General features: G+C 44.0%; 6 protein-coding genes across 13 annotated transcripts in view; 2 read left to right on the forward strand and 4 right to left on the reverse strand.

Moving 5' to 3' along the window:
- Positions 1–8,197: 8,197 nt before the first annotated feature.
- slc46a1 (solute carrier family 46 member 1) lies at positions 8,198–14,334 on the forward strand. The gene is made up of 7 exons (XM_071358751.1): positions 8,198–8,738; positions 10,027–10,261; positions 10,489–10,645; positions 10,847–11,331; positions 11,821–11,904; positions 12,100–12,256; positions 12,357–14,334. The coding sequence occupies exons 1-7, from the start codon at positions 8,418–8,420 to the stop codon at positions 12,412–12,414; spliced, it is 1,497 nt and encodes a 498-aa protein (XP_071214852.1). The 5' UTR covers positions 8,198–8,417; the 3' UTR covers positions 12,415–14,334.
- Positions 14,250–35,093, reverse strand: LOC139548855 (NAD(+) hydrolase SARM1-like). Of its 3 annotated transcripts, none has more exons than XM_071358750.1 (10): positions 33,734–35,092; positions 32,568–32,955; positions 26,358–26,588; positions 21,196–21,354; positions 19,926–20,017; positions 19,609–19,802; positions 19,402–19,534; positions 19,038–19,227; positions 17,547–17,668; positions 14,250–17,286 (listed from the first exon to the last, which is right to left on the reverse strand). In XM_071358750.1, the coding sequence occupies exons 1-10, from the start codon at positions 34,210–34,212 to the stop codon at positions 17,124–17,126; spliced, it is 2,151 nt and encodes a 716-aa protein (XP_071214851.1). In that variant the 5' UTR covers positions 34,213–35,092; the 3' UTR covers positions 14,250–17,123. The 3 variants fall into 3 exon arrangements, 2 of the variants coding, with proteins under 2 accessions (XP_071214851.1, XP_071214850.1); XM_071358749.1 differs by having other exon boundaries at positions 21,142–21,354; positions 33,734–35,091; XR_011669781.1 differs by lacking the exon at positions 14,250–17,286 and adding an exon at positions 18,527–18,691 and having other exon boundaries at positions 17,544–17,668; positions 21,142–21,354; positions 33,734–35,093.
- An 11,209-nt stretch (positions 35,094–46,302) lies between these two features.
- LOC139548857 (scavenger receptor class F member 1-like) lies at positions 46,303–53,917 on the reverse strand. The gene is made up of 13 exons (XM_071358753.1): positions 53,514–53,917; positions 53,231–53,292; positions 53,010–53,111; positions 52,560–52,827; positions 52,118–52,381; positions 51,687–51,905; positions 51,392–51,520; positions 51,053–51,159; positions 50,776–50,884; positions 50,576–50,700; positions 48,216–48,353; positions 47,909–48,098; positions 46,303–47,715 (listed from the first exon to the last, which is right to left on the reverse strand). The coding sequence occupies exons 1-13, from the start codon at positions 53,612–53,614 to the stop codon at positions 46,641–46,643; spliced, it is 2,889 nt and encodes a 962-aa protein (XP_071214854.1). The 5' UTR covers positions 53,615–53,917; the 3' UTR covers positions 46,303–46,640.
- Positions 53,918–54,318: 401 nt separating this feature from the next.
- Positions 54,319–68,931, reverse strand: LOC139548858 (RILP-like protein 1). The gene is made up of 8 exons (XM_071358754.1): positions 68,152–68,931; positions 66,618–66,747; positions 63,252–63,367; positions 61,466–61,654; positions 60,369–60,538; positions 60,095–60,217; positions 59,888–59,986; positions 54,319–55,605 (listed from the first exon to the last, which is right to left on the reverse strand). The coding sequence occupies exons 1-8, from the start codon at positions 68,521–68,523 to the stop codon at positions 55,473–55,475; spliced, it is 1,332 nt and encodes a 443-aa protein (XP_071214855.1). The 5' UTR covers positions 68,524–68,931; the 3' UTR covers positions 54,319–55,472.
- A 722-nt stretch (positions 68,932–69,653) lies between these two features.
- LOC139548859 (pre-mRNA-processing-splicing factor 8-like) lies at positions 69,654–96,830 on the reverse strand. Of its 2 annotated transcripts, XM_071358756.1 has the most exons (44): positions 96,687–96,817; positions 96,208–96,268; positions 95,959–96,079; positions 95,574–95,742; positions 95,122–95,286; positions 94,702–94,920; positions 94,173–94,385; positions 93,921–94,046; positions 93,684–93,789; positions 93,089–93,279; positions 92,680–92,799; positions 92,309–92,498; positions 91,785–91,904; positions 91,269–91,403; positions 90,940–91,069; positions 90,463–90,659; positions 89,919–90,125; positions 89,391–89,554; positions 89,092–89,218; positions 88,661–88,853; positions 88,265–88,452; positions 87,764–88,002; positions 87,428–87,574; positions 87,036–87,246; positions 86,609–86,725; positions 86,172–86,419; positions 85,688–85,867; positions 85,267–85,402; positions 84,887–85,056; positions 84,203–84,332; positions 83,960–84,106; positions 83,525–83,685; positions 83,087–83,278; positions 82,586–82,823; positions 82,225–82,353; positions 81,733–81,846; positions 81,302–81,475; positions 75,775–75,968; positions 75,273–75,512; positions 74,788–74,929; positions 74,359–74,499; positions 73,956–74,095; positions 71,804–72,006; positions 69,654–70,452 (listed from the first exon to the last, which is right to left on the reverse strand). In XM_071358756.1, exons 3-44 carry the CDS (start codon positions 96,065–96,067, stop codon positions 70,298–70,300), a joined length of 7,017 nt encoding a protein of 2,338 aa, XP_071214857.1. In that variant the 5' UTR covers positions 96,068–96,079; positions 96,208–96,268; positions 96,687–96,817; the 3' UTR covers positions 69,654–70,297. The 2 variants fall into 2 exon arrangements, with proteins under 2 accessions (XP_071214857.1, XP_071214856.1); XM_071358755.1 differs by lacking the exon at positions 96,208–96,268 and having other exon boundaries at positions 96,687–96,830.
- A 22,095-nt stretch (positions 96,831–118,925) lies between these two features.
- Positions 118,926–144,179, forward strand: part of LOC139548865 (BCAS3 microtubule associated cell migration factor-like) — a 325,394-nt gene continuing 300,140 nt past the window's right edge. The window contains exons 1-7 of one of the 5 annotated variants that reach the window (XM_071358768.1): positions 118,926–119,194; positions 121,907–121,997; positions 122,919–122,973; positions 123,225–123,300; positions 125,612–125,718; positions 130,416–130,497; positions 133,625–133,697. In XM_071358768.1, coding sequence (XP_071214869.1) covers positions 121,927–121,997; positions 122,919–122,973; positions 123,225–123,300; positions 125,612–125,718; positions 130,416–130,497; positions 133,625–133,697 — 464 coding nt within the window. In that variant the 5' untranslated portion in view covers positions 118,926–119,194; positions 121,907–121,926. The remainder of the gene's footprint in view (positions 119,195–121,906; positions 121,998–122,918; positions 122,974–123,224; positions 123,301–125,611; positions 125,719–130,415; positions 130,498–133,624; positions 133,698–144,179) is intronic. The other 4 variants (XM_071358769.1, XM_071358765.1, XM_071358766.1 and 1 more) reach the window with 4 other exon arrangements.

Here is a 144,179-nt window from a genome sequence, read left to right on the forward strand (position 1 = left end):
CTTTTTCAAAACTATTCACACAGTTCTCCTAACCAACTTTCAGCTTGGCACAGCAGTTAAGTGGGCCAAGCCAGAGGTGGAGTGGGGTCTACGTCCCGCACCAGAGCCGCCACCGCGGAGAAATGCCCACCCAGACCCTCCCCTATAGGTTCAGGTTTTGCGGCCGGGGTCCGCACCATGGGGGGGGTACTGTTACGCCCTGACCGTAGAAAGCTTTTTATGTCTCTATTTTGGTTTGGTCAGGGTGTGATTTGGGTGGGCATTCTATGTTCCTTTTTCTAGAATTTGTATTTCTGTGTGTTTGGCCGGGTGTGGTTCTCAATCAGAGGCGGCTGTCTATCGTTGTCTCTGATTGAGAACCATACTTAGGTTGCCTTTTCCCACCTGTATTGGTGGGTAGTTGTCTTTGTGTAGTTGCATGTCAGCACTAGTTGTTTATAGTTTCACGTTCGTTTTGTTATTTTGTTAGTATTTTGTTAGTTTGTTTAAGTGTTCTTCGTTAATAAAAGAAGAATGTATTCAAATCACGCTTGGTCTCCTTCCTTTGACGGCCGTGACAGCTTCAATATGTTTAATGTAATTTTTTGGCATTGAGTCATTCCAAAATACAAGAATTTGTATATACACCATCTACCGATACAGATACAATAGCAATGCTAGTCAACCCTGTCTTCTGCATTTGGCCATAGGTTCTCATTCACATCACATCTTATGTTGTCTTGGGCAATACAGCTACTGTAGGAAAGAATCTTTTGGCATGCCTGGTCCATCCCTGGCAATCGTCTGCAGATATGTCCAGGCATCCAGCATTCATTGCGTCCAGGAGGGACATTTGATCATGTGGATGGTGGTCATAAACCTTCCACCACCATGAGGAAAATAATTCCTCTATGGGGTTGAGGAATGGAGAGTAAGGTGGGAGGAAAAGTGACACCATCCTGGGATGGGCTGCAAAACACTCTGTGACTGCACGGGAGTGGTGAAATGACACATTGTCCCATACAATTAAAAACATTGGCCGATTTTGCCTCACTGCAACCCTTTCCTCACATGGCATAACCCTTCCATAGAGGTCATCCAGGAAGGAAATGAGACGCTCGGTGTTGTATGGCCCAATTAGCGGTTTGTGGAACAGCAATCCATCAGAGGATATTGCTGCACACATTGTGATGTTGGCACCCCTCTGGCCCGGGACATCCACTGTGACTCTTTTCCCAATCACATTCCTTCCTCACCGCCGTGTTTTGGCCAAGTTGAAACCAGCCTCATCCACAAAGATGAATATGTTGGGTGTTTGCCTGGCTTCAATCTCCATGACTCTCTAAAATAAATCCACAAGGCAACATAAGAGTTAGTCTATTACGGTAGTTTACATTACACCTAAAAATATGCCATTGTGTGCCTCTGCACCGTTTGGTTTTGTTCAAAACCAGTTCTGTATTTTATAGTCATCTTACCTGGACATATTGGTTCCTGGGTTGCTTGACTCGTTCAGAGTTCCTCTCGAAGGGGACAGTGTACAACTGCTTCATCCTGACTTGATGTTGTTTCAGGACTCTAGAAATAGTTATGCTTACATTGTGAATATTTCCAAATGTAATGTTGTCTGCCAACACTGTCCCGAATCTCTGTGAGTTTTATGCCATTGTTTCTGATGACCATATCAACAATTGCAGTTTCCTGCACAGCAGTGAAAATCCTACCTCTCCTGCCTGTGGGAGGTAACCGTTGGGTCCTAAGCAGAAATGCAAAAACAATTACACACAAGTCGGTTTGGAGGCTTTGCTCAATTTACTTCTGTAATGTACAGTTCAGTCAGATGCCCTTGCAGAATGCACATATTACCTGTTGTTTTGCCGGACATTTCTCACAATAGATGCCACTGTTGAGCGTTGCAGATTTGGCTGCACTCAGACCAGCCTCTCTCATTGATAGACCATGATTTATTACATGATCAATTATAGTGGCCCTTATCTCATCTGAGACTACAGCTCTTGATCTTCCTCTCAGTCTTCTTCCACCACGCATACTTACTCCTCTCCCTCTCCCAGCCACTCTTCTTCCTCTGTTAGCCACTTCCCCCCCCTCTGTCTGGGTCCATGTTTACATTACAGTACAGCATTATTCCTAAGATGTCCCCTTTTGTATAGATGGTAATGAAATTGAAAGACTAACACCTTGGTAAGTGATCAGCTACAATGGGAATCAGCTGTGTTTGGTCTAATTGTTTTGATAGTATTTCATTTTTTAGATTTGGAATATATTTCAATATGGTATTACTTCAGAAATGTAGCAAATCGATGTCTTATTCAAGTGTGTGTTATGTTCGGTTTTGAACTTAAGTTTAACAGTTTTGAAAAGAGTATGCAAACATGTGCAAATTGGCCTATAGGTATATAGAGTTTTGGTGGTGGTTGTGTCTGAGTGAGAAAAGAATTCATGAAATTTGAAAGATGTAGTCATTGAATGCATTTTGTGCCAAAGCAATGAAAAATGATCCACAGTTTAGCCCACATAACTGCTGTTGTGCTCACTGTGTGAAGAGTTTTGAAAAAGTGACCTAAGTATTGAGAAATGGGTTCTAGCGATTGTAAAAAAAATTATAATGTAATGTAAGAGCACCCCTCCCCTCACAAAACTTTTTTCTGACAGAGCCAATTACAGATTTTGGAATACCATGAACTTTTTCTGATAGGTTTGGATGTTTTGAAACTATTCACTCTCTTTGAAGAGATTACAAATGATTGATCCCAAAGCAAAACAAATGTTGAGCCAAATGAAAATGTAACCCCTGAAATGGCTTTGTATTACCTTGCATTACTTAAAAATTAAGCAAGCCAACTATAACTGTAAGCTTGTAATGAACACAATGGGAGACAGAGAGCTGGTTTCAAGCGCAGGGCGTAGCAGGTGTTTATAGGAAAAGGATCACAGGAGGAGGCAGGTAGCTGGGTCCAGGGGCAGGCAGAAGGTCATACACAGGGGGTCCAAAAGGGCAACAGTACAGGCAGGGAAAGTCTAGTAACATCGTCCGGGAGATCAGGCAATAGGTAGATGACAGGAAATCCAATAGGCTAAAGTACAGGCAGGGAAAAGGTGTCATGAGTTAGTGAGGCAGGCAAAAAAACTATCATAGACGGGATGATTAGATTATGGGGAAAAACAGAGCTCAGAATAGAAGTGTGTCACAAAACAAACAATACCTCACAGTGATGGGGTGCAAAGAACTGAACTAAATAGTGTGTGATAATGACATACAGGTGTGTGAACAGGTGATCAGAATTCAGGTGATTGGGATCTGGAGAGTGAGCTGCGTTCAGGGGATCTAGGTGTTTGAGAGTGTGGGCTGGAAAGTGGGCTGGAAAGTGAGCTGCGTTCAGGGGATCTACGTGTTTGAGAGTGTGAGTTGGAAGCAGACGTTATAAAGCTACTCAATGTAATATGTATGAATCACCGACTGCAGCAGGCACAGACATTTCCCTGCATCTTTCCCTTTTCTAACTGGTGTCTATACATTCACCAGAGAGAGAGCGACAGAGACAGTGTGTGTGGGCGTGCATGTGTGTGAATACTTTAAAATACAAAGTGTAAACAGATATGAGATGAGACAAGAATTCTCACCTCTTGGCAGCTCAGTTCAAGGACTGAATGTGGGTGGGTGTGTTCCATTTAAACCAATGAAAATGATCTTAAGGTAAATATATTCTCTGAGTTAAACTGAGATAGAACTGTTTATTCATCTAATTACAGCTCATCCTTGTCCTTCATTGTATCCATCTTGGACAGGAGGAAAACTGCACGTACAAAATAATACATGTTGGACATAAATCTGATTAGTGACAGACTATTATCCATAACCGTAACCAAGGAAACTAAAAAAACAATTTGTGTTTTATGGCACTTTTCTGTTGATGCCAGTTTATTGTGCCATAACAACGGTGGTCTGCTGTACAGTAGAATAATAGTTGTTGGAACAACCCTAGGCCACTATGTTTTCCAAGTGAATACATCATATTAGACTAGAAAATGTAAGCTTCTAAGCATGTTTGGTCCTTTAACCACTGCCATTACATGGCTTTAACCACTGTCATTACATGGCTTTAACCACTGTCATTACATGGCTTTAACCACTGTCAATACATGGTGTCATTACATCCTCTCTGGGTAAAGTGCCCACATCACTGTTTAGAAACATGAAGGAATATTCCTCCATGCCACCCATAACTCCATAACTCAGATTCCCAGATAGTGTGTGTGTTTGTGTTTGTGTGTGTGTGTGTGTGTGTGTGTGTGTGTGTGTGTGTGTGTGTGTGTGTGTGTGTGTGTGTGTGTGTGTGTGTGTGTGTGTGTGTGTGTGTGTGTGTGTGTGTACCACAATACGTAAACTAGGATAAGTCTAGGTTTTCATGTCAACTTTCCCATGTTAAGACAATGTTACATAAATGGTACATTATGGTACTTTACATATAAACTTTATTGCCCAAGACAGCCTTGAATTCGGTTGAGATAACTCTTCAGCACAAACTCCTGTTGAGTTATAAAGAAAAGTATTTATATGACCTGTTTAACAATGCACTTCAATTGCTGCAGCTGGAAGTCAATGTTCCCTTTCTCCCAACAAGACTTTTGTTCTCAGTAATAGTGGAACTGCAATTTGAACTGCAATCTGAACTGCAATAATGGAAAGTACTTTTTCATCGATATGATTGATTGCTTACTTTTGGGTTATTTCTGATAGTAAACTAGCTTCAAATGATGTTCTGGAATTCTGTGCCTTTACTGTACAGATGTTTCATAGACATTATTTGGAAATATTATATGATATTTGGAAATATGATACCACCATACAACAATATTACAATTACAATGTACGTGTGTGTGTGCTAGCGCCCATGTGCGTACGCGTGTCTGTACCTGTGTGTGTCTCTTCACAGTCCCCTGCTATTCCACAAGGTGCATTCTTGATACACATGGGAAGCTGTTGATCATGAAAAAACCCAGCAGCGTTGCAGTTTTTAACACACTAACCAGCGCGCCTGGCACCTACTACCATACCCCGTTCAAAGGGACTTAAATAGTTTGTCTTGCCCATTCATCCTCTGAATGACATACATACACAATCCATGTCTCAATTGTCTCAAGGCTTAAAAAGAATTATTTAACCTGTCTCCTCCCCTTCATCTACGCTGACTGAAGTGGATTTAACAGGTGACATCAATAAGGGATCATAGCTTTCACCTGGATTCACCTGGTCAGTCCATGTTTTGTACACTCAGTGTATATCCATTGATTTTTGAAAATGTATAAATGCCTCATGAGTACAACTCTCACACCACATCAGAATCCAAAATATATGCTTGTTTTACTCCATTGTTAGTAAACAATGTAATTGTAAACAAACTCCTCAAAACATGGTTAAAACTATAATTCTGGTATTATGGATCATGGACAGTCCTTGCGTCAATAGCTCTGTCTATGCATTTGAGAATTGTTTCCCAAAAGTTTTAAACAGTGACGGGTGAACCTTTGTAGCTGTTTGAACTGCAGATTGCCCCTTTAATATGTATTTTGATCAATTAAGTTAATCAAATCAATTGTTAGAGTGGAAAAAACAGACTTGGATTTTATAGAAACAAATGTATTTTTAAGAAACGTTTTTTAATAAATGTCAGTTTATCCAATGATGTAGGTCTAGTATTAGGCTACATGTGTAATAACTATCTAATAACATAAAGAGTACAGAATGTGTAATCATTTGTAGATTAAATGTCTAAATGTTTGACCATTTTTTTTAAATAATTACTTAACGAAATAAAACAAATGCATGTGGTGACATTGTGACAATTTGATAATCGGCAATTCCAAAGCAACAGTGACACAGCCTCAGATATATCACTTTTATTAAACCAAAACCAACTTTGCAAAGTTAAACTAACCGTACAACTCCATGCACAAGGACAAGGCCTACTTTTAACAATTCCCAGACATTTTTACAAAAACATTTACTTGAAGAACATGCAAATGCAAAGTTTGGTAACAGAATGACAGAGCCACAGATGAGACAGATATTTCACCGGATGTATAAATGTGAAGCATCCGGTTGGCATTTCCACACACTACCAAATATAGTGGTGAGAGGAAGAATGAGCTGAGAGACAAAGCAAGAAGAGCATTCTATGCCATTAAAAGGAACATCAAAATTGAAATTCCAATTAGAATCTGGCTCAAAATGTTTCAATCAGTTATAGAACCAATTGCTCTATATGGCAGTGAAGTATGGGGTCCACTCTCTAATAATGAATTTACCAAATGGGACAAACATCCAATTGAAATATTGCATGCAGAGTTTTGCAAGACTGTATTGCAAGTACAAAGAAAAACTCCAAATAACGCATGTAGGGCAGAATTGGGCCAATACCCCCTCCTCATTCGAATAGAAAAAAGAGCCATCAAATTTTACAATCATCTAAAAACAAGTGACCCCAAAACATTCCATCACACAGCTCTACAATGTCAAGAGATGAAACCAGAGAAGAGTCCCCTCAGCCAGCTAGTTCTGAGGCTCAGTTCACCAACCCAAACCAACCCCATAGAGCCTCGGGACAGCCCTCAGAAAATCTGGCCCAACCAAATCATCACAAAACAAAAAGAAAAATATATAACCTATTGGAAAGACACCACAAAAAATCTAAGTAAACTTCAATGCTATTTGGCTCTAAACAGACAGTACATGGTGGCAGACTATCTGACCACTGTGACTGATAGAAAACTGAGGAAAACATTGACTAGGTACAGACTCAGTGAGCACAGTCTGGCTATAGAGACCGGTCGTCACAGACAAACCTGGCTGCCCAGAGAGGACAGGCTGTGCTCACTCTGCTCCAGGGGAGAGGTAGAGACAGAGGTGCATTTCCTACTACACTGTGACAAATACTCAGACCTAAGAGCATATTTCTTTCCCAAAATTATAACTCAATACAAAGAATTTGAAACTATAAAAGATGAAGAAAAAATCAAATATTTATTGGGTGAAAAGCCAAAATGTGCAGTTTTGGCAGCCAAATATGTGTCCTCCTGCCACAACCTGAGGGACAGCCAGTGAAAAATGCAAAGTAATGTTGATAATATTTCCCATTTAGCTTAGTTTTGTTTTGTCTTTCATACCAGGTCATATGTCTTCTCAAGTCATGTTGACACTGGTCTACTACCATTGATTTAATGTATTGTTGTTCTGATTAATATTGTTGTTGTAGTTGCTGTTAATGGTTATCCCATGTCCACTACTACTATTATTATTACTGTTGGTTCCACCATTTATTTATATATAAATATATATATATTTTGTATATATATACATATATATTTTATTTTTATTTTTCGATATGTATACTTTGACAATGTAAGTAATAATGAACTTGCCATGTCAATAAAGTCAATTGAATTGAATTGAATTGAATTGAAAGACCAGTGGCCGGAAGTGGGAGAAGATGGAGGGAGATGGATTTTGGCCGACAAATGTCCTCATCGATGAAACATTTGATCTCAATACAGTTTTCTGTTTCCAAAACTAGAATATGTTACGAACAGAGTGGACTAAGTTTTGTAGACTTTACCCTTTGCCAAAGTTTCCCAAAAATGTGTTGTTTAGAAGGAGTGCAAAGGCGAATTGAGTTACTGCATACGCGCGCTTCACAGAGTAGGCGTTCCTTAACTGAAATATGCAAATACATGCTAGAATGCACCAATAGGCTCTCACTTGCTCGTGTTTGGCTCTGCCCACCCCCCTGCTTGTTCTGCCTGCTATGATTAATTTGCTCCCATTGGAAACGTCAGGCTGTGTTCTATCTTGGGTTGGTTCTAAAAATCTCTGACAGCACCAACAGCACAAACCATCTGCACTGTTCCTAGGCCGTCATTGTAAATAAGAATGTGATCTCAACTGACTTGCCTAGTTAAATAAAGGTTAAAAAATTAAAAAAAGTCTATGTGTTTTTGTAAAATATTCGGAGAAAATTGTTAAAAGTAGTCATTGTGCATAGAGGTGTGTGGTTTGTTTAACTTTGCAATCATTGTTTTTTGTTTGACATTCAGTACATTTTAAAGTGAAATCTATGTGACTTACACCGTGGAATTGTCCTGAAATGGGAGAGCAACAGAAGCTCGAGGTGCAGTTCGAAGCTTCGTCCAGATGGGGCAATCTCGAGACCATTATGCGGACAAGACTAGTGTAATAACTCCTAGAGGTTTTACTTACAGTTTAAAGTACGTTTTGTCTTTGTTTCTGATCAGAACAAGTTAATTATTTGAAGATTTTGTCCGCAAACTATTCAGTCTTGCGAAGACGAGTCTATAATAACAAAGGAACCGAAAATCTTAGTTGGGGTCTGAATCTTTTTTTAGTATCCTACAAACTGGCAATGGAAGATCCGGACACCAGAGCAATTCTTCCCGAAGATACTCTATCGTCTGTAGACGACGACATACCGATAAATGACACATTTTGTAATAACGAGGAGGTTGAGAATAAGGGACACATTTGCTATAGACGGCCGCCGTTCGCTTGCCCGCTTTCGGTTTCTGTTGAACCCGTGTTGTTCTTATCGATGTTCTCGCTGTCTCTTCAGTGGCCGCTGTCTACGCAGTACCTATGGGACCGCATCAGTGAAGACGTAGGTTACAACGGAACAAAAGGAGGAGGATGTGCCAACACTTCTGGGTCCCCAGACCCACTTCAAAAGGTGGGGGACTATCACTCCTGTTCTTGTGTGCACGCTTTTATTCCAGCCTAGCACTAACACGGCTGGTTTAGCAAATAAAGGTCTTGAATGATGATTAAATAATTGTTTAATTGGTTGAATAACATCAAATAATAATCTAACTTCACGTTTAACATCTTAATGATCATTATGATAAATGTTAACCTTTATTCAACCAAGTTAGTCTAGCTGAGATAAAAATCTATTTTTTAAGAGAGACCTGTATGGGATCAATATCATGCCAAATGTATTGTGAACACACAGCATGTCTTTTGTGTTCGTGTATCATGATCTGTACAAATAAGTACCAATCCACAAATGTAAATCACCAATCCACAAATGTAAATCACCAATCCACAAATGTAAATCACCAATCCACAAATGTAAATCACAATCCACAAATGTAAATCACCAATCCACAAATGTAAATCACAATCCACAAATGTAAATCACAATCCACAAATGTAAATCACTTTCCACAAATGTAAATCACTATCCACAAATGTAAATCACAATCCACAAATGTAAATCACAATCCACAAATGTAAATCACAATCCACAAATGTAAATCACTTTCCACAAACAAACACGATTTGATTTGTATATCGATATATTGCATTAGATTTTTTTTATTACAACAGATATGCAGGTAATTTCCAAGGGCCTTAAGTAAAATGACTACCATAAGATTTGTACATAGGAGAGATATGCGCAAACATGACAGTTATGGCAAATTATGTACATTTCTTGTGTTACTTTTTGATTGATTCGATTTTTTAAAACTTTAGTTTATTTAGTAAATATTTTATTTAGTAAATATCTATTTCTTGAACTGCATTGTTGGTTAGGGGCTTGTAAGTAAGCATTTCACTGTAAGGTCTACACCTGTTGTATTCGGTGCATGTGACAAATTTGATTTGATTTGATACACATCAATATTAAAAGCAGCACGTCAGTAAAGGACATGTACATGACACAAGTAAAAAATAAAAAAATAGAGTGCAATACATCAAACGACGGCCAATAAAATAAGTATCAAAATACTTAATGTAAGACAGAATCCTTCCTTACATACTGCAACGCCAACTAGTGACATCAGGTGACAACTAAAACCAACTACAAGTCTCTACAACCAGTTCATCTATTTGTCCTTTGAACTCCTCTTGGGACACCAGGTACTGGAGTTTTAGGTTGGCATGCAGATAACACCATGACAGTGAACTGTTTGCTTTCATCATAACTCAAACCATATCCTCTCATCATTCATCAGGAGGTAGAGACCCTGACAGCCCACTGGAACCTGTACATCAACTTGGGAGGATTTGCAGTGGGGCTGTTTGTGGTGACTCTGCTTGGCTCCTGGAGTGACCAGGGGGGCCGGCGGCTCGTGCTCATCCTGCCCAGCCTGGGTCTGGCCCTGCAGGCTGGAGTCTACCTGCTGGTCATGTACCTCAAGCTGCCTGTGGCCTGGTTCCTCCTGGGCAGGCTGCTCTCGGGCCTCTCAGGTAGGGATATGTCCTGTATTGATAAGAAGATGGGACACCATTATGTTAGCTTCAGGAAGATCTTTACTAAGATATAACCAGATAATACATCATGTCCAACTCAAGTTTTTCAGAATCAATTAGTTGCACGGGCCAATTAATCCACTTTTTTAAAACACTTTTTTTGATCAATGTGGGCATCCTTGACCGACTTATCGATTAATCAACAAACTCATCCTTACTCTCAGGCGACTTCAACACCATCCTGGCAGGCTGCTTTGCCTATGTGGCTGACACCAGCGACAGGGGCTCCCGGACGTTCAGGGTGGCAGTGCTGGAGGCCTGTCTGGGACTGGCTGGCATGCTGGCCAGTATCATAGGGGGGCAGTGGCGGCGGGCACAAGGGTAGGATATATCATGTTAAGATGGCCCAAGGTAGCTAGCTATCTGTGGATGAAGAACATATCACTCTCATATTCTTCTTCAATTCATTTTTTGATTACAGTATGTTTGTAAGCCTCTTAACTGGATAACACTTATACCTCTCATGGGGACTTGATCCATACTGAAATAACCAAATTCCCCACCCTTTCTTTTCCTCCCCAGGTACATTAACCCATTCTGGCTGGTGCTGGCCACTAACCTGGCTGCTGCCCTCTATGCCTACCTGTTTGTACCCGAGTCCGTCACCCCTGACCCCAGTGCCAAACTCTTTACCACCCGTCACCACCGCGCCGTCTACCGCCTCTACTCTGCACTAGGCGACCCCACCGAGGTCGGCAGTTACACAAAATGGAGGAGGTACAAACTGTGGCTCTACATCTTCTGCTTCTTCCTGGTGGTGACGGTCCACTTTGGCAGCCGCGAGCTGTATGTTCTATATGAGCTGAGCTCTCCGCTGTGCTGGGGCCCAGGGCTGATCGGCTGGGGGTCTGCAGCCCAGAACCTGGCCTACCTCAGCAGCCTTCTGGGGTTGAGGACCTTGCAGCGATGCCTAGAGGACTCCTGGGTGTCTCTGGTGGGACTGGCCTCAAACATGACCGGCCTGGTGGTAATCTCACTGGCCAACACTACTGAACTCATGTTCACAGGTGAGAGGCTATCCCAGAAAACAAAACGAGTTAAAATTACATCATTACAACCAGATTACAATCAGTTTAGAGTTTACTAGATGTGTTGACCTTTTTCACAGTTTATTATTAGTCTTAGTGAACATGTGCTCTTGGCTCAGCTAGCAACAGTATAAGTCAGCAGTATTACCCGATGGTGTCTGGAGAACAGTGCACAGGGAGAAACGCTCTAGTTGCACACAGTAAGACACCTGTCTCCCAGAGTACTAGATCAATAAACCTGCCCTGGAGGACTTCTGTTTTCTCTCTCCTCCTGTCTGGTTTCTTCCACAGAGATCACACAGCTGGGTAGAGGTCACAAAACTCACTGCTTATTCACTGCCTTCTAGTGATGGTGATAGATTATACATGGAAAATCCCCTTCATCATTGTTGTGTGTCCATTCCCCAAGTAAACTTCCAACTTCCACCTTTAACAGGTAAATGTGTGTCTACTCCCCTTCTCTAACAGGCTATGGGCTGTGCTTCCTCTACATGGCAGCCACTCCAGTCCTCAGGGCCAAGCTGTCCAAGCTGGTGGGGCCTGAAGAACAAGGTGAGAGAGCGCTTTTAAAAGAAGGCCCTTAGCTGGGATATATTCACAATATGTCACGGCCTCTCATGTATACAGTTTCATAGTGCTCTATGACTACATCTATAAGGTGCTGTAAATGTTCATAAGGTAGCATAACACTTCATAAGAATATGCTTTAAGTGCTACGTGCTATTTCCTGTCCTGTGTGTGTTTCAGGTGCGTTGTTTGCGTCGGTGGCCTGTGTGGAGGGGCTGTGTTCCTTGGTGGCCAGCAGCCTCTTTAACTCTCTCTACCCAGCCACCCTGCACATCATGAAGGGATTCCCCTTCCTGTTCGGAGCCCTCCTCCTCCTCATCCCCACAGGGATCATTGGGTAAGTCCTTCCTTACCTGAAATTCCAATTTCAGTTATCCTCATTTAAAACACTGAGGCCATAAATACCTTGTGATTCATGCATGTTGTTGTGTGTTTAGGATAGTTGAGTGTCGGGATCAGAGGACAGACAGAAGAGAGGACTCTGCAACATCCTGACACTGACAGACAGACGGGTAGTAGATAAACTTCCTAACATCACAGCTTGAGCCTGGAAGGCCACAGCCTCTGCTGCCCTACATAGATCTTTTTACCAGTGTGCTGGAGAGGTAGCTGACTGTCATTCGACCAAACAGAGTTTGGATTCCGTGGCTTCAACACCAAAAGACCAAGACCAAAAAGCTGGAACCACCAGCCAACCCCCCATGTCAGACATCACTGTGCACTACGTCATCTGATACTAGAAGAGAAAGAGGTCTGAGTTCCCTGTTGTATTTTAAACTGAAAACCTAATGTGAGCTGACATACAATTGTGGTCAAATAATACCCACAGTACTATATCAAACTATCCAAGGGCATGCAGAAAATACATGACTCAGAAAATATGAAATTCAATAACAGTGCATCTCAATGTCACCATAGCATGCGAGCAGCAGATAGATCGACTTTAGCCCAACTTGTCCAGACTCAACCATTAGTATCTCTGAACAAAACGAGACCCATCCGTTTCTAACAGCAGTCAGGGAGTACTGAGTTACACTGCTTACAGTTTACTGTCATCCCTCCATTCAACAGATAGCTCAGTCTAACCCCTTAAGTGCCCTAACACAGCAACCCTGTCACCCCTCCATACTATACAATAGATAGGCAAGTCTCTGTGTGTGTGTGTGTGTGTGTGTGTGTGTGTGTGTGTGTGTGTGTGTGTGTGTGTGTGTGTGTGTGTGTGTGTGTGTGTGTGTGTGTGTGTGTGTGTGTGTGTGTGTGTGTGTGTGTGTGTACCAGTGTGCCAATAGATGGCCTAGTCTAAACTCCCTGCTCCCTAAAGTGTTCTCACATAGCAACACATGATAACCCCCCAGCACAAGGCCACAGCTAGCTCACACACACCACACACACTGTCCTGGGTTCAACCCTCAGTAGCACAGGGGGCAACCAGATCTCTTATAACACATTTAAAAGAATGCAACAGAAGCTGAGGGGTTGCGGCCAGGGGGAGAGTTGAAGCATTACTGTCACTCAGTATTTGTGATGATATATTTTGATTTACTGTTAGGGAGAAGTAAGGCCTGTGATAGGCCTACTGGCTTTCTGTCTTCTGAAATCATGTAAACAATCATCAAATCAAGTTTATTTTATATAGCCCTTCGTACATCAGCTAATATCTCGAAGTGCTGTACAGAAACCCAGCCTAAAACCCCAAACAGCAAGCAATGCAGGTGTAGAAGCACGTGTGTTCAATGCACTGACTGGAAGTTGCTTTGGATAAGAGTTTCTGCTCAGTATTGTGAATTGATTTTATTGTCTGCACCGTACAGTATTACTGATTTTTAAATACTGTGAATGATATTTATCATCTTTAGAAAATGGAATGAATGAATGATTGAATCATGCCAATGATATATTTGACACTTAAAGTTAAGTGGCTTCTTATGAAATATTATTGCCTCATAAAACATTTATAGCATCTTGTAGATGCTGATGTGGAAAGCCAATTATATATTTGATAACATTTAACTGGCTTCTTATGAAATGTTATTGCCTTATAAAACATTTATAGCACCTTGTAGATGCAGAAGTGGAACATATGAAACTCTACAATAAAGCAAGCCACAAAGGGTCATGGTATATGATGAGTGTTTCACAACTAGGGGCCTTCTGCCTCATGACTTACTGTTTTAGTATACCGTTTCATAATACCATTGAATCTATTAGCTGCTATGAATATGTTAATAATAATAATAATAATAAGGCAATATAACGCTTCATAAGAATCCATTTCAAGTACAGTGTTGCACTGTATTTTAATGCACAGAAAGATTCACAGATTTACTGTATCCTGAGGTTAGTTGTTTTTATTGCGTCACTATATTGTAAAATGACAACAATGCCTAAATCTTGAATAAAGAAAGTAAACAAGAACATGCCTATGTATACAGTATTTAATCAACATACCTGTATTAAGAGCAACACATATATTAAGGCAACAGGGGAAATCGCCCAGAAGAGCCATCAAAACAGTGTCAAGATATAGCTAGCAGTGCTGAGAGCAAATACTGTAGCTTGGGACTGAGGTGACATTTTTTGTTTTCCTTTTTCCCACACCATGTAGTACTGTGTGGATACATAAGTATCTACTGTACATCACTAACAGATATGAATCTACAAAACAAACACGTCACTAATAACCTAATAATTCCATGTTTAAAGTAAAGTGTTAGCATTCCACTTCATTGAATTATAAATACAATAACCTGGTGATTTTATCACTTCTGTGCTCATTTTGCAACACTTGGTTGGTAATATCTAAACTGATAATCAGAAACTGCATGATTGTTTTGTTAGATGTTTTTCTGATCATGTCACAGATAATAGTATAGACTTCAAATGATTTAGACAGGGGTGGTGCATGCTGGTCTAAAAAGGATCCTCAATGTGAGCCATGCATACAGTATTTAGCGCTGCCCTCAATGTGATATCATTTATCTACTGAATTGTTTCTATCCAATAGATACAAGCCAGTAAACTAAGGCTGACTGTCAAGCAGCCAAATCAATTACAGAATCTCTTTTGGCGTGAGGAAGGAATCAAACCACAAATCAGCATTGCAGTTACATCAGTTCAGCCGAACAAAGTAACGCAGCATGTTGTGACTGTATACTACAACACTTTCTGACAGGCAGGTGATGGAAGTGTTTTCATGGAGTAGCTTCAGCCTTAGGTGGTAGTGTAGATATTGTTTTTGTAAACTGATTGTATCTTTGTGAACAGTGAGAGAGAGTGTCTATCCGTTTTCACATGAGCAAGATACATTGATAATGGTATTTTTCATTGCCTCAAGTTTGGTTGAGAGAGAGAGTTCTTTGTGAACCCCTAATTGTCGTTGGGCAGATGTGTAAGTGTATAATGAGTATAGTTATTGTAGACCTCTTCTATCCTGGTGTCACGCCCTGCCCTTAGAGATCGTTTTTATGTCTCTATTTTGGTTGGTCAGGGCGTGAGTTGGGGTGGGCAGTCTATGTTCCTTTTTCTATGATTTGTATTTCTGCCAGAGTCGCCCTCCTGTCCGGGGGCCACCAGAGTCACCCTCTTGGCTCCTGTCCGGAGCCACCAGAGTCACCCTCTTGTGGTGGGTGGGCATTCTATGTTTTTGTTCTATGTTGTCTATTTCTATGTGTTTGGCCGGGTGTGGTTCTCAATCAGAGGCAGCTGTCTATCGTTGTCTCTGATTGAGAACCATACTTAGGTAGCCTTTTCCCACCTGTGTTTTGTGGGTAGTTGTTTTCTGTTTTGTGTCTGCACCAGACAGGACTGTTTCGTTTGTTCCACTTTTATTTTTTGTTCTAGTGTTCAGTGCTATTAAAAGTCATGAACACGGCCTCCTGGGTGGCGCAGTGGTCTAGGGCACTGCATCGCAGCGCTAGCTGTGCCACCAGAGACTCTGGGTTCGCGCCCAGGCTCTGTCGCAGCCGGCCGCGACCGGGAGGTCCGTGGGGCGACGCACAATTGGCCTAGCGTCGCCCGGGTTAGGGAGGGTTTGGCCGGTAGGGATATCCTTGTCTCATCGCGCACCAGCGACTCCTGTGGCGGGCCGGGCGCAGTGTGCACTAACCAAGGTTGCCAGGTGCACGGTGTTTCCTCCGACACATTGGTGCGGCTGGCTTCCGGGTTGGATGCGCGCTGTGTTAAGAAGCAGTGCGGCTTGGTTGGGTTGTGTTTCGGAGGACGCATGGCTTTCGACCTTCGTCTCTCCCGAGCCTGTACGGGAGTCGTAGCGATGAGACAAGATAGTAATTACTAACAATTGGATACCACAAAATTGGGGAGAAAAAGGGGATAAAATAAAAAAGTTTTTAAAAAAAAGTAATGAACACGTACAACGTTGCACCTTGGTCCTCTCCTTCTTCCTCAGACGAACGTCGTTACACCTGGTCCCAGATCTGTTTGTGTTGTTTTGACATCTCGTATGGTCCTTGTCACAACAGTGACCATAGGAGTTGGCAAAACAGCACATAAACAGATCTGGGACCAGACTCGATCTGTATCGGTAAGAGGTCATCTCTGTTGGATTAGGGTGTTTGCCAGCACCCAGGTTACACAATCGTAGACACATCAAATCAATGCAATAGTCGACCACCAATGAGCTTGCAGGATTCCATTTAAGCACCATGAGAAGAAAAAAAAAGATACAGTATTTCGCATACACTATGTACTTTACACAGGAACATTACTAAAAGCCTGGTCCCAGATCTGTTTGTACTCTTGCCAACTCCAACCCTAACATGTCAAGGAGTTGGAATGATAGCACAAACAGGCTGGTACTCAGGCTACTATAAACCAGAATGTTGTCTTTTCTTTGAAAATATGGGCGTATTTATAACAATGAGAGAGCAGTGCTATGGAGAGGAAACAAAGATACTCCACATTTGTATTACGTGTAATGCATGATGCCATCAACGGCTGACTTTTAAGACTGGTTATTTCCTGAGAGACAAACAATATACCTGACAATATACCTGACCATGCTAATAACAGCTTATGACAGTGGCACTGCAGTTTTGGAGAGCACTACATGGTATTTACAAGTGCTGAAAAACATATGATTTAAATACAGACTATTAAACGTGTCTTCACATGCAAACGGGTAGAGCTGACTAACCAGAGCGCAAAGCATGCTCTGTTCGACATTATTGATTACTGATCACTAATGGTCACAATTTTACATCATCACAGACCAGAGCACCACTCAAGGGCCTTTGTTTCTTCTTCTTAGGGCAGTCTGTCTTGGGACAGTCTGTCTGGTCTTGGCTGGGGTTGCCTTTGAGAAATCGCAGAATCTTCTCAATGGTGGCCTCTTGGTACTCATGGGACCACCTGTATCGAGAGAGAAAGGGAGGGGGGAGAGAAAGAGGGAGAAAGGGAAAGAGAAAGAGGAAGGGAGAAAGAGGGAGAGATAAAGAGAGAGGTTGAGTGATAGAAAAAGATAGAGAAAGAAAGAAAGAAAGAGAAAGAGAGGGAGACAGAGACAGAGATAGGGGGAAAGAAAATGTAAGAAACTCCAGCGAAGTGCACTTTGGATAAGTGTTCAAACTGCTCATCTCTCTCAAACAGTCTGCCGTCTCTGTCTGACTCACTTGATGCCGTTGAAGTTGAGGATGGTTTTCATGTCCTCAGGCAGAGAGTTTGGGTCAGGCCACATGAAGTTATCAGTGACAGGGACGATGTTCTTCTTCCCAGCGAGAGCTGTGACTATCTCCTGCAGGATTTACGAGAGGTACATTAAATCACAGACAGACACAGTGTCTATGCAGTCTAGACATGTAAGGGGCAGGGGTATATGGGGAAAATAATCTCTCAACTGTAACATTGTTCTGTATGCAGTGCAGGGGCGTCAATAGGGTATGGTAGAGTATGGCAGTCGCCACCAACAATTTAAAATAGGCTACTAAAATCATTCCAAGGCAAATGCATTATTAGCGGGCTGGCTTTAGGACCATGCACACGCCTTTGAGCGTGCGAGAAGGGTGTTTGTCCGGCTGGATGCCTTTGAGAGAGCACATCAACGCAGCTGCAGTGAACAGTGCAACTTTTCTTTCAAAACAGTGCAGAGGTGGAAGATGGTTGTAGATGGCTAGGTAATTACTGTTTGACTTGATATGAAACTAAACTTGAGTTTAATACCGGTCCTGAACTAGTGGGTACAGTAGCAGCTAATTTCTGTATGACGTGATTGTAGAATGTTAAGTCTTTTATTGACTAAGGTGAATGAAGCTATAGCAGCAAGGTGATAATGTCCAGTCAATTTTGCTTGTTTTTGCAGTTTGTTTTTAGCGTGTAGCAATGGAGTACATGAGCTTCAACTTTATATAAATTCCTTGGAGCTTCAACGTTGCCATTCCCTAAGTTCAGCTGAAATGACGCCACTGATGCAGGGGACCTCTCTATGTCTAATATTGTATATCACCAACATATAGATGGAACATCTAGACATGTAAAGGCTAGAGTGACAGGATTATACACATAGAAAAAAAATGGAATTCCATCTAGATACTATTGGATCTACACTGAACGAACAAAACATTATGAACACCTGCTCGTTCCATGACAGACTGACCAGGTGAATCCACGTGAAAGCTATGATCCCTTGTTGATGTTCGTCGGAGCATGGACTATACAAGGTGTTGAAACCGTTCCACAGGGATGCTGCCCCATGTTGACTCCAATAATTCCCACAGTTGTGTCAAGTTGGCTGGATGTCCTTTGGGTAGGGAACAGGAAACTGTTGATAGTGAAAAACCCAGCAGTGTTTCAGTTTGACACAAACCGGTGCGCATTGCTTACCCCATTCAAAAGCACTTAAACATTTGGTCTTGCCCATTCACCCTCTGAATGGCACACATACACAATCCATGTCTCGAGGCTTAAAAATCCTTCTTTATCCTGTCTCCTCCTCTTCATCTACACTGGTTGAAGTGGATTTAACAAGTGACATCAATAACGGATCATAGTGTTCACCTGGATTCACCTGGTCAGTCTATGTCATGGAAAAAGTAATGTTTTGTATACTCAGTGTATATTGTTATGTATGCAGAACCTATCTATGTATAGATCCATCTATGTCTTACCTTGTGTACCCAGTCCTTCATGCCAGTGTCACCCATGCACTTGTCGAGGGCGTTGGCAGACAGCACCAGGATGAAGTTCCGTGCCCGCTGGACGCTCTGGATCAGCTTGTCCTCAAACTTCCCTGCTTCCAGCTTCTCCACATCAATGAACACACTGAAACCTCTGACCTGCAGGTGGACCTTCAACAGACTGGGGGGGGGGGGGGGGGGGGGAGTAACAATTGACGATCTATAGATCTTAGCCTCCAGATAATCCTGACAAACCTGATAATGTTGTTCCAAAGCTCCCTAGCTTTTCCTCTCTCCTGACTATTATTCCTCGCCCTATCCATGACTCTCCCTCTTCCTCTCCCTCTCTGCAGACCTGGCGAGCTGGGAACCGGTAGTCCTGCGGTAGCTAATAAACACGTCCGGTCCAGGGGGCTGGGCATCGGTCAGACACGGCTTAATCGGCCTACGGGCGGCTGCCAGGATCTTGGCGCGATGGATGCCGTTCTCTAGGAGAAAAGGAATACTTTATTCTCCATTGTCTTGCAGGGAACGTAAATGTGGCTTTTGGCTCACAACCCACCTATGTAACAGTCTGACTGGAGCTGCTGGTCGGTGAGGTGGAGGACGTTCTTGCGGTCCACGCCAGACTGCACCAGGCCGTAGGTGTACTGGCGGAAGCGTGGGTTCACCTCGCCCAGCCAGTCAGCCATGTTGTTGGGGTCACAGGTCGAGTAGTTGGCGTAGGTCTTCAGCACGCGCAGGTCACGGAGGAACCTAGAAGACAAAACAAAATGGAGTGGGCAGGGTGAGGTGGGGATTTTTATTTCAATGCTCAATTTCACTGATGTTGACTGGTGTAACAGACTTTTTATAAGCTTGACAGATGACTGAACTAACCTCTTGCGAGTGAGTCCTGCGGTCATGCCCAGGTCAGTGCTCAGCTCCTGGTCTGTGATGTTCAGCAGTAGGTCACCATCCACCTGCAGCTCCTGAAGGATAGGCAGAGAGAGTAGAGAGAAAGACTGAGTTAATTTAGTGAGTAAGTGTAACGGCTATCGTCGGTGGAAGAAGGTGAGGACCAAGGTGCAGCGTGGTAAGTGTTCATGATATTTAATAATAATCAAACCTGAACACTGAATAACAAAACAACAAAGAAACAACCGAAAACAGCTCTGTCTGGTGCAGACACACAAAGACTGAAAATAACCACCCACAAAACCCAACAGAAAACAGGCTACCTAAATATGGTTCCCAATCAGGGACAACGATAAACAGCTGCCTCTGATTGAGAACCTTATCAGGCCAAACACAGAAATAGAAAATCATAGAAAAACTAACATAGACAACCCACCCAACTCACGCCCTGACCATACTAAAACAAAAGACAAAACAAAGGAACTAAGGTCAGAACGTGATAGTAAGAGGCTAAGGAGAAATACAGGTAACTGCCAAAACAAAGGAAACACCAACATAAAATGTCTTAATAGGTTGTTGGGCCACCACAAGCCAGAACAGCTTTAATGCGACTTGGCATAGATTCTACAAGTGTCTGGAACTCTATTGGAGGGATGCTTTGCTGATGGTGGTGGAAAACGCTGTCTCCAGAATCTCCCATAAGTGTTTAATTGGGTTGAGATCTGGTGACTAAGATGGCCACGGCATATGGTTTACATTGTTTTCATGCTCATCAAACCATTCAGTGACCACTCGTGCCCTATGGATGGGGGCATTGTCATCGTATGGGGGCATAGTCATGGTTGACAAAATAATGGCCAAAATACTGGCCTGCCCATAATTTTTATACATGTCCCTAAGCATGATGTTATGTTAATTGCTTAATTAACTCAGGAACCACATCTGCGTGAAAGCGCCTGCTTTCAATGTACTTAGTGTCCTTCATTTACTCAAGTATTTCTATTATTTTGGTAGTTACCTGTAGCTATCCATATCTAATAGATATGAAACCAAACATTCACCTTATTTTGTCACCATCTTTACAAGGACTATAGAAGAGCATTCTCATTGTTTATTGTTCAAACCTTGTCTTTTGCTATCGCTATCTCTATCTATCTTTCTCTCTCACACACACACACTGAGACACAGAAACACACACCTGGAAGCGCTCAGTATAAGAGCTGAATCCAATCACTTGGAGCCATCTCCGCACCTCACCACCCTTCCAGTTGGGCACAGAGGAGAGGATACGTCGCGGCACCTCCTCCCCCATCATCCCCAGTGCCCGCTTGGCCAAGGCACAGGCCGTCCCGTTGCTGGAGTACATGACAATCCTTTTCAGGCTCTGCACCGCACCTATCTCCTGGAAGATCTGGGAGGAAGAATGTACACACATTCAATTGTATGTCCATTGATATTGTAGGGCTGGTGATTTTAATGAAGGAACATTTAAATCCATTTTACCTCATTTTTACCGGTATGTCACCTGTGCAACTAGATGAAACAAAACTTGATCACATTTACTCCACACACAGAAATGCATACAAGGCTCTCCCTCACCCTCCCTTTGGCAAATCTGACCATAACTCTATCCTCATGATTCCTGCTTACAAGCAAAAACTCTAACAGGAAGTAACAGTGACGCACTCAATACGGAAGTGGTCAGATGAAACGGATGCTAACGGACTGTTTCGCTAGCACAGACTGGAATATGTTCCAGGATTCATCCGATAACATTGAGGAGTTTACCACATCAGTCACTGGCTTCATTAATAAGTGCATCGACAATGTCATCCCCACAGTGACCGCACGTACTGTACATATCCCAACCAAAAGCCATGGATTACAGGCAACATCCGCACTGAGCTATAGGTTGGAGCTACTGCTTTCAAGAAGCAGGATACTCATCCGGCTGTTTATAAGAAATCCCGCTACGACCTTCAATGAGCCATCAAACATCCAGCTTGAACGCTCGTCGGATGTGGCAGGGCTTGCAAACTATTACGGATTACAAAGGGAAACCCAGCCATAAACTGCCCAGTGACGCGAGCCTACCAGACAAGCTAAATGCCTTTTATGCTCGTTTCGAGGCAAGTAACACTAAACCATGCATGAGAGCGCCAGCAGGCCCAAACGATTGTGTGTTCTCGCTCTCCGTAGCCAATGTAAGACCTTTAAACAGGTTAACATTCACAAGGCCGCGGGGCCAGATGGATACCAGGACACATACTAAGAGCATGTGCTTACCAGCTGGCGGGTGTCTTCACTGACATTTTCAAACTCTCCCTGACCCAGTCTGTAATACCTACATGTTTCAAGCAGATCACCATAGTCCCTTTGCCCAAGAACGCCCAGGTAACCTGTCTAAATGTCTATTGCCCATAGCACTCACATCATTAGCCATGAAATACTTTGAAAGGCTGGTCATGGCTCACATCAACACCAACATCCCAGACACTCTGGACCCACTCCAAATTGCATACAGCCTCAATAGATCCACAGATGACACTGCCCTCCCCCAGCTGGACGAGAAGAACACCTACAGTTGAAGTCAGAAGTTTACATACACTTAGGTTGGAGTCATTAAATCTCGTTTTTCTTGCCTCCCGGGTGGCGCAGTGGTCTAGAGCACTGCATCGCAGTGCTAGCTGCGCCACCAGAGTCTCTGGGTTCGCGCCCAGGCTCTGTCGCAGCCGGCCGCGACCGGGAGGTCCGTGGGGCGACGCACAATTGGCATAGCGTCGTCCGGGTTAGGGAGGGTTTGGCCGGTAGGGATATCCTTGTCTCATCGCGCAGTGCGCGCTAACCGAGGGGGGCGGGTGCACGGTGTTTCCTCCGACACATTGGTGCGGCTGGCTTCCGGGTTGGAGGCGCGCTGTGTTAAGAAGCAGTGCGGCTTGGTTGGGTTGTGCTTCGGAGGACGCATGGCTTTCGACCTTCGTCTCTCCCGAGCCCGTACGGGAGTTGTAGCGATGAAACAAGATAGTAATTACTAGCGATTGGATACCACGAAAATTGGGGAGAAAAGGGGATAAAATTTTATCTCGTTTTTCAACCACTTCACAAATTCCGTGTTAACAAACTATAGTTTTGGCAAGTCGGTTAGGACATCTACTTCGTGCATGACACAAGTAATTTTTTCCAACAATTGTTTACAGACAGATTATTTCACTAAAACGAGTTCTATATCGACATAACTGTATCACAATTCCAGTGGGTCAGAAGTTTACATACACTATGTTGACTGTGCCTTTAAACAGCTTGGAAAATTCCAGAAAATTATGTCATGGCTTTAGAAGCTTCTGATAGGCTAATTGACATCATTTGAGTCAATTGAAGGTGTAACTGTGGATGTATTTCAAGGCCTACCATCCAACTCAGTGAGTCTTTGCTTGACATCATGGGAAAATCAAAAGAAATCAGCCAAGACCTCAGAAAACATTGTAGACCTCCACAGTCTGGTTCATCCTTGAGAGCAATTTCCAAATGCCTGAAGGTACCACATTCATCTGTACAAACAATAGTACACAAGTATAAACACCATGGGAACCACGCAGCCGTCATACCGCTCAGGAAGGAGAAGCGTTCAGTCTCCTAGAGATTAACGTACCTTGGTGCGAAAATGGCAAATCACTCCCAGAACCACAGCAAAGGACCTTGTGAAGATGCTGGAGGAAGCAGGTACAAAAGTATCTATATCCACAGTAAAACGAGTTCTATATCGACATAACCCGAAAGGCTGCTCAGCAAGAAAGAAGCCACTGCTCCAAAACGGTTTGCAACTGCTGTAACGCTCTGGGTGTCGGGGGGGTGTGAAGTCAGGCGCAGGAACAACAGAGAGTTCAATATAGTGCTTTTAATGCACACACGGTAAACAACGTCCCCACGAAAACACTGGGTGTACAAACAAATGCCCCATACACGGGGGACGAAAAAACAGTCCAAATACACTCTACGAACGAAATAAACAATACGTTCGTCTACTCCCGATACCAAGGTACAACTGATCAATCCCGCACAAAGAAACGGGCTGACTAATAAAGCCCAACTAATTACAATCACCTCAACACAGGTGTAACAAATAAACACATAAGGAGGGGGAGGAAAAAGAGTCAGTGGCAGCTAGTAGGCCGGCGACGACGACCGCCGAGCGCCACCCGAACGGGAAGGTGAGTCACCTTCGGTCGGAGTCGTGACAACTGCACATGGGGACAAAGATCATACTTTTTGGAGAAATGTCCTCTGGTCTGATGAAACAAAAATGTTTGGCCATAATGACCATCGTTATGTTTGGAGGAAAAAGGGGGACGCTTGCAAGCCGAAGAACACCATCCCAACCGTGAACCACGGGGGTGGCAGCATCATGTTGTGGGGGTTCTTTGCTGCAGGAGGGACTGGTGCACTTCACAAAATAGATGGCATCATGATATATTGAAGAAACATCTCAAGACATCAGTCAGGAAGTTAAAGCTTGGTCGCAAATGGGTCTTCCAAGTGGACAATGACCCCAAGCATACTTCCAAAGTTGTGGCAAAATGGCTTAAGGACAACAAAGTCAAGGTATTGGAGTGGCCATCACAAAGCCCTGACCTCAATCCCATAGAACATTTGTGGGCAGAACTGAAAAATTGTGTGCGAGCAAGGAGGCCTACAAACCTGACTCAGTTACACCAGCTCTGTCAGGAGGAATGGACCATAATTCAACAAACTTATTGTGGGAAGCTTGTGGAAGGCGACCCGAAACGTTTGACCCAAGTTAAACAATTTAAAGGCAATGCTACTAAATACTAATTGAGTGTATGTAAACTTCTGACCCACTGGGAATGTGATGACAGAAATAAAAGCTGAAATAAATCATTCTCTCTACTATTATTCTGACATTTCACATTCTTAAAATAAAGTGGTGATCCTAACTGACCTAAGACAGGGAATTTTTACTAGGATTAAATGTCAGGAATTGTGAAAAACTGAGTTGAAATGTATTTGGCTAAGGTGTATGTAAACTTCCGACTTCAACTGTATGTGAGAATGCTGTTCATTGACTACAGCTCAACGTTCAACATTATAGTGCCCTCTAAGCTTATCACTAAGCTCAGGACCCTGGGACTGAACACCTCCCTCTGCAACTGGATCCTGGACTTCCTGATGGGTCACACCCTGGTGGTGAGGGTAGGCAACACCAGGGGGTGGCTGACCCTCAACACGGGCCCATCTGGGGTGCATGCTTAAGTCTCCTCCTGTACTCCTGTTCACCCAAGACTTCGTGGCTGTGCACGACTCCAATACCATCATTAAGTTTGCTGACGAAACAACAGTGGTAGGCCTGATCACCGACAACAATGAGACCACCTATGGAGAGGATGTCACAGACCTGGCAGTGTGGTACCAGGACAACAACCTCTCCCTCAATGTCAGCAAGACAAAGGAGCTGATTGTGGACTACAGAAAATGGAGGGTCGAGCACGCCTCCATCCACATCATCGGTGCCATAGTGGACTTGTCAAAGACTCCAGCCACCAAAGTCATAGACTGTTCTCTCTGCTATAACACGGCAAGCGGTACCGATACACCAAGTTTGGAACCAACAGGACCCTGAACAGCTTCTACCCCCAAGCCATAAGACTACTAAATAGTTAACCAAATAGCTAACTGGACAATCTGCATTGACCCCTTTTGGACTAATTATTTTGACTCATTACATATGCTGCTGCTACTGTTAATTATCTATCCTGTTGCCTAGTCACTTTACCCTACCTATATGCACATATCTACCTCAATTACATCATACCCCTGCACATTGACTCTGTACTGGTATTCCATGTACAGTTTTTAGCCAAGTTATCGTTACTCATTGTGTATTTATTCATAGTGATATTATTTGTATTCATTTTTCACTCTTCATTGCTGGGAAGTAAGCATTTCATAGTTAGTCTACACCTGCTGTTAACAAAGCGTGTGACAAATGCAATTTAATTTGATTTTATATATAGTTAGGTAAGTGGGCACCAGAAGTGGTTTTAGGCCCCAAAAGGTTGTTGGGTGAAATCCCTGTATCCACTACCCACTAAAGCAGGGTTTCCAAAACTCGGTCCTCTGGACACCAAGGGGTGCACATTTAGGTTTTTGTCCTAGCACTACACAGCTGATTCAAATAATCAACTAATCATCAAGCTTTGATCATTTGAATCAGCTGTGTAGTGTTAGGACAAAAACCTAAACGTGCACCAAGTTTGGGAAACTCTGCACTAAGGTGTAGTGGTCACCACAGGGAGGGCGTGCAGGCTTTTGTTCCAGCCCAGCACGAACACATCTGATTCAGCAAATCAACTGCTTATCAAGGTTGAACCAGGTGTGCTTTTGTTCCCTGATACTGACCTTGGTGTTCCGCTGGCGTGACTTGATGCTGGTCTCGACACACAAGTAGAAGGCAGCGATACACTTCCCCTCCAGTCTGGCCCCATCCAATAGTGGCAGCAGCTGCTGTAAGTCTGCAGCCGTCCTCCCCTGCATGCTGTCCGCACTGTCCAGCAAGCTCCTGGCAAACTCATCAGGGTCCAGAGATGCAATAAAGGGCTCCACCAGCTCCAACGTCCCTGACTTCACCACCTATAATAATACATTTAGCAGACATTTAGCAGCTAGTTATTTCTTGTCACGCTTCAGCCTTGGAAAATATTTGTTTTCTTTTCCATCGCAACTTTTTTCCCTCATTCAACTTTTTCACTCCGGACGCTTTATCTGGACATGGTTCGTCAACACCTTCAACAGCCGAAGCTAAGTAGTAACATTAACATGATGTCTTCTAATTGCAGTCGCTGTACTCATAATATACAGGAGAACGATCGCCTTACGGCGAGAATAGCTGTGCTACAAGCCCAGCTTCAGACGCAATCGTTAGGCAAGGGTAATTTCAGTGTAGGAAAGGAAGAAACAGCGTCTGTGCCACCAGTAAGTACAGATAGTAACGTTAGTATAAATCCCCCCGCACAGTCCCCGCAGCCGGACAACTTTCTCATGGCTTCTGGAGGGAAATGCTGTTGGAATGCTCAACCGGTGTCGCTCATTCAGCCGACAGAAACTTTCAACCGGTTCTCCCCATTATGTAGCGAGTCGGAGTCTGAGTCTGAGTCTTCTCTTGTCTCTACTCCTCCCGTTACGGGGTCTGAGACGCCGAAGGCTCCCACCATTAGCTCTGACAAATTGAAAACCCTAGTCATTGGCGACTCCATTACCCGCAGTATTAGACTTAAAGCGAATCACCCAGCGATCATACACTGTTTACCAGGGGGCAGGGCTACCGACGTTAAGGCTAATCTAAAGATGGTGCTGGCTAAAGCTAAATCTGGCGAGTGTAGAGAGTATAGAGATATTGTTATCCACGTCGGCACCAACGATGTTAGGATGAAACAGTCAGAGGTCACCAAGTGCAACATAGCTTCAGCGTGTAAATCAGCTAGAAAGATGTGTCGGCATCGAGTAATTGTCTCTGGCCCCCTCCCAGTTAGGGGGAGTGACGAGCTCTACAGCAGAGTCTCAGCACTCAATCGCTGGTTGAAAACTGTTTTCTGCCCCTCCCAAAAGATAGAATTTGTAGATAATTGGCCCTCTTTCTGGGACTCACCCACAAACAGGACCAAGCCTGACCTGCTGAGGAGTGACGGACTCCATCCTAGCTGGAGGGGTGCTCTCATCTTATCTACCAACATAGATAGGGCTCTAACTCCTCTAGCCCCACAATGAAATAGGGTGCAGGCCAGGCAGCAGGCTGTTAGCCAACCTGCCAGCTTAGTGGAGTCTGCCAATAGCACAGTCAGTGTAGTCAGCTCAGCCATACCCATTTAGACTGTGTCTGTGCCTCGACCTAGGTTGGGCAAAACTAAACATGGCGGTGTTCGCCTTAGCAATCTTATTAGGATAAAGACCTCCATTCCTGCCATTATTGAAAGAGATCGTGATACCTCACATCTCAAAATAGGGTTACTTAATGTTAGATCCCTCACTTCAAAGGCAGTCATAGTCAATGAACTAATCACTGATCATAATCTTGATGTGATTGGCCTGACTGAAACATGGCTTAAGCCTGATGAATTTACTGTGTTAAATGAGGCCTCACCTCCTGGTTACACTAGTGACCATATCCCCCGTGCATCCCGCAAAGGCGGAGGTGTTGCTAACATTTACGATAGCAAATTTCAATTTACAAAAAAAATATGGCGTTTTCGTCTTTTGAGCTTCTAGTCATGAAATCTATGCAGCCTACTCAATCACTTTTTATAGCTACTGTTTACAGGCCTCCTGGGCCATATACAGCGTTCCTCTCTGAGTTTCCTGAATTCCTATCAGACCTTGTAGTCATAGCAGATCATATTCTAATTTTTGGTGATTTTAATATTCACATGGAGAAGTCCACAGACCCACTCCAAAAGTCTTTCGGAGCCATTATCGACTCAGTGGGTTTTGTCCAACATGTCTCTGGACCTACTCACTGCCACAGTCATACTCTGGACCTAGTTTTGTCCCATGGAATAAATGTTGTAGATCTTAATGTTTTTCCACATAATCCTGGACTATCGGACCACCATTTTATTACGTTTGCAATCGCAACAAATAATCTGCTCAGACCCCAACCAAGGAGCATCAAAAGTCGTGCTATAAATTCTCAGACAACACAAAAATTCCTTGATGCCCTTCCAGACTCCTTCTGCCTACCCAAGGACGTCAGAGGACAAAAATCAGTTAACCACCTAACTGAGGAACTCAATTTAACCTTGCGCAATACCCTAGATGCAGTTGCACCCCTAAAAACGAAAAACATTTGTCATAAGAAACTAGCTCCCTGGTATACAGAAAATACCCGAGCTTTGAAGCAAGCTTCCAGGAAATTGGAACGGAAATGGCGCCACACCAAACTGGAAGTCTTCCGACTAGCTTGGAAAGACAGTACCGTGCAGTACCGAAGAGCCTTCACTGCTGCTCGATCATCCTACTTTTCCAACTTAATCGAGGAAAATAAGAACAATCCAAAATTTCTTTTTGATACTGTTGCGAAACTAACTAAAAAGCAGCATTCCCCAAGAGAGGATGGCTTTCACTTCAGCAGTAATAAATTCATGAACTTCTTTGAGGAAAAGATCATGACCATTAGAAAGCAAATTACGGACTCCTCTTTGAATCTGCGTATTCCTCCAGGGCTTAGCTGTCCTGGATCTGCACAGCTCTGCGAGGGCCTGGGATCGGGAGAGACACTTAAGTGTTTTAGTACTATATCTCTTGACACAATGATGAAAATAATCATGGCCTCTAAACCTTCAAGCTGCATACTGGATCCTATTCCTACTAAACTGCTGAAGGAGCTGCTTCCTGTGCTTGGCCCTCCTATGTTGAACATAATAAACAGCTCTCTATCCACCGGATGTGTACCAAACTCACTAAAAGTGGCAGTGATAAAGCCTCTCTTGAAAAAGCCAAACCTTGACCCGGAAAATATAAAAAACTATCGGCCTATATCGAATCTTCCATTCCTCTCAAAGATTTTAGAAAAAGCTGTTGCGCAGCAACTCACTGCCTTTCTGAAGACAAATAATGTATACGAAATGCTTCAGTCTGGTTTTAGACCCCATCATAGCACTGAGACTGCACTTGTGAAGGTGGTAAATGACCTTTTAATGGCGTCAGACCGAGGCTCTGCATCTGTCCTCGTGCTACTAGACCTTAGTGCTGCCTTTGACACCATCGATCACCACATTCTTTTGGAGAGACTGGAAACCCAAATTGGTCTACACGGACAAGTTCTGGCCTGGTTTAGATCTTACCTGTTGGAAAGATATCAGTTTGTCTCTGTGAATGGTCTGTCCTCTGACAAATCAACTGTACATTTCGGTGTTCCTCAAGGTTCCGTTTTAGGACCACTATTGTTTTCACTATATATTTTACCTCTTGGGGATGTTATTCGAAAACATAATGTTAACTTTCACTGCTATGCGGATGACACACAGCTGTACATTTCAATGAAACATGGTGAAGCCCCAAAATTGCCCTCGCTAGAAGCCTGTGTTTCAGACATAAGGAAGTGGATGGCTGAAAACTTTCTACTTTTAAACTCGGACAAAACAGAGATGCTTGTTCTAGGTCCCAAGAAACAAAGAGATCTTCTGTTAAATCTGACAATTCATCTTGATGGTTGTAAAGTCGTCTCAAATAAAACTGTGAAGGACCTCGGCGTTACTCTTGACCCTGATCTCTCTTTTGACGAACATATCAAGACTGTTTCAAGGACAGCTTTTTTCCATCTACGTAACATTGCAAAAATCAGAAATTTTCTGTCCAAAAATGATGCAGAAAAATTAATCCATGCATTTGTTACTTCTAGGTTAGACTACTGCAATGCTCTACTTTCCGGCTACCCGGATAAAGCACTAAATAAACTTCAGTTAGTGCTAAATACGGCTGCTAGAATCCTGACTAGAACCAAGAAATTTGATCATATTACTCCAGTGCTAGCTTCCCTACACTGGCTTCCTGTTAAGGCAAGGGCTGATTTCAAGGTTTTACTGTTAACCTATAAAGCGTTACATGGGCTTGCTCCTACCTATCTTTCCGAGTTGGTCCTGCCGTACATACCAATACGTACGCTACGGTCACAAGACGCAGGCCTCCTAATTGTCCCTAGAATTTCTAAGCAAACAGCGGGAGGCAGGGCTTTCTCCTATAGATCTCCATTTTTATGGAACAGTCTGCCTACCCATGTGAGAGACGCAGACTCGGTCTCAACCTTTAAGTCTTTACTGAAGACTTATCTCTTCAGTAGGTCATATGATTGAGTGTAGTCTGGCCCAGGAGTGTGAAGGTGAACGGAAAGGCTCTGGAGCAACGAACCGCCCTTGCTGTCTCTGCCAGGCCGGTTCCCCTCTCTCCACTGGGATTCTCTGCCTCTAACCCTGTTACAGGGGCTGAGTCACTGGCTTGCTGGTGCTCTTTCATGCCGTCCCTAGGAGGGGTGCGTCACTTGAGTGGGTTGAGTTACTGACGTGATCTTCCTGTCTGGGTTGGCGCCCCCCCTTGGTTTGTGCTGTGGTGGAGACCTTTGTGGGCTATACTCGGCCTTGTCTCAGGATTGTAAGTTGGTGGTTGAGGATTTCCCTCTAGTGGTGCGGGGGCTGTGCTTTGGCAAAGTGGGTGGGGTTATATCCTTCCTATTTGGCCCTGTCCGGGGGTTTCTTCGGATGGGGCCACAGTGTCTCCTGACCGCTCCTGTCTCAGCCTCCAGTATTTATGCTGCAGTAGTTTGTGTCGGGGGGCTAGGGTCAGTTGGTTACCTGGAGTACTTCTCCTGTCTTATCCAGTGTCCTGTGTGAATTTAAGTATGCTCTCTCTAATTCTCTCGTTCTCTCTTTCTCTCTGAGAACCTGAGCCCTAGGACCATACGTCAGGACTACCGGGCATGATGACACCTTGCTGTCCCCAGTCCGCCTGGCCTTGCTGCTATTCCAGTTTCAACTGTTCTGCCTGCGGTTACGGAACCCCTACCTGTCCCAGACCTGCTGTTTTCAACTCTTAATGATCGGCTATGAAAAGCCAACTGAGATTTATTCCTGATTATTATTTGACCATGCTTGTCATTTATGAACATTTTGAAAATCTTGGCTCTCTCTAATTTTCTCCTTCTCTCTTTCTTTCTCTCGGAGGACCTGAGCACTAGGACCATACGTCGGGACTACCGGCCGTGGTGACTCCTTGCTGTCCCCAGTCCGCCTGGCCTTGCTGCTATTCCAGTTTCAACTGTTCTGCCTGCGGTTATGGAACCCCTACCTGTCCCAGACCTGCTGTTTTCAACTCTTAATGATCGGCTATGAAAAGCCAACTGAGATTTATTCCTGATTATTATTTGACCATGCTTGTCATTTATGGAAATTTTGAAAATCTTGGCTCTCTCTAATTTTCTCCTTCTCTCTTTCTTTCTCTCGGAGGACCTGGGCCCTAGGACCATGCGTCGGGACTGCCGCCCGTGGTGACTCCTTGCTGTCCCCAGTCCGCCTGGCCTTGCTGCTATTCCAGTTTCAACTGTTCTGCCTGCGGTTATGGAACCGCCACCTGTCCCAGACCTGTTGTTTTTCAACTCTTGATGATCGGCTATGAAAAGCCAACTGAAAATTATTCATGATTATTATTTGACCATGCTTGTCACTTATGAACATTTTTGAACATCTTGGCATAGTTCTGTTATAATCTCCACCCGGCACAGCCAGAAGAGGACTGGCCACCCCTCATAGCCTGGTTCTTCTCTAGGTTTCTTCCTAGGTTTTGGCCTTTCTAGGGAGTTTTTCCTAGCCACCGTGCTTCTACACCTGCATTACTAGCTGTTTGGGGTTTTAGGCTGGGTGTCTGTACAGCACTTCGAGATATTAGCTGATGTACGAAGGGCTATATAAAATAAAATTGATTGATTGATTGATTGACTTTAATCCAGGAAAATTTACAGTGTTGTGTGCATACATGTTTTCGTATAGGTGGCCAGTGCAGGAATCAAACCAACCACCCTAGCGTTACAAGCTCCGTGCTGTACTAACTGAGCCACACAGGACCCACCTCCTGCTCGATCTCCCGGTTATTGGCGAGCACGGCCACCGCTAAACACGCATGGAAGCGGATGAGCTCGTCCTCTTTAGAGAACGCCAACGGAAACAACCACTCGGCTGCCTGCTTCTCGATCATCAGCCGCTGGCAGTGATGGCCGCCATACATGGCGCAGTTGGCAAGTGCCACGGCACAGTGGCGGAGGACGGTGGGGTCGGTACCGCGGCACCAGAAGAGCAGGGCATCCAGGGCGCCGTTGGTGATGAGCTGGGCGGACGTCTCCTCGGTGTGTTTGAACATGTGCTCCAGGATGCCTGAGACACTGCGGGCCAGCTGGGCGTCCTCTGTCTCCCTCGTCAGGTTCAGGATCACCCCCAGACCCATGTGAGCCACGTAATCTCTGAATAGGAAGAGAGAGAGGTGAAGAGGGTAAAGAAAAGTATTAGTATATAACTAGGCTGGGTTGGGTAGGTTAATTTCAAAATGTAATCCGTTACAGATACTAGTTACCTGTCCAAAATTATTTTGGATTACTCAAACTCAGTAACGTAATCTGATCTGATTACATTCAGTTACTTTTAGATTACTTTCCCCACTCGCTCAGGTGGAACAAATTTACATTTGCTCCTTTTTTCAATGCTGATTTGAATGTCATTGAGAAAACAGAGAAGTGTTAAATATTTTTTCGCAAACATTCTTTCTGAATGTAAAACTTACCCTCGAAGTAATCATCTAGTTTTTCAAAAGTATCTGTAACCTGATTACAATATTTCGGCTGGTAACGCAACCATTACCGTAATTGCGGCAACAATTACATGTAATCAGTTCCTCCCCAACCCAGTGGCTGAGTTTATAAATGTATTTTTTAACCTTTATTTAACTAGGCAAGTCAGTTAAGAACAAATTCTTATTTACAATGACAGCCTACCGGGGAACTGTGGGTTAACTGCCTTGTTCAGGTGCAGAACGACAGATTTTTACCTTGTCAGCTCGGGGATTCAATCCAGCAACCTTTCAGTTACTGACCCAACGCTCTAACCACTAGGCTGCCTCTGCCTGTTCTAACCACTAGGCTGCCTGGCGCCCCAGAACGACTAAGATGTATCTGTATCTGGGTCCTGGAAGGTAATATGTTGTACAACTGAAAAAGTGCATGTAGGCCTGTAGTGAATACACACCTGTTCTCAGAGACCAGTATCTGCTCCAGTAGTTTGGCAGACTCATAGGTGATCTCCACAGCAGGTGTCATTAGGAGTTGCAGGAGCAGCTCCAGTCCTCCGTCCAGTCGTATCCTGTTGCATATCTCCTCCGCGACCTGCCGGCCCACAGTAGGCAGAACCCAGGCCTCCTCCACTAACTGGAACGTCTCTGCGATGGCCCTGCGGGTCTCGTCTAGATCCGATGTATCTTTGGCTGATTTCAGTGTCTTGATAGCGGAGCGCAGGGCCGGGAGCGAAGTATCCAAAACATCCTGGACGTCGGCACCGTGGACACCCGGTGAGACCGGTGGTGCTTTCGGTTCCGAGGATGAGCTCGAGCTGCCCGACCTCCGGTTCCCAATCCGGCTGACATATTCCGGTACAGTGAGTCTTTCGGAGCTGAACATGGAGAGGTATCGATAGAGTCTCCAGAGGGAAATAGTTAGAGATAAGAGCATCAACCGCCAATCTCTGTCAGGGCCAAGAGGGCTTGTTGCAGGCCCCGATCAATAACAGATCGATTATCAGGCCAGTTTCTCTGGAGAAATAAACGTGTGCGTAATAACCTGGTTATAACTGAATGGGAAACAATGTTTGTCTTGCAATCAAGTTGTTTAGATACATGAACAAACCACAATAGGTGAAATTACAATCCCATCATCTGGACAGGATGCTGAGCTATAAAATCAAAGTGACGGCTTTCACTAAATTGCATCATCATCACACTGATGTCATCTTTGAAAATAAGCGAATAAAGACTCATCTCGCATCATCATGACCAAGCCGTCACACTATGCTTGCATTTAAACACGGATGTCCTCCGTTTTCTCCTATCATTTACACAAGGCCTTGTTGGATCAAATTATGTCTACTCAGAATAACCCGACGCCAAATAAATTATCAAGCCTTCACTGTGTCCACTATTAGATAATGTATCACCACTGCGGATGTTTAGAGAACTCCTAGACAGGGAAAACAATTGTCTCAAAAAGCCCATTACATATCAAATTACGTTACCAGCTGGATGGAGAAATATAAACAGCTCTGTTGTCTTCTGTCTCTCGCTTGCAATATTGAGGTTTAATCCAGAGAAAGACGCACTGTCGATCACAATGACTCTCACGGTTTTCCTTTTTCCTGTCTATTCACATGACTATATTGAAACGACTTGTTATGCTTTAATCCATAACAAATATATCTTATTTGGGCTACGTATTCTTAAAATAGCCTCTCTCCTTGACATCCTTGACTCAGCATCCTCGAACGTCCTCGAAGCTAGGACCGCCCATTATCTTCAGGATATATTTACAGACGGACATGTCATGCCGAGGCCCGCTCAGCAACAAAGCGCCAGTATGGTGCTCATCTCCACTATGCCCCCTTGTGGATAAAGGTAGAAGTATAATCAATCAACAAGGTGGTACACACATTAACTGTGCTAAATAGGTTATTATGGCGTTACAATAAGATACAACAGTGCACATCAATTGCTACACTACATGTCCAAAAGTATGTGGACACCTACTCTTTGAACATCTCATTCATGGGCATTAATATGGAGTTGGTCCCCGTTTGCTGCAATAACAGCCTCCACTCTTCTGGGAAGGCTTTCCTATAAATGTTGGAACATTGCTGAGGGGACTTGCTTCCATTCAGCCACAAGAGCATTAGTGAGGTCGGGCACTGATGTCAAATCAAATCAAATCAAATTTTATTGGTCACATACACATGGTTAGCAGATGTTAATGCGAGTGTAGCGAAATGCTTGTGCTCCTAGTTCCGACAATGCAGTAATATCTAACAAGTAATCAAACAATTTCACAATAACTACCTTATACACAAAATTGTGTATGGGATGAATAAGAATATGTACATATAAATATATGGATGAGCGATGGCCGTGCGGCAAAGGCAAGATGCAGTAGATGGTATAGAGTACAGTATATACATATGAGATGAGTAATGTAGGATATGTAAACATTATTAAAGTGGTGTTATTTAAAGTGACTAGTGATACCATTATTAAGTCCATTTATTAAAGTGGCCAGAGATTTGAGTCTGTATGTTGGCTGCAGCCTCTCTATGTTAGTGATGGCTGTTTAACAGTCTGATGGCCTTGAGATAGAAGCTGTTTTTCAGTCTCTTGGTCCCAGCTTCGATGCACATGTACTGACCTCGCCTTATGGATGGTAGCGGGGTGAACAGGCAGTGGCTTGGATGGTTGTTGTCCTTGATGATCTTTTTGGCCATCCTGAGACATCGCGTGCTGTAGGTGTCCTGGAGGGCAGGTAGTTTGCCACCAGTGATGCGTTGTGCAGACCTCACTACCCTCTGGAGAGCCATGCGGTTGAGGGTGGTGCAGTTGCCGTACCAGGCGGTGATACAACCCGACAGGATGCTCTCGATTGTGCATCTGTAAAAGTTTGTGAGTGTTTTAGGTGACAAGCCAAATTTCTTCAGCCTCCTGAGGTTGAAGACGCGCTGTTGCGCCTTCCTCACCACGCTGTCTGTGTGGGTGGACCATTTTAGTTTGTCCGTGATGTGTACGCTGAGGAACTTAAAACCTTCCACCTTCTCCACTACTGTCCCGTCGATGCGGATGGGGGGATGCCATCTGCTGTTTCCTGAAGTCTTCGATCATCTCCTATGTTTTGTTGACATTGAGTGAGAGGTTATTTTCCTGAGACCACACTCCGAGGGCCCTCACCTCCTCCCTGTAGGCCGTCTCATCGTTGTTGGTAATCAAGCCTACCACTGTAGTGTCGTTTGCAAACATGATGATTGAGTTGGAAGCGTGCATGGCCACACAGTCATGGGTGAACAGGGAGTACAGGAGAGGGCTGAGCACGCACCCTTGTGGGGCCCCAGTGTTGAGGATCAGCGGGGTGGAGATGTTGTTTCCTACCTTCACCACCTAGGGGCAGCCCGTCAGAAAGTCCAGGACCCAGTTGCACAGGGGGGGGGGGGGGGTGTCGAGACCCAGGGTACTATGGGGGAGTACTATGGGTACTATGGTGATAAATGCTGAGCTGTAGTCAATGAACACCATTCTTACATAGGTATTCCTCTTGTCCAGATGGGTTAGGGCAGTGTGCAGTGTGATGGCGATTGCATTGTCAGTGGACCTATTGGGGCGGTAAGCAAATTGGAGTGGGTCTAGTGTATCGGGTAGGGTGGAGGTGATATGATCCTTGACTAGTCTCTCAAAGCACTTCATGATGACAGAAGTGAGTGTAATGGAGCGATAGTCATTTAGTTCAGTTACCTTAGCTGTCTTGGGAACAGGAACAATGGTGGCCAATCAATGCATGTAGGGACAGCAGACTGGGATAGGGATTGATTGAATATGTCCGTAAACACACCAGCCAACTGGTCTATGCATGCTCTGAGGACGCGGCTAGGGATGCTGTCTGGACCGGCAGCCCTGCGAGGGTTAACACTTTTAAATGTTTTACTTACATGGGCACGGAGAAGGAGAGACCACAGGCTTTGGTAGCGGGCCGTGTCAGTGGCACTATATTGTCCTCAAAGCGAGCAAAGAAGTTGTTTAATTTGTCTGGGAGCAAGACGTCGATGTCCGCGACAGGGCTGATTTTCTTTTTGTAGACCATTATTGACTGAAGACCCTGCCACATACGTCTCGTGTTTGAGCCTTTGAATTGCGACTCTACTTTGTCTCTGTATGGACCTCGCTTGGGCGATTAGACCTGGCCCGCAGTCTGCGTTCCAATTCATCACAAAGGTGTTCAATGGGGTTGAGGTCAGGGCTCTGTGAAGGCCAGTCAAGTTCTTCCACACCGATCTCGACAAACCATTTCTGTATGGACCTCGCTTTGTGCACAGGGGCATTGCCATGCTGAAACAGGAAAGGGCCTTCCCCAAAATGTTGCCACAAAGTTGGAAGCACAGACATTGTATGCTGTAGCGTTAAGATTTCCCTTCACTGGAACTAAGGGGCCTCGCCCGAACCATGAAAAACAGCCCTAGACCATTATTCCTCTTCCACCAAACTTTACAGTTGGCACTATGCATTCGGGCAGGTAGCGTTCTCCTGGTATCCGCCAAACCCAGATTCGTCCGTCGGACTGCCAGATGGTGAAGCGTGATTCATCACTCCAGAGAATGCGTTTCCATTGCTCCAGAGTCCAATGGTGGCGAGCTTTACACTAGTCCAGCCGACGATTGGCATTGCACATGGTGATCTTAGGCTTGTGTGCGGCTGCTCGGCCATGGAAACCCATTTCATGAAGCTCTTGATGAACAGATATCAGCAGAAACAAATACAAATATTTTGTCCATTATAGTCATTAGGCCTTTTACTGTTGCTTAAAGGGGCAATCTGCGATTTCTACATCCATTTTAGGACGTTTTAATTAATGATATAGGCTAAGTATTCATACCCATTAACTTATTCCACATTTTGATGTGTTACAGGCTGAATGCACAATGGATTAAATATATATTTTTTCTCTCACCCATCTACACACAATACCCCCATAATGACAAATAGAAAACATGTTATTAGCAATTTTTGCAAATTTATTGAAAATTAAATACAGAAATATCTAATTGAAACAGTATTCACACCACTAAGTTAATACTTTGTAGAATTACCTTTGGCAGCGATTACAGCTGTGAGTTTTTCTGGGTAAGTCCCTAAGAGCTTTCCACACCTGGATTGTGCAACATTTGCCCATTATTCTTTTCAAAATTCTTCAAGCTCTGTCAAATTTTTCAAGCATATTTAAGTCAAAACTGTAACTCGGCAACTCAGGAACGTTCACTGTCTTCTTGGTAAGCAACTCCAGCATAGATTTGGCATAGTGTTTTAGGTTATTGTCCTGCTGAAAGGTGAATTCATCTCCCAGTGTCTGGTGGAAAGCAGATGGAACCAGGTTTTCCTTGAGGATTTTGCCTGTGCTTAGCTCCATTCCGTTTCTTTTTAGTCCTGAAAAACTCTGCAGTCCTAAACGATTACAAGCATACCCATAACATGATGCAGCCAACACTATGCTTGAAAATATGGAGAGTGGTACTGAGTAATGTGTTGTATTGGATTTGCCCCAAACATAACACTTTGTATTCAGGATAAAAAGTGAATTGCTTTACCACATTTTTTGCAGTATTAATGCTTTGTTGCAAACAGGATGCATGTTTCTGTACAGGCTTCTCTCTTTTCCTAATTAGGTTAGTATTGTGGAGTAACTACAATGTTGTTGAACGATCCTCTATTTTCTCCTATCACAGCCATTAAACTCTGTAACTGTTTTAAAGTGAACATTAGCTTCATGGTGAAATCCCTGAGCGGTTTCCTTCCTCTCCGGCAACTGAGTTAGGAAGGATGCCTGTATCTTTGTAGTGACTGGGTGTATTGATACACAATCCAAAGTGTAATTAATCATTTCACCACACTCAAAGGGATATTCAATGTCTGCTTTTTAAAAAATTTACCCATCTACCAATAGGTCCCCTTCTTTGCAAGGCATTGGAAAACCTCCCTGGTCTTTGTGGTTGAATCTGTTTCATAAGTTCTTTAAAGGATAAAAGCTAACTTACCAAAAAAAAATTAAATTGATATATATCATTTTGAATTAAACTCTTTATTTACAGATTTTTTCAACAACAAAAAAGATTGAAACAAGGTTTAACTAAACATGCTGTAGAGGTGAATGACACTGGTAGCCACTGCATTGCATTGGTCATTGATTGGCAGCGCACAGTTCTATATCCCCTGGGTCCTCTCAGTCACACACCCAGAGAGACCCAGAGAGACCGACAGCATGAGGCTCGGGCTGATACTCCTGCTAGCCGGGCTAGCTACTGTGTTTTCTGCAGAGTATACCATAAAAATATATATATAATCTAGGTTGATTTGAAAATGTAGTGGTGACATTTTGGTTGAAGTTTGATTGAGTTGGAGCAGAGACACTATATTGGAGTTGGTGGAAGTATTCCAAAAATGTTTGCTGTTCCATGGTCATTCATAAGTTACCTCTCTGTGCTGTCCTTGCGTATCAGAGTCATGCATGGACCGCTGTGAGAATGCCTTCGACTCCAAGAAGAATTGCCAGTGTGACACCATGTGTCGGTACTACAAGAGCTGCTGCTCAGACTACGAGACCGCATGTCGTATGAAAAGTAAGAAGAGAGTGTGTGTGTGTGTGTGTGTGTGTGCGTGTGCGTGCGTGTGTTTGTATATTGATTGTTACAAAAGTTATAGATTTCACTTTTAACAACCTCTAAGGGTCATATTGAATAATGCACCACTGATTAACATGGTAATGAGTTGCATATGTTCAATATTCACATAATATGCAGGTAGCCTAGTAGTTAGAGCGTTAGGCCAATAACTGAAAGGTTGCTGGATCGAATCCCCGAGCTGACAAGGTAAAAATCTGTCATTCTGCCCCTGAACAAGGAAGTTAACCCACTGTTCCCCGGTAGGCCATCATTGCAAATAAGAATTTGCCTAGTTAAATGAAAAAAAATATTGGGCTTGTAATTCATTGGGTATTTCATCTAATATGACCTCTGTTTCCTTCAGCACGTGGGGACCCCTTTGAATTTGCAGAGGGTGATGATGGTCTATTTGCCCCCACCTTTCCAACCAAACCTGAAGACGAGGAATCCAGCTACTCATGGGGCCAACGTCGGCAACCCACATGCTTCAGAACTCCCAATACCACCCCTACTCCTACCACAATTGCCTCAAAGACAAACCCAGTCACAGAGCCAGCTACAGGCGCAGCTCGAGGCCCACAGGGAGGCCAGATCCCACTCTCGGAGGCAGCTAAAACCACCAAGGCACCATCAGCCTCACATGCAGGTAGAGGCCCACAGGGAGGCCAGATCCCACTCTCGGAGGCAGCTAAAACCACCAAGGCACCATCAGCCTCACATGCAGGTAGAGGCCCACAGGGAGGCCAGATCCCACTCTCGGAGGCAGATAAAACCACCAAGGCACCATCAGCCTCACATGCAGGTAGAGGCCCACAGGGAGGCCAGATCCCACTCTCGGAGGCAGCTAAAACCACCAAGGCACCATCAGCCTCACATGCAGGTAGAGGCCCACAGGGAGGCCAGATCCCACTCTCGGAGGCAGCTAAAACCACCAAGGCACCATCAACCTCACATGCAGGTAGAGGCCCACAGAGAGGTCAGGTCCCAGTGGAAGTCCCACTCCCGGAGACAGCTAAAGCCACAGAGGGACCATCAGTCCCACATGCACCCTCAATCCAACAGAAAATATCAGTCTCCCAGAGAGCCACGGTAAGAGTAACAGAGCCAGTTACAACAGAAGCTCCAGGCACAACAGCAGAAGTGGAGACAACCACAGAGGAAGTGGTGACGACCACCAAGGCTCCAGTAGGAGATCCAGATGCTGAGCCATGCAGCGGCAGGCCCTGGGACTCCGTCATGCAGCTCAAGAACGGCTCTGTCTACGCCTTAAGAGGTAAGAGTCTTCATGGGTCTTACCCCGTCACCTTTATAGGTGTGAAGGGAGTCATTGGGTGGGAGAAAAACACCAGGAGAGGTTCTGTTTATCTGTATCTCTATATACAGTGGGGAGAACAAGTATTTGACACACTGCCGATTTTGCAGGTTTTCCTACTTACAAAGCATGTAGAGGTCTGTAATTTTTATCCTAGGTACACTTCAACTGTGAGAGACGGAATCTAAAACAAAAATCCAGAAAATCACATTGTATGATTTTTAAGTAAATAATTTGCATTTTATTGCATGACATAAGTATTTGATCACCTACCAACCAGTAAGAATTCCGTCTCTCACAGACCTGTTAGTTTTTCTTTAAGCCCTCCTGTTCTCCACTCATTACCTGTATTAACTGCACCTGTTTGAACTCGTTACCTGTATAAAAGACAACTGTCCACACACTCAATCAAACAGACTCCAACCTCTCCACAATGGCCAAGACCAGAGAGCTGTGTAAGGACACCAGCGATAAAATTGTAGACCTGCACAAGGCTGGGATGGGCTACAGGACAATAGGCAAGCAGCTTGGTGAGAAGGCAACAACTGTTGGCGCAATTATTAGACAGACACCATAATATACATACATCATATACATGGCAGGTATTCAACCAGGCATGCAGTAGCACCTTCATAATCCATTTGATGTCATCAGCTTCATCACTTGTTTTGTTTCACTCATTGTACATCCCAAATGGCACCCTATTTCCTTTATAGTGCACTACTTTTGATCAGGGCCAGAATTAAAGTAATAAGGTGCCATTTGTGGCACAACGTCAGTGTTCCAGTGAATAATATATATCACAGACAGGTGATGGTTTGGAAAGGGTTGGTGCTGCCAGTGCCAAGCCGTTTTAATGGTTCAAGCTGGCTCAACAGAGCAATGTTCGCCTAGTATTTGTATTTGTATTTATTATGGATCCCCATTATTTTCTGCCAAGGTAGCAGCTACTCTTCCTGGGGTCAGGCAACATTAAGGCAGTTATACAATTTTAAAAACATTACATTACAAAACATTACAATATAACATATTTCACAACACACTAAGTATGTGCCCTCAGGCCCCTACTCCACTACCACATATCTACAAAACAAAATCCATGTGTACGTGTGTGTATACTGTGTATGTTATCATGTGTGTGTATGCATGTCTGCGCCTATGTTTGTCTTGCTTCACAGTCCTCGCTGTTCCATAAGGTGTATTTTTATCTGTTTTTTTAAATCTGATTGTACTGCTTGCATCAGTTACCTGATGTGGAATAGAGTTCCACGTATTCAAGGCTCTATGTAATACTGTGCGCCTCCCATAGTCTGTTCTGGACTTGGGGACTGTTTAGAGACCTCTGACGGCATGTCTTGTGAGGTATGCATGGGTGTCTGAGCTGTGTGCTAGTCGTTTAAACAGACAGCTCGGTGCTTTCAACATGTCAATACCTCTCACAAATACAAGTAGTGATGAAGTCAACCTCTCCTTCACTTTGAGTCAGGAGAGATTGACATACATATTATCAATGTTTGCTCTCTGTGTACATCCAAGGGCCAGACGTCCTGCCCTGTTCTGATCCAATTGCAATTTTCCTAAGTCCCTCTTTGGGGCACCTGACCACACGACTGAACAGTATTCAGGTGAGACAAAACTAGGGCCTGTAGGACCTGCCTTGTTGATAGTGCTGTTAAGAAGGTAGAGCAGCGCTTTATTATGGACAGACTTCTCCCCATCTTAGCTACTGTTTTATCAATATGTTTTGACCATGACAGTTTACAATCCAGGGTTACTCCAAGCAGCTTAGTCACCTCAACTTGCTCAATTTCCACATTTATTACAAGATTTAGTTGAGGTTTAGGGTTTAGTGAATGATTTGTCCCAAATACAATGCTTTTGAAATATTTAGGACTAACTTATTCCTTGCCACCCATTCTCAAACTAACTGCAGCTCTTTGTTTAGTGTTGCAGTGGTTTCACTCGCTGTAGTAGCTGAAGTGTATAGTGTTGAGTCATCCGCATACATCGACACACTGGATTTTCTCAAAGCATGTCGTTAGTAAAGATTGAAAAAAGTTAGGGGCCTAGACAGCTGCCCTGGGGAGTTCCTGATTTTACCTTTACTAAGGGTTGGTAACAGGCTGATTGTTCGGCTATTTGAGCCAGTAAAGGGGGCTTTACTATTCTTAGGTAGTATAATTACTTTTGCTTCCCTCCAGGCCTGAGGGCACACACTTTCTAGTAGTCTTAAATTGAAGATATGGCAAATAGGAGTGGCTATTATCGTCAGTAATTTTCCATTCAAGTTGTCAGACCCTGGTTGCTTGTCATTGTTGATAGACAACAATAATTTTTTCACCTCTTCCACACTGACTTTACAGAATTCAAAATTACAATTCTTGTCTTTCTTAATTTGTTCAGAAATACTTTGATGTGAAGTGTTAGCGTTTGTTGCTGGCATGTCATGCCTAAGTTTGCTAATCTTGCCAATGACAAAATCAATAAAGTAGTTGGCAATATCAGTCGGTTTTGTAATGAATGATGAATGATGGAGCCGAGTTTGCCTTTTTTCCCAAAATGTAATTGAAGGTGCTCCAAAGCTTTTTACTATCATTCTTTATGTCATTTATCTTTGTTCCATAGTGTAGTTTCTTCTTCTTTTTATTCAGTTTAGTCACATGATTTCTCAATTTGCAGTACATTTGCCAATCGGTTGTGCAACCAGACTTATTTGCCATTCCTTAGTCCTCATCCCTCTCAACCATACAATTTTTCAATTCCTCATCAATTTATGTGGATTTAACAGGTTTGTTAAATCCATGCTTATTAGTAACTTGGATAAGCAATTTCATAAATGTGTCAAGTGCAACGTCTCATTACACACCACAGACCAACAAATATTCTTTACATCAACAACATAGGAATCACTACAAAACTTATAGTATGACCTCTATTACACTTTCCTAGATATGGCTACTATACTGTGATCACTACACCCGATGGATATGAATACTGCTTTCAAGCACATTTCTGCAGCATTAGTAGAGATGTGATCAATACATGTTGATGATTTCATTCCTGTGCTGTTTGTAAAGACCCCGGTAGGTTGACTGATAACCTGAACCAGGTTGCAGGCACTGGTTACAGTTTGAAGCTTTTTCTTGAGTGGGCAGCTTGATGAAAGCCAGTCAATATTTAAAAATCACCCAGAAAGCATACCTCTCTGTTGATATCACATACACTATCAAGAATTTCACACATTATCCAGATACTGACTGTTAGCACTTGGTGGTCTATAACAGCTTCCCACAATAATGGGCTTTAGGTGAGGCAGATGAACCTGAAGCCATATTACTTCCACAGTATTTAACATGAGATCCTCTCTAATCGTTACAGGAATGTGGTTCTGAATATAAACAGCAACACCTCCACCACTGGCATTTCTGTCTTTTCTGTATATGTTATAACCTTGTATTGTTACCACTGTATTATCAAAGGTATTGTCTAAGTGAGTTTCAGAGATTGTCAAAATATGAATGTCATCTGTTACTAGCAAGTTATTAATTTAATGAACCTTGTTTCTTAAGCTACATATGTTGATGTGGGCTATTTTGAGCACTTTTCTGGGATGCTTGCTTGTTTTTATTGCTTTACTGGGAAGCTTAGCAGAAGTAGATATTCTCATGTTATTTATGTTAGTGCAGGGTGAGCTGCACACAGTGGACTTCCTACTAGGGCACGCCGCCTCAGTGCTAACAGTATAAATATGGTTCATAAGCACACAATTGCTGCATAGAATAGCTGTAGGATCAGCAGATGCATTCAGGGCACATAGAGGAACATAAATTAAGTTACTTACATTGTGTCTTCCAATGCCCCTGGTATAATGTACATTTGCTAAAGCATTATGATGACTCAGTGACACAATGGTAGGGATTAACTGAGCTGGGCTTGAGACGCAGCCTTATAATTGTGTGAAAGGATCCAGGAACCCAAATCATTTGGGTGGATCCCATCCTCCTTTTGTTTCCAAAAGGTATCGAAATTGTCAACAAAAGTTACACCCATTGGCTTGCAATAATCACGTAGCCAGTTGTGAAGATAAAGAATCCTGCTAAAGCGTTCAATGCCACGATTCAGAGAGGCCACAGGGCCAGATATGATGGGTCTTTTATTAGTGTCTAGCAGAGAGTCAATCAGCGCATTAAATCGATTTCCATGTCCTGACGTAGTACATTAGGGAGCAGCTTAGTAATGTCATTTACTCGAGCTCCGGGATAGGACATTGTTTTTGCACCAGGAACAGTTCTTACCATGGAGCTGCCCAAATCATGGCTGACGAGAAGGACGAGGAAATATGCCCACTCCCACGCTTCACAGGCATGCAGGCCTCCGACAGATGAAGTCCCGCTTGATCCAGAGCAGGGACGGAAGGTTGCCGAAAGTCGACTTGGAAATCGTAGGGGAAGGAGTAGGAGTGGGAACAGCGGCCGCAGACGCAGGCACCCCCAGCGACGAAGGTGCAGGAAGATCAGGCTCCAGGGCGGCGAAACAATTAGTTGTTTGTATCTGCTCCGGGCCTCTCGTAGGGAGTGTAGATTGCATTGCGGGAGGCCGCTGTCTTCGGCTTCCACAGCTCATGACATGCGACCATCGTTGATTGCCATGCTCCTCTTGCTGTGCTCCTTCGACTCCGGCCAGTCGGATAACAACAAATGACAAGACAGAGATGCATCCAACATGGGCGAACGCCGTGCAGCACCGGCGTAGAAATGGTAAACATTCCACTCTACATTTCCCCCAGTATCTTACGTAGGCTGGCTACCTGAGTGATCAAGGAAGCCACCTCAAGCATATAATCCTCGGCAAGCAAACAATTGTCGCATTGGAACTCTGAGTGATCCAGTTTGTCCTGAAACAAAGGGTAGTAGATACAGCTCCTACAGAGCTGGAACCATTAATTTACTTCTCCAGGCAAAGAGGGCTCCATTGCAAAACTCATCTGGGACAAACTTTGTGAGCTTGATGGCTAACGTTAGCAGCTTAGCCTAGTGATGACAGACAAGCCAAAGTGAACAAAGTGCACAGATCGGAGCGTGCATTTTTTGTTTTAATTTGCATAGTTGTTTCACACATGGCAGTTACAGTGTCGATTACTATTTGGTAAGGCGATTTCAACATTATCCTATTGTTGTATGATATACATACATACAGTACATATTGTACAGAACCATCATGTACATATTGTAATTCATAAAATGGTATATTCAATATTGTAAAGTTAGTTAATGTCAGACTCAACTGTTAACTTCAGTACATTAAGCTAGTTTCCAAATTCCTCATTCATTAGTAGTCAAACTACATACTCAATTGTGAGAGGAGACAGAGCAGCACAGTCATTAGCATCTGAAGTTAGGAATGCATAATCATCACATTCTCATATAGGTTAGCTCCATCGTCCACACTGGCCACCACTCCGTCATTGGCGATGACTTCACTCAGACTAACAGCGTCGGTTACAACTCCAGCTGGCCCGACTGTTAGATATCCACTGTCAGTCTCAGTCTGCATCCCAGGGTCATCGTTCTCTCCCCTCACCGCTGACCTTTCACCCATGACTTCTAACCCAGCGACCTCTGGCACGCTTTTCAAAATGGAGGACAGGGGCCTCGTAGGCGTAATGGTGGCATTGGCGCCCTCTGGTGGGAGGTGAGTATTAGTGCCATCGTCAGTGTTTCCCATGACAGCAGGCGAGCTGTGGTGAGCGTGCTGTTTCCTCCTACTGGGTTTCCTCATAGATACGCCTTCCCCTACAGGACCCTCCACCCCCAAGGGTGGGGGAGCCCCCTGCTCCCACAAACTGGCCCTGGCCCCCAGCTTCCTCCTGGGTGGCTTGGTGATCCCCTCCACCCCCGGGATCTTACCCTTGGACCTAGTTCCCCCCTCCTGGTCTTTATGTCTCTGGAGGCTGCCTAGCCTGCGTAGCATGGCCTGTACCGGGCCCTCCGAGCTGGGGAGCTCTAGTTTAGACAGGGGCCTCCCCACCCCCGCCTTACCCACTGTCACGTACACTGTGGTCACCTTGTCCATCCCTTTATGTATCTCTGCCTTCTGGCCATCGGATGTGGACCCTGATGCTTGCCCACCCTTTCTGTTAACAGCGGCATTGGATATGGTGCGTCTTCTTCCTACCACTGCTCCAGGCACCTGCAGGGTAGACATGGCTTGTGACGGGGTGGCCGTGTACCTGTCCACATCAGGGTCCCCTGCTTCACCACTGGATCCTGGTTCTTCCAATGGTCCAGTCCCACCTCCACATCCATCCACACCCCCCTCACCTGTCTCCGTCTCTTCCCCCTCTGAGGACTTCCCTCCCTGGGCCTGGAGGGCTGACAGCATCAGGACCCCCCAGGGGGACTTAGGTTTGGTGCGGGGGGCCCCGGGAGTCAGGTCCTGGGCAGAGCCTCGGCGCTCTTTGGGGCTGAACCTGGGATGAGGTGAGATTGAACTTTATTAATCCCCAAGAGGAAAGTAATTTGACAAACTCTCAACATTAAAAACAATCACAAGACTATAACTTTGCAGAGACAAGTTAAAAAGAGAATTGAAGTGCTGCGTAGTGGTGTGTGGTGTGTGTAGCGTCCAATGTCCTCATCATGATGACGGCGGCCTGGTGTTACCTGGTGCCTTCGGCGAAGGAGACGGAGGGGCGTTTGGACTTGGCGTTGCTGGAGGTGCGGGGGATGCCAAAGGGGAGGGACATGTCTTCTGCACTAACACTGAAGGCAGAGGGGTCGGGGAACATGTTACACTTAGAACTCATCTCATGTTGGAACTCCTGGAACTCACCGCCCGCCACTGCGGGGATGTCTGAGGGAGGAAGAGTGGGGTAAAGGGAGGGACAGGGAGAGAGAGAAAATAGGGAGTCAACAAAGCACAAAGGGTTGAACACACACACAGACACACACACCCACACACACTGATTACCTTCTCTGGGGGGGACACAGTAGAGAGCCTCTCCGGTCTCCTCATCACTGTCAAAGGAGGATCCGTCTGTCACCCAGCCTGAGGAGGGAGGCTCTATGAAACTGTGGTTGAATGTCAGCTCAGGGTCGTGGTGGGACACTGGAGAGAGAAGTGCTCATTATTATTATTGTCATAATATTGTAATAAGTATAGCATGCACACCTCTCATGTTTCCAAATGCATGGAGAAAAACCTTGAGAGCATCCAACAAGTACTGGAGTTTCTTCCTTACATACAGTACCAGTCAAAAGTTTGGACACACCTACTCATTTATTTTTTACTATTTTCTAAATTGTAGAATAATAGTGAAGACATTCAACTATGAAATAACACATATGGAATCATGTAGTAACCAAAAAAAGTGTTAAACAACTATATTTTGATTCTTCAAAGTAGTGTGAGAGTTCAGTGACCAGCCGGAGGAAGACGACACGACAGCACCCTCCACAGGGGACAGGTACTCAGTGTAAAGCCAATTAGTATACACCTGGGCCCACTAATTGCTTTGTGTCTTCCTCTATATAGGTGTGCCAGGAGAGGAGCTGGAGGAGGATTGGGAGGAGAGACCTGTGGGGATGTCAGATTTTCCTACCTCAGAGAAAGCTTTGTTTACTGGGGCACCTTGTCTCTCTGTTAACCAAGGCAGCTTTAGGTAGAGAGAAGCGTTCCTCTGGTAACTATTATGTGTAGAAGATCTAAAAACAGGAGTAGCCGTTTGTTGTTTTGCATCCCCTTTTGGCCACGGCCTTTTGGTCAACTGTTCATGTTTATGTTTATTTGTTTTGTTACGCTGGTGACAGCGTTGGACGTTACCCTGTACTGGAATTATTTTGTTGGGCGAAATAACCTGTTTAGTAAACAATCACAAGAAAATGAATCACAACCACTGCCTCTGGTCTGTTCATGTTTTACCTCCCGCCTGTGTTAGGGTGTTTTGGACAAGCTGATCCATTCACAGTAGCCACCCTTTGCCTTGATGACAGCTTTGCACACTCTTGGCATTCTCTCAACCAGCTTCACCTGGAATGCTTTTACAACAGTCTTGAAGGCGTTCCCACATATGCTGAGCACTTGTTGGCTGCTTTTCCTTCAATGTGCAGTCCAACTCGTTCCAAACCATTGGGTTGAGGTCAGGTGATTGTGGAGGCCAGGTCATCTGATGCAGCCCCACACCACTCTCCTTCTTGGTCAAATAGCCCTTACACAGCCTGGAGGTGTGTTGGGTCATTGTCCTGTTGAAAAACAAATGATAGCACCACTAAGCACAAACCAGATGGGATGGCGTATCACTGCAGAATGCTCTTGTAGCCATGCTGGTTAAGTGTGCCTTGAATTCTAAATAAATCACTGACAGTGTCAACAGCAAAGGACCGGTGGGAACAACACATGCGGAGATCATCCGTTCAACTACTCTGCGTCTCACAAAGACACAGCGGTTGGAACCAAAAATCTCAAATTTGGACTCATCAGACCAAAGGACAGATTTCCACCGGTCGAATGTCCATTGCTGTTGTTTCTTGGCCCAAGCAAGTCTCTTCTTATTGGTGTCCTTTAGTTTCTTTGCAGCAATTCGATCATGAAGGCCTGATTCATGCATTCTCCTCTGAACAGCTGATGTTGAGATGTGTCTGTTACTTGAACTCTGTGAAGCATTTATTTGGGCTGCAATTTCTGAGGCTGGTAACTCTAATGAACTTATCCTCTGCAGCAGAGGTAACTCTGGGTCTTCCTTTTCTGTGGCGGACCTCATGAGAGCCAGTTTCATCATAGTGCTTGATGGTTTTTGCGACCGCTCTTGAATACATTTTCTGGATTGACTGACCTTCATGTCTTAAGGTAATGACGGAATGTCATTTCTCTTTGCTTATTGGAGCTGTTCTTGCCATAATATGGACTTGATCTTTTACCAAATAGGGCTGTCTTCTGTATACCACCCCTACCTTGTCACAACACAACTGATTGGCTCAAACGCATTAAGAAGGAAAGAAATTCCACAAAATAACTTTTAACAAGGCACACCTGTTAATTGAAATGCATTCCAGGTGATTACCTCATGAACCTGGTTGAGAGAATGCCAAGAGTGTGCAAAGCTGTCATCAAGGCAAAGGGTGGCTACTTTTAAGAATTTCAAATATAAAATGTATTTGGATAACACTGTTTTGGTTAGTACATGATTCCATATGTTATTTCATAGTTTTGATGTCTTTGATGTAGAAAATAGTACAAATGAAGAAAAACCCTTCAATGAGTAGGTGTGTCCAAACTTTGACTGGTACTGTACATACAGACATATATGATCTCTAGTGTGATATTGGACTGACCTGTGACTCTGGGTAGCCCAGAGGACCAGACAGAGATACAGGGTACAGCAGAGCTCACGTTGGCCAGGACGTTATACACATGATGCTTCATACGGACAGAGGTACCACCGTCACCCACTGCTACCCTGTAGGACCAGAGCAAGGTCAGAGGAACAAACACACCTGCCTTTGCCATCAGAATCATACACACACACACACACCTGTCTTTGCCGTCAGTAGGTCCTCCACAGCAGCAGCAGCAGCAGACCAGACCCAGCAGCACCAAGATCAGAGGGACCAGGAGACCAGCGATCAGAGCCCTGTGACCATCTGACACCACACACACACACACCCACACATAAACAAATGTGATTCAACCTCACATATTCCTTCTTGAGGGGAAAAAATATTTGAATCCATAGACCCATCTACTTTTACTTATCAGTAACTACACATTAATAACCAACTAGAGCTGTATCCAATAGGAGGAGTGCATACTGTATGGACACGCCCCCGTTGCTGGGTGACAGGCGGTGCCCTCTCCACAGTCACAGACAGAGGAACAGTTAAAGCCATACAGCTGGTCTGGACAGGTGATGTTACAACTGGGGACACAACAGAGAGAAACCTGTTAGTGACAGCCAGATACACAATCACCTAACGTAACATTGAGATACACAAACAGCAAGATGTCTAAATCAGACATTATTGGATTGGAGAAACCTATTTATTTGAACCATTGTTCACATCAGTGATTACTTCAAGGAAGGGAGAAAGGAAAGATGCATTTTAAGAGTATTCGAACAGAACCTCTGTCTGCTTTCTCCATACTCTCACCTCTGTCCCTGGAACCCGGGCCCACAGACACAACTTCCTGTCACGTGATCACAGTGGCCATGGAAACAGGGGCTGCACAGGAAGCGGCAGGCGTCCCCGAATGTTCTGTTAAAGCATGGCTTGTCACATCTGCAGACAAACAGAGTGGCCCAGGTAACAGACAGACGACAAAACGGTCAGCAATTGAAGAAAACGCTGAACCTCTTTGGTATCATTGACACTGTCATGTCTGGGAATTACTGTAAAAGGTCTCAGATACATTTCACTGGTAGTTAGTCATCAAACACACACACACCTGGGTCCGGTCCATCCTGGATCACATTGTGAACACGCCCCCGTCCTGGGGTCGCATGGTTCACCGTTCCTGCAGCGTGGGCACGCCTCATGGCAGTGGTTTCCATGGTAACCCCGCTTGCACGGCTGGTCACAGCGTGTGCCGTTCCACCCAGGCTCACAGGCCGTACAGACACCGTCAACCACAGAGCACGACTGGCCTCGTTTACAGTGGCCACAGCTACACAGGAGAGAAGGAGAGAGAGACATCCATGGACCAGTCCAACTGAATACATACTGTAGCCATTTCAGGATAGACACAGGTACAAACCTACATAAAGTGCTCAGAAGTCGCCCGAACCATCAATCATCCATTTTGATCAACAGCACAATGACAAGGCAGTACCAGCCCAATCATGTAATCCACTGCAATATCCATATACACTCGCTTACCTCAGTTTACACCCGCTGCCATACTCCCCGGGTCCACACGGTTCATTACAGACGGCTCCCTTGTACCCAGGCTGACATGTACACTCCCCGCTGACGGCATTACACTCGCTGTGCTTCAGGTCACAGTTACAGCGTTGATGACACGTCTGACCCCACCACCCGCTCTGGCACTCGCACGCCCCCGTGTTCTGTTGGCACGACGATATGTAGCAGCTACATTGAAGACTGCACTTCTGACCCCAGTACCCTGGGGCACACTGACACCTGCCAACCAAAGTTTTTTAAGAAAACATATATTTCTATTGTGTTTTAGCGATTGTGTTGAAAAATATGGTGTGTGACACCGCCCTTTTAATTTGTAAATTGCAGGCTAAATTGCATCAAGAAATTCATCTCTAAGCTAACTAATGCCTCCCACTGTAAATAAACTCAACTCTCTCACCTGCCGGTCAGTGAGTCGCAGGTGGAGGTGCCTGGGTAGCACTGGCACTGCTTGGCACAGGTGGGCGTCCACCAGCCCTCATCGCAGGTACAGTTGCCGTGCACAGGGTGACAGTGCCCGTGGCGACCACATCTGCAGGCGTTCTGGCAGAGTGGCCCCCAGCGGTTGGGGAGGCATGTGCACTCGCCCGTGACTGGGTTACAGCGCCCGTGAGGGTGGCACTTGCACAGCTCACGGCAGTCCGGTGCCCAGAACTCTGGAGGGCAGCCTGTAGAGGGAGACAGGCTGTAATATTTCAGTAGTTTGCACTTAATTACAATGTTCTTGCCCTTTTATTCCTGCAATGTAAAGTGCTACCAAAGTTACTATATTAACTCTTGTTGTGTTAAAAAAAAAAAAGAATTGTGACATAGCCTATGTAACTTAAACGTCAGAGTTGGTTTGACTTACGTGTCTTGCAGTGGGCTCCATAGTAGCCAGGTCGACAGCGACAGACGCCCGGGTATACACACACCTCATCCTGCTGGCAGGCCCGCTCGCCATCACACACAGCTGGAGTCATAAACAACAGACACAGTGCTGAATTATACAATACTACCTAAACAAGACGAAAAGCCTGTTCTTGTGTGCCCTGGATGGTTTTACACAATTTACTGTCTACTGGTACTCACGTATAGTACACTCCTCTCCCTGTTGTCTCCATCCAGTACAACAGACAAGAGTGGAGGGATCCCTGTTTGAGAAGGGTAAACAAAATACATACCATAAAGCATAGTAGGAAGTTTCCTTATGGGTCACATTTCTTTTGACTGTTTTTTCATGAAATAATGGAAGATTACAATTATTAAGTTTCTGAGAATGTTTCATAAAACAAGGATATACTGCTTGATAGAAAAGGCAGAAAATGAAAGAGAGAGAGAAAAATAAGGTGTGAGAGTGGAATGTAGTCATCACCTGAGGTCCTGGCAGACGTTTCTCCCTGAGGGAGCCAGTCTCTGAGGGGAGGAGAGGGAACAGCAGAGCAGTAGTCCTAGACCCGTCAGAAACAGGCCCATGTCCACCCCACAACCAGGTCCGTACCAGCCCACAAAAGGTCTCAGACCGTCCAACTCACGCCTGTCCCTGTACCAACACCAGAATCCTATCCCAGAAAAATCACTTTCTCCTTTTCTCCTCTTTCTCTCACTATTCTCTTCCCAAGTCCAGAAGAGTATAATGGAAATTGAAAGCACTCTCCTCTCTCTTTCTCGATTCTTTCTCTCTCTCTCTCTCTCTCCCAAGTCACTCTCTCTCTTTACCTTTCTTTTCCCCCAGCCCAGCTCTGTGGTCTTGGAAGTCAGTCTTTCTCTTTCTTTTTCTCTCCCTCTATCCGTCTTTCTGCCCAGCCTAGCGCTCGTCAATCATTAGTCTTGTAGTCGTAGGCCCAGTAATGCCTGACTGAGCGGTCCAAACCCGTCCGTTTCCTCTCCCTCTTTCCTGGGGAAGTTAGAGCCACTTCCTCCCATTCAATCTGCCTCAGTAAGGCTTTTTTAAGACAGCACCACATACTGATAGATTCTGGGAAGAGGTGAGCAGTGTGTTTTGCAAGTTTATTTGTGTACTGTACTTCTGTCTTGCACACAATAACTTCCTATAGCTCACAAACATACACATACACACACAAAAAACTTGTAAAAAACATCAGAAGTGGGACGTTCCCTTGGCAAATTGATGTATGTTGACAGTCCAACTCTCATTCTCCCACAATACACACTTCAGATTTAATGTCAGATATTTATTTCGTTTTTGTAGCACAAAAGCTTCTCCATTTAAAAACAGTCATCCTTACAAAAATTAAATGTACATACAGTGTTGCTGGAAAATACGTCATTCCACACTATCACCAACAGCATTCATTTAGAATGTCAGAAAACTACATCAGAGTCTGAGAGGTTTGAGTACCGATAAGATATGGTAGAGGGCAGCGGCAGCCATTGTTGTGTGTGTGTGTGTGTTTAACGACATGGTGAGATGGAAGGAGCGTGAGAGCACACACACCATTTCCTTTCAAGGAAACACACACTTCCTCTGTATGTACAGTAACCAACGTACAGGTGCTGGTGCCCCAGTGAACACTCACAGACAGACAGGACAGACAGACAGGCACACACACCACACACACACACTTGGCAGACACATACATAACAATCAACCCCAATGCCCAATTCATGGTCCTGGGGAAGACATGATTGAACTCATAATAAGACTCGTGAGATGAGCTGAGCTGATAATACGTGAGATGAGCTGATAGTTAAGAATATAAAGTCTAATCAATAAATGACTGTTACTATGAGGCAATACATTCAGGGTCAGAATCAACACACAGTGTACTTTACTGCAAAACGTTCCCTATAACTCACACCATGTCCATGACAGAGAATTAGAATTACAGCAACCACAAGGCATGGCAACAACAACAAAAACACACTAGGTAAAATGTTAAACACATGGAAGTCCACCATGGTTGTTAATAGTTAGGATGCCCTCTTGTGGCACAAATGTGTTCCTGCGATTACTAATGATTGCTGTGGTCAAAATACATCTTAAAATCTTTAATAAAATATCGCAATACAAATTTGCTTCAGAGATTCAACAGAGATTTTCCTCTTAATAATGTCCTGCATGGTTATTGTCAATGCAAAGTGTACCGTTGGCCATTTCACCATTCTGAACCTATTCCTGAGAGAAACAGAGGGAGAGAAAGAGAAAGGTACGTAGACCAAGGATGAGGGGGTAGTAAAAAAGAAAGAGGGAAGGCATGAGAGAAGGCTCTTCCTTTCATAGGGCTGCTGTGGAGACCTAACCAGTATGAAACATCCAGTGATAACTGAACAGAATGGAGGACAAGTGTAGTTGGACGGGTGTTGAGGGTTGTCATGGTGATCGTCTGGTTTCTGTCTCCGTGGTGGTCTTGGTGTCATCGATGATTTCCCAGGAAGAAGCAGCCTTGTTTTCATTGGGACTACGGCTGCTGTGGTTGCTGCCGGAGCGAGTCAGGAAGCCAAAGCTAGGAGACAACACAGGTCTAGGATCAGATATACTAACTCACTACCAGAAGAAACTAAAGCTATACACAGGAGAGGAGACCACAACACAGTTCACAGGTCAGAGATATTGTCTTGAAAGACTGAGTTGTTCCGCTTCTTAGTAGTTCCTACACACTACTACAGTGTCTGAGGTTATATACCGCATAGTCTCTTGTGACCAACCGTGATCATTAAACGCTAAGCGTGTATGTGAAACGTGGTTCTGGTCAGGGTTTCTGAGATTACATACAGTACTACATTGAGCAGATATGAGGTAGTCCCTGGTTACACCACCAGGGGGAGTAGTCTATGTTTACATCAATGGCTTTAGAGGCATCAGCAGGTGCTGTGAAAGCTATAGGTTGAAGGTAAACAGCAGAACAGTGAACAAAGAAGAGGCACGTTTTTGTATGTCTGCCTAGAGGTAAACATAGACACTCAACAGTATTATCTTGCTCCCAGACAAATTAAACACCTTTTTTGCACGCATTGAGGACAATACAGTGCCACCGACACGGCCCACTCCCAAAGACTGTGGGCTCTCCTTCTCCGTGGCCGACGTGAGTAAAACATTTAAAATATGTTAACCCTCGCAAGGCCGCAGGCCCAGACGGCATCCCTAGCCGCGTCCTCAGAGTATGCTGGCTGGTGTGTTTACGGACATATTCAATCAATCCCTATCCCAGTCTGCTGTCCCCACACGCTTCAAGAGGGCCACTTTTGTTCCTGTTCCCAAGAAAGCAAAGGTAACTGAACTAAATGACTATCGCCCCATAGCACTCACTTCTGTTTTTTGCTTACCGCCCCAATAGGTCCACAGACGATGCAATCGCCATCACACTGCACAATCCCATCTGGACAAGAGGAATAGCTATGTAAGAATGCTGTTCTTTGACTACAGCTCAGCATTCAACACCATAGTACCCTCCAAACTCATCATTAAGTTGAGACCCTTGGTCTCGACCCCGCCCTGTGCAACTGGGTCCTGGACTTCCTGACGGGCTGCCCCCAGGTAGTGAAGGTAGGAAACAACATCTCCACTCCACTGATCCTCAACACTGGGACCCCACAAGGGTGCGTTCTCAGCCCTCTCCTGTACTCCCTGTTCACCCATGACTGCGTGGCCATGCAAGCGTCCAACTCAATGGTTACCAACAACGACGAGACGGCCTACAGGGAGGAGGTGAGGGCCCTCGGAGTGTGGTGCCAGGAAAATAACCTCTCACTCAATGTCAACAAAACAAAGGAGATGATCGGGGACTTCAGGAAACAGCAAAGGGAGCACCCCCCCCCTCCCCCCATCCACATCGACGGGACCGCAGTGGAGAAGGTGGAAAGTTCCTCTGTGTACATATCACCAACAAACTGAAATGGTCCACGCACACAGACAGCGTGGTGAAGAAGGTGCAACAGCGCCTCTTCAACCTCAGGAGGCTGAAAAAATGTGTATTGTCACTGAAAACCATCACTAACTTTTACAGGTGCACAATTGAGAGCATCCTGTCTGGCTGTATCACCGCCTGGTACGGCAACTGCACTGCCCGCAACCGCAGGACGAGGGTAGTGAGGTCTGCACAACGCTTTACCGGGGGCAAACTACGTGCCCTCCAGGACACCTACAGCACCCGATGTCACAGGAAGGCACAAAAGATCATCAAGGACAATAACCACCGAGCCACTATCTGTTCACCCCGCTATCATCCAGAAGGCGAGGTCAGTACAGGTGCATCAAAGCTGGGACAGAGCGATTGAAAAACAGCTTCTATCTCAAGGTCATCAGATTGTTAAAACAGCCACCACTAGCACAGAGGCGGTTGCCTACCTACAGACTTGATATCTGGCCACTTTAATAAATGGAACACTAGTCACTTTAATAATGTCACTTTAAGAATGATTACATATCTCGCTTTACTCATCTCATATGTATATACTGTATCCTTCACTATCTGTTATTTACTATCTATTGCATCTTAGCCGCTCTGTCACTGCTCACCCATATGTTTTATACTTATATATTCTTATCCCATCCCTTTACTAGATTATGTGTATTAGGTTTTGTTGTGGAATTTGTTAGATATTAGGTTTTGTTGTGGAATTTGTTAGATATTAGGTTTTGTTGTGGAATTGTTCAATATGACCTGTTAGATACTGCTGCACTGGATCTAGAAGCATAAGCATTTCGCTACACTCACAATAACATCTGCTAACCATGTGTATGTGACCAATAAAATGTGATTTGATTTGAGGAGACCAGAGGTAGTTTAACAGACAGACAATATAATCAGGATTCAGGACATAGCAACAAGTTGATGGAATGATTCACGCATGCTGGAGGGCTATGAAAGAAGCCAAACCGGTCTAACCAAACACAGACCTGCCTCAACTTTGCCTAGCCAATCAGTGGCCTTCGAGTAAGGGTTATGGTAGGGCACTGCATATTTAACTGAGGCTCATTGTCATTGCAAATTAGGCTATTGCAGGAATTCTCCAACAGAACGGTCCTGTGTCAGTTTACCAAAGTAACAACATTGTAACAAGCAACTATTCATACCAAATTTCTAGAACTATCTGATTGGGGTTCTATGAATGTTGTAAATATGCTTTAAACATGTTTACATTTCTGTATGCAAATGTGGAAGAAAAAGTATGTTAACCCTTTAGAATTACCTGGATTTCTGCATAAATTTGTCATAAAATGTTATGATCTTCATCTAAGTCACAACAAAAGACAAACACAGTCTGCTTAAACTAATTACACACAAACAATTAGAATTTTTCATGTGCTTATTGAACACACCGTGTAAACATTCACAGTGCAGGTTGGGAAAAGTATGTGAACCCTTGGATTTAATAACTGGTTGACCCTCCTTTGGCAGCATTAACCTCAACCAAACATTTTCTGTAGTTGTGGATCAGACCTGCACAACGGTCAGGGGAATTTTGGACCATTCCTCTTTATAAAACCGTTTCTGTTCCGCAATATTCTTGGGATGTCTGGTGTGAACCGCTCTCTTGAGGTCAGGCCACAGCATCTCAATCGGGTTGAGGTCAGGACTCTGACTGGGCCACTCCAGAAGGCGTATTTTCTTCTGTTCAAACCATTCTGTTGTTGATTTACTTCTGTTTTTTGGGTTGTTGCCCTGTTGCATCACCTAACGTCTGTTGAGCTTCAATTGGCGGACAGATAGCCTTACATTCTCCTGCAAAATGTCTTGATAAAATGAATTCCCAAGTTTTCCGTCGATGATAGCAAGCTGTCCAGGCCCTGAGGCAGCAAAGCAGCCCCAAACCATGATGCTCCCTCCACCATAGTTTACAGTTGGGATGAGGTTTTGATGTTGGTGTACTGTGCCTTTGTTTCTCCACACATAGTGGTGTGTGTTCCTTCCAAACAACACAACTTTAGTTTCATCTGTCCACGGAATATTTTGCCAGTCGCACTGTGGAACATCCAGCTGCTCTTGTGCGAACTTCAGATGTGCAGCAATGTTTTTGTTGGACAGCAGTGGCTTCTTCCATGGTGTCCTCCCATGAACACCATTCTTGTTTAGTGTTTTACGTATTGTAGTCTCGTCAACAGAGATGTTAGCATCTTCCAGAGATTTCTGTAAGTCTTTAGCTGACACTCTAGGATTCTTCTTAACCTCATTGAGCATTCTGCGCTGTGCTTTTGCAGTCATCTTTGCAGGACGGCCACTCCTAGAGAGAGTAGCAACAGTGCTGAAATGTATCCATTTATAGACAATTTGTCTTTCCGTGGAATTACTTTTATTGATACTTGTGTAACCCTTTCCAGCTTTATGCAAGGCAACAATTCTTAATCTTAGGTCTTCTGAGATCTCTTTTGTTCCGAGGCATAGTTCTTCTCAGGCAATGCTTCTTGTGAATAGCAAACTCAAATTTTGTGAGTGCTTTTCATAGGGCTAGGCAGCTCTAACCAACATCTCCAATCTCATCTCATTGATTGGACTCCAGGTTAGTTGATTCCTGACTCCAATTAGCTTTTGGAGAAGTCAATAGCCTACACTGTGAATGTTTAAATTATGTATTCAATATAGACAAGAAAAATACAATAATTTGTGTTATTAGTTTAAGAACACTGTGTTTGTCTGTTGTTGTGACTTAGATGAAGATCAGATCAAATTCTATGTCAAATTTATGCAGAAACCCAGGTAATTCCAAAAGGTTCATATACTTTTTCTTGCCACTGTCTGTTAATAGATGTGTTGTTTAAATGAGTAAAAACAGGTCAGTAGTACTTACAGGTTCCTGATGCGAGACTCTTGTGGTTTGCTGTCAGTGCTATCTGTCTCGGTTTCTGTCTCTGCTCTCCTCTCAAACAGGGGGCCTTTCTCGTCATCACTGTTCAAGGAAATCACATCCACAAAGTTAGCACTGTGTGCGTGTGTGTGTGTGTGTACGCACATGTGTGTGTGTGTGTGTGTACCCGTGTGTGTGAGTCAGTGTCACCTGCTGCATTCGTCCTCTGGCATGCCCAGCATCTTGGCCTTGATGACAGTTTTCTGTTTCTTTATGGCAGAACGTACAGCGTCCAGCAAGAATCCTGGACATCGCTCATCATTCAGGATCTCCCTGTGTGGATGACACATATGACACACACGTCAGTACATACACACACAAGTATAAAACTAAACAAACACAAACAAACATGTAAACACATACACACACTCATAACGCCCCCACCCTCCTACACACACACAAACAAACACCCTATAGTACCTACCTCTGGTAGAAGGAGAGTTCCTCCTGCACCAGGAACAGGTTGGCTTTGAGCTCGTTCCTCTCTGTCAGCATCTCTCTGACCTCCTGTTTGGTGAAACAGGGTCTGTTGGGGTCCTTAAGGTCTATCACCAGCTTGCCTGTCAGGTCCACTTCTGTCCTACATGGACTGGCCTGTTGGGGTGGAGGAAACACAGCTGGACTATCACAATTGTGTTAATGTAATGACAGTTGTGTTTAAGGGAAACAAAATGTTGTTGTTCACCTGGTATAAGAAATTTTGTGAACTTCAGTCTATGAAATTGTCTAAAAGCAATAGCAAAAGCTAAATACCCATCAAAATGACGAGATTTGACGTGTGTGACTATTACAAAGTAAAAAGACACATTTCTTGTAGTGAGATTTCTTAGTCACATTATACTGTATGTGGACAATACATACATGTACATCTTGTGCCAAAGGTGTATCTGTTTTCCTCTCACAACAATGAATTAACTCCTTTGTCAGAGAGAGAAGTCACAGATATGACCTTAGTTTCTCTTATCTTAGTCACAACAAATATCTCAAAATGGCTACAGTTTATTTTACAGGGAGAAGAGTTTAAATAAAACAAAGGCCAAGTGTAAGACTTGGCAGAGAGAGGACAGTGACAAATGTTTAAAGATTACAGTTCAGCTCCAAAATAAACTGAGGGAGAGGGCAGGACACTAAAAGTTCTCTAGAGAAATGATGACAAGGTGTAACAAACAAGTCAGTAAAGTGAGTCAGAATACACCACTCTGGATGACTAATGTTTATGTAGTATTACTGGGTACTTTGGATCCTGGATATGATTGACAGAAACAGCATTTCAGCTGTGTGTACAGTATATTAGACAATACACCAAGGGTATGACTCAAAAAGACATGTTTACTGTTCTATTTATGTTGATAACCAGTTTATAATAACAATAAGGCACCTTAAGGGTTTGAGGTATATGGCCAACGTACCACACCCCCTCGGGTCTTTTTGCTTAGATATAATATGAAGGTCCAAGGCCAATTCAAAAATGGAAATGAATGTTTACCTTTTCAACAAGGGACAAAAAGACACACTTCTTACCATGCCAGCAGCAGCGTTGGCCTTTTCCAGCTGGGTGGTGAGGCGTTCTATCTCTTTCTGTTTCTCTCTGAGGTCTGCCTCCATGTCAGCCTTCCTCTCCACAGCATTCTTCACCTGGGCCGTGATGATGCTCTGCTTGTGTCTCAGCTCCCCATTCATCTTCATGAAGCGCTCCAACTGCTCCTGCAGCTGTACACACACACACGTATGAAACAACACTAACATTACTTACGTACACACTCAGGACGATGATATGCTAGATATCATAGTGGGCCTTGGTGGGGGTGCAGGGACTCATTGGGAGTAAGGGTGACCATATTACACAAACACAGGGGGACAATACTGGTTACTCCCATTAACACAAAAACATGTTCAAGCATAATTTTGAGCAAACTTAATTTAGGAGGCCCATATCTTTAGGTCAGATGAAAAGCCTAGAAACATCAACAAACTTGAGCTGGAGTTTAAAACCATTACTGTGTGACAGAGGGAGCTGCTGTGAATAGGGAGGTGGAGTCATTGCCCAGACTTGTCTCCAAGGTGTAGGTGATGCTCAGCACAAAACAATAACCATAACTATTACGCCTGTACTGTTTTAATTTCAAGTTTTATTAGTCGCATGTACGGAATGGTATACCCCGTCACATGGTATACCCCGTCACATGGTATACCATGTCAAATGAAATGCTTACTTGCCGATTCATTCTCAACAATAAGAAATAACATAAGATAAGACTATGCACATAAAGTAAATGGCTCAGTAGAATAGAATAAAATGTTTAGCTTAAGTATAATACAATTTATAGTCCAATATTTGCATGTGTTTTGGGGAAGGGGGATTGGGGGGCAAGCGTTTAAATTATGCAGTACTTAGCAATCATAATAGGAGTCTGGTAGTAGCAGTTGTGATGTGTGTGTAACAAGAATGTACACTGAGTGTACAAAACATGAATAACACCTGCTCTTTCCATGACATAGACTGACCAGGTGAATCCAGGTGAAAGCTTTGATCCCTTATTGATGTCACTTAAATCCACTTCAATCAGTGTAGATGAAGGGGAGGAGACAGGTTAGCAAAATACTTTTAAGCCTTTAGACAATTTAGACATGGATTGTGTATGTGTGCCATTCAGAGGGTGAATGGGAAAGACAAAAGATTGAAGTGCCTTTGAACAGGGTATGGTAGTAGGTGCCAGGCGCACCAGTTTGAGTGTGTCAAGAACTGCAACGCTGCTGGGCTTTTCATGCAGAACCGTTTTGTGTATCAAGAATGGTCCACCACCCAATGGACATCCAGCCAACTTGACACAACTGTGGGAAGCATTGGAGTCAACATGGGCCAGTAACCCTGTGGAGCGGTTTTGACCTTGTAGAGTCCATGCTTGACGAATTGAGGCTGTTCTGAGGGCAAAAGGGGGTGCAACTCAATATCAGAAAGGTGTTCCTAATGTTTTGTACACTCAGTGTATATATATATATATGTGTGTGTGTGTGTGTGTGTGTGTGTGTGTGTGTGTGTGTGTGTGTGTGTGTGTGTGTGTGTGTGTGTGTGTGTGTGTGTGTGTGTGTGTGTGTATAAGCTGAAGCGTGTCTGGGTCACTGCTGAGAGACAGACTTCCTATCGGCTGTTTATGACACCTCCCCACTCATGACTGGCTATTGGCTGACCTTCAGAGTATTGATACAATCACTGTGCCCAGGCATGTGTGTGTGCGTGTGTAAACTGAAGCGTGTATGGCTACACTTGCATTCAGATGGACTGTACATGTAGTCTTTTTGTCCTTACCGCCTCCACCTCTTTAGACATGCTGGCTATCTGCTGTACTTTGGCCCTCAGCTCATCTCTCTGCTTGTCAACCACTTCCTTCAGTTTAAGCATAACCTCCCGCTCCTGCCGTTGGACTGGAAAACAGGACCACAACAATGCAATATCATCACTGTGGGTGTTCAATGGTCAACAGACAAAGCAGAGAGAACATCATTAGGGCACACATTTTTTTAAATATAAATTAAGTCAACGGAGTCTGGGAAGTCCCTCCTTGTTTCAGTCTGTTTTCTTCCGTTTGGTGCCTAATGAACATGACCCAGTAGCTCATCAACCATCAACAGTCGGCCGAGACTACGTCCCCAGCCAAATCTGCTCAGTGGAGTGTATCTGAAGGTCTGAGGTTAAACAGTAAAGACACTTAAGGATTATCCTTCAGCACACGGTCATCTTTAAGCTGTCTGGTTTATACCTGTTGATTCAGACAGACTACTCTGGACGTCTAATAACTGATACATAACTTATGGTGGAGCTATGGCATGGATATTGGAGACACTAACATTCCTAGGCTAAACTGGTGCAATAACACTTAACAGCAAGCAGCTAACATGGGCCTCCTTGTTAGAAAACTGTTTTCAGTGTGTAGTATGACCGGGGTTTTCAAACTGGGGTCCGTGGAGGTACTGCAGTGTAATTTAATTTTTTATTTAAAAAAAAAATCAAAAATATTTTGGGGGAATTGTTTTATGTGATAAATTCTTATTTTATAAATATCACTACAACAGAATATCATCGTGGATACCATTTCTATGTCTCAGCATCCAGTATGAAGGAATTTAAAGATGCTAACTAGCGTTAGCGCAATGACTAGAAGTCTACAGCAACAGTTAGCATGCTAGCTGTTCCTGTTCATTCAACTCTGGGGAAGTAGATAAATGGCTAGCCAAAATCTCGAACTATCCATTTAATATGGTGGAAATTACAGTCATTGGAGCAAATTAAAGAGTTTTTCTGTATAGAAAATTCTTAAGTGGGCCATCTAAGTGTTAATTTCTTTGATGGAAAAGTGTCAGCTTCAAAAAAATGACCAAAACCAAATAGCATGCTGAAAATATATTGAAGTATAATTATTTGTAAAAATAACATATGCTAACATATGATGGGGGTCCCTGGGTCGCCAGTTTGCCTGGGCGGGGGTCCCTGGGTCGCCAGTTTGCCTGGGCGGGGGTCCCTGGGTCGCCAGTTTGCCTGGGCGGGGGTCCCTGGGTCGCCAGTTTGCCTGGGCGTGGGTCCCTGGGCAAGAAAAGTTTGAAAACCCCTGTAGTATGGTATCATATAATCTAATTGAGTTAAATGTAATTATGAGCACAATTAGATTATTCTTCTAGTCCTGAGAAAATGAAGAAAGTTAAATATACATTTTAGTGGCTGGAGTAGATCCAATTATTGTGATGTTTCTTGACACAAATATGGTCTTCTCCTTCAGGGAAAAATGTATCTGATTTAGGTCCCCCACAGCTGAACAGACACTTCCTTGAAAACTAGTGAAAAAATACCACAAGACTTGCATACATTGCATTAACAGTTTACATTACGTTGAAGTAAAGAGGTACAGTATACAAGCCATAATGGACATTATCAGTAGACAGACTTAACTAAACTTTCAACTGCCCTTGAAAATTGCTCATATGCAATGAGTAAATCAAGGATAAGAGCATCTAATTTGTTGAATGATATTAGGGTTGGTGCTCTTAGAAGCTTCTATAGCACAGTGTGAGTATAGAGTACTAGGCAGAGACCAGATGAATAATGAATATCTTACAAATACTTCAGAATGCTTAATAAGTTAGTGTAATAATACAAATTATATGCGTCTATCGTATAATATTAGTTTATATGTATCTATTCTGCTTTGTTCTTATTTCAGTCTTTACATAACAAATGTCACATTTACAGTCACACATTCACTTCCCAAATAAACAAACACCGGAATTCCTCAGTCAGCAATGTTTTCCCCTGTGACTACCACCAGAAGTAAATACTCTGCGTCAGCAACACAGTAACTCCATTCTCGTAACAAGATAACTTTGGGGTACTTTACCTGCTGTGGTGTATAGTATGTTTGCAAATACGCGTGTGAGAAGGGGATTGTTTCTAAGAGGTGTGTGATATATTATGTGCAATATATTATGTGCAACAGAAAGGGTAAGTACCATGCCCCGACCATCCTGAGCATGGTTGACCCTAAAGCAGGTGTTTAAACTAACCTTCCTGAGCATGGTTGACCCTAAGCAGATGTTTAAACGAACCATCCTGAGCATGGTTGACCCTAAAGCAGATGTTTAAACTAACCTTCCTGAGCATGGTTGACCATAAAGGAGATGTTTAAACTAACCTTCCTGAGCATGGTTGACCCTAAAGCAGATGTTTAAACTAACCATCCTGAGCATGGTTGACCCTAAGCAGATGTTTAAACTAACCTTCCTGAGCATGGTTGACCCTAAGCAGATGTTTAAACTAACCTTCCTGAGCATGGTTGACCCTAAAGCAGATGTTAAAACTAACCTTCCTGAGCATGGTTGACCCTAAGCAGATGTTTAAACTAACCTTCCTGAGCATGGTTGACCCTAAAGCAGATGTTTAAACTAACCTTCCTGAGCATGGTTGACCCTAAGCAGATGTTTAAACTAACCTTCCTGAGCATGGTTGACCCTAAAGGAGATGTTTAAACTAACCTTCCTGAGCATGGTTGACCCTAAAGGAGATGTTTAAACTAACCTTCCTGAGCATGGTTGACCCTAAGCAGATGTTTAAACTAACCTTCCTGAGCATGGTTGACCCTAAAGGAGATGTTTAAACTAACCTTCCTGAGCATGGTTGACCCTAAAGCAGATGTTTAAACTAATCTTCCTGAGCATGGTTGACCCTAAGCAGATGTTTAAACTAACCTTCCTGAGCATGGTTGACCCTAAAGCAGATGTTTAAACTAATCTTCCTGAGCATGGTTGACCCTAAGCAGATGTTTAAACTAACCTTCCTGAGCATGGTTGACCCTAAAGGAGATGTTTAAACTAACCTTCCTGAGCATGGTTGACCCTAAGCAGATGTTTAAACTAATCTTCCTGAGCATGGTTGACCCTAAGCAGATGTTTAAACTAACCTTCCTGAGCATGGTTGACCCTAAGCAGATGTTTAAACTAATCTTCCTGAGCATGGCTGACCCTAAGCAGATGTTTAAACTAACCTTCCTGAGCATGGTTGACCCTCAGCCGGCTGTGTCCCTATGGCTGTTCTATAACAACCAACCTCTATAGGTATCGTTGCCCTTAAGGCAGCTGTTTAAACCAATCATGTGTGTGCACGTGTGTTCAAGTGTTTTAAACCAACCTTCCTGGGCATGGTTGCCCCTCAGGCAGCTCTGTAACTCTTGATTCTCCGTCTGTAGATGTAACACCTGGGCCTGCAGCTCCTCGCACCTGCTCCTCTGCTTCTCTGCCTCCTCCTGCTGCTGCACCTCCTGTTGGGGGACGAGGAGAAGCTGTCACTGACTCTGGGTTAGGAGGAGACACACAGCATACCCACCATAGAAATAGAATGGCATTCTAGTCATTCTATTTCTATGGTACCCATAACCATTGACTTCTAGTGAACTCATTGCCCACAGCCAGTTGCCCACAGCCAGCGAGTCTACAGGTACTTAGTGGTGGGGAAGAATAGCCTCCTAACTAAATCAAAGATATTGATAGCTACTGGGTGCTAGCTGAAGAATGTTCCAAGTGAAAGAGAAAAACAAGCGTGCCTATGACGCCTGTGTTTTTAACTTCAATTTCAGTGTTATGGTGACTACCAATATAACAACAAGATACCAACAAGACCAATAACACACAGTGTAGTCAGGTGTGAGACTGAAGCAATATGTTGGGATGAGCAGGGCTCATGGTGTGTGAAAGAATGTGTGTGGTGCATAGAGATGTGGTGTAGTGAAAGTTGTAGGAGATAAATGGGCCAAGCGAAAGTACAAACATACTGTTTCTTCTTAAATCAAATCTATGATCGTTGAGATCACAGACAAGATAAGTGATTTCCCAAATTCTACTGCGATATAGCCTGGGCTATTTTATATTATAATATCAGTTTCTCCAGAGATAAATCAGATCAAGCCCGAACTTGCGATGTTATTATAGTTGCAAACAGGCCAATTCTACATAGTTTACTGGAGAAAACGTGGTAATTAACTACAACGACCATCATCCGTTGCATCGGAATCGCTTGATTGTTTTATTCAGCGTTGTTACATCATTCAACCCAGGTAATGCATGGTGCATTTAATTTATTTAAAACAAATCGAAACCCATGATAAATGTTTTAAAATCGAACCGACGTCAAAAAGCACTAATCGCTCAGCACTACTAAATAGGCTAATATACCTTTCACATACAGTGGCAAATGTGGCGACCTGTCAAGAAAAACACACGAGGGACATCATAACGACACTGGCACGAGCGTCCATTCTGAACACACATTTCCATGATGTTACATAACAAAAACGACATATAGGCTACATTTCGCTTAGGCTACTAATAACACTAAAATGTAGCCTTCTCTATGTGGGGGAATAGTTGCCAGTGGTAGGTATACACTCTACACAATGTGTCACACAGATAACAAATATATTTTGAGCTGCCACTTGCCCCTGAATGGGCATGATGAATAACGTGGCATGCTGATGTGCAGCGAGTAGCAATACTTGTTAAATCGTAGCCTAGCCGTAAAAACAATTCAATTGCTACAATGTAGAAAAAAAAACAAATCACATATCTTCAGTGTTGTTACAATCCGCTAACTGACACGATACGTCACTGGAGGGTTTATCGGACCCCATGTTACTAACGTTACCACGTTGTTATTACCATCGACTCACCCGCTGTATTTCATTCTTTCTGCTTTCGTCGTATTCTTTCACAGATCTCGTCTTCTTCTGTTTCTGTACATGTAGCGTTTCAAATGCTTTGAGTAATTCTTCTTCTTTTGACTTGTGTGCATTGTTCCGCGAGGCGAAGCTCTCCAAAAGCTCTAGAACTTTGACTATTTGAGGCAGCAGTACTGTGGCGCTCTCTTTACCGTAGCTGTCAATAAGTTTTTCCAATTCCGAGCCAATCAATTTAGCCATTTCGTATACATCATCCACAGTTAATGCTGAACATGTCCTTTCAAAACACCACCCTGTCTTCTTGACGTCTTGCTTTTGATCGTTAATATCGCAATCATTCTCCATGTTTGCACCAGTGTGCATGCACGTTAATATCGAAACTCAGAAATAAAATTAAAATGTCGTTCTCAGCGTTACAAGACAGTTCCCCAGCGATACAGTCGAAACACAACTAAAGCGAAAGTGTTCTCACAATAAACAGGTGTCTTATCTATATCGCGATATGCTGCTGCATCTAAAATGTATGCATTATTCGTCACCCTATGCACGAAGTTGACTCTTTCTTTCGTTGCATGCTTGATCATCCAGACAATTATAAACTCGTTCTAATTTGAACCTCATTTGAGCATACGTCACACATTTTGCTTGCCCCTAGTCTAGAGCATTAATTTGAGGCCCGATTCAAATTAAAGAACAAGAGTTCCTCGTCGAGTAGTCTTGAAAAGACAGCGCAGTGTACTGTCGACTGGACGCCCACATTTCAGCCCTATCTCTTTGCTCGGCTTGTTTACCATTCAAGAACCCTCCTACTTTCCTGACCAGCGTAATAGGAGTGAGTTTATCTTAGACCCACATAGCATAGCGTACTGTAAAACTGGTATGATAGGTCGAACGTACAGTAAAACAGTCCAAGCATACAAATTGGATTTCATCTGAAGGCATGGGAAACGATCGACGATGCTGTACTGTTGTTTAACAGTCGGCATACAGTACCAGTCAAAAGTTGACACACCTACTCATTCCAGGGTTTTTCTTTATTTTTACTATTTTCTACATTGTAGAATAATATTGAATACATCAAAACTATGAAATAGGTTGGTGTGTCCAAACTTTGACTGGTACTGTATGTAACAAACGGAATAAATCAAATGCAATCGAAGGACACAATCTACCCACATTTGCTTCATTGACATGACAATCAGTTTGCCAAGCAGGGTAAAAGAGTGCTTTCTTAGTCATCTTCATCATTGATGAGGCAAAATACGTATATCCGTCTTTGGCCACAGCTTGCATGTGTCCCACAGTCCCTTGAGACCAATCTCTTCCAGCTCAGCCACCACTGTCCATCACCAATAGGTTTGACTGCAGACATGATCCTAAGTACAATGGTAGTCAGTATCTCGGGTGTGTCCTTGCTATAAGACAGTGCTATTCACAAAATACATGATCACTGCACTCACACACAGAAACTGAGACAACCAAACAAGGGTAAATACTTATAAAATGTCAATCTTTATTTAAACCCAAACTACAGCGTCCACAATGAATGCACAACATAGCAAATAGGTAACAGAATGCTAGCGTAAAAAACACAGGACATATCAATTCCATTACAGTTCCAATGGGAGAAAAGAGTATTAATGATTAACTACCAATTTAAAGAAATGCCATAAATGCATTTTACAGCTATATCAACTACTAAACTGATGAGACACAAATAACAGTACACATTTGCAGCAATGTGTCAAAAGGAAAGCCATAAATGAAATGCAATAGAATTCACATTCTGAAGCCTTATTGGAGAGATCTGATGGGAGGGCAACCAATTCAAACAATTTAGCAGAAAACCCCTCAAACTTGACATTGTGTCCTAAAAAAGGTGGTCCTAGGCTTACATACATACAAATTCCAACATCTTCAGGCCATCCCTATCAGTTGGTACACTTGGTCCATCACAGTTATGGAGATCGCCATAGCTGTACCTCGTTTCCCCTCCTTCAGGGAGCAGTAGTTATATTCATAACTTCACGACTGGCTGGGCCAAATTGTCTGACTGTACTAGACAGGGCCGCATAAGGATGTCCATGTCATAGAATATCTACAATAGAGAGGTAATCCTCTGAGCAGAGCGCCAGTCTCAACCGTACATGTCCTCTCTGTCTGCGTTGTAGATCTCTCCCTCCTGCAGGGAGGCGAAGTTGAGGAAGTGAGAGGGGCGATGGACCTCGTGGTAGAACTCCTTGGGATTGGACAGCTGCAGGTCATACTTCATGTTGGGGTCGTGGCGGACACCTGAAAGAGGAGGATGTATAATTGAGATACTTTTGGTAATGTAGTGTATGTGGACAACCATTCAAATGAGTGGATTTGGCTATTTTTCAGCCACAGCAGTTGCTGACAGGTGCATAAAATCGAGCAAATAGTCATGCAATCTACACAGACAAACATTGGCAGTAGAATGGCCTGTACTGAAGAGCTCAGTGACTTTCAACGTGGCACCGTCATAGGATGCCAGTTCGTCAAATATTTGCCCTGCTTGAGTTGCCCTGGTCACCTGCAAGTGCTGTTATTGTGAAGAGGAAACATCTAATAGCAACAACGGCTCAGCAGCGAAGTCAAACTCACAGAAGGGGACCGTCAAGTGTTGAAGCACGTAAAAATCATCTGTCCTCAGTTGCAACACTCACTACCGAGTTCCAAACTGCCTCTGGAAGCAACGTCAGCACAATAACTGTTCGTCGGGAGCTTCATGAAATGGGTTTCCATGGCCGATCAGCCACACACAAGCCTAAGATCACCATGCGCAATGCCAAGCATCGGCTGGAGTGGCGTAAAGCTCGCTGCCATTGGACTCTGGAGTAGTGGAAAAGCTTTCTCTGGAGTACTGAATCCCACTTTACCATCTAGCAGTCTGACAGACGAATCTGGAGAACGCTACCTGCCCCAATGCATAGTGCCAACTGTAAAGTTTGGTGGAGTAGGAATAATGGTCTGTGGCCCTTTTTCATGGTTCGCGCTAGGCCCCTTAGCTCCACTGAAGGGGAATCTTAACACTACAGCATAATAACATTCTAGATGATTCTGTGCTTCCAACTTTGTGGTAGGCCCTTGTTTCAGCATGACAATGCCCCCGTGCATCAAGCGAGGTCCATACAGAACGCAGACTGCGAGCCAGGCCTAATCGCCCAACATCAGTGCCCGACCTCGCTAATGCTTGTGGCTGAATTGAAGCAAGTTCCCGAAGTAATGTTGCAACATTTAGTGGAAAGCCTTCCCAGAAGAGTGGAGATTGTTATGGCAGCAAAGGGGGGGACCAACTCCATATTAATGCCCATGATTTTGGAATAAGATGTAAGATGAGCAGGTGTCCACATACTTCTGGCCATGTAGTATATGTTGACAAACACACTACACACTGGTTGTAAAAATGCTTCATTTTCCTAATATGCTATTTCACTGATGTTGAATTTAATGGTTTCAAATACACTAAGATTTGAAGACACTGATAAGAGGTTAGCCATTAAACAAGATTCTCTATTTAGCACAAGTTTTAGTCTGGGAATAGGTTTTAATGTGTCTGCGAAATCCACCCTCCAAGCAGTGTGGGCTTAGCAGAGAATCCCGTGCTCTATGCACTACTCACCCATGAAGTTGTAGTTCCAGGAAACCTGTCCAGGCACCATGAAGAAGCCCAGGAAGCGGTCAGACAGAAGCATCTGAACCCTCTCATAGTGGGAGGGCAGGTAGCCCTTGGGGTTGTTGCCCTTGTCTGTGTTTTGTCTGCCCCACTCGTACCCACTGGGAGTCAGCTTGTAGGCCGTCAGAGTGCATGAGCCAGGAGTGAAACTGGAAATGAATAAATATACATGATGCAACTAGAATGTTAAGAAGAAGAGATGCATGTATATGTGGACTTGATCAATGTTTACAAATGTGGTTGGGACAGTGAACTAGACTTGTGTGATGAATAACCTTGCGGAAGTCCCGAAGGCCTTAACAACAGGCTAACCCAGTCTAGTGATGAGTAGACTGCCTGGATTCAAACCCAGACGGTCACACCAACCAACATACAATGCCCTCCATCATGAAGTAAAACCTTTTTCAAATTAGCTGCTACAGTTGAAGTCGGAAGTTTACATACACCTTAGCCAAATACATTTAAACTCAGTTTCACAATTCATTACATTTAATCCTAGTAAAAATTCCGTCTGTTAGGATCACCACTATTTTAAGAATTTGAAATGTCAGAATAATGGTAGAGAGAATGATTTATTTCAGCCTTTATTTCTTTCATCACATCCCCAGTGGGTCAGAAGTTTACATACACTCAATTAGTATTTAGTAGCATTGCCTTTAAATTGTTTAACTTGGGTCAAACGTTTCGGGTAGCCTTCCACAAGCTTCCCACAATAAGTTGGGTGAATTTTGGCCCATTCCTCCTGACAGAGCTGGTGTAACTGAGTCAGGTTTGTAGGCCTCCTTGCTCGCACACGCTTTTTCAGTTCTGCCCACACATTTTCTATAGGATTGAGGTCAGGGCTTTGTGATGGCCACTCCAATACCTTGACTTTGTTGTCCTTAAGCCACTTTGCCACAATTCTGGAAGTATGCTTAGGGTCATTGTCCATTTGGAAGACCCATTGGTGACCAAGCTTTAACTTCCTGACGGATGTCTTGAGATGTTGCTTCAATATATCCACATCGTTTCCTGCCTCATGATGCCATCTATTTTGTGAAGTGCACCAGTCCCTCCTGCAGCAAAGCACCCCCACAACATGATGCTGCCCCCGCCAAGCTTCACGGTTGGGATGGTGTTCTTCGGCTTGCAAACGTCCCCCTTTTTCCTCCAAACATAACGATGGACATTATGGCCAAACAGTTCTATTTTTTTTTCATCAGACCAGAGGACATTTCTCCAAAAAGTACAATCTTTGTCCCATGTGCAGTTGCAAACCGTAGTCTGGCTTTTTTATGGCGGTTTTGGAGCAGTGGCTTCTTCCTTGCTGAGCGGCCTTTCAGGTTATGTCGATATTGGACTTGTTTTACTGTGGATATGGATACTTTTGTACCCGTTTCCTCAGCATCTTCACAAGGTCCTTTGCTGTTGTTCTGGGATTGATTTGTACTTTTCGCACCAAAGTACGTTCGTCTCTAGGAGACTGAACGCGTCTCCTTCCTGAGCGGTATGACGGCTGCGTGATCACATGGTGTTTATACTTGCGTACTATTGTTTGTACAGATGAACGTGGTACCTTCAGGCGTTTGGAAATTGCTCCCAAGGATGAGCCAGACTTGTGGAGGTCTACAATTGTTTTTTGAGGTCTTGGCTGATTTCTTTTGATTTTCCAATGATGTCAAGCAAAGAGGCACTGAGTTTGAAGGTAGGCCTTGAAATACATCCACAGGTACACCTCCAATTGACTCAAATGTCAATTAGCCTATCAGAAGCTTCTAAAGCTATGACATCCTTTTCTGGGATTTTCCAAGCTGTTTAAAGGCACAGTCAACTTAGTGTATGTAAACTTCTGACCCACTGGAATTGTGATACAGTGAATTATAAGTGAAATAATCTGTCTGTAAACAATTGTTGGAAAAATTACTTGTGTCATGCACGAAGTAGATGTCCTAACCGACTTGCCAAAACTATAGTTTGTTAACAAGAAATTTGTGGAGTGGTTGAAAAACGAGTTTTAATGACTCCAATCTAAGTGTATGTAAACTTTGACTTCAACTGTATATGCAAACTCACTGCTGGTAAGTGTAAAGAAAAAAGCAAGTACAAGAATCTGGCCTACCTGCAGGTGATGATGATGGTCTTTTCTCCGTCCCAGGCGGGGTTGTCAGCCATGATCTTGGCGTGGCTGGTGACGTCCTGGGGGGAGAGCTGGGGAGACTCGTTGGGCTGGGTGTGGATCCAACCCAGGGGCTCCATCTCCTGTAGGGGGGAGACAGGGTAGAGAGGAGGTGAGACACGGGAAGTAGAGAGGGGTGTGTGTTCTGCCCTCATCAGGAACGAAACACTTCCAATTTCAAAGGCTACGGCATACATAAAAACACAAGGAAAATGAGTCATGGTCCATGGTTAATCACTTCCAAATACTGAGACGTGATCCAGTAAACCGCATGCATTACATGGCATCAAATCGTGTTATATGCATGTGTGTCCGAGTGTGTGTACATTATCCCCTCAGTCTGTACCTTGAGGTACTCGTGACCAGGCAGCTGATTGGGTAGGTGGACGGTCTGATGAGTTCCCCACTGGGGTACCATGACGATACACCGGATCTCCTTCACCTGGGGGTTGTCAGGGGGACTGGTGCCGTACAGGTAACCTGCAATCTGAAGACAGAGGGGATGCACACGTCAGCAACACACGCATTCAGATTTACAGATATACAAAACTATACAAGACATGACTGAAGGTATTCTAAGACCAAATAGTTCTGTTCCAGGAGCACTTTATTCATATAAGAGGATTACAATAGTAATGGGATGTTGATAGATATGAAGGTAGAGTGATTTGACTGTTTTAGCATCATGGTAGGCATTTTATCACAAGGGTCACAAGCAGAGACAACTAGGAGAAGTTTACTGTGATACAAACAGGATAGACCGTAGGCTACTGACCTGGGCTCGCAGGTCTGAGATGCAGATGAACTTCTTGAGGACGTTCTTGGGCAGGATGTAGGTGTAGCCTGTCTCCTTGATGTCATCAGACGACACGTAGATGTGGTTGGTCCTCAGGTGCAGGTTGGCAGCAGAGATGGCCCTGCAGGAGGACGAGGAAGAGCCATGTTAGGACTTTCAGACAAGACAATAGAAACAGAAAATAATTCTTAAAAAAGGTCAAGTTATCAAAGAGCCATTAAAAACGCTCTATTGACTTCTGAAGCTATGGCCTTGATTTTGCAACTCCCGCTTTGAGAACTATTATATAACAATCATAAAGCTCCATGAAAGTTTATTACATTCCTTTGTCAGCACCATGTGTGAGTGGAAGGATATATAAACCTAATTCAAATGTCACAATCATATTCTATGAGATGACTAATATTATTGTAAAAATATAGGGAAATCTACATTTAAAATCCAAATAGTCTCCCCCTACATACCTGACTCTCCATTCTGTCTTGGAGGAGAAGGTCTGTGTCTCGTAGTTGGAGGTTGTTGAGGTGATGATCTCGTCTCCGTGTTTGTTGACTGTGCGTGTCTGCGTGGCGGTGAGCTGGGACTGCTCCTTGGTCTGCTTCTCGATCTCAGCGATCTGCTGGCGCTGCTGGGACGGAGCAGAGATCTCCATGCCCAGGATGATGTCACGGATCTCAGACTGGGTCAGAGACGCCACGTTGACACTGGGGAGGACAGAGTTGAAGTCAGATATGGTTGAGGGAAGTTTGGGAATGAAATGCATGCTCGCTTGCAGTGGGAATCCCAGATGCTACTTGATTCCACAAAAATAGTCCTACGCATTTTTGCATTAGTTTATTGAGATTGTTAGAGATTTTTCTTTGAGAGGTGTTGTGAACTCTCATAATGGAAAATGGAAGTTAATATACGTATGACAGCATTATGAAGCTTCATGACAGCTTTACGAAGGCCACCACAGCCACTCACTTGTTCTTCTTTCCATAGTCGGCCAGGATGAGGTCTTTAAGCTGCACCTCCACCTTGATCCACTCCTCGTCGGTCAGCGTGGGCCAGATGTGGTGAGGCTCTGTGATGGTGGTCTTATCAGGCTTCAGGATCACCTTGGCACGGTCGTTGTTCACATGGAGCGCCCTTAGGATCAGGATAAGACGTGAGAATGCCTAGAGGCAGGAAACAGAGGCATACAGACACTGGTTAAACAGGGGAATGACAGACACAGCTCCCCCAATAAAAAGAGCTTCTAGAATGAGAAACAGGACTAGACAATTATGCCATAAATATCAACATTCTTCAAGAAGCTGGCTCTTATGTATATATTATATATATATTTTTTACATTGACCCCTATCAGCTATAGTTGGTAGAAATCTCTGTTAAATCGTTTTTAGTCTCATTCTAGTATTATCGGTCACAGGAAGTGAACGGCCACTCACGGTCTGGGAGGAGAGTGCCTTGAGCCAGTCATTCTACCAATACTACCACAATCTTGCTTAAGTCTCATTCTAAACTCAGCAAAAAAATTAAATGTCATCTCACTGTCAACTGCGTTTATTTTCAGAAAACTTAACGTGTGTATTTGTATGAGACAAACTGAACAAGTTCCACAGACATGTGACTAACATAAATGGAATAATGTGTCCCTGAACAAAGGTGGGGGTAAAAATCAAAAGTAACAGTCAGTATCTGGTGTGGCCACCAGCTTCAAGTACTGCAGTGCATCACCTCCTGCACCAGATTTGCCAGTTCTTTCTGTGAGATGTTACCCCACTCTTTCACCAAGGCACCTGCAAGTTCCCGGACATTTCTGGGGGGGGAATGGCCCTAGCCCTCACCCTCCGATCCCAGACATGCTCAATGGGATTGAGATCCGGGCTCTTTGCTGGCCATGGCAGAACATTGACATTCCTGTCTTGCAGGAAATCACGCATAGAACGAGCAGTATGGCTGGTGGCATTGTCATGCAGGAGGGTCATGTCAGGATGAGCCTGCAGGAAGGGTACCACATGAGGGAGGAGGATGTCTTCCCTGTAACTCACAGCGTTGAGATTGCCTGCAATGACAACAAGCTCAGTCCGATGATGCTGTGACACACCGCCCCAGACCATGACGGACCCTCCACCTCCAAATCGATCCCACGCCAGAGTACAGGCTTCGGTGGAACGCTCATTCCTTCTACGATAAACGCGAATCCGACCATCACCCCTGGTGAGACAAAACCGCGACTCGTCAGTGAAGAGCACTTTTTGCCAGTCCTGTCTTGTCCAGCGACAGTGGGTTCGTGCCCATAGGCGATGTTGTTGCCGGTGGTCTGGTGAGGACCTGCCTTACAACAGGCCTAAAAGCCCTCAGTCCAGCCTCTCTCAGCCTATTGCGGACAGTCTGAGCACTGATGGAGGGATTGTGCATGCCTTGTGTAACTCGGGCAGTTGTTGCCATCCTGTACCTGTCCCGCAGGTGTGATGTTCGGATGTATCGATCCTGTGCAGCTGTTGTTACACGTGGTCTTCCCCTGCGAGGACGATCAGCTGTCCGTCCTGTCTCCCTGTAGCTCTGTCTTAGACGTCTCACAGTACGTACATTGCAATTTCAATGTCATCTCACTGAATACTTCCGGCGCCGAAAAAGAGATGGCCGCCTCGCTTCGCGTTCCTTGGAAAATATGCAGTATTTTGTTTTTTTATGTGTTATTTCTTACATCGGTACCCCAGGTAATCTTAGGTTTCATTACATACAGTCGGGAGGAACTACTGAATATACGATTAACGTCAACTCATCATCGTTCCTACCAGGAATATGACTTTCCCGAAACGGATCCAGTGTTTTGCCTTCCACCCAATACAATGGATCTGATCCCAGCCGGCGACCCTGTGCGACGCCGTAAAAGGGGCAAACGAGGCGGTCTCGTGGTCAGGCTTCGGAGACGGGCACATCGCGCTCCACTCCCTAGCATACTACTCGCCAATGTCCAGTCTCTTGACAATAAGGTTGATGAAATCCGAGCACGGGTAGCATTCCAGAGAGACATCAGGGATTGCAACGTGCTCTGCTTCACGGAAACATGGCTAACTCAAGAGGCGCTAACGGAGTCGGTGCAACCAGCTGGTTTCTTCATGCATCGCGCCGACAGAAACAAACATCTTTCTGGTAAGAAGAGGGGCGGGGGGGTATGCCTTATGATTAACGAGACGTGGTGTGATCATCATAACAACACACAGGAACTCAAGTCATTCTGTTCACCTGATCTAGAACTCCTCACAATCAAATGTCGACCGCATTATCTACCAAGGGAATTCTCTTCAATCATAATCACAGCCGTATATATTCCCCCCCAAGCAGACACATCGATGGCCCTGAACGAACTTTATCTGACTCTTTGTAAACTGGAAACCACACACCCTGAGGCTGCATTCATCGTAGCTGGGGATTTTAACAAGGCTAATCTAAAAACAAAACTCCATAAATTCTATCAGCATATCGATTGTGCTACCAGGGCTGGAAAAACCCTAGATCATTGTTATACTAATTTCCGCGACGCATATAAGGCCCTCCCCCGCCCCCCTTTCGGAAAAGCTGACCACGACTCCATTTTGTTGATTCCAGCCTACAAACAGAAACTAAAACAACAAGCTCCCGCGCTCAGGTCTGTTCAACGCTGGTCCGTCCAATCTGAATCCACGCTTCAAGACTGCTTCGATCACGCGGATTGGAATATGTTCCGCATTGCGTCCAACAACAATATTGACGAATATGCTGATTCGGTGAGCGAGTTCATTAGGAAGTGCATTGACGATGTCGTACCCACAGCAACGATTAAAACATTCCCAAACCAGAAACCGTGGATTGACGGCAGCATTCGCGTGAAACTGAAAGCGCGAACCACTGCTTTTAACCAGGGCAAGGTGACCGGAAGCATGACCGAATACAAACAGTGTAGCTATTCTCTCCGCAAGGCAATCAAACAGGCTAAGTCCCAGTACAGAGACAAAATCGAGTCGCAATTCAACAGCTCAGACACATGAGGTATGTGGCAGGGTCTACAGTCAATCACGGATTACAAAAAGAAAACCAGCCCCGTCGCGGACCAGGATGTCTTGCTCCCAGACAGGCTAAACAACTTTTTTGCCCGCTTTGAGGACAATACAGTGCCACTGACACGGCCCCCTACCAAAACCTGCGGGCTCTCCTTCACTGCAGCCGAGGTGAGTAAAACATTTAAACGTGTTAACCCTCGCAAGGCTGCAGGCCCAGACGGCATTCCCAGCCGCGTCCTCAGAGCATGCGCAGACCAGCTGGCTGGTGTGTTTACGGACATATTCAATCAATCCTTATGCCAGTCTGCTGTTCCCACATGCTTCAAGAGGGCCACCATTGTTCCTGTTCCCAAGAAAGCTAAGGTAACTGAGCTAAACGACTACCGCCCCGTAGCACTCACTTCCGTCATCATGAAGTGCTTTGAGAGACTAGTCAAGGACCATATCACCTCCACCCTACCGGACACCCTAGACCCACTCCAATTTGCTTACCGACCCAATAGGTCCACAGACGACGCAATCGCAACCACACTGCACACTGCCCTAACCCATCTGGACAAGAGGAATACCCATGTGAGAATGCTGTTCATCGATTACAGCTCAGCATTTAACACCATAGTACCCTCCAAACTCGTCATCAAGCTCGAGACCCTGGGTCTCGACCCCGCCCTGTGCAACTGGGTCCTGGACTTCCTGACGGGCCGCCCCCAGGTGGTGAGGGTAGGTAACAACATCTCCACCCCGCTGATCCTCAACACTGGGGCCCCACAAGGGTGCGTTCTGAGCCCTCTCCTGTACTCCGTTCACCCACGACTGCGTGGCCATGCACGCCTCCAACTCAATCATCAAGTTTGCGGATGACACTACAGTGGTAGGCTTGATTACCAACAACGACGAGACGGCCTACAGGGAGGAGGTGAGGGCCCTCGGAGTGTGGTGTCAGGAAAATAACCTCACACTCAACGTCAACAAAACAAAGGAGATGATTGTGGACTTCAGGAAACAGCAGAGGGAGCACCCCCCTATCCACATTGACGGGTCAGTAGTGGAGAAGGTGGAAAGTTTTAAGTTCCTCGGTGTACACATCACGGACAAACTGAATTGGTCCACCCACACAGACAGCGTTGTGAAGAAGGCGCAGCAGCGCCTCTTCAACCTCAGGAGGCTGAAGAAATTCGGCTTGTCACCAAAAGCACTCACAAACTTCTACAGATGCACAATCGAGAGCATCCTGTCGGGCTGTATCACCGCCTGGTACGGCAACTGCTCCGCCCACAACCGTAAGGCTCTCCAGAGGGTAGTGAGGTCTGCAGAACGCATCACCGGGGGCAAACTACCTGCCCTCCAGGACACCTACACCACCCGATGTCACAGGAAGGCCATAAAGATCATCAAGGACAACAACCACCCAAGCCACTGCCTGTTCACCCCGCTATCATCCAGAAGGCGAGGTCAGTACAGGTGCATCAAAGCAGGGACCGAGAGACTGAAAAACAGCTTCTATCTCAAGGCCATCAGACTGTTAAACAGCCACCACTAACATTTAGCGGCCGCTGCCAACATACTGACTCAACTCCAGCCACTTTAAAAATGGGAATTGATGGAAATTATGTAAAAATGTACCACTAGCCACTTTAAACAATGCCACTTAATATAATGTTTACATACCCTACATTACCCATCTCATATGTATATACTGTACTCTATATCATCTACTGCATCTTGCCATCTTTATGTAATACATGTACCACTAGCCACTTTAAACTATGCCACTTTATGTTTACATACCCTACAGTACTCATCTCATATGTATATACCGTACTCTATACCATCTACTGCATCTTGCCATGCCGTTCTGTACCACCACTCATTCATATATCTTTATGTACATATTCTTTATCCCTTTACACTTGTGTGTGTGTATAAGGTAGTAGTTGTGGAATTGTTAGGTTAGATTACTTGTTGGTTATTACTGCATTGTCGGAACTAGAAGCACAAGCATTTCGCTACACTCGCATTAACATCTGCTAACCATGTGTATGTGACTAATAAAATTTGATTTGATTTGAATTTATTGCCCTTGCCACATCTGCAGTCCTCATGCCTCCTTGCAGCATGCCTAAGGCATGTTCACGCCGATGAGCAGGGACCCTGGGCATCATTCTTTTGGTGTTTTTCAGTCAGTAGAAAAGCCTCTTTAGTGTCCTAAGTTTTCATAACTGTGACCTTAATTGCCTACCGTCTAAGCTGTTAGTGTCTTAACGACCGTTCCATAGGTGTGTGTTCGTTAATTGTTTGCTTGTTCATTGAACAAACATGGGAAACAGTGTTTAAACCCTTTACAATTAAAATCTGTGAAGTTATTTGGATATTTACGAATTATCTTTGACAGACAGGGTCCTGAAAAAGGGATGTTTCTTTTTTTGCTGAGTTTAATACAAAAAGAGTAGAAAGTAGACTCACGGTGTAGGAGGAGATGGTCTTGAGCCAGTCGTCGTACAGGTTGAAGAGAACCATCTGAGGCTCGGTGGCCTTCAGGATTAGGTCTCCAAACTTCTCCACCTTCAGACAGGCCTGGAAGGGCAGCTGCAGCTCAGAGCCCTTGATCACGATGTTGGGGAAGTCCAGCAAGTGCACCTGGGAGGAGGAAGGGATACAATTTTTTTCACATTGGTCATCTCAAATCTGTCAATATTAATAATGTCAAATCGTATCAAAACATATCACTGATCATCGCAATAGTTAATATTTATAATCTCAGTCAAGTTCAACTGAGTCCTTTCCTTCACCTCTACTGATGTGTAAATTGGGCAGATTAATGCCATGTCTATATCAATGAGGTGGTGTGTGAAGCACAATCAAGCAATCGATGTGATTGAGTTATGGGGTCTCACCTCAAGGGGATCCAGCATGCCCTTCCTGGTGACAATGATCTGTTTGGGCTGCTCCTCCACAGGTAGGGAACGAATAAGAGCAGCCACCTCCTCAGCTGTCTTCCACTTAGCCAGCTATAAAGGGAGAGGGAACAGAGGAAGGAAAGGAAAGAAAGATGGAAGGGAACAAGGTGAGGACATTTTATTTATTAGATTGTTTATTTAACTAGGCAAGTCAGTTAAGAACAAATTCTTATTTACAATGACGGCCTACCCCGGCCAAACCCTAACGACGCTGGGCCAATTGTGTGCCACCCTATGGGACTCCCAGTCACGGCCGGTTGTGAATTGAACCAGGGTCTGTAGTAACACCTCTAGCACTGAGATGTAGTGCCTTAGACCCCAATGAGCATAACTAGTCTTCCATGCATATTTGTTTTGCTCCATTCCAGAGTCTTATTGCCCTGTGCATTGCTAAAGAGAGTGACAGGTCTTTTTCATTTGAAGATGTACCTGTCCCAGACGTTTCTGTCCGGCCCACACAGAGGTATGGATGATCTTGAGGAAGAGCTGACCTGTCCTGGGGTTGAAGATGAAGATGGCTCCATTGATGGGCTTGGTGGTCAAGTTACCCTCAAACGTCTGCAAGGACAGAGCGGGAGTATTTACATGACTGAAGACAGAGGATGCTGAACGCCGAGACTAGCTATCTAACAGTAGATCTTTTCACAAATGTTTAATTGTCTGAAAATGTTTCACTCTGCATAAAAAGCTATTCTTGAGGTACACTGTTGTGCCAGACAGAATCCAACCCATATAATTAGAATCTCTAGAACATTGACACAAATCTCAGAATGTCTGACTCCTCACTCACCTTGTGGATGGTGACACGGTAGACGTTAGTGTCGTCCACAAACCAGATGATCTGATTGGAGAAGAGCTCTCCGTAGTTCTGGGAGGACAGGTAGGGCTCAGTGGGCTCTGAGGAGTAGAGCTGCAGACCCTTACGGATGCGCTCCCTCAGGACGTACAGAGCAGGGTTGGCCTTCATGATCTTAGCCATGGCCTGCTGGATAAGAGGCTTGCCTCCCGGAAACCAGTTACCGTACCCACTGGAGGAAGGAGAGAGAAAAGAGGGTGGATGATGAGTTAATATGTTATGTAACAGACATAAACAAACACGTGTTCAATAACCACCTTGAGTTGAGAGGGCAACGGTTGACAAACATACAAGACTATTACCTACGCTAACAAAACTTCATCACTTATCATGTGGACATTAGTGGAAATGCTAGCACTCATGTCAACAGGCTAGAACATTTCTCCATTACTTATCATGCAGACATTAGCAGAAATGTTAGCGAGCTATGCTAACCTGTGGAGGTTGTAGGCCAGGTCGATGGCGATGAGCACCCCGGTGGGGGAGGGGTAGATGCTCATGTTGTCGGTGGTGTAGTCCAGGAACTTGGCTCTGGCGTAGCGCTCGATGTCGTGAGAGTCGTAGTCTCCCCAGCGAAGCTGTATGTCGATCCAGTACTTCTGGGTGGTGGTGCTGTCCATCACGTCCCTGAAGAGGGAGAGAGGTCAAGGATTAATTTGTACTAAGAAAGAAATAAGGTCTTTATAAATTGCAAGAAGAACTTGGCTTCTTGTCAAACTTGGATCTATTAGATCATCGAAGTTTGGAAGCCGCTTCCATTTTGAGAGGGCATATTAAAAAAGAAAACCTGCGAAACATCGTTCATATCCAACAAACTAAGAAAAGGCTTCAGTGTTAACCTGATACAAAGTTTAAAAGACTGTAGTGTCGTACTTTGAGTCAGCGAGCAGCGAGGGGCGTGAGACGTTCCACTTGTAGGAGGCGAAGAGTAGTATGTCGGCGCAGGAAGAGTTCATCTTGTAGGACTTCCTGGGGTGAATGGTTTCCTTCTGCACTGTCTCAATCTCCAGGGCATCCAGCTCCTGGTCAAACACCTACATACACAGAGGGAATTCATTCTTTTCTGGGAAAGTTTTTATACAATCAAAATTGACTTTTTAACCTCGCTGTTTTGTGATGTTGGTAGAGAATGTCCTTTAAAAAAAATGCAGTGACATTTGGTTTTTGCTGCCCGGAAAGGCAGTGAAGGCAAAGATAAACAAAACGTATCATTGGAGTCTACACTTATGTCTCAGAGTCATCAGACGTTCTGTGATCCCTGATTGAACCAAATACATCAAGCTGAGATATAAGCTCCTAGTAACGTGCCTGACAGAGATCCATGACGACACTCTCGTGGATCTTCTGCCACAAGTGAGCCCTGAAGATCTGGATGAGGGAGATCTTCAGAGTGGGGATCTTTCCGTGCATGAAGATCCCGGTCAGATCCAGCTGCACCTGGAAACCCACGTACACCTAGAGAGGACAGAGTACGGAGCCTAATTGTGAGTGTCAAGAGTAGCAAAACAACATCTGGGAAATGCATCCGTGTGCGTGTAATCGGGTACTCACGTTGGCCCTGTTGATGGTGGGAGACCACCAGAGGGTGAAGCGACGGTTGGGGATCTGGTTCAGACCAGATCTCTGTGCGTTGGTCAGCTTCTTCCATTTCATGGACTCCTCAAAGCCACTGGCCTTCTCCCTGTGGTGAAGTGGAGATCAGGCTGGAGGTTAGCGAGGTAAAAACCCCATACCTCACATCTACATTACTGATGTTATACTGTGTCTTTGAGCATGCATACCACAAATATTTTGGAAATGTTTGAAAAAAGTGTGCAAAGCGGTGGCTACTTTGAAGAAACTTAGATTACATTTTTTGGGGGTTACTACATGATTGCACATGTGTTATTTCATAGGTTTGAGGTCTTCACTATTATTCTACAAGGTAGAAACCCTGGAATGAGTGGGTGTGTCTATTTTATTTATTGTATTTATTTATTTAACCAGGTAGGCAAATTGAGAACACGTTCTCATTTACAATTGCGACCTGGCCAAGATAAAGCAAAGCAGTTCGACACATACAACAACACATAGTTACACATGGAGTAAAACAAACATATAGTCAATGATACAGTGAAAAAAAATAAGTCTATATACAATGTGAGCAAGTCTAAACTTTTGACCGGTAGTGTATGTACGCGCACACACGCAACAATAACAATTAAGTCATATAGTGAATGAGTGTGTGGTACTGACCAGAAGAGACCCTCCCAGGTGGGGAAGTACGTTCCTTTGAAGAGCGTGTGTTCCAGGATGCCCTCCACCCCTCCCAGAGCCTGGATCATGTCTGTCCTGTAGTTGTTGAGGTTCCACAACTTCCCGTCGTGCCGCTGGTGGGTCCACCAGAACGGGTTCTGCTTCAGAACCTACAGGACAATCAGACAGACTAGAGTTAATGTTCTGCTTCACAACCTAGGAGACTATTAGAAAGAGCATATCATTAATGTTTGGACAAATGCTTTAGGCATTTACCAGAATTGAAATGTACTTGTAATTTATTTGTAAATGTCCAAGTCCATCTTTCGTTAGAGCTCATTAAAAAAATGATCTGCAGTACCCACTGGTCCGTATCTTACCTGGTACTGTTTGAAGTCAGTGCGGACCCTCCAGCCCTTGTCGTAGGCCAGCGTGTGTCTGTCCTTCTGGAACAGGGTGTTGATACGGGGGATACCTCTGTCCCAAGAGTCCTCCAAGTCCTCCAGGGTCAGACGCCTGACAGGGACAACACATCATCAACTCTCGTAGTCCTAAGCCTCTGAACCATTTGACCATCTGGTTACAGACTATGCAGCTAAATCTGGGTTTACACCCCGCCAAGTGTTCTCCTTAGAAAAACCTCAAATGCTGAGTTACACATTCTGGCATGCACCAAAATCTCCATGTGGAGCCACCCGTGCAATGTGTGATTAAGTACGCCGAGTGGAGCTTAAATCCAGCCTACATGGGGGCAAGGGGTTGAGATAGGGCAACTGTCTTGCCTGTGTAGGTGTTCAGTACCTGTTCTGTGCGATAGCCTCCTGTCTCTTCAGGGCGTACTCTGCCCAGACTCTCTGGGAGTCGATGAACTCACTCTCCCAGGGCTGGATGTAACGGTACAGGTTAGGAATCAGCTGGTCCTCCTCGTGGCTCATACCGGACCGGAAATGAGTGATGCCAACGTCAGTCTGCTTCGACCACCTGAGGGAGGGGGGGCAGGACAAGAAGGGTTAGTGGCAGGAAGAAAATCTTCCATCTAACTTGTAATTTAAAACATGTATCAATCTGTAATAGTGACATTTCAAGGAGGCAGTAATGTAGCCAGGTCTATCTTCATTAGTTAACTAGAAAGGTTATATCGTTATCCAGCTCAGAGGCTTACATTTCTATCAATTCAAGGTTATCAAAGCTTGCAGCAAGTTGACTTTGTTAACCTCATACAGGAACTTCTATGGCCCGGTCTAGACAAATCTTAGCTTCTACATATTCTGCGTTTTGCGCTTACCTCAGATCCGACTGTGGGATGAGGACGTGTCCCATGGACAGCATGCCCAGCCCTCCCAGCTCCTTGGGGGTGTAGAAAACGACAGGGGGGAAGCGACTGGGCATCTTGGAGTTGAGGCCAATCTTGATACGGGTCTGGATCTTGTTCTCACACTTCACCAGCAGGTCCAGCAGCTCCTGGGTGTTGACCACCGCCTCGCGGAAGTACGTCATCAGACCTATCAGAGCCGTGTTCCACTTGTTCACAATCTGAGGGGAGATTCAATTATTTCAACATTAGTACAGTTCTCATAACTCTAGACTACATTTATGAACCCAACTAATGATTAAATAAAATAAATTTCTTTAGTTGGTATACTTCTATACACAATTATATTTAAATGTGAGAAAAACAATCTCAGTGAAGAAAGGAACAGTGGTGTTTTGTAAAGGAGTTACCTTGGTGAAGGTGGTGGATCCTGAGGCCATGAGGATCTGTCGGACTCTGTTGTGGAACCGCTGCATGGACTCATCATCCACACGCAGGAAACACTGGGCCGTACGCTCTTTGGTCACCTACATACAGATGGACACACAGATGGACACAGTAAGCACAGCCTTCTCACTGCATTTATCCTACAGTTAAAGAGATAGTTTCCCCAAAAATAGTGTTCAAGCGATTCATAAAACCTTAGTACAAGGGACAAAAGTGTAGCAGTGTATCAGTTCCAGTCAGCCACGGTGATGAAGGTCTGACTGTATCTGGTGGTGGCTGTCATGAGTGTTTAGCATGCCACTGTTCCCCTCTATCGCCATGGAGACGCAGGACAGGGTCAACTGGTGTGCATAGAAACCAAGTAACATCACCCTTCCTCAGTCCTCTCACCTCGTTCTGCAGGTTCCAGACGCCGTCCTTGTGGGTGAACTCCTCGTAGCTGGTGCGACACTTGGGCAGGATGCGGCACTCGAAGCCACACATGTTGAAGAGCAGGTTAGGGTTGTCTTTGCTGTAGACGGACACAAAGCTGTTCTCCCATTGGACCGTGGTCACAGAGCGAGGCAGGCGGTTCTTAATGTCCCAGAACACAGCACGACCCCTGGACGGTTAGACAGGGAGGGACCACTATTATTTCACAAGTGTCGCAGGGAAAATAACACATGCAGGCAGGTCTCACGTCAGTACATCTCACACAAGGACTGCATTATTTTCTCAGCTACTCCACTATGGTTCCATATAAACTCCATCTTAAAGAACTAGCAACGGGGGGGACGACTCACAGGTTGACGTCGTGCTTCATCAGTCTCATCCTGGCGTCTCTGGGCCAGCACTTCTTGTTGTTGTAGCCCACAATGTTCTCGTTGTTGGGGTCAGGGTGCTCCGTCAGGTACCTCTGGATCAGGTCCCTGGCCTCATCAGCTGAGAATCTGGAAAGAGAAAGAAGGAGGACATGTCAACCACTGAGCTTCTACAGATACCTACATGGAGAAGTCTAAGCAGTTAGTCTGCACCAAGTAAAACTTTGTGTGCATGTCTTCTGCTCCTACTCAGGTATTTGATGTAGAGTCAGTTAAGGAGTACTACCACCTATCTAAGGTGTGGTCTAATTTGTGTACCTGAAAAAGATGTGTATGCGGTCAATGTATCTGCAGTAGAGGCGGATGGGGTGGGCGCTCTCTGTGGCTGTATCCTGGAAGGACAGGAAGTCGTTGGGCATCTGAGGGGGTCCGGCCATCTCACTGGCCCGGTGGAGGCCCAGCACCAACAGGTCCATGACCAGGCCGTAGTACTGCACGATGAACGAGGCAAACTGCAGACCACGGATGATACCGTACGAGTTGGTGTGGTTCATGTCCTGGGATGGGAGAGAGGAAGGATATGACGCTGGGTCTATATATACGCAACTAAACAGTTAGTAGGGTGAAGTACAAGGTATGAAATCGAACAATGCCATCGTTCAACAACAAAAAGATATTCACAATGCAAATACAATATCTTCCTCATTGCTTTTGAATGAGGAAAATTGGAATCTCAATTTACTTCATGACTTGACTGAAATGTAATTGATCTAAACCCTGCACAACAAACCCCTCCTCAAGATGGCAAGGTGTTCTCACCTTGTAGTTGATGACCACGTTGTTCTTGGCGGTCATGTAGTCAGCGATGTTGTGGTCCACGATGAGACGCAGCAGTCTGTTGAGCAGCGTCAGATCTATTTTCTCATACATCTTCTCATAGCGAGACTCCAGCATCACGTTACATTCTCCCTCCATCGTCTCCCACACATCCTGCAGGTTGTTGATGCCTGGCAACAGTGTTTTTGGCCAGCATTAATGGATATATAATGAAAGCGTCGAACAGAAACAATTGAAGTGGTTGTAGATACGTTTTCCTATTATACAATATGCATTGGCAGCATTGGCTTTGTGAATACACATATACAACTACTATAAGCAACACTCAACATTTTGGGACTTTTGAAAGCAACGTTGTCTACCAAACCTAGTCCTCACCTTGGCACCACTTGTAGACGAGGAGTGGAGGAGGCTCTGTGTCAGCTGGTTTGATCCAGGGGGGGAAGAGACGTCGTTTGTCAGCCTCATACCACAGGTACTGGTCCAGGTAGGCATCTGTGATCTTCTCCAGGGGTTCCACGTCATACACAGGCACCAGGTGGCTGTACAGGTCCATGAACTCTATGCCCACCTAGAGAGAAGGAGGGGAGAGAGGAATAAGTGATTGTTAAGTTCATAGAACAGAGATAGATTTGGGTATTGATATAGTTGTCTTCGTCAACTGAAAGTTCAAATAATCTCCATCTCGTTGTACAAAAATGGGGGGAACCTAGAGGTTAACTTGTGTTTTCAGAGTAACTTAAGTTGCTAATAAACCGATCATGAGGCAAAAAGCTCAGTGTGTATATAGAGTTTGTCCTGGGACTAACCTCCTTGAAGGCTCTCTGTGTGAGCAGGTGACGTTTGATTCTGGACAGGGCCTCGTGAGGGTTGTCATAAGCCTGTTCTATCAGCCCCAACTCCTCTCTCTGGGACTGGTTCAGCCTGGACTTCACACTGGAAAGAGACAACAACCACACGGTCAAGTCACTGCAAGATCAAATACATAACATACCTCAGCAGAAAGAATCTACAGGCATCTCATTACCCAATAAGCTATCCAAGGTAACATTTAGCATTACAGTACATGTTCCCTAACAGGAGGCTACAGGGAGTTTGTGTGTGTTACCTGTAGGCCTCTTTGAGCCTCTCCAGGGCCAGGATGAGCAGCTTGGTGTCGTGTTTGTAGGACAGCGGGGGGAAGGGGATGGGGGAGAAGCGTCTGCTCTCCAGCCAGTGGACTGTGGTGGTGTAGATGGCCACAGCCTCCTCTGCTGTGATGTATGGACCATCCTGGGAGACACAGATTACATATTATACACCCTGCTCTAAATGGATATGGCAATATGAAGTCATAGGAACCAAGTTACCAGTTTTTAAACAAACAATAACTATACCTTATAATTATAGAAAGAGACACGAACAAGTGTCAGAGTATTATACTACCGACTCAGCCTGTTCTTGAGAGACTGGTGGCCCTGTTAACTCTGCTGGTTTGCTGTTGCATATCTGAATTGTCTACACTTCTCACAGCAGAGTAGGTAGTTGCACCATAGAGATAAAACTGTGTTTTACTTCCATGGTTGCATCAGCTATGCAGAAGGCTACCTAGTGCCTTCTTTCCCATAAATGAGGACCATAGTGTGTGTTGTATTACCTTCAGGTAGTTGTGCTGCCTCTCCTGCTCAGCCTTCAGGTACAGACGGGTCAGTCTGCCCAGGTTCTTCTTGCACACCGTCTTGTCCACGGTGGCGCCGCGCCTGATTCGCTCGCGGTTATAGTGGGCCGTGTTGGTCCACCAATCAGCTTTGGCCTTCACATACCGTAGGATCATGTTCTCGATGGGGGTGGGCAGGCCTGGGACCTGGAGGGAGGACACAGATTAGACAGGTCAAAAGCTGTCAATATTGGATAGGTGTAAATGAAGTACCTTCCAGGGAATCAAACTGCTTTTATTGCTTACAAAATCATTATTGCTGAAGACAACTGCGTTTGACGAAAGATTATAATTCTTTAACATGTCACCAATAAATATTCTTAAAGCAATCATCTACTCTGCATTCCCTGAAGCATTCCCTGAACTGCCCCTACCTTTTCAGCAGTCAAACCAAGCACACACACCCCTGGAATGAAGACCCAACATTCCATTCCCTCTATATGCTGCCTCCTCACCCCTGTACATCCCCTCTATGTCACCATACCTTCCAGGGAATGTTGGCCTTCCAGCAGCGCCACGACTCAGAGAGGTGCTGCAGGATGGTTCTGGCCTTGTTCTGCTTGATGCCCTCAGGCATCATGTCCAGGATGTCGTGCATCACGGCCGCACGCAGCTCCAGGTCAAAGTGGGACTCCACGCGCTGCTTCGTCACAGTCTTCGCCACGCCCTTGGAGTGACGACCTGTTGAAGGGGACATTCATGATTGGTTGATAGACTGATTGAGAACACCATTCTCATGTGAGTAAATCAATGATCCATAGTTAATTCATCACGGTTTTCATATCATCACAGTCCTCCCTTTTCATAACCCTTCACACAGACACATCTAAATATTTACAATTGCTCAAGGGCACAAAAGCAACTTGGCAAACAAGTAGTTCATTGATGGGCCATACCGCATCAGTTGATAATGATTAATTTCACACAAACAATTCTAACATGACAAGTTAAAAGGCCTTACCTTCGAACTGCCTGGCCAGCAGGTTGCCGAGCCATCTCTCTAGCAGGGGGGTGATGCCCCTCATGAAGAACAGCCATACCCTCCATCCTGGGGCCCAGAACCCACAGCCTGGACCCTTACCCACCGGACCCTGAGAACACACAGTAAAACGAACACCTTCAACAACAAACTCAGGCTTCAGTTCTGTTCCAGAATAACCACCAAAATATTATAGAGCAGATGTGTTACTTAGTGGTGTCTTCAGACGTTTCCTTTACTAAATCTGCAATAAAGGTAATGTTTGTGTGCATTTACATAGATCTGTCTCTGTGTGTATACTCAGTACTCACAGTGTTGAAGCGGTAGTAGATGAGGTGCTTGAGGTCCTTGCACATGCGGATCTGTCTCATCAGCTTGTACTTGTAGCGGTACATGCCAGTCAGCTGGCCCACGTGGGCAAAGATGTACTGCAGCCCGTCTGACAACTACAGACCAAGGAGGAAGAAGGGAGAAACAATACATATTAGGAAATACTTTAAATTGAAATAGGTTTGACTCATTTGATAAAAACAGGTACTTCCTGGTAACTCAAAATGACACAACGACAAGGTTCCAGTTTAACAACGTTTACTAAACTGTATTAGCACACATGGTTGCCATTGCACTCAGGCCAGGTTCATCAACAACGAGACTGCTGCGCAGGCGCACTAACAACTGAGTGATAGCCCCGTAATAACAGAAATATAGGGATACTTAAATCATGAACTTAACGCTTCCAATTGTGAGCCAAAATCAAATCATGCTATTTAAACCCCATAAAAATATTTTATTGGAGCTTTAATGTGATTCAAATGTGTGTTACTGACCTGGAAAGCATCCACATTGCCCAGTCTGTACTGTACATGACTGTCCACCACCAGCTTGCTGAGACGCAGCACCTCTCTGCACAGGTGGAAGGCATTCCCGAACCTGGACTTCTTACGTTCCTGAAGGGACAGACACCACGGGCGCATTCAACATGGTACAACATTGTGGAACTCTTTTATATAGAACTGACATGATTCCTTATTCTACTTGTCAAAGAGGCATGTTCGTTCTATATATCATAGTTCTATCTGCAACGTTCCACAAAGTTTGCCTACTGAACGTGGCCCCGAAAACCCCTAAACTGTTAACTCAGTGCAGGTTAGATAAAACATGCTTGTAATGTAGCATGACACAAGCACCCCCTGATATTGAGCTACTACAGATTAGGATTTAGTTATGCAACAACTAAGTAAGAAGGGCCACGGTAAGCCGAGGCAAGGGGTTGTTTTTGGACCAGACTTGGGTCTACTTTGCTCTGTCTTGCATTTTTTTACATCAGCTGGCATCTAGTTTGACTGGTTACCTTTGTGGTGAGGGTCTTGACAGGCTTGAGGTTGAAGTTGTAATCCAGGTGCAGGTAGTTGAGGTTCTTGCGGTGGATGAGCAGGTTGAGCATGTTGTAGCCCTGTCTGCACACCTGCAGGCCCACCTCCACCCAGTCCAGCTTAGTCGACTGGAAGAACTTGGTGGCTTTGAAGGAACGGAACAAGTACCTGTAGGGGAGGACAGAGGAGGCTGGTCAGGTTCTGTTGTACATTTGTTCCCCCAAAATGGTGCTGCAAATAGTACATTTCAGTTATTTTTCCGTATGAAACACCAACGAACAAACATTGCCGAAATTCATGGTTCGTATGGTAATTTGAGAATTACTTGAGAATCATCATTGATGCTTACCTCTTCTTCTGGGCCTTGGGTGGTCTGTGTTTGAGAGCGTTGAGTACGTAGTACTTGAGCAGTTTCTGGTAAGACACACGCACCTTCACTGGCTGGCCGGCCGGGCAGTGCTCACGATACCTGATAGGGGAGGCAGTCAGGCAGACACTCACTAATTAGATTTTAATTTAGTATTAATATGCTATCTTTATTAGGTTTACAATATCAACAGACAAGAGTTGACAGATATAGCAGTCATCCTCAGTCATTACAGGTCTATGTAGGACAAGTTACTTAGTTTTATTGTATTAGAGAAATGTTTCCAATAACTTACCTAATTAAAAAAAGGCAATAAATACCTTTATACAGCAATAACAATTCCCATACTACATCAACATTACCAAATAATGTTCTTTGAGTGTATCCTCACCAGTTCTTGATGAGTGGGATGTCGATGGCCCGCCTGGTCCTCCCAGATCGCAGATTGAAGGGGCGTGGCGCCCAGAGCAGAGCGATTCCATTGGCTGTGTTGTCTGTGTAGAGGGGCGTCTCCTTCAGGAAGGGCTCCACGTACTCTGGAAGCTCAAACTCCTCGTCATCCTCTGGCAGAGGCTCCTGACTCTGTAGGGGTGTGAGTATTGTGAAAGAAGTTGGGAGGAAAGAGCGAGTGAGGGGACAGCAACAGGAGCACACACACTGCAATAGAGGTATCCACTATTAGTTGACTCTCCCATACTCAAAATAAGTGTTTGAATGCTGATGGACTAACTGCAGCACAGGTTCAGCTCAACCAGTAACCCACCATTCAATTCTCCTTCGGTCGTTACGCACTTGCATTGGTTTTCTTGCCTTTGTAGGAGGGCTAGTAGCTAGGTAGATATAATTTGAGACTTTTTTGTTTGTTCCCCAGACAGAGTTAAAAGGCGCTGCTGGGGCAGGGTTCACTAAAATTCAAGAGAACTTTGTCCCCGAAGGGCAATTTGACTGCAGTGCATTGCGTACAGTACACAAAAAATAACACATACCTTGACTGAGTGTCTGTGGGAGATGGGGTTGATCAGGGGGTCAAAGTAGAACGCTGGCAAATCAGGATCCTCAGTCTTGATGAAAACCACGTTGGGAGTGTGGTACCTACAGAAACACTAGTTAGCATTGGTGGCGTATCACCCAAATGTGTGCATATCAATAGGTTTCCATTTCTGGAGTCTGGGAGGTTGTTCTGGGGCCTGTATGAGATAGACAGTAGAGGGCATCTTTCTCACCAGGTGAGGTGAACGTGGTGGGGAAGGTTGTTGTACAGGTATGGGAAGGCAATCTTGTACTCCGTCCTGATTGGCTGTCTGATGATAATCTTGTTGATGTCGTTGAACTCGTTCCAGTCTTCATCTCTGAGATGGGAGAAGAGAGTTCAGGAACATATACTTCAACAGTGTAATGCCCAAAAGCCACCACATGGTAGACAGTACTAGGCTGTTACCACTAAGGGGTAACAGCCTAAAGACCCAGGCTCTTACTGGAGGTTGATGTCCCTAACTAGGGGTTCAAACTTGGGTCCCCCAGGGATGGCCATGTTGAGAGCCTTGGAGGTGAAGAAGGCCTTCAGGTCAAACAGGTAGAAATAGTTGTAGTCCACCAGGTCAGTCAGCAGCTGGTTGGCCAGACGGTACAGCGTGGACATCATGGGCAGGGTGAACTGCCAACGCCTGTACGTGGTCCCGTTCACATACCTGGAGTTGGAGGGAAGAAGAGGAAGGCAGGTTCATACAAGGACTAGAATAAAATTGATATCCATTCCAGTCACGTTTTGTCTTGATTTCAACTTACCCAGAACTTGTGCTAAACCAACCAAGACTTGTGTTTAAATATTGTGGCTTACATTAATAGGTTTCAGGTCTTTGGTACGCTGTGATAATGTTCTGATGACCACCAGGCAATAGTATAAACCCTGCTCATTTGAAAATAAAGCAAAACTCTGTGTGCAGGTGTCCTTTCTGCATCAGGACTGTCCAGAGAAAAATCAAAACAGGTTTTGCTGTGACTCACTTGTTGGTGTCCTTAAGGGGCTGGTGTTCGTAGAGCCACTCCGCCACGGAGGAGTCCTCTTCTGCATCCAGCTCCATCTGGATGGCCTCCAGCGGCTCCACGTCCAGGATGTTATCAGCGTAGTCCAGCGGAGGTTCCTCATCATCAAAGGGAGGGAAACGCATACGCTTGAAGTGACGACGGTCCCTTTTCTCACGACGCATCATGATCCACATGGCGCTATGGAGAGAAGAGAGAACAAGGATCATCTAGGTGGTTTGAGGCATCTATGGCTAACTCTAGTTTCTAACAATTCATAGAGTACTTTATGGAAACTAGGCATGCTTCAATCCAAAAACAGACCTCAATTGTTCCTTCACTTTAAAAATATACAAAAACAGAAATAAAAAATAGCTTTTACAGAATATTAGCCCGTCTCACCCCCACTGGGCGATGTAGACAGGCTCTATGACCCAGGGGATCTCGTTGACAAAGGAAATGGCTCCGGTGATGTGGTATAGAACAGGCACGTCTCTGATCTGCTCCCAAGGCATGGGCATGTTCTCCAGTAGCTTCAGCACCGCGTGGGGCATGTACTTCAGGGCTCTGTGGAGAAGACCGCACAAAGAAGGAAGGGAAGAGGAGACAGTGAGGAAGAGGTGTGAGTGTTGGGAGATGGGTGAAAAGAGGAAAGGGAGGGGGGGCATGGTTAGCAAACTACAATTGTTTTAATTATTGTGATAGGTTCATGTTTTACCGGTACGGCATACCACCACTATTTATTTTGCAGGGACGCCGTACCGCCGTACTTTCACCCCTGGATACACAACATTTTCCCAATTCTTCTCCAAATCACCAGAGTTCCATAGAGACACTGAGAAGTTTCTTCATACCCCAGGTAGACCCTCTTGTCGTGACGGAACTTCCTGTTGGTCATGTCACCGTGGTCCCTGATGATCTTACGGACATGCTCAGGTGGCATGTCTTCCTTCTGGGCGTCAACAAACCCAAACTTCCTCTTCTCAGAGTAGCGCTTCGCCTGCAACTGCTGCCATTTTCTGGCTGTTGTATTGTGAAAATAACAATAATGGTTGAATTATAATTTCATGCAATGGAATTTTCTATTTCATGAATTGAATAACAACCCCATGGAAATCATTGGCAAAGGGGCAATGAAATGTTATGGTTTTTGGTAGATGACAGACACATGAGGCCAGTCCAGTAGCTGTACATTAGATAAAACACATTGATCAAACGTTCCCCTTGAGCTGAACCCACCTTTCTCTTGCAGTTTTTCCTCAGACATGTAATCTGGAACCTGGGCTGGGGGATGGATACCTGGGGGCATTCCACCAGGTACCCCTCTATAAGGGAATGCAGCTGCCATTGCGGCTCACAACTAGAAATATTTATAATTTAAAATATTAATAAAAAGGGTCAAACAAGAATCATGTATTATTAGTTAGGTAGTACATCAACAACGAACATAGTCCATGAGTGTCAATAACAAGTAATGCATCAGCTTACTGTGCTCAATTCATCATGAAATGTTTCGATTTGCCAACACGTTTACAATGGCTGCTGCTTTCTGGTAAATATAAATAAACTAAATCAAAGGTGAGAGTAATTTTGTCAATATTTCATAATGTTAACTAGTAGGTGAAATCTTGAGCAGTGCAAAGTCTGGAAAGCTAGCTAGGTCGCTGGCTACCGAACTTAATTAGCGGATGCTTTATAACGTTAGCTGTAGCACGCGTACAAATTCAAGTGTGTCGTTAGCACACACAATGGGGAAAAGCACAGGTGGGCAAATTAGTTGACCAATCGATTAATACAATTCTAACCTATCATACGTGGTTTGATTTAGCTAACTAACGTTAGTTGGCTAGTAGTTATTAGTTGGGCAACAACTTTTTTTTTGTGAAGGCCCAGAATGAAAGTGCTAACGTTAGTCTACTAATCCTAACCGGATCAATTGCACAACCAGAGGACCTGGCAAAACGTACCTCCTCCACGTCCAGGGCAACTGCTTCGTATTGAAAATAGCCTCGGTTTGCACACGATTATAACATCTCTCGGTAAAAAATGATATGAACTTTTCCCTGCTTTTCACGACTGTGTTGGTTAGCCTTCCTCCTGCCCAAAGCACGCAGTGTAAACGACATCGCACGTTGCGCGCACTTCCCTTGAATTCACAAACGTACAGTACGCTGTTTGATGGATTTCGAACAACACAAACAAAGGGGGCTACGCAAGAATATGCACAAACGTAGAAGACAAGCGCACTAATTAAAAGTCCCCGGATGAAGAAACGGAAGTTTCGTCACTTGGACAGGATGTTTGGGTTTCAAAGTTCACCCTGTGTCTGCCTCTAAAAAAACATAAATTTGTCAACACGTCAACACAAGTGCATGACAATATCAAGGTAGGTTTGTTATCAGATTACAACCATGTATGTAGCTACACTCATTGTTAAACGTAGCTAAAGTAAGATGTTTTATATCCTTAAGTACCTACCATGGTACTGACACCAGGCATGCAGCTATTCGTGTAAATCCACCATGGCTACTCCCACCTCCAGTAGTTGATCTACTAGTGTTGGAGAGACTACAGAAAGATAGGGAGGGTGTTAATCCATCTGGATACTGTGTATCAGGATTTTGTGACCCATTACACAGATGGTTCCAAGGATCCAAGAACAGAACATACTGGGTCAGCATTTGTAGTGCAGGAACGTATTACAGATCATCTGGCTGTATATACGGCGGAGCTGATGGCCATACTGTTGACCTTGCAGTGGGTGGAGGAAGTCAAGCCAGACAGAGTAGTTATTTGCTGTGGTTGATGTGAGGTGTTGATGAGTCTGCAGTCCTTTAGCTCATGTAGCAGACAATACCTGCTTTATGAGGTACTACAAACTCATGGCATGATTAGACAGATGGGTATACAGATCAGATTTACTTGGGTCCCAGTCCATGTGGGGGTGTAGGGGAATGAGGCAGTTGATGTACTGGCTAAACAAGCACTTAGTAGTTGGGATGTTATAGTTTCAATGAGCAAGGCAGAGGCAAAAAGCCTAATATTGACAGTGATGGTGCCACGATGGCAGGAGCAGTGGAATAGAGCTACTAAGGGCAGGGATTTATTTCAAGTACAGAGGAAAGTCTGGGAGGGGAGGACGGCATGAAGGGGCAGAAGAGAGAATGCTATTTTTACAAGGTTAAGGGTGGGACACAGCCGGTTGAATAAGACTTTAAATGGGATAGGAAAACATCCAGCAGGAAAGTGTGATTATTGCCAGGAAACAGAGACCGTGGAGCATGCATTGCTACAGTGTGGGCAGTATCAGAAGGAAAAAGAGAGGATGAGAGCTAGTATGAGGGAGAAGGAGATACAGGAAATTAATTTTAAAAGTATATTGAGTAGAACTTCATTAGTTATAGTCTCAAATATTTAATATTTTTTAAGATGAACGGGGCTGGCAGGATTTAGTTTCTCCCTGTCTCTGGCCCACACTCCAGTACAGTAAGTGGCGGTAATGCACCATGACGTTGAATTGTGAACTGAAGATAAACCCCACCGAAGAAGAAGCCCAGGCCTGTGCAAAAAGTGGCGCCACTAGTTCTCGCATCGATTTTTCTACATAGTATGCTGTCACCACTGTCTTGCAGTAATTGTTCTACACATTTTGAAAAGAAACCAAAAGGTTAAAAAATATTATGTATTTTAGCACTAACAGATGAGAGGACAGCTTAAGTACTTTCCCCGGACATTACCCCTTCACTACAGTCCGCATTTGTGTCCAGAACAAGTGCATGACAATGTCAAGGTAAGTTTACCCTTACTAAAAATAAGTGCCGTCAGTGTGCAGTATAACTGAAGAACGCTGTTTTATGGGACTCCCAATCACTGCCAGATGTGATGCAGCCTGGATTCGAACCCGGTACTGCAGTGACGCCTCTTGCACTGAGATGCAGGGCCTTAGACAGCTGCGCCACTCGGAAGCCCTTGATTCAGGACTAGATTAAGCCTAGTCCTGAACTAAAAACCAAACTCAATGGGGAATCTCCAATGAAAGCGATTTTTATTCCAGGACAAGGTTTAATATGTGTCCGGAGTCTGACCCAATATTCAGATAGTCAAGGGCTTGATTTATTTATTTTTATTTAACCTTTATATATCCAGGTTAGTCTCATTGAGATAAAATCTATTTTTCATGAGACCTTGTCCAACCAAGACACCAGCAGGGGGGAACAATGTTTGAGACAAATATCAGACATACTGTAACAACTTACAATATGTTTGTACAGTATGCCTGTACAGTTTGTCTTTGACACATACATTTCAATTACAGAAACATATAAATGTCAATGATAAATCTATCATATGTACCACTGCGTCAAGTCCTAATGACAATCACATTCCTTGTTAACATGTGAGTCAACCAAACTTTTAAACTCCAAGGAAACAAGATCCTGAGGTTTCAAGCTGGTCTGGAGAAAAATTCCAATATCGTGGAGCTGAGTAGCTAAAACACTTTTGCCATGATCCGTTCTTATTTTAGGAACCGTTAAAAGTAAGTTGGAGTGAGACCGTAACTGGTATCTATTTTCTGACCTTATTAAAGAAGAACAGAGATAGTGTCAGTTTTCCAAAATGGCCTTATCGATCATAGTAATGTAGCAAACATAGTAAACATAGCAATGTTTAAGCCTACAAAGAGTCAACGAAGACCAGCCAACAGCCCTATAGAGCAGTGTCAGATGCTTTTGGTTGGTATTAAACATAGGAGCTGCATGATACATGGAATCAAATCAAATCAAGTTTATTTTATATAGCCCTTCGTACATCAGCTAATATCTCGAAGTGCTGTACAAAAACCCAGCCTAAAACCCCAAACAGCAAGCAATGCAGGTGTAGAAGCACGGTGGCTAGGAAAAACTCCCTAGAAAGGCCAAAACCTAGGAAGAAACCTAGAGAGGAACCAGGCTATGAGGAGTGGCCAGTCCTCTTCTGGCTGTGCCGGGTGGAGATTATAACAGAACATGGCCAAGATGTTCAAAATGTTCATAAATGACCAGCATGGTCAAATAATAATCAGGAATAAATGTCAGTTGGCTTTTCATAGCCGATCATTAAGAGTTGAAAACAGCAGGTCTGGGACAGGTAGCACGTCCGGTGGACAGCTCAGGGTTCCATAACCGCAGGCAGAACAGTTGAAACTGGAACAGCAGCAAGGCCAGGTGGACTGGGGACAGCAAGGAGTCATCATGCCCGGTAGTCCTGACGCATGGTCCTAGGGCTCAGGTCCTCCGAGAGAGAGAAAGAAAGAGAGAAGGAGAGAATTAGAGAGAGCATACTTAAATTCACACAGGACACTGGATAAGACAGGAGAAGTACTCTAGATATAACCAACTGACCCTAGCCCCCCGACACATAAACTACCGCAGCATAAATACTGGAGGCTGAGACAGGAGGGGTCAGGAGACACTGTGGCCCCATCCGATGATACCCCCGGACAGGGCCAAACAGGAAGGATATAACCCCACCCACTTTGCCAAAGCACAGCCCCCGCACCACAAAAGGGATATCTTCAACCACCAACTTACAATCCTGAGACAAGGCCGAGTATAGCCCACAAAGATCTCCACCACAGCACAAACCAAGGGGGGGCGTCAACCCAGACAGGAAGATCACGTCAGTAACTCAACCCACTCAAGTGACGCACCCCTCCTAGGGACGGCAAGTGCCTTCACCCCTGCTGGTGTCTTGGTTGGACAAGGTCTCATGAAAAATAGATTTTATCTCAATGAGACTAACCTGGATATATAAAGGTTAAATAAAAATAAATAAATCAAGCCCTTGACTATCTGAATATTGGGTCAGACTCCGGACACATATTAAACCTTGTCCTGGACTAAAAATCGCTTTCATTGGAGATTCCCCATTGAGTTTGGTTTTTAGTTCAGGACTAGGCTTAATCTAGGCAAGTGCCTTCAGGGTAGTGCTTGAGGTCTGCATATAAATTACATCAGGACATTAATGATCATGTCCAATTGAATCAGTGTGCTTGTTCAAGATCAGTTGAGCTGTTGCTGGGGACACCTAAGGACGGAACGGTTAGGGAAACACTTGTACCAAGTATTTTAATAGTGACATTTATATAATTTGATCTCTTCCTCAGCAATACTATGGTTTTCGCCTGGAGTCTACCGGTGATCTGCAGACCAATGCTGCCTGCTCTCTACCTTGCAGGCCAATGCCCAAGAGTGCTATGGAGGCCCTTAATCTTGTTCACCCTGAAGTAACCAAACGGTATGATGATGACAATGAACCAATTGATTCAGGACTGCTTCTGTTGAGAATATATCTATTTGTATAATGACACATAAGTAGAATACATTCATTTCCAACCAATATACATGAATAAATACTACTATTGCATCAAATGTGAAACTGTTAGGACACACATTCCTCTTTGTTCCAGATTTACATTTTAGTCATTTAGCAGATGCTCTTATCCAGAACAACTTCATCTTAAGATAGCTAAGTGGGACAGCCACATATCACAGTCATAGTAAGTATAATTTTCCTCAATAAAGTAGCTATCAGCAAAGTCAGAATTAGCAAGAGGGAAAAGTCAAGTGCGAGTGTTAGTTAATGAAAGGCTATATATTCCTATGTCATTTGTTTCTCGGTTCTTTGGCTCTGCTCTACCGGTTCCAGAGAAACTTCAGGGATGCAGAATATTGGACCTGGGCAGCGGTTCCGGCAGAGACTGCTATGCCCTCAGTAAACTGGTTGGCGAGACTGGCCATGTCACAGGCATTGATATGACTGAGTAACTGGTATGTATAGCACCTAGACCTACATATTCAATCACCTTACATCTTCAGTAATCTATCAATCATTCTATTAAATTGGTGTGTGGTACTCTGCTTTGTGCTGTGGGCCTGTCTGGCTCAGTTGGTGGAGCATGGCCCTTGCAATGCCAGGATCATGGATTCAATTTACGCTGGGGTCATCAATACAAAAATGTATGCGTAAAAGTGGCCTTTTTTGTGCTCAGATTCTAGTGTCCTGTAAATACATCCATTACCACCAGGAGAAGTTTGGCTTTAAGAAACCCAACACCACCTTCCACCAGGGGTCTATGGAGAAGCTAACTGCAGCTGATGTTGAGAATGACTATGGATATCATAGTGTAAGTTCAGGAACCATCATGTTACTTTACTATAAAACAATGGGTCCTTCTTTCTCAAATGTAATCTTATTTTATTCTGTTTCACGATTCTGTTGGGAAGGTGAACAAAAGTCTGCCTCTTATCTACTGTTTCTTCCAGGTCAAACTGTGTCATCTGTTTATGCCCTGACAAGAAAACAGTTGTACGGGAAGCCTACAAGGTCCTCAAGGTGAGTAGTCCACCACACTGCCTGTTATCATTGCATAACATGATTATTAAAAACAGTATCCCAGAGCTTAAGAAACTACAGATGGCAGTGACTGTGTCTCATTAAAAGTACTAATTCCTTTGTTCTTCCATCTCTCTCCCATGTGATATAGGAGGGTGATGAATTGTATTTCAGTGACATGTATGCCAGCAATGTTGTTCCACTTAAAAGAAGATGCAGTTATGTGGGATAAGGGATCAAGTTTCCCCTTCCTAGCATACGAAGAATGTTTGATAATCTATATTCTGCTCTTATCTTCCATATTTTTCAGATGCAGTCTCATTGGTGACGTCTCAAAGTTAATTTACCCAGAAGTGGTTTCGTTTGACCAGAATGTGCCGTGCAAATTGTACAAATGTTCTTCACACTGTTGTGTTTTGTGATAGGTGAGGGAATGGGCGGTTCCCTCTGTTGGTGAGACCTCATCTTATTGGTCCAGGAGGTGGGCTTCAGCACTCCTCACCTCGTCTCAGCCAGTCACATCGAGGTCCACAACTGCCAGCTCAAAAAGAAAGCAGGTACATGCATCTCCATGATTGTCTTAAGGCTGCTTACTATAGGATGGAAACAGTATGCAGTTTTTACGTTAACCTAACCTCACTAATAACACATGTATTAATGTCGTCTAGAAACAGTTAGTATTAAAAATGTAAGCCTAGTTGTGGCGGTCATAACATTTTGTCAGCCGGTGATTGTCAAGCAAATGACTGCCGGTCTCACAGTAATTGACCGTTAATTAACATAAACACATTTAGCATCTCCTGGCTTCCACGCATAGCCTACAAGCCACTGATGTAGACCTTGGAACATCTACATTTTAAAAAGTCTAATAAATCCATGTAATATAGCCTACACCATCACAATAAATACATTATTTATTCGAGACAGGTCTAAAAATGTAGTTATTTCAGAAGAACAGAATAGTATACTCTGCCTTGTCCTTATGTTAGGCTTGAAAAAAGCTGAATTAAATAGGAAATATATTTTCTACAAACGATTTGAGGGAGGGCGCACATGCGGCTATTCTGTGTTGAGTGGTTAACAAAGAAATGGGTACTCCTATATGCTTAATTTAGAGTTATTTATGTAACTTTAGTTGTGATACAAATGTTGGGCTATATGTTTAGATTTTTAATACATGGTAAGGCTGCATGATGCGACTCTAATGATGACTTGAAAAAAGTTGCATGAAAGGCATGAGCTCTGCTTTGTTTTTTGTGCAGACTGTACACACTTCATCAGTCTCTCATTCACAATTTGACAAGCACTTGATAATGCCTCAAATTACCTGGCTGCATCACCTTTGTGTGGCCATAATCCCCCCTGTAAAAATCCATGCCTTTTGCGGCCAGTGGCCGTTGTGCCCTTGGGCTGAATATAATAATTATGATCCCCTTCTCCCCGCTGCGTGCCGAAGCACCTCTCACTCACATGGCTCTCAGTCACGTGATCGTGTCTTTCTTACAGGCTACAAGTGAAGACAGACACATCGGGGAGGCAACTGCGTGCATCCTTATCCAATTCCGAGGCGCATATTGAAGATTTTGGAAGAACTGTCCACATTTACTTTTCGTCAGCCAACAAGATGAGTAGGCCTAACGAAAAGCAAAAGCACTAGCCTAAGTCAATCTACGATCCCAAATTAATACAACCACAAGCATTGAAAAAACTGTTTTAAACTGTGAGCCTGATGCAACAGATGAGAACGGTTAGCTTAAAATGTTGATAAACTATTAGGGAATTTCTTCACATTATAAGTTCAGCAATGCGCACACAGCAGTATTACCAGGAAAACACCATTACCAGGAAAACACCATTCTCAAAAGTGACCACAAATGAGATTAAGCATGTAATGCTTTTATTATAAAGGAGCATTTTTATCTTCCCCAAACTTGAAACTCACGTGCTGCGTATGTATGTCAGGCTCTACACCCGTTGTAAATCGGATTAATTTTAAGAAGTTATTTTGCCACTTTAGTTGTGATACAAACCTTATCAAAACATATAGACCTATGGGCTAGGCTACATGAGGTGTGTGACTGATTAGAAAAAGTTGCAAAAAAAAGCATACGCTGTTTGCCTTAAGCTGGGCATCATTCACAAGCCGTAATATATAATTCACAAGTGATAGGCTAATATTGTCACCCATCAGACTATTTTTGATTTAAACGTAACCTATTCTAAATAATATACAGTACCAGTCAAAAGTTTGGACACCTACTCATTCCAGGGTTTTTTCTTTATTTTTACTATTTTCTACATTGTTGAATACTAGGGAAGACATCAAAACTATGAAATAACACATATGGAATCATGTAATAACCAAAAAAGGGTTTAACTAATCAAAATACATTTTATATTTGAGATTCGTCAAAGTAGCCACCCTTTGCCTTGATTACAGCTTTGCACACTCTTGGCATTCTCTCAACCAGCTTCATGAGTTAGTCACCTGGAATGCATTTCAATTAACAGGTGTGCCTTGTTAAAAGTTAATTTGTGGAATTTCTTTCCTTCTTATTGCGTTTGAGCCAATCAGTTGTGTTGTGACAGGGTAGGGTTGGGTTGGTATACAGAAGATAGCCCTATTTGGTAAAAGACCAAGTTCATATTATGGCAAGAACAGCTCAAATAAGCAAAGAGAATCATCCATCATTACTTTAAGACCTGAAGGTCAGTCAATCTGGAAAATTTCAAGAACTTTGAAAGTTTCTTCAAGTGCAGTCGCAAAACCAATCAAGCACTATGATGAAACTGTCTCTCATGAGGACCGCCGTAGGAAAGGAAGACCCAGAGTTACCTCTGCTGCAGAGAATAAGTTCATTAGAGTTAACTGCACCTCAGATTGCAGCCTAAATAAATGCTTCACAGAGTTCAAGTAACAGACACATCTCAACGTCAACTGTTCAGAGGAAAAGGCGTGAATCAGGCCTTCACGGTCGAATTGCTGCAAAGAAACCACGACTAAAGGACACCAATAAGAAGAAGAGACTTGCTTGGGCCAAGAAACACTAGCAATGGACATTAGAAATGTGAGATTGTTGGGTTACAACCACCGTGTCTTTGTGAGAGGCAGAGTAGGTGATCGGATGATCTCTCCATGTGTGGTTCCCACCGTGAATTATGGAGGAGGTGTGATGGTGTGGGGATGCTTTGCTGATGACACTGTCAGTGATTTATTTAGAATTCAAGGCACACTTAACCAGCATGGCTACCACAGCATTCTGCAGCGATATGCAATCCTATCATTTGTTTTTCAACAGGACAATGACCCAACATACCTCCAGGCTGTGTAAGGGCTATTTGACCAAGAAGGAGAGTGATGGAGTGCTGTATCAGATGACCTGGCCTCCACAATCACCCGACAACCCAATTGATATAGTTTGGGATGAGTTGGACCGTAGAGTGAACGAAAAGCAGCCAACAAGTGCTCAGCATATGTGGGAACTCCTTCAAGACTGTTGGAAAAGTATTCCAGGTGAAGCTGGCTGAGAGAATGCATTGAGTGTGCATGATTCCATATGTGTTATTTCATAGTTTTGATGTCTTCACCATTATTCTACAGTGTAGAAAAAAGTCAAAATAAAGAAAAACCCTTGAATGAGTAGGTGTGTCCAAACCTTTGACTGGTACTGTATGTATGAAATTAGTTTGATTTAGAATGGACCATTATCATGCACCTGTCTCAAAACAGGGGCAGAGGGATAAAATTACATGTCTGCACTTAAATAGCGAATGGAGGATGCTTTTCCCATGTTTCATTTTTATGCAAGCCAGGTAGGCTATACTCCTGTTTTAAAGATAAGCAATGTGCTTAAAATTTGGATATCGAATATCGAAAGCTGATGGGATCCTCAGTTTTCTCACGCAATTGCATAGCCTAAATAAATGTTGCGCAACATGAGCTCATGGGCTCTCATGAAGGGTTTTGATTAAAATTTCGATTACATTTGCATTGATGACAGAATGATTAGAGGGACAATAGAGTGGTGAGTACCAGGCAGTTAGCACGTTTGGTAGGCTAGTAATGACCATCAGCAGCATCAGAGCTTAGAGAAGCCTAATTACCGTGACTAAACAGTCACATGGAATTTGACTGCAATCATGACTCATGAACGCCGGTGTGGCAGTAATGTGGTCACCGTAACAGCCCTAAGCCTAGGCAGTCAATTCCATTTCCAATGTGTTGCAGGTGATATTAGCTATGCATCTGGCACTTACCGGCTCTTCAAATTGCCCAAAAAGCTTGAGATGTCAAGCGCGATAGTGACCTTCAAGGGAACTGTGTCTGACTACCCTTGTCAGCTGGAGTTTGAGTCCTCCCACTGCTTCAAGGTATGTTAGTGCAAACATGGCAGGGCTCTCCAACCCTGTTCCTGGAGAGCTACCGTCCACAGGTTTTCACTCCAACCCCAATCTAGCGCACCTGTTGATAAACTGAATCAGGTTAGTTACAACAGGGGTTGGAGTGAAAATCTACATGAGGGTAGCTCTTCAGGAACAGGTCATAATAGGACTGCCCTCACCAAAGCATTTTTCATGAAGGCAGCATTGGTTGTTTCTGTTTATGTAGCAAAGTCATTTTGTTCCCAACTGTTTTACTTGTGTACTCGTATTGCTACAGACATTTCTAAAAATGGATTCCACACTACATTAGGTCAATGCACAAATTGTGTGGGTTGTCTGATATGCTAAGTGAATGTATAATCCCTTTGATGTTTACTTTGTGTTGTGCAGAAAAACGCTGCAGGTCGACGGGGAGATGGCTGTTATTTTCCAGTGCTCTCTCTTCTCCCCAGACTTTTGCATCCAGAAGGTAGTTACCACTTTACAAAGGTAACACCTTAGCATTGTTGCTGTGATAGCAATGTAATTACAATTGTAACATGGTACCCAAAAGCAATCAGGAACTGTTTATCATAGGAAATAAAGCTACTCCGCAAATACTTCAACTGGCGTTTACTCAGGATCATTTGAATCCTGAACCGTGTCCTCTGCTCTCCCTTTTCAGTACGGCCACCTCAGCCCATTCTTGCTGGCCGATAAATTGGGCTCCTCGGTGAATCAGTGCTCCAAGACAGGCAAAGCCCCAGTAGCCTGTGGGGACACCTAACTAACTACACCAGGATGACATCATATCCATGAAGGAACCTCCTCATTCACTACTTCCAACAAATCTAAAAGCATTGGATTGTTGTTTGCCTGGGCTATTGGGAGTTTCCATATTTCTAGTGATAATTCCGAGAAGCCGGTGTTTGTTGGATATATTGGCACGGTGTTGTTAGGCCCGAGACCAAGTCGAGGACCGGCAAACCATGCCAATATATCCAACAAACACCAGCTTCGAGGGCATTATCACTTGTATACGGGTTACCAACATATTCAAATAATGATCAACATATTTTCATTAAAAACTTTATTTCTATACATTTATTCGTACAATTTCATCCTTCCACAAGATATAGTCTCGACACAAATCTAGGGTTGCTAGAGACGTTCGTTCGTTCAAGTCGTTCGTTCTTTTTGTTCTGTATCTATCGACGCGACCCAATGAGATAATGAGGCATGATTTCACCTGGCATAGAAAATGTGCTCTCTCGTTAGGACACTGTTGATCAGAAGAGCTAGCCAACAACACAGCTAACACAATAACTTCAAACTGAAGCAGCAAAGACTGCAAGCTAGGTGCACTTCGTTTTGTTTTACCTTTGTATATATCCATAAAAATGATGCCAGCCGATTCATGATTTCGATTGGCTGAGAAACTGCCTGCCTCTCTCTGCCTGCCTCTCTCTCTCATCCCTACTCCCGACCCCTACACGTTCATTACATTACTATGAGACAGTTGTAGATAGAATTTGAATATTGAAACAATGTTGCAAATGTCAGCGAGACAGACAGCAAGGTTTATGCAAATCTCCACTGTTAAACTAAATGTTAGCCTAAAATAAATTTTAGATCATGTCTAAATGCTTTTTATAGTGGAGATCAAGTTTATAACTTCCCTGCCTGGGCTGATGAGACAGTGGATTGCACAGTCAGATGGAACAGAGTAAATAGGCATTTTAACGTCATAGATTTAGCCGGTGGTAACTTGTGGAATAGACACTGGCTGAAATGCGCTTTTAACCAATCAGCATTCAGGATTCGACCCACCCATTGTATAATACCAGACATTTCCTTTCATATCAGTGAAGTGAACAAGTACACTTGATGGAGAGGTTATTTGGATGCACCCAATGTGACAGAAAATACATCCGTTTTGCTGTCTGCACCCATGTAGCACAAATTATATAGAAACGGTTGTAATGTTCCTTTTCAGACTAAATAGCCTAATGTGCCTTGAATTTAAATTTTTCTTCCCATGTCCAGCTCATAGAATTAAACGACAATAGTTATTTTATTAGGTGACATTTGGAGCATTACCTGGATAATACATGAGACCGTAATCGATATACTAACTTAGACACTGATGTGAACTCCTTAGGCCCAATCATTCAATGTAGAATATGTTTTTTTTATACAGTAATTGTTAAATTCTCAAATTACAAATACACAGGCTGAAGGTCCCACCAGCCCATACACATAGATTACTTGACAAACACAAAAGAGGAGAGAAGGAAATAATTAAACACGTGACTCACAGCACAGGGTGCTTTCAAGACAACTTTAAACTTGGGTGGAAAAAAGGTAAAATCATGGCGTCAGTGAGCTTCAGGTCGGAAAGTTGGAGTTCTAGAAAGATGCTGAGTGTCTGACTTGGAATTCCGATTTGAATGACCGTTAGGTGTTCACAGTTGTCTTGATCGCTCAGAAGTCTGAGATTTCCAGGTTCCCAGTTGTTTTGAATGCGGCACTAGCCAGACTAGCAGGGTTTCTACTAGTTACCACAGCCACAAAATCATAATGAGATTTTAGATTAGTTTAATAGTCACATGTACAGGGTTGCAGATGTAATTACAGGGTACAGTGAAAAGGGGTAGCTGATTAGTGGTGGCTATTCAGCAGCCTGATGGTCTGGGGGTAGAAGCTATTGGCCAGTCTTACAGTTTTTGCCATGATGCTCCTATACTGCCCATGTCCGAGTGATGGACACTGGAGAACAGGCCATGGCTGGGGTCCCTGATGATTTTTTTTGGCCTTCCTGCAACACCTGGTGTAGTAGGTGACCTGGAGGGCAGACAGTGTGTGTTCGGCTGAGCGTACCAACCTCTGTAGCGCCTTGCGGTCCTTGGTGGTGGTGTTGCCGCACCAGGCTGTGATACTCCCGACAGTATGCTCTCGATGGTGCTCCTGTAGAACACTGTAAGGCCCCTCTGGGACACGCTGAATTTCTTCAACATTCTGAGATTAGAGTCGCTGTCATAAAAATGTATGGAAACTAAAATTAGCTTTTTGGTGGTTTTAGGGTTAGGCATAAGGTTAGCAGTGTGGTTAGGTTTAAAATCACATTTTAAGAAGATAAATTGTATTATTAAGCAGGGTTTATGACTTTGTGGCTGTGGTAACTAGTGACGACCAACTAGCACAGCATGGTCCAGTTGCATAAAACATCTTAAAGCTGCAATATGTAACTTTTTGGGCGGCCCACAAAATTATAGTTCTGTCATTCTCATTGAAAGGAACTCTAAGAAGGGATAGATCTGTTTTATGTGCACTGTTTCTATGCTTCTTGTTAAGTTATTAGGCGAGCTATTAGAATTTTAGCGGAGCGATTTCTGCATAGTGTATCTTTAAGTGTTTCCCTTCAAGGTTTACCTTACCTAAGGGAATTGTGTTGCATAGTGTCACTCAAACATTTCCTTAGGTAAGGGCATCATTTAAGGGTTTAAGGTAGTTTGAAGGCATGTACTGCAGAAAGAATATCTGGTTAGAATGGAGACGACTTGATTCACTTGGCGTGTTTGAGTGGTAAGGTGAAAGGAGCCGACTGTAGACGGAAGGGGGTACATATGCACCGACAGCAAGTCGGACAACTTGTGCTGTTTCTTGGAAACGCAACAATGGCAGACATAGCATTTGCCTTTGTTATTGCTGAAGAAGTGGATGCAATCGAAATACCACTTATCCTACACGAAGCTGAACATGATCAACATGGTCCAAGGAAGTAATATCCTGATAAGGACATAAGATACCAACCCAAGCTGCCTATTTCAACCTTTATGTTGCTTTTGTCAGTAAGAATGTGAAGAACAGAATTTGATTAAATCCCATAAAGGACAAAACACTCACTGTACAGAAAATGATTAAATTAAGCATGCACATCAGTTCACAAGTTACTGGGTAAACAATAAAAGGATTAGACTACATGTACATCAGTTCACAAGTTATTGGGTAAACAATAAAATGATTAGACTATACATGTACATCTGTTCACATAAATTACTGGGTAAACAATATGCCAAGCAGTCAAATGCACTTACTATTGACCCCACGATTGGGGTCTGGAGTACTTGTGTCACGTGCCTCCTAAGAGGAGGGAGGTGCAGGAATCAGGAGCAGGAGAGTCCTCGGTCTGGCTCGGATGCCACGTACCAGGACCGGCTGATACCCCAACACGCACTGAAAGGGCGAAAGGTTAGTTGAGGAGTGGCGGAGTGAGTTCTGGGTCATCTCTGCCCATGGAACGTACCTCGCCCACTCCCCTGGCCGGTCCTGGTAATACGACCGCAGAAACCTACCCACATCCTGGTTTACTCTCTCCACCTGCCCATTACTCTCGAGATGAAAACCAGAGGTCAGGCTGACCGAGACCCCCAGACGCAACATGAACGCCCTCCAAACCCGGGACGTGAACAGGGGACCCCGATCAGAAACTATGTCCTCAGGCACCCCGTAGTGCCGGAAGACGTGTGTAAACAGGACCTCCGCAGTCTGTAGGGAGACCGGGCAAAGGGAGGAGACGACAGGACTTAGAAAACCGATCCACAACGACCAGGATCGTGGTGTTACCCTGGGACGGAGGAAGATAGGTCAGGAAGTCTACCGACAGGTGTGACGAAGGCCGCTGTGGAACGGGGAGGGGTTGTAACTTCCCTCTGGGCAGGTGTGTAGGAGACATAAACCCTCACGTCCTTAGCTAAAGTGGCCCACCAGTACTTCACCCTAAGGCTTTGCACCGTCCTATCGATACCCGGATGACCAGAGGAGGGTAACGTGTGAGCCCACCGAATCAACCTATCGCGAACACCAAGCGGGACGTACTTCCATCCAGCTGGACACTGAGGTGGAGTGGGGTCTGACCGAGATGCCCGCTCGATGTCCGCGTCCACCTCCCACACCACCGGTGCCACCAGATAAGAGGCCGGAAGTATGGGGGTGAGATCGATGGACCGCTCCTCTTTATCATACAGACGGGACAGTGCGTCTGCCTTAGCGTTCTGGGAACCTGGTCTATACGATATCGTAAATCTGAATCGGGTGAAAAACATGGCCCACCTTGCCTGGCGAGGGTTCAGTCTCCTCGCCGCCCAGATGTACTTCAGATTACGGTGGACAGTCCAGATGAGGAAAGGGTGTTGAGCCCCCTCAAGCTAATGTCTCCAAACCTTCAGAGCTTTTACGACAGCCAGCAACTCTCGGTCCCCCATGTCATAGTTTCGCTCCGCCGGGCTGAGCTTCCTCGAAAAGAAAGCGCAGGGGCGGAGCTTCAGTGGCGCGACCGAGCGCTGTGAGAGCACGGCTCCAATCCCAGCCTCGGATGCGTCCACCTCCACAATGAATGCCAAAGATGGATCCGGATGAGCCAACACGGGAGCCTCGGTAAACAGAGTCCTCAAACTTTGTCCGCCTCAGCCGACCACCGCAGACGCACCTTCAGCAGTGAGGTAATGGGAGCAGCCACCTGCCCAAAACCCCGGATAAACCTCCGGTAGTAATTGGCAAACCCTAAAAACCTCTGCACCTCCTTTACCGTGGTGGGAGTCGGCCAATTACGCACGGCTGCAATGCGGTCACACTCCATCACCAACCCTGATGTGGAAATGCGATACCCCAGGAAGGAGATGGCCTGTTGGGAGAAAACGCATTTCTCAGCCTTGACGTATAGGTCATGCTCCAACAGTCGCCCAAGTACTCTGCGCACCAGAGACACATGCGCGGCGCGTGTGGAGGAATATATCAAAATGTCATCGATATAAGCCACCCTGCCCGTGTAGGTCCCCGAGAATCTCGTCTACAAAGGATTGGAAGACGGCTGGGGCATTCTTCAACCCATACGGCATGACGAGGTACTCATAATGGCCAGATGTGGTACTAAACGCTGTCTTCCACTCATCTCCCTCCCGGATACGCACCAAGTTATACTCGCTCCTGAGATCCAGTTTTGTAAAGAAGCGTGCTCCGTGAAATGACTCAATCGCCGTAGCGATGAGAGGTAGCGGGTAACTGTACCCCACCGTAATAGTCAATGCACGGACGCAGACCTCCCTCCTTCTTCTTCACAAAAAAGAAACTTGAGGAGGCGGGTGACGTGGATGGCCGAATATACCCCTGCCTCAGAGATTCAGAGACACATGTTTCCATAGCCACCGTCTCCTCCTGTGACAGGGGATACATTTGACTCCTGGGAAGTGCGGCGTTTACCTGGAGGTTTATCGCACAATCCCCTCATCGATGAGGTGGTAATATGGTCGCCCTCTTTTTACAAAAGGCGATAGCCAAATCGGCATATTCGGGGAGAATGCGCACGGTGGAGATCTGGTCTGGATTGTCCACCGTCGTTGCACCGATGGAAACTCCCACACACCTACCTGAGCACTCCTCTGACCACCCCTTTAGAGCCCTCTGTTGCCACGAAATAGTGGGGTTGTGAAAAGCCAACCAGGGAATCCCCAGCACCACTGGAAACGCAGGAGAGTCAAGGAGGAAGAGACTAATTCTCTCCTCATGACCCCCCTGCGTAACCATGTCCAGTGGAGCCGTGGCCTCCCTGACCACCCCTGACCCTAATGGTCGACTATCTAGGGAGTGCACATGGAAGGGTTTGTCCATCTGAACCAGGGGAATCCCTAACCTATGCGCGAAACTGCGTTCCATAAAATTCCCCGCTGCGCCTGAATCTACTAGCGCCTTATGGGGGGAAATGGGGGGAAAACTCAGGGAAAGAAATTAACACATACATGTGACCAACAGGGTGCTCTGGGTGAGCCTGGTGCTGACTCACCTGTGGTGTCCAAACAGTGCTCGGCTTGCCGTCTCGACTCCCAGAGGAGCTCCTCCAGCACCGGTCGGCAGTGTGCCCTCTCCGACCACACCCAGTGCAGGAAGGGGCTCCACCTCCGATCGCACTCGCTGCAGCACCCCCTAACTCCATGGGGGTTGGAGCGGAGGCGCTGGGGGGTGGAACCAACAGGACCCGATCCGGACGCCTGAGCGTAGCCAGCAAGTTGTCCAACCTTATGGACATGTCCACTAGCTGGTCCAGGGTGAGGGTAGCATCTCTGCATGCTAGCTCCCTGCGGACGTCCTCACGTTAGCTGCACCTATAGTGGTCAATCAGGGCCCTGTCGTTCCACCCTGCGCCGGCGGCCAAGGTCCTGAACTCCAGAGCGAAGTCTTGTGCGCTCCTCGTCTCCTGCCGTAGATAGAACAGACTCTCACCCGGGTAGTGGTCCCTCGCCGAGTCTGGTCCATCCCAGACCGCGTTGGCCCACTCCAGAGCTGACAGGCCGGAGACGAGGGCGCTCACGCTCTCACCTCCCGAAGGAGCCGGCAGCCGTCCCATCGTACTCCCTCGGGAGCGTGAGAAGAATACCGCTGGGGCCGGATGACGCCGGAGAAGGTGGTGGTGCTGGTTGGAGTGTGGCTGGTGTAGGGGTAGGCAGGCCACCCCTCTCCCATCTCTCCATCGTCGCCATCACTTGATCCATGGCGGTCCCCAGACGGTGGAGAACGGTGGTGTGGGGTTGCGGGATTCCTAAGAGGAGGGAGGTGCAGGAATCAGGAGCAGGAGAGCAAGGAAGTCCCAGTGGCACAATCGTTTATTTAGAAGTCCCAACTCAACAACAACAGATGGGGGAACACGCCCAAACGAAGTCGCCACACACAGGGAAATAAACGCAACACACGGAGGAGAAACCTCTACTCCAAAACACATTCCAAAACGGTACAACTACCGTGAGAAAGAAAACCCTGTGGCGCAAACACGCACCCCTAACAAAGTAACAACAGCAAGTAATCATGCACAAGGACTAGCAGGCAGCGGAGGTTAATAAACCCACCGAAATTAACTAATAGGACACAGGTGTAAACAAAACAGACAGACACAAACGAAAAGGAAAAAAATGGATCGGTGGCAGCTAGTAGGCCGGCGACGACGACCGCCGAGCACCGCCCGAACAGGGAGAGGAGCCACCTTCGGTGGAAGTTGTGACAACTTGCTCATTAAGGGCCGGTTTCCCAGACACAGATTAAGCCTCAAAATTGCCAGTGTAGAAATCCCCTAAAATAACCCATGTATACTAATTGTAGGCTATACCATTGGACACAACATTACATTAAAACTTCTTCTTAATAGGGGGGCGCTGTTTTCACTTTGGAAAAAATCGTGCCCAAATTAAACGGCCTCGTACTCTGTTCTAGATCATACAATATGCATATTATTATTACTATTGGATAGAAAACACTCTGAAGTTTCTAAAACTGTTTGAATTATATCTGTGAGTAAAACAGAACTCATTTGACAGCAAACTTCCAGACAGGAAGTGAAAATTCTGAAAAAGGGGCTCTGTGTCAGGGCCTGCCTATTCAACTGGCTTATATTTATGGATCTGTATGCACTTCATACGCCTTCCACTAGATGTCAACAGGCAGTAGAAGGTTGAATGGGGTGTCTAGCTTGATGTGAGGCCGAATGAGAGCTTTTGGAGTGACAGGTCCGCTCTTTTGTCAGTTTTCAACTGGGCGCCGGGGAACCTCACGTTGTCTTCTGAAAAGCGTTCGGTATACACAACGAATTGCTCCGGCTCTGATTTTATTGGATACATATGAGAAGAACATCATAAAGTAGGATTTTCAACAGAGTTTGACCAGTTTATTTGACAGTTATTTCGTTCCAGGCGCCAAGAGTTGATGGGCATGTTCGCGCCACAATGCTAGCCAAAGTTGCTAATTCGACAGAAGAAATTGACATTTTAAAACCAAACAACAATTTATTCCGGAACTAAGACTCCTTGCACAACATTCTGATGGAAGATCAACAAAGGTAAGAGAATATTTATGATGTTATTTCGTATTTTTGTGGTAAATGTTGGCTCCAACAAGGCGGAGAATATGTGAGCGCTGTCTCACAATACTGCATGTTGTATGTTGTACTAAAGTTATTTAAAAAAATCTAACACAGCGGTTGCATTAAGAACCAGTGTATCTTTCATTTGCTGTACAACATGTATTTTTTAGTAAAGTTTATGATGAGTTCTTTGGTTAGATTAGGTGACTGTCCAAAATATCTCCGGACATTTTGGCGTATTGTGGCTACGTATTCACAATGTAAAACCAGGATTTGTACCTCTAAATATGCACATTTTCGAACAAAACATAAATGTATTGTATAACATGATGTTATAAAACTGTCATCTGATGAAGTTGTCCAAAGGTTAGTGATTCATTTTATCTCTATTTCTGGGTTTTGTGAAAGCTATTTTGGCGGTGAATAAATGGCGTTGTGTGTTTGGCTATTGTGGTGAGCTAATAGAAATATATATTGTGTTTTCGCTGTAAAACACTAAAAAAATCTGAAATATTGGCTGGATTCACAAGATGTTTATCTTTCATTTGCTGTACACCATGTATTTTTCATAAATGTTTTATGATGAGTATTTATGTATTTCACGTTGCTCTCTGTAATTATTCTGGCTGCTTTGGTGCTATTTGTGATGGTGGCTGCAATGTAAAACTACGATTTATACCTCAAATATGCACATTTTCGAACAAAACATAAATGTATTGTATAACATGATGTTATAAGACTGTCATCTGATGAAGTTGTTCAAGGTTAGTGATTAATTTTATCTCTATTTGTGGGTTTTGTGAAAGCTACCTATGCGGTGGAAACATGGTGAAAACATGGCGTTGTGTGTTTGGCTATTGTGGTGAGCTAATATAAATACATATTGTGTTTTCACTGTAAAACATTTAAAAAATCGGAAATGATGGCTGGATTCACAAGATGTTTATCTTTCATTTGCTGTATTGGACTTGTGATTTCATGAAATTATATTATATGATATCCCTGTCCCGTTAGGCTAGGCTATGCTAGTCAGCTTTTTTGATGAGGAGGATCCCGGATCCGGGAGGGAGACTCGTTAGAGGTTTTAAGCTATATAAATAAATAAAGAGAGTCGCACACTGTCTCTCTCTCTATATATACATAAACTTCCAGTAATTTATTGGGTAAAACACCAACGTTTTGGCATCACTATGCCTTCAGGGTAATGTCATGAATGCTTGAAACAGGTTATATAGACAAAGAGTACAATTAGATCAACCAATGACAATAGTGAGGGGTGTGTCATAATTATTAGGTTGATTAGAATGAATTGAGTGAAACTGTTAAAAGACAATAGTTTACAGCACATGGAATATACAGTTGCAGTCAGAAGTTTACATATACTTATGTCGGAGTAATTCAAACTTGTTTTTCAACCACTCCACAAATTTCTTGTTAACAAACTATAGTTTTGGCAAGTCGGTTAGGACATCTACTTTGTGCATGACACAAGTAATTTTTCTAACAATTGTTTACAGACAGATTATTTCACTTATATTTCACTGTATCACAATTCCAGTGGGTCAGAAGTTTACATACACTAAGTTGACTGTGCCTTTTAAACAGCTTAGAAAATTCCAGAAAATGATGTCATGGCATTAGAAGCTTCTGATAGGCTAATTGACATAATTTGAGCCAAATGGAGGTGTACCTGTGGATGTATTTCAAGGCCTATCTTCAAACTCACTGCCTCTTTGCTTGACATCATGGGAAAATCAAAAGAAATCAGCCAAGACCTCAGAAAGAAAATTGTAGACCTCCACAAGTCTGGTTCATCCTTGGGAGCAATTTCCTGAAGGTACCACGTTCATCTGTACAAACAATAGTACGCAAGTATAAACACAATGTGATCACGCAGCCGTCATACCGCTCAGGAAGGAGACGCGTTCAGTCTCCTAGAGACGAACGTACTTTGGTGCGAAAAGTACAAATCAATCCCAGAACAACAGCAAAGGACCTTGTGAAGATGCTGGAGGAAACAGGTACAAAAGTATCAATATCCACAGTAAAACGAGTCCTATATCGACATAACCTGAAAGGCCGCTCAGCAAGGAAGAAGCCACTGCTCCAAAACCGTCATAAAAAAGCATTACTACAGTTTGCAACTGCACATGGGACAAAGATCGTACTTTTTGGAGAAATGTCCTCTGATCTGATGAAACAAAAATAGAACTGTTTGGCCATAATGACCATCGTTATGTTTGGAGGAAAAGGGGGGAGGCTTACAAGCCGAAGAACACCATCCCAACCGTGTAGCACGAGGGTGGCAGCATCATGGTGTGGGGATGCTTTGCTGCAGGAGGGACTGGTGCACTTCACAAAATAGATGGCGTCATGAGGGAGGAAAATTATGTGGATATATTGCAGCAACATCTCAAGACATCAGTCAGGAAGTTACAGCTTGGTTGCAAATGGGTCTTCCAAATGGACATTGACCCAAAGCATACTTCCAAAGTTGTGGCAAAATGGCTTAAGGACAACAAAGTCAAGATATTGCAGTGGCCATCACAAAGCCCTGACCTCAATCCTATAGAACATTTGTGGGCAGAACTGAAAAAGCGTGTGCGAGCAAGGAGACCAACAAACCTGACTCAGTTACACCAGCTCTGTCAGGAGGAATGGGACAAAATTCACCCAACTTATTGTGGGAAGCTTGTGGAAGGCTACCCAAAATGTTTGACCCATTTTAAACAATTTAAAGGCAATGCTACCAAATACTAATTGAGTGTATGTAAACTTCTGACCCACTGGGAATATGATGAAAGATATAAAAGCTGAAATAAATAATTATTTCTACTATTATTCTGACAATTCACATTCTTAAAATAAAGTGTTGATTCTAACTGACCTAAGATAGGGAATTTTTACTAGGATTAAATGTCAGGAATTGTGAAAAACTAAGTTTAAATGTATTTGGCTAAGGTTCCGACTTCAACTGTATTAGTCTATTATAATATGGAAACATAATTAGATATTGTACATAATATTAGCATCAACATACATTATTAAATAAATTTCACATATATATGTAATTGTTTCCAATGTCTTTAAGAATATATTAATTTATAAGACTTGAGAGAGAAGAGAGAATAAAAAAATGTCACAAGGGCCTGAGATCAAAGTTAATATTCAGACCACTAGGGGTCAATGGTTTTAGAGAGGATGTCCAATAGGCGGATCTCCACTTAGCTCATCTCCTTGGTAGAGTAACATGCTCAATGCCTGTGTATTTTGAGGGAGGAGATGGGATGGTTAGCTTCAACAAAGTGAGCTGCTACTGGGTAGTCAGTGTTCTTACACCTGATTGAGCTGCGGTGTTCAGCTATGCGTTTTTCCTACGTAGGCTTTCCCACATGAACAGGTGATGAGATAGATTACTCCCTTTGTCTTGCATGAGATGATACCCCTCACAGGGACTTTTCGACCCGTATGTGGGTGTCTGAAGAAGGATGTTTTTGTAGTGCTATTGCACTTTGCGCATGCGCCATATTTATCTTTCATTTGGAATGGGTGTCAAGAGTGTCTGAGTGGGCTCAGGGGGCAGGTCAGATCTCACTAAGCTATCCCCAATATTGCGACCACGCTTACAGTTCACAAGAAACGGTATTATTGTTCACTCTGATTGGTCGAGGACCTACAACACCGCCCCTGTTGTACCCTGATTGGTTTGATGAATGCACAGGAATGCTGCCATTGGTCTCTTCAACACCTCTACTGTTTTCCCACTGTTTTGTGGCATTTGCTAAGGAGCTCCGTTGAACTAAAGAAGCTAACGTTAGCTAGAAAACAACACACTAGGTATGTATTGAATACCATATAAATTAATTGGTTAAGCGAATGATATTTAATAAATAGATGTAGCTTCTGGTGTTTGACAATTGATGTTGTCTGGTGGTGGTTAGCTACCTGCTGTCTCAGACACAGGACTCTGACTCTTGTTCTTGACACAGCTAACTTAGCAAGCTACTATAGCTACATTTATCAAACAATGTTGGCATTTACCCCCTCAAACTATTCATATCAGCAGGTATTAAGCTTGCTTGTTAGCTAACTAAGTCGTCTTCAGTTGGTGATTTGAGGCTGGCCATCTAGCTGGAGGAACCAACTTTAACTAGATAACGTTAGATAGCAAATGTTGCAATCCTTGGCAAATAGCAAGGCTAGCAGTAGTTCGTGTAACGTTACCTGTTCAATATTAGTTCGTTAGTTTATTAACCCAAGTTCCTATAACCATTTGTCGGGAAACTTATTAGCTACAAACATAAAACCAAACCGCAAGAGGGCTCTAAGTTAGCTAACGTAACTAGGGGAGAGTGGCGTAAATTGAGCTAAACATGTACGTTGAGCCACCCTTCTAGGAAACCATACACAAAATGTGTCATTTGACCAAATATTTATCTTAGAGGTCATCATTTCATGTTGTCTGTGAAGGAATAAAACGCATGGAATGGTGCTCAGCAAGTAAAAAAACAAAGATTTTCACCAAGTTAAATTAATTTATTGTTAGAGGTTTCATAATACTTGTATCAAAACCAAAGTAGATCATTTCTATACATCAATTGGGGTCTCCTATAAGCTTCAATATGAAGTCCTAAACCTAGCATGAAAGTGCATCCTTGTAGCTGTGTGGGCTTATATATGCATGCATGGGTTAAGTTTTGCCAATGGCAAGTTGAACAAATTGAAGTGTTTCTTCCCAGGCATGACGCAAGGCATTATCACTGGGATATGAGGTAACAACAGGGTTAAAATTAAGACAAAAAGCGGGTGTGTTGAATTGTGTTTGGGAAATAAAGATGGACATGGTTTTAAAATGGTAATATTTAATTCAGTGCAGACATATTTAGGCGGCATAATGTATACTGTCCTGCAGCTCAACTTATCCCATACCCAAGGTAAGTTGTGCCAGGAGACCACTTTTTTGGACAAACTGTAATGTTTACTTAATTTCAGATTATTTCCAGGGATACACAACATCCTGAAATATATGTAGCTTTGTTAGAAACAATTGTATATTTCCCTTGACGGAGTGATGCTGAATGTAAAAAATTCAACTTACCCCTCTTTCCTACTGGTTAACAAGTGCTTTCACAGACTGACAGCTGGCTAACAACACTACACAAGGAAAGAAAACAGTTAGCCACTACATTAACAATTAACAGTAAATAGCATTACAAACACATTACCTAGAAGACAGTCACTTTTGAATTGCACAGTTTCAAATTAGACACAAAGGGAGATCATTGTAGTCGCATAAGTTCCAGATTTGGTGCATTGGTACCGCTTACCGTGCAGTAGCAGAGAGAACAGTCTATGACTTGGGTAGCTGGACAATTTTTAGGGCCTTCTATCAGAGGTCCTGGATGGCAGGGAGCTCTGCCCCAGTGATTTACTGTGCCGTACGCACTACCCTCTGTAGCGTCTTCTGGTCAGATGCCAAGCAGTTGCCGTACTAAGCAGTGATGCAGCCAGTCAAGATTCTCTCAATGGTTCAGCTGTAGACATTTTTGAAGATCTGAGGGGTGATGCCTTATCTTTTCAGCCACCTGAGGGGGAAGAGGTGTTGTCGAGACCTCTTCATGACTGTGTTGTTGTGTGGACCATGATCGATCATCAGAGATGTGGACACAGAGGAACTTGAAGCTCTCGGCCCGCTCCACTATAGCCTTGTTGATGTGAATGTAGTCCACGATCAGCTCCTTTGTCATGCTTATGTTGAGAGAGCTTGTTGTCTTGGCACCACACTTCCAGGTCTCTGACTTCCTCCTTATAGGCTGTCTCATTGTCATCGGTGATCAGGCCTGCCACCATCGTGTCGTCTGCATAGTTGATGGTTTTTGAGTCGTGCTTGGCCACGCGGCCGTGGGTGAACAGTACAGGAGGGGACTAAGCACACACCCCTGAGGGGCCCCAGTGTCAAGGGTCAGCGTGGCAGATGTGTTGTCTACTTTCACCACCTGGGGCGGCCCGTCCAGGATTCAGTTGCAGAAGGAGGTGTTCAGTCTCAGGGTCCTTACCTTAGTGATGTTCTTGGAGGGCACTATGGTGTTGAACGCTGAGCTGTAGTCAATGAACAACATTCTCACTCTTTGTTGCTTTAATGACAACCTTTAGATACTTTTATGTAGCAAAGGTAATCAAGCTCATATTGGTATGTGATACAGGAAACGTATTGAAAATAAAAGCAGATCTACATCCTAGTTATTGAATGTAATGTGTTTAGAACTCATAGGAGTGTGATTTGTCCCTAATCTTGGTTATATCAGGTAGGTTTGTTTGGTTGGGGGCGTGGTTTACTGTGTTGCCTGTCAGGGGTACCGGTAGGCCTACATATTGTAGTACAAAATGTTCTATTAGTACAACCAAAAGTGGTGGGAATCTGTTTTAGACTTTTTGTGTCCAATTTATGCCCTATACGGAAATCTACTGGTCTCGGGCTTTATGGAAATAGAGACATAAATTACAATCAGCTAATAGCAGGGTTTAATGGTTATGTTCTTTCCTCTATAGGATAAAGACTTGGAGCCAAAATGGCATCAGACTCCCCGCGCAGACCAAGCCGCTGTGCTGGAGGGGTTGTGGTGCGAGCACAAGCTGCCACGTAAGGACACGCACACACACACAATAAACACACACACACACACACAATAATAGGTTTTCAGAAATTCCACTGGATGGGTCTGGGCTGCCAACTAATACAAGTTTCCCCTTGCAAAGACATGACATTACCTAACATCACATGATGGTTGTTATTAACCATCGGTTTCAGACATGCTTCAGTGCTATGGATCGATATGATCTGGTTCAATATATTTCCTTACCACTTTTCTGAGGTAGAGATGGCGTTACAGTGTTATCTGCAAGCAATTTGCCTGAATAAAGTGCAAAGATAATACTTATGCATACACTACCTTCATGGCAATCATTTTAAACGTTATACTTATAGGTATGTATACAGTACCAGTCAAAAGTTTGAACACACCTACTCATTCAAGGGGTTTTCTTTATTTATATTATATTCTACATTGCAAAATAATAGTGAAGACATCAAACCTATGAAATAACACATGGAATCGTGTAGTAACAAATCTAATTGTATTTAAGATTCTTCAAAGTAGCCACCCTTTGCCTTGATGACAGCTTTGCACACTCTTGGCATTCTCTCAACCAACTGCATGAATGTAGTCACCTGGAATGCATTTAATTTAACAGGTGTGCCTTGTTAAGTTCATTTGTGGAATTTATTTTTTCCTTAATGTGTTTGAGCCAATCAGTTGTGTTGTGACAAGGTAGGGGTGGTATACATAAGCTATCCTTATTTGGTGAAAGACCAAGTCTATATTATGGCAAGAGCAGCTCAAATAAGCAAAGAGAAATTACAGTCCATCATGACTTTAAGACATGAAGGTCAGTCAATGCGGAATGTTTCAAGAACTTAGAACATTTCTTCAAGTGCAGTGTGTCCAATCTTTTGACTGGTACTGTACACATTCAGCAAGGTAATGCTCTTATGTTATTACAGTGAGCAGTCGTATATGGAGAGTGTTGTGACCTTCCTCCAAGATGTGGTCCCTCAGGTAAGACTGTTTCAATTGATTGTCGTCTTTTCTCCAGTAACATCAATGTATATTACGTTTACATGTTACCATTAACCAGATTGACTAGTTTACTCAGGCTGTCAATGGTATTTTTATAGGGCGTAATAACTATATTATTAACTAAATCACACATTATCCACAGAGATCCTATTGAAGTTCCTAGTTTTAATTCTATGACATGAACAGACTGCAGTAATCATTTCATCTGATTTTTATTTTGTCTATTCAAGGCATACACAGGTGCACCCCCAACTGATGAAAAGGAGAAAATAGTTTGGGTCAGATTTGAGAAAGCTGACCTCAATGGTAAGTCTAAGAACAGTTTCAAAGCTTCCCCCTCGACTGTCTTTTGTTCACCCTTGAGGTGGACACACACATTTTGATAACAAGTGATAACTTGCTTCATTATTATCTGGTATTTTTAATCTACAGATTAGGTTAAACCATATATATATGGATTAGGTTAGGTTACCTACAGATTAGGTTAAACCATATATATATATATATATAAACAGGTTCAAGAATATTTGGAGTGTCCTGAAATATGCAGATAAGTGGCCTCTTGTTAGAATGCCTGGGAAGAAAACAGTTTAAATGTGACACATGAATAGTTCCTTTGGCAGGCGTTGTTTGTCAACCATTTGATGGTTCATTTCTTGTAAGGACTTTGAGTGACAGGCCTGATGTATCTCAACGGCACGTGTGTTTGTGTGCGCGCACACACCAGATCTCTCCCTCAATCTGACAGCAGATGTGTTGATTAGACACAGCATCATTGGCTGTGTTTATAAAACATTCTAACACTTTGTTATTTACGCTAACCTTTGAAGAGGACTCAATTAGAACTTCACTGTTCCTGCTTTGCATGGTCAATGTAAAGCAAATGGTTCCATACGGAAGGAATAGTTGAAATACATTAAAAGCGGCTAGAGTTGACACACATTCAAAGTAGCTAGGGTTGAATATTATTTAAAAGAATGCACTGGAACACTTAAACCCCAAACATTGTTCTACAATGTGAAACAGTTCATTCAAAAATATTTTAGAACTCGACAAAGACAAATTGTCATGTTTCTTTGGACCAGGATTCATAATTTTAGATAGCAGCAACAAACATAGCAGTAAAATGTATTTTATAAACTGATTATACACAGAATATACTAAACATTAAGAACACCTGCTCTTATCATTACAGACTGACCAGGTGAAAGCTATGCTCCCATATTGATGTCACTTGCTAAATCCACTTCAATCAGTGTATATGAAGGGGAGGAAATGGGTTAAAAGAAGGATTTTTAAGCCTTGGAACAATTGAGACATGGATTGTGTGTGTGCCATTCAGAGGGTGAATGGGTAAGACAAAAGATGTATCTGGCTTTTGAAAGGGTTATGGTTGTAGGTGCTGGGGGGGTTGTGCAACTCAATGTTAGGAAGGTGTTCCTACTGTTTTGTATTCTCAATGTATGTTTGTGGGGAGATACACTGACACAGGCACATACAACAGTTATGATGTCTGGGTCTCTGGGATGCAGCCCGCTACAGAAATGCCCAGGTTTGGATCAGACCCCCTCCTTTCTTCACTGATTTGAACATATGGTAAATATCACTGTCAGGCAGCTCTATTTTGATAGTCAAATCAAAATAAGTTTTAATCAGTCTACAGAGTTGACTGAATAGAAATGTATAAACTATCAAATAGAGTCCATATATAAACTCCCAGTAATGTATTGGCTATTTACCAACGTTTTGGCATCATGTGCCTTTTTCAGGGTAATGTCATGAATACTTGAACCAGGTTATGTAGACAAACAGTGCAATTAGTGCTACCAAAGACAATAGTGAGGGGTGTGTCATACTGATTAAGTTAATTCGAATTAATTAGTGAAACTGTCAAAAAAACAATAGTTTATGACATACATAAATATATTAGGCTATTGTTATCATATAGAAACATCATCGAATATTGTACATAATATTAGCATCAACATACATTATTGTTTTATTCAATTTCACATGTTTAATTGTTACGTATTTCATTTCATATTTGTTACATGTAATCTTTTGGTTCAACCTTAATGTATAATAAGCATCAACAGGGGGAACATATTAGGTGTACGCTAATAAGCTGTAGAAAGAATATATACAATTATAAGACTTGTTCATAAGAAGTGCCTGAGATCAAACTCAGTATTGAGACCACTAGGGGTCAATGTTTTTAGATAGGATATCCAGTAAGCCTCCCTTTGTAGTAGTCGGATCTCGACGTTACCTCTCCTTGGTAGAGTAACATGCTCAATGCCTGTGTATTTGAGGGAGGAGATGGGATGGTTAGCTTCAACAAAGTGAGCTGCTACTGGGTAGTCAGTGTTCTTACACCTGATTGAGCTGCGGTGTTCAGCTCTGCGTTGTTTTTAATTGTCTTTTCGTTAGTCCTACGTAGGCTTTTCCACATGAACAGGTGATGAGATATTTTTATTATTTTTGTTGTTTTAATAGTTTATTCGCCATTAGTCAGCACCTCCACACAAACACATTTTTCTGGGTGTGCGCCAGCTCATGTTCTTTATTCGTACATAAATGTATAACATCCCTGTGTGTTTTGCTGTGTGTCCATCAGATACGTCCCGCTCCCCTGAGTTCCTGGAGATGCACAGTGGCAGCAGTGACCCTCCTCTCTGCCTCATGATTGGTTATGCCGACGGGATGCAAATCTGGAGCATATCCGTGAGTAAAGACCAGCTGTAACGTAAAGACCACCTGTAACGTAAAGACCAGCTGTAACGTAAAGACCAGCTGTAACGTAAAGACCAGCTGTAACGTAAAGACCAGCTGTAACGTAAAGACCAGCTGTAACGTAAAGACCAGCTGTAATGTAAAGACCAGCTGTAACGTAAAGACCAGCTGTAACGTAAAGACCAGCTGTAACGTAAAGACCAGCTGTAACGTAAAGACCAGCTGTAACGTAAAGACCAGCTGTAACGTAAAGACCACCTGTAACGTAAAGACCAGCTGTAACGTAAAGACCAGCTGTAACGTAAAGACCAGCTGTAACGTAAAGACCACCTGTAACGTAAAGACCACCTGTAACGTAAAGACCACCTGTAACGTAAAGACCAGCTGTAACGTAAAGACCAGCTGTAACGTAAAGACCAGCTGTAACGTAAAGACCAGCTGTAACGTAAAGACCAGCTGTAACGTAAAGACCAGCTGTAACGTAAAGACCAGCTGTAACGTAAAGACCAGCTGTAACGTAAAGACCGCCTGTAACGTAAAGACCGCCTGTAACGTAAAGACCGCCTGTAACGTAAAGACCGCCTGTAACGTAAAGACCAGCTGTAACGTAAAGACCAGCTGTAACGTAAAGACCAGCTGTAACGTAGAGACCAGCTGTAACGTAGAGACCAGCTGTAACGTAGAGACCAGCTGTAACGTAGAGACCAGCTGTAACGTAGAGACCAGCTGTAACGTAGAGACCAGCTGTCAATAGAAAGATGTTCATAACAACGACAACAGACCACGGAGACGTTATCGTATCTCACTTCCAGTACTCCTTGTCCCCCACTAGATGTCAGGATATACCAGGGTGTTACAGCTATTCTCTTCTTAAAATGCTCAAGTCAATTCCAAGTCCTGACAACTTCTGCACCAATGGTTTCTCTAGGATCTGTGTTGTGGGTGTTGAAATATGAAATGCAGGTCTTTGTGTTGTGGGTGTTGAAATATTTAATTTGAAGTGTAGAGCTGTTTACGTTTGATGAGCAGGGTGGGTGCTTCACACAGGACACTACTCTCTCCAGGTCCCACAGATACAGGACACATAGCGCCTTTTGTGCACTAGGGCTGGAAATTGCCAGGGACCTCACGATACAATATTATCACAATACTTAGGTGCCGCTACGATATGTATTGTGATTTTTATTGCAATTCAATGTTTCAAACATATTGCTCACCATATGTCTGCTGGAAAGGGATAAGAGAGAGCCATGAGAAAACAAGTTTTGATCGTCATGGAAATAAAAGTGTTGAAAAAGTAGCTCCCTATTTTAAAAAGAAGATGGAGAACAGGCTATGAAATGAAATACTTGAGTTTTGGTGCAGGTACAGCCAACTAGCACAAAAATAATATTGCGATATTGTCGATACGATATATTGTAAAAAATAATATCCCAATATGTAACTATCACCCCCCCTCACATCACTATTGTGCACCCACATGGAGCAGACTTCCGCAATAGAGACATGCACAGGCCTCCACAAGGTGGAGGAAACAGTGTTTAAACACTTTACAATGAAGATCTGTGAAGTTATTTGGATTTTTACGAATTATCTTTGACAGAAAGGGTCCTGAAAAAGGGACGTTTCTTTTTTTGCTGTGTTTATATTCTATTACCATCTTGAGTTGGTTATAGTTCCTTTTCAAAACCAGTTGATCAAGGATTGGAATTGACCCCAACTGGGCGATACACTGTTAAGGTGTTCTTTCTCTTTGTCTTCCCCTCTTGTAGTTTTTCTGTGGTTTTGGCATGTTTCCGGGACATGTTTTTTCACTGGGTTCATATTAAGTGATGAAAGCACCTCGGTCTCAAACCGTGAGTGGCTGTGAAGTGTTTGTGACAGTCGCTAAGCCAACACCCTCTGTAATGGCACTGACTACACACACACACACACACACACACACACACACACACACACACACACACACACACACACACACACACACACACACACACACACACACACACACACACACACACACGCCTTCATCAGACGGGCTGACAGAGGGAGTGTGTATGTACATATCAACCGTCCCTGTGTTTGTGTATTACTGTCCTGTTAGATAGCGAGGGATCTTTGACTGAAAAGGTGTCGCCTGCCAGGCCCCAGACAGATAAGTCCCAGACTAGCGTGGGCAAGTTGTTGGACTGAGGAGGTGTTGGGTGAAATGACCAGCTTTGAAGAGAGGTGTCTGTGTGGATGCTGTTATTATTAAAACTAGTCCCAGATACACTGATATTTTCCCCTGTCTCCACCGGCTGCCTGGCTATGAGCTTCATCTGTTTCCAAAAGGGTGTAAAGTTTTCACCGCTGGTCTGCAGTCTGCTTTGTAGCTCAACAGTGAAAACGGCCCCTGCTTGTGTCCTACCAGACGTTGCTCTTTGTGTGTGTTACATTTTGCTTGTCGTGTGTCCCTCATGATGGAAACTAAAATTTAAATCAATTGCAGTTATTTTAGGATCCCAAAACCACTTTATCTTTGTTTGAAAGTATTCATCATCATTCACTGATCACATTCATCCACCACCAATATGTCATGCAATGTGTCCTGTCTATGTTCACTCGTGAATATGGCCCAGATATCGTGAGTCACAACTGAGGGGTATTGCAGATTAGAACAGTGTACAACACACTAGTTTGCATTTAAAAACATCCCACCCAGACCAACAAATGAAATTAATAAAATGAAAAATTATTTAAAAAAATCAAGAAGAAGCAATTTGGCATATTGCTGTGTAGGCAGGCGGCTAATGTAATGGCGGAGAACAGAGATAGATGTTGATGCCTGGCTGGCTGTCATGTCACACAGAGCCATGTAAGGATGAGCTGTGGGGTAATGCACAATGCCTGCCGTATTATCATTATCCAAACCCCCTCCACCACACACAATCTGGAAAATTCCATTATTCTCCATTTGCAATAGGAATCCCACCCGTCCTCCCACCGTAGTCCCAGTTATTCCCTCTCTCTGTGCTCTAGTGTAATCTGTCCACTGTCACTGGGCCGAGCTGCACTTCTAATAAAAACAATGGCCCGATTCACCACTTCGAAAAGAGGCTACTAATTGCGAAAAGAGCGTTCATCCTCGGATGTGCTTATCTACTTAAGACACGCGGATTAGGGCAACAGTATTGTGATAATGCACATTTCACTGTAATTTATCGCAAAAAAAAAAAAAGGTGGGGTTTAGCGCTTAAAACAATGCACCATTACACACGTCAGAGCCACCACATACCACGCAAGTGTTCTGACCTGACTATCCAAGCCTCTCTCTGGGGCCTAATGCAGGGGATAACCTTGCATCTCTTTGGCATAGAGCAGGGACACTGCTACCAGATTTATTTCCATGAACAGTTCTCCTTGCATCTGACACATAAGTAAAGATGGGAAGCAACCTACAATAACCTCAAATATATTGGTGTCCTCCAGCTATAGATACTGTAGCTTCCCAGAATGACAGGGGATATAGGTCTACACAGCAGATGTGGCGGACATGTTCAAAATGTCAATGTGTCAACACTATTTCCTGAACATTATCCATCTTCTAACCTATTATTCTTCAGTTACTATATGTTGGGCTATGTTTGATCTCAGTTCTGTTTAAAGCATTTTAAAAGTATTTTTGACGTCAGTCATCGTAGCTCTTTTGAAAGCCATCAGCTGAGCTGACTGACTGACTGGTTATCAGACTCTGTTGGTCGCAGCCCGTTCTGTCATGTTGGCTCGGTCACAGAAAGAGTAGGCAGCTTGTTTGCATCGCAATGCTTTGGGGACCTTTCTTGGTGGCTTTTAATGTGCGGTTTGGCTGGCACTTCAACCACCAGCCCCCCTCCCCTCTAGGGCCCCCTCCCTCCTCGACAAGCCCCTTTCCACGCAGTTGGAATAGATTATTTTGCTTACAGTGTGAACAAATCTCTCTTTGTTCCGGTCAGGGGCCCCCACATTGTCTTTTGACTTTGCCCTGCTGCCGACTTCTTAGCCCTTTAGCCTCCATTCAAACCGGAGCTGTAAGTTTGTGGTTGTGTAGCGTTGATAATTCTATCAGTACTGTAGTTATGTGGAGCTGACTTGGCTCCTCAGGACACTGAGGCTTAATTGGAAGTATGGCCGTATTGATTATCGGAGTGACCTCTTAATAAAGACACTATCTCTCTTAACTAGTGGTCACCACACCGAGCGCATAGAGTTTAGTATCATCAGAAAGAACAACTCCAGCCCTGCTGACTATGGCCAACTGTTAACCGTTTCTTATCAAGTGTTTCCCCTAACATTGTATAGGCGGGCTTTCCCCCCTGCCTAGCTCTATTCCCTCTGTTCAGTTGGTGTTCGCTTGTCCAAGTGTCTTTGACGAAACGACACCGCAACCGCAGTAAAACAACAATGTCGTCTTTTGCACACCAACTAAAGCCTTTAAAAAATATATATATACATTCGTTAAATTTCCTTTATTTACAAGCAATCAGAGTAAATTAATGGTTTTAGACTGAGCGTTCATTGTATGCATTTATATCAGAAGGACGGAGAGAAAATGCTGACCAGCCACTGTAAAATAGTCTCAAAGCTTTTGACTTGTTACATTTACTTGTTACATTTACTTGTTATATTGTTGTTGAACTTGCTCTATTATTTTCCCCTCTCTGTTGTAGCTGGGTGGGGAGGCCCAGGAGCTTTTCTCTGTGCGCCACGGACCTGTGAGAGCTGCCCACATCCTGCCGGCGCCCCATATCAGTGAGTATCTACCTGCTTACCTCTGCCATCTTTTTGGTGTACCCTAACATTTTGTTTTTATGTCGTTCTACGGGTTCACATCGGACTGTCTTTGAATGTGATGCACATTGTAAGCGACGTCGTTCCCAGAAACTCAAGTCCCCAAGATGCTGTCGTTCTAGAAATCAGTAGAAAAGCTCAGCTGTTTTCAGCTTGTCATGCCACATGAACCTTCTGTCTATCCACTTTAGTCAATATTTGTCCACCCAATCTGCAAAGTGGAAGAAAAACGCTCTGCAGTTGATGCAAGCACACTGGTCTTGTTTTTCCTCTGACGTGGGTGTCAACACGGCCATGAATCTCTCCTCCGTAAACAATGTAATCACTTAAACTCAAATCTGTTCTCGCCAGCGCTCAAGGACCGCTCTTGAAACGAAGTTAAGTGTGTCACAATTTATGCTGTTTGTGGTGTGTGTTTGCAGTGATATACCATGCATTAATTAAAGACTTTCCGGTTTGTCAATAGTCAGGAGCCCCTCTCTTCCTGTTCCTATCCTAATATTAAAGGCAGTCCTGTAAGGATGATTACTGTTGGCCTGGCCTCAGCTGGCTCAGAATGAAGTGCCAGAGCCCCCCCACCAGCATTTCTCGCACAAGTAACTCATTGGCTGCATTGTATTACAGGGGTAATAGCATTTCTAAAGGTTAGGTATGGAAGAGAAGCAGGCCAGTGAAAAACATGTCCAAGGTTTTGATCTAATCATGTTCAATCAGAGACTTCAAAAGGAAAGCAGAGGGGAAATATCACCTCCTAGGTTGCCTATGGACCGCTCTCACAGACAGACACAGTTTTATCTAATATAAAAGCATAAGTATTCACATCCTCTAAAGCCGGTACACAATTGGATTTCCCTCGTTCCGCCAATTAGTTATTTCCCAGGCATGACGTTAGAATTTTCTGTCACTGCAGGTATAATTCAGAAATGAAGTGAAAAGCACAAAACTCTAGCATGTGGCGTTCTGGTGAGAAAATCAGCTTTTTGTTCTTGCTCTGTGTTCCGGTCCTTTGGCAGATTCCAACAATGCACAATGACCGCATTGAAAGGGCCCTGGACGGGGATGAAAGCCACAGACAGTAATAAGAAGCAGCAGATACCCAACACATGAGGGGAGTGATTCTCTGACCGCTAAAATAAAAATGAATTGTACTAGCGGGGGAGAGAGAGACACTGATTGCAATCTGTTATACCCAGCCGGCGCAAACAGTGTTGCTCTGTGGTGAGCTGTTAAAAGACCAATTGTTTTAGTCGGGATCCTGGGTGGGCGGGTTTGGAAAGTCCTGAAAATAGGTGTCGGTTCAAATAAGGCGAAATGCCCCTTCCCGGAATAGAGGCGGAAGTTGCGGTTTTCCGAAGAGAGCGTTCCGTTTATCAGTCCAGCATCCCAGAGTTTGTAACCTATGCTCTTTTCTTCCGTTCTCTGGTATAGGCCATACATACGCCTACCAAAGTGATTCACAATACAATAGATGAGCATTGATGACAAGTGATCCTAATATGTATGGGACCTTTGTTGATCTCATGAACAGTAGAATGGATGTCAGTAATAGTATTGTGTGTTTTTTGGTCCTCAGTGCTGGACCTGAACTCCTATGACCCAGAGGCCCAGCCTCCATATTAAAGCCCTAATTACTGAAACAGCTCTGGAAATTCTATAATTTATAACCGCAAACATGTTGACTTCAGACTTGCCTTTCTCTATAAATGAGATAAACACGCACTCAACACTCAAACATACGAATGTCGAATGGGGAAATGTAGATGCGCACACAGTCAACGCTCAAACATACAATTGTCGAATTTGTATGTCGAATGAGCTAAACTATATCTCTGAAATGACAGTCCATTCATAATCAAAGCGTAGTCAACACTAGTAATGAAATCTTAGATCTTTTCCCCCTGACTGTATTTACAGAAACTGTTTATTTTCCTAAATGCGTTGTTCAAATGAAACCCTTTGGTCTTTCGGGGTAATCATATTTGCCTACAGCTCAATATGGTGACCCGTTGTAATGTTTGATGACAGAAATATGAGTGCAGAAGAAAGGCTGTGTTTGGGAGTGTTAGGGGTTTGAGGACGGCATGTTGGCTCTCCCACACGGCACGGTCACACCACAGGAACTCACAGTGATTACGGTCAGGGCTAAATGACTCCCCTCCACAGGCCTAACAGCTTCTTCAATCTACACACACACACACACACACACACACACACACACACACACACACACACACACACACACACACACACACACACACAATCTTTAAGAATGTGAAAATTAGGGGAAATATGGGATCTGTAGACTTAATGCAACATGTTTTCTCCGCCTCCCTAATTTTATGTCCCAAATGGCACCCTAGTCCCTACATAGTGCACTACTTTGGCCAGAGGCCTATGGGACCTGGTCAAAAGTAGTGCTCAATGTAGGGAATAGGGTGCCATTTTTGACTGAAACTAAATATGCCCACTTGGCTTTTACCATACTGTAATTTCCCCTCCAAAACCAAAAGAATTAAACACAGAGGGAGACAAAACCCTCCTCAGCTTTGAAGGCGTTCTCTTTCTTTTTCCCTCTCTCGTTCCTCTCCTCCATACCGAGGGGAAAGATGGTTTGAGTTCAACATGTTGCGCAGAGTGCTATTTCTGGTCCTCTGTCTCCCTTCTCTTAATGTTTTCCATGCTGGTATGTTAATATATTTGATCCCCATAGGTCTTGATGTGAACCTGGGCATTATTTTGTGGTTGGTGGGGATGAGTCCTCCCAAGTTGACAGGAATGAGAGGGTCTCTCTTTCTTTTCTTTTCTTGTTCTATTTTATATTTTGTCTCCATTTCCTTTTCAGAGTTTTTTGGGGGTATAATTTGATTACAGTGCTGCTGTTGTAATGTAATCAACACGCATCCTGCTGCGGTAGTGTTGGTTAAGTGGATTGAGTGGCTCTGGCAGGCTGGGCCTGGCCGGGCCCACTACACAACAGGCCTGTTCACATGCATAGGGCCCCCTAACGATGAATGTTCCTCTTTGTGTTGGTCAGTTGTTTCACTGCTCTCGGTCAGTCCCTCATCATCCTTCTCTCTTCTCCTTCTAGGTCCGCTGATGATTGATGGTTTTGCGGACAAGAGGCCTCTCCTGGGGGTGTGCAAGAGCACTGGGTCCTTGGGGTGAGTACAGTACACATCCCTCATCACATCGCTTCCTGTGTCAACAGGAAGCTGGGATATGCTGGGAGATGCAGTTTGGAGGGTGGTGTCTGATATCAGCGACTGAATCCACTAAAGTATGTGTGTGTGTGTGGGTATATATGTATATATACAGTTGAAGTCGGAAGTTTACATACACTTAGGTTGGAGTCATTAAAACTCGTTTTTCAACCACTCCACAAATGACTTGTTAACAAACTATAGTTTTGGCAAGTCGGTTAGGATATCTACTTTGTGCATGACAAGTAATTTTTCCAACAATTGTTTACAGACAGATTATTTCACTTATCATTCACTGTATCACAATTCCAGTGGGTCAGAAGATTACATACACTAAGTTGACTGTGCCTCTAAACAGCTTGGAAAATCCCTGAAAATGATGCCATGGCTTTAGAAGCTTCTGATAGGCTAATTGACATAATATGAGTCAATTGGAGGTGTACACGTGGATGTATTTCGAGGCCTACCTTCAAACTCGGTGCCTCTTTGCTTGACATCATGGGAAATCAACAGAAATCATCCAAGACCTCAGAAAAAAATTGTAGACTTCCACAAGTCTGGTTCATCCTTGGGTGCAATTTCCAAACGCCTGAAGGTACCATGTTCATCTGTACAAACAATAGTACGCAAGTATAAACACCATGTGACCACGCAGCCGTTTTAACGCTCAGGAAGGAGACGCGTTCTGTCTCCTAGAGATGAACGCACTTTGGTGCGAAAAGTACAAATCAATCCCAGATCAACAGCAAAGGACCTTGTAAAGATGCTGGAGGAAACATGTAGAAAAGTATCTATATCCACAGTAAAACGAGTCCTATATCGACATAACCTGAAAGGCCGCTCAGCAAGGAAGAAGCCACTGCTCCAAAACTGCCATAAAAAAGCAATACTACGGTTTGCAACTGCACATGGGGACAAAGATTGTACTTTTGGAGAAATGTCCTCTGGTCTGATGAAACAAAAATAGAACTGATTGGCCATAACATCGTTATGTTTGGAGGAAAAAGGGAGATGCTTGCAAGCCGAAGAACACTATCCCAACCGTGTAGCACGGGGGTGGCAGTATCATGTTGTGGGGGTGCTTTGCTGCAGGAGGGACTGGGGCACTTCACAAAATAGATGTCATCATGAGGGAGGAAAATGATGTGGATATATTGAAGCAACATCTCAAGACATCAGTCAGGAAGTTAAAGCTTGGTCACCAATGGGTCTTCCAAATGGACAATGACCCCAAGCATTCTTCCAAAGTTCTGGCTTACGGACAACAAAGTCAAGGTATTGGAGTGGCCATCACAAAGCCCTGACCTCAATCCCATAGAAATTTTGTGGGCAAAACTGAACAGGCGTGTGTGAGCAAGGAGGCCTACAAGCCTGACTAAGTTACACCAGCTCTGTCAGGAGGAATGGGCCAAAATTCACCCAACTTATTGTGGGAAGCTTGTGGAAGGCTACTTGAAACGTTTGACCCAAGTTAAACAATTTAAAGGCAATGCTACTAAATACGAATTGAGTGTATGTAAACTTCTGACCCACTGGGAATGTGATGAAAGAAATAAAAGCTGAAATTAATCATTCTCTCTTCTATTATTATGACATTTCACATTCTTAAAATAAACTGGTGATCCTGACTGACCTAAGACAGGGGAATTTTTACTAGGATTAAATGTCATGAATTGTGAAACTGAGTTTAAATGTATTTGGCTAAGGTGTATATAGACTTCCGACTTCAACTGTGTGATATATATATATACTTTGTATTTTACCACATTTTTCTCCCAAATTTCGATCTTGTCTCATCGCTGCAACTCCCCAACGGGCTCATGACTCGCTCAAAGGTCGAGTCATGCGTCCTCCGAAACATGACCCACCAAACCGCGCTTCTTAACACCCACCCGCTTAACCCGGAAGCCAGCTGCACCAATGTGTCGGAGGAAACACCGTTCAACTGACGACCTCGACAGCCTGCAGGCGCCCAGCCCGCCACAAGGAGTCGCTAGAGCCAAATAAAGCCCCCCCGGCCAAACCCTCCCCTAACCCGGACGACGCTGGGCCAATTGTGCGCCGCCCTATGGGACTCCTGATCACGGCCGGTTGTGATACAGCCTGTGTTCGAACCCGGGTCTGTTGTGACGCCTCTAGCGCTGCGATGCAGTGCTTTAGACCGCGCGGTGCTTTTTACACTACAAGCCCATACAGATCCGATAATGTGAGTTTATATGTAATTCTATGTGCAAGCCCAGGGCTTTCCAATATTGAAAAAGTTGCTGTTCCTGATGACATCAAATAGCGTTACAGTCCATTAGCTCTCAAGCCAAATAAATAGCCTTTCTCTCGATGGGTCAAAGTTGAACTACGCCACACATACTTGTAGTCCAGTTTCCACATGTGCTAACCATGGCTGCTGGTAACCATGACCACTGGTAGGTGTGATGTGCGTCAGTTGGCAACAAGGCATAGTTTTATTTTATTGGGCTTGCCTGTTGTCGATGCTTCTCAGAAGTTAGAATATGTATGATGATAGACTCATGTCTGGTCTAGTCGTTGTATTTTTCTGGTCTCCCTCTCACTGATTGGTCACAGACAGTGGCACCAGATTAGCACCAGATTGCACAACATGTCAACGTGACTTGCATACTCGGACTACGTCTGCATTGACACCCAATTTAGTAGTGCCCTATATAGGGATTGACTGTGTCATTTCAGACGAAGCCTTCACATGAGTTCCCTTTCCCATCCATCCTTCCTCAAATGCCTGATTTAACAAGGACACAACAGGTCAAGTAGTTTTTTTGATCTTTCGCTGGGAATAATCAGGTCTGAAAGAGCTGATATAAGGTAGTGCGTTAGTAACTCTCGTTTTGGAGAGAGTTGAATAAGCCAATCTGGCTGCATGGCAAGGTGCAGGGAGGAACAGAGGGGAGGGGAGAGGAACAGAGGGGAGGGGAGAGGAACAGAGGGGAGGGGAGAGGAACAGAGGGGAGGGGAGAGGAACAGAGGGGAGGGGAGAGGGGCAGGTCAAAGAAGAGAGGAGATGAGCGGGGAGGAGAAGAGATGTGAAACTTCCATGTGCTAATGGAATGTCCTGTCTCTTTCGCCAGGGTGTCAATCTTTATGACGTTTTCCCATTTAAAATGTGTGGAAAGGAAGGGGAAGACAGGCTCGGGCCCTTGGTTGTACTGTCTCACATTGATGTTACGAGGTACAAATCTTAAGTACATTTGAAAGCTGGGTAGTAACAGCACCACAAGCCCCCCTAAAGACATACATAGAGAGGGAGGAAGGCAAGGAGAGAGGGGATTAAGAAGATATGTTGGTCCCTTGGGAAGCCGGAGGAGTGGGGAATGGCCCTGGCTGGTGGAGAGGGAGCAAAGGTAAGAGAGAACCACAGACGACTGCTCTGCTCTTCTCTCCATACCCTGCCAGGGCTGCTGTGACCTCCCTCTTTCCCCTCTTCCAGAACAGCGAAAACATAACTCGATATTTCCTCCCCAGGAAATGAAATAAGGAAGTCTGTCTTCGGCTGGGCTTTGATGGAGACCACCTTCCCCATGTTTTTAAAGGAACACTGCCTACTCCTCTGCTGCCTTTACCTCTCTCTCCCTCTGCTGCCTCGCTCTCTCTTTCTGCCTCTGCCACCGATTCTGGCTCTGCCTGGCCCCTCTGCCTCTGTACTGCCTCTTTTAGTCTTCTGGCTGTGTCCTGGCTGACATGGAGAGAGGGATACAAACAGGGAGGGTTTGGGTACTTCGCCCAGTGACTGACGCTCAGTACTAATTCTGAAAACATGCTTGCTGCTGAAAACCCTGACATCTGGCTGAATGACACATCCAGACTGGGGCCGTCCTGACCCCCGACCGACAGAAGTGTTTGGTAAATAACACTACATTAAAAGATGAGAGAAACTCCCCTATGGCCGCAGCACAGTTTTTCCGTTCGGGCCGTTCGTAAACTTACTAAGGTCCTCACACAGTTTTTAGCATATAATCATTTTAAATAACAGCTTTTGTCAACCAGCAAAAAGGATGCCGGCTTGACACTTAAATGGAAAACAGATTGGAGTCTTGGCCGCGAGAGCAGCGCTGGTTTTGAAGTTGGTTCAGTCAGCTCTAGGCTTAGATTACAAGATTTGCAAATTAAAGGAAAACTAGAAAGTCAAAAAGCATCTGTGCCTATCCTTGTATTTGTGAACTTCTAGCCAGGCGCACTCAACATAATTTTATCAATGGAAAGGATTATGCGTTAAGCCAAAACAATTTATAGATCTAGTGATTTTCCTGACGGCAAAGTACATATGTGTCCCTTCACGCTCTGCGCCAGTGGGGGAACTAGTAAAGAATGCCTGTGTGCCATCCTGTAGCAGCCCCTGGGCTCTGGTCTGCCTCCTCACATAGTATCTGGAAAGGATTTGTGTTTCCAGCCCCTGCTGCTGCTAGTCGCTGTTATTATTTTCTTTCATTTTAATTAGGTCCGCAGGTATTAACATTCAGAACATTTAAGACGACTCTTTGTCAATGAATGCAAATCACAGAGGCAGGGGGTGGAGGGTGGAGGCATCTTAACTGTTTGTTGGTGTTTTTTAGGAGTGGGAGCATACATACACTCCCAGGGTAAAAGTTCAGCAGGGAAGAAGAAACCTGCTTTTGTTAACTCTTTTTTGTATCGCAAATGAAACCCTATTCCCTGTATAGTGCACTACTTCTGACCTTCCTACCCTGTATGCCCACCCCCAAATCTCCAGATGCACAGAGGATGTGGGCATGACTTTTTTTTATTTTTTATTATAATTTCTTTTTGACAAAAAAAGTCTTCTGTCACCATGGAGATTACGGATGGATTCGTATTTTGGGAGGGTTCCGGCCGGCCGGGACACATTGTGACTCCCCCATGCTCACCATGGCTACCTACCAGACTGTAGCCAGTAGCAGCCTGGAAACAGTCAGCGCCAGTGAAGGAGGATACGGTGCATGTTTTTCTTGTTTACTTGTACACTTCCTTTATTCAATATTTAGCATAACCAGTGTTTTGGCTGCTAGACCTTTCAAGACATGGTTTCAGCACCAGGCCACAGCTCTCCATCTGGCCCCTGTGAACCTCCTCTGGCCCTGTCCCTTATAACTCACGGCTCGAGGGTCAAGGCTTTTCACACCTCAACCAGGCCGGAGTCATGTCCTTTATCTCAATATTCATTACAGACACATTTAGCACACAGATTTTAATCTGACGCAGGAAGATGAAAGCTATGTGTAATTTTAAATGACACCCGTCAACAACAAAGTGAGATTGATCCTACAAGAGAGGGATAATGTTATGTCCCTAATTTTGTCTTTATCCCAAAGCTTTATCCATTAAGTCCTGTTGTCACCTAATGCCTTTATATTAATTACAGTATTGCAGGGAAAACCCCACTCATTCCACCATACATTTTCGAAGAGACTTAAGGGAAAGCCTATTGTGGTTCTAAGCTGTGCTTTTCATTGCTATTTTCATGACGGGTTTAGCCGTGGTAAACGCGAGGTATCCCTCTCTAAAGTGTATTAAAGGGTAAATCTCAGAGCGTTTGTATTAAAGAGGCACCAGATTATGGGGATTTGGAGAAGTGATGCTTTTGAAACCAGCATTAGGCCTTAGTCTCCATGATACACTCACTCACTCTCCAGCGGGGAAACAGCTACAGTCACAGTGCTGTCTTTTGCGGTCCAGTCAACCACAGAATTTATTAAGATTAAGATAAAGCTCAAACAGGGACATTTTCTTTATTTCCTGCTTTTGTTTTCAATTTGTGGGTGGGAATGTCATGTTCTTGTTTTTAAAGAGTTCTGATGAAATCATTCCAGAACCTTTTGTAATGGTAGTCTGTGAAAACAAGAATGCCTGTAATCTCATCTATAAACCACCTTTTAATTTTAGGCCACACACACTTACATTTACACACACACTCACTCAGCGCTTACAGAGGGCAGTCTCTGGCTTCATTTCGAAGCGTTAATTTTTACTTCTATGTCTGTTTTCTGTCGGCCTAAAATATGTTCTGCCTCGCCAGTTTCCCCCTTCAAATAGGAAGTGAGTTTAAATGAAGTGGTATGTAGTGGAAGTGGCAGACAAACTTTTTTTTACAGGGTCACAATGAGGCATAATTACTTTTCAGTCCACAGTTCATTCAGCTTTTTTTTAGTATGTTTTACAGTCCTTTCATGACAAATTTAATGTAAAAAATCTAATCAGGGCATTTCAGTTTTGTAATACTGAAGGTGTTGTTCATCAACTTAGAATTGTAGCCCCTATGTTTTAATATGCCCTATATTTCTATTAAGGGAAGTAGCGTGTTCTTTTCCCCAAATATCACATACCAGTCATTTCCAACTGCAATTACTTTGGTGTGTGAGGATGACAAGCAGTGAATGGATGGAAACCAGATGGAGTACCTCATCTGTTAAAGAAAACCTCAGCATACTGTACCTCACTAGGGATTTGAACATGGCGCTCTCTAGTTACCAATACATTCTCTCCACCAGGAATCTGTTGTTCTGCATGTGAGTAAGAAATGGACCAGGGGGATGCTATGCTATTTAGCACACATTCTCGTCTCTCCGGTCATGGTTAGGGTTAGCCCCGTGGGCCCTTGTCAGAAGTAGTGTACTATACTGTTTAAGTAATAGGGTACCATTTGGGATTCATCCATCTCGTGTCATGGATTCCTCTCGTGTCATGGATTCCTTCCCCTGTTGACCGTTCCTCTGAGACAGTCTAGTCCAGGTGCAGCTAACTTCTGCTTAGATCTGTGCTCTGTCTGTCCTCTGTGTGTTCCGTGTAGACTGGGACACTCGTATAACTCAAGGTCTCCAAGGATAGGAAGACCCAAGCCTTTTGAAGAGTTTTAAATCAGTTTTCCTTATTTTCTTTTTTTAAGATACTACAGGGCAGGTAGCCTATATCTGTATTCTTAATTACCGACAAAGCTCGTTGACATTTATTCAAAGTCCAATTGTTCATTTTTGTGTTGATAATGCAGTATTACTTTATAGTAATATAATTTTAGTAGTATTCAATTCTCATCTGACACTTGACTGTAAAGCACAACTCCATGTGTTATCACAAAGTGCACTCCTCGGTAGTGTTCATAACCATTTTGGACAGAGGCAAATTGTGTATTTGACATCAAAGCATTTCAGTATAAAGCATACAGGTTGAATTATCTTGGTTTTAATGACTTGTCAGATTTTAAAGTATTTTTTGTTAATAATACCCTTTCTGGCTGACCTGTCATGGTGTTGTTCAATCTTCCTTGTAGGTAGTCTGCCGTGAGTACATTGTTTAAACTTGAACATATGCTGCTATTTTTATAGTATTTTACTATAGGCTATTTGACACCACTGTGCTTCTAGGTGTCACAGCTGAAGTATAGGAATGAAAGCACACTTGACCAGATGCTATTTTTTTGTATTAAATGTTTCCACTTAACAGGAAATTGGCAAATAAACAGTGAACTGACAATAAGTGCATTAAATACAAGGCATGTGTTTTTAGATGATAAATATTCATGTTCACTCCATTGCTGTCATAGTGGGGGGGGGGGCTTCTAAGCTGAGACATGGATCATTTAGATATTTGAATTTTAGGTATCAAAAACGTTTTTATTTGTAATTATTTTATAAAATATTTAATTTGGCCGTTACTACTATAGCCCATAGAAACACATTAAATAACACGTTCTTAAATGGCAAATAAAATACAGTAAAAAAATTAAACATATGGAATACGATTTGAAGTGTCTGTCCTATATCTAGGAGATACACTACATGACCAAAAGTATGTGGACACCTGCTAGTTGAACTTCTCATTTGAAAATCATGGGCATTATTATGGGGTTGGTCCCCCCCTTTGCTGCTATAACAGCCTCCACTCTTCTGGGAAGGCTTTCCACTAGATGTTGGAACATTTCTGCTGATACTTGCTTCCATTCAGTCACAAGAGCATTAGTGAGGCAGAGCAGTGATGTTAGGTGATTAGGCCTGGCTCGCAGTCAGCATTACAATTAATCACAAATGTGTTTGATTGAGTTGAGGTCAGGGTACTGTGCAGGCCAGTCAAGTTCTTCCACACCGATCTTGACAAATAATTTCTGTATTGACCTCGCTTTTGTGCACTCGACTGTTCCTAGGCCGTCATTGAAAATAAGAATGGGTTCTTAACTGACTTGCCTAGTTAAATAAAGGTTAAAAAAAATTAAACTGTGCCACAAATTTGGAAGCACAGAATCGTGTAGAATGTCATTGTATACTGTAACGTTTAGTAGCCACCCTTTGCCTTGAGAGCTTTGCACACTCTTGGCGTTCTCTCAACCAGCTTCATGAGGAATGCTTTTCCAGCAGTCTTGAAGGAGTTCCCACATATGCTGAGCACTTGTTGGCTGCTTTTCCTTCACTCTGCGGTCCAACTCATCCCAAACCATCTCAATTGGGTTGAAGTCAGGTGATTGTGGGGGCCAGGTCATCTGATGCAGCACTCCATCACTATTCTTCTTGGTCAAATAGCCCTTACACAGCCTGGAGGTCATTGTCCTTTTGAAAAACAAATGTCTTTGAAGGTTCTCAAATATAAAATATATTTTGATTTGTTTAACACTTTTTTGTTTACTACAGGATTTCCATATGTTCATAGTTTTGATGTCTTCACCATTATTCTACAATGCAGGAAATAGTAAAAATAAAGAAATCCCTGGCATGAGTAAGTGTGCCCAAACTTTTGACTGGTACTGTATGTATATAACCCCTTATCTTTGTTGGCACAACTACCTCCATACTTCCATTCATTTATATGGGTTACCTTTAGACAAGTCCTGCGACAGTTGTGGGGGTCATAGAGCAAAACGAAGAACACCATCCTGTTTGCGTGAGTCTCCCCTTTGGTCATATCAGTTTGTAGGCCAAACCGTTTGGATGCTACAATTTCCGAGTTGTTTCCAGGTCTGACAAACAGAGAGTTAGCTCTGCCACTTTCCACAGCAGATACAGAAGGGCGACATAGGTGGATGTGGTGGATTGAGACGCAGCCCATGCAAAAATAGATCTCTAGCTTAAACTGACTGTTTTTGATGGCGATTTTTGTATTATGTTACTTAGGTTGATGCACCGGTGTGCCAATAGACTAGGGTTTGACCAAGGGATTTGTGCAAGCACAGACACACACACACTGGCGTGGTGATGTGTTTCCATATGCTTGTTGGTGGTGAAGGTACGGTACTGAATGAGGAGGAAATGTATTTCTGGCAGGGCTGCAGACATGGAGCTGTGGTTGAACTTCTTGCCCTAATTACTTTCCCGCTAATGCCAGCGGCGTGCCGGAATCACAGGCCCCCTCCCAGCCCCCCCCCGAGCTGCCTCTGATGTGGCCAGCGTTTGTTGTGTGTTGAGGGTTGTGTTCCACAGAGGAGGAGGGGAAAGGAGGACTGAGAAAGAAGGAGAAAGAGAGGGAGGGGTAGTCAGCGAGAGAAGGAAACTTAGTGAATATTGTGACAGAATTTGTCTCTTTTCTTCCAGTACCACCCACCTCACTTTATGCCTATGAAAATAGAGTAATTGTTTTCATGTGCGTGTGTGTAGAAGTAACTGTTATAAATCTATGACTCACCAGTCTGATCTAAGTCCAAAGATTAGTTCTACCAATTTGTCCAGGCTTTACTTGAAACATGTTTTTCAAAACACCGCTATGTGAGATCAATACCAAGGCTCTTCTGTTAAGGAAAGAAAAACTCAAAAAAACATTGCTGCATCTTGAATGTTTTCTTTTTTTTCTTTCCCCAAAAATATTTTCACTGATGGGTGTCAGTTTGGTCAGCATTTAACCCCATCAGCTACCGGGATTTCTACCTATATGGTTCACCCGTAGTGTATGCACATCCAACAATTACCCAATGATAGTATATAGATATAATAGAAATACTCTCTAGTCTTGGTCACTATTGTATAAAATGCACCCAAAGGCCTATAGTTTATTGCACTGAAAGCCATTGGTTGATCTGTAGGTGGTCTATGGCCCGGGTGGCAATCCTAGTCTCTGGGCACTCTGACCCTGTCCCCTCAGCCCTTCCAGCTGAGACTCCAGGGACCAGGCCCAGGCTGTATTTGTTTAGCATTTCTTCAGCTTGTAATTGTCTGTTCGTATTCAGGGAACTCGTAAAGGGCTCAGCTCTGAGCCACAGTCGGAAACGTGGTGACGTCCCCCTCCTTGTAAATGCATTTATTTGCTTGCTTTTTAATTCCCCTTTAAGGCTTCCCCAGTTCCCCTGCTGTCTAGCCCACTGCAGCCCGCCACATGAAGTGTGCGCTTTTTATCCATCGGTTCCGCTCAGGTTCATAAAATAATAACCTTACCGGTTCCGTCGACCAGAAGCCAGACGTTCCCTCCCGGAGAAGAAATGCAAGCCCAGCTCACAGCGCCGTCGTG

This window comes from Salvelinus alpinus, chromosome 22 (assembly GCF_045679555.1).
Source record: "Salvelinus alpinus chromosome 22, SLU_Salpinus.1, whole genome shotgun sequence".
Classification (NCBI taxonomy): Eukaryota; Metazoa; Chordata; class Actinopteri; order Salmoniformes; family Salmonidae; genus Salvelinus; species Salvelinus alpinus.

Coding starts and splice junctions, on each gene's coding strand:
- LOC139548858 (XM_071358754.1), bottom strand. CDS start 68,523: ATGCACACTGGTGCAAACATGGAGAATGATTGCGATATTAACGATCAA. Junction 61,655..63,251: donor TGTCTAAAGAGGTGGAGGCG/GTAAGGACAAAA, acceptor GTGTGTGTACAG/CTGCAGGAGCAGTTGGAGCG. Junction 60,539..61,465: donor CCAACGCTGCTGCTGGCATG/GTAAGAAGTGTG, acceptor CCACCCCAACAG/GCCAGTCCATGTAGGACAGA.
- LOC139548857 (XM_071358753.1), bottom strand. CDS start 53,614: ATGGGCCTGTTTCTGACGGGTCTAGGACTACTGCTCTGCTGTTCCCTC. Junction 53,293..53,513: donor AACGTCTGCCAGGACCTCAG/GTGATGACTACA, acceptor CTTCTCAAACAG/GGATCCCTCCACTCTTGTCT. Junction 50,701..50,775: donor CCTACTGACGGCAAAGACAG/GTGTGTGTGTGT, acceptor CTGGTCCTACAG/GGTAGCAGTGGGTGACGGTG.
- slc46a1 (XM_071358751.1), top strand. CDS start 8,418: ATGGAAGATCCGGACACCAGAGCAATTCTTCCCGAAGATACTCTATCG. Junction 8,739..10,026: donor CCCCAGACCCACTTCAAAAG/GTGGGGGACTAT, acceptor ATCATTCATCAG/GAGGTAGAGACCCTGACAGC. Junction 12,257..12,356: donor ATCCCCACAGGGATCATTGG/GTAAGTCCTTCC, acceptor TTGTGTGTTTAG/GATAGTTGAGTGTCGGGATC.
- LOC139548859 (XM_071358755.1), bottom strand. CDS start 96,067: ATGGCAGCTGCATTCCCTTATAGAGGGGTACCTGGTGGAATGCCCCCA. Junction 91,404..91,784: donor GCAATGTGGATGCTTTCCAG/GTCAGTAACACA, acceptor CTTGGTCTGTAG/TTGTCAGACGGGCTGCAGTA. Junction 89,555..89,918: donor GGCAGCACAACTACCTGAAG/GTAATACAACAC, acceptor TGTGTCTCCCAG/GATGGTCCATACATCACAGC.
- LOC139548855 (XM_071358749.1), bottom strand. CDS start 34,212: ATGCTCTTATCTCTAACTATTTCCCTCTGGAGACTCTATCGATACCTC. Junction 26,589..32,567: donor ACCGGGAGATCGAGCAGGAG/GTGGGTCCTGTG, acceptor GTATTATTATAG/GTGGTGAAGTCAGGGACGTT. Junction 21,355..26,357: donor CACGCCAGCGGAACACCAAG/GTCAGTATCAGG, acceptor TCTTCCTCCCAG/ATCTTCCAGGAGATAGGTGC.